The sequence below is a fragment of the Xyrauchen texanus genome, chromosome 14 (genome assembly GCF_025860055.1).
Source record: "Xyrauchen texanus isolate HMW12.3.18 chromosome 14, RBS_HiC_50CHRs, whole genome shotgun sequence".
Lineage (NCBI taxonomy): Eukaryota > Metazoa > Chordata > Actinopteri > Cypriniformes > Catostomidae > Xyrauchen > Xyrauchen texanus.
The window spans coordinates 26,204,178-26,348,356 of NC_068289.1; the positions used below are offsets into that span (position 1 = coordinate 26,204,178).

At 41.1% G+C, this 144,179-nt stretch overlaps 4 protein-coding genes across 4 annotated transcripts; 3 read left to right on the plus strand and 1 right to left on the minus strand.

Moving 5' to 3' along the window:
* The first annotated feature begins 1,032 nt into the window (after positions 1-1,032).
* On the plus strand, positions 1,033-42,466 carry LOC127655075 (guanine nucleotide exchange factor DBS-like). The gene is made up of 22 exons (XM_052142682.1): positions 1,033-1,169; positions 1,331-1,445; positions 7,220-7,339; positions 7,456-7,647; positions 7,981-8,172; positions 11,804-11,948; positions 12,091-12,158; positions 12,313-12,392; positions 12,514-12,580; positions 13,641-13,756; positions 14,733-14,802; positions 14,890-14,982; positions 22,352-22,444; positions 23,030-23,155; positions 23,674-23,895; positions 30,052-30,144; positions 30,299-30,377; positions 30,511-30,565; positions 30,645-30,763; positions 38,605-38,670; positions 40,795-40,904; positions 40,993-42,466. Exons 1-22 carry the CDS (start codon positions 1,051-1,053, stop codon positions 41,068-41,070), a joined length of 2,418 nt encoding a protein of 805 aa, XP_051998642.1. The 5' UTR covers positions 1,033-1,050; the 3' UTR covers positions 41,071-42,466.
* Positions 42,467-42,789: 323 nt separating this feature from the next.
* On the plus strand, positions 42,790-69,546 carry LOC127655077 (uncharacterized). Its single transcript, XM_052142685.1, has 23 exons — positions 42,790-42,818; positions 42,943-43,014; positions 45,384-45,488; positions 45,845-45,877; positions 47,425-47,558; positions 47,636-47,676; positions 47,959-48,041; positions 48,173-48,195; positions 48,345-48,409; positions 48,590-48,675; positions 56,610-56,635; positions 59,244-59,278; positions 59,462-59,547; positions 59,953-59,975; positions 60,088-60,158; positions 60,582-60,652; positions 60,870-60,898; positions 61,199-61,230; positions 61,330-61,361; positions 61,516-61,606; positions 64,667-65,194; positions 65,866-65,937; positions 66,277-69,546. Exons 4-23 carry the CDS (start codon positions 45,875-45,877, stop codon positions 66,363-66,365), a joined length of 1,620 nt encoding a protein of 539 aa, XP_051998645.1. The 5' UTR covers positions 42,790-42,818; positions 42,943-43,014; positions 45,384-45,488; positions 45,845-45,874; the 3' UTR covers positions 66,366-69,546.
* Positions 67,287-86,166, minus strand: LOC127655080 (SPRY domain-containing protein 7). The gene is made up of 5 exons (XM_052142688.1): positions 86,034-86,166; positions 85,566-85,682; positions 70,344-70,510; positions 70,112-70,214; positions 67,287-69,708 (listed from the first exon to the last, which is right to left on the minus strand). Exons 1-5 carry the CDS (start codon positions 86,137-86,139, stop codon positions 69,611-69,613), a joined length of 591 nt encoding a protein of 196 aa, XP_051998648.1. The 5' UTR covers positions 86,140-86,166; the 3' UTR covers positions 67,287-69,610.
* On the plus strand, positions 85,652-90,686 carry LOC127655078 (tripartite motif-containing 13-like). The gene is made up of 2 exons (XM_052142686.1): positions 85,652-85,727; positions 89,171-90,686. Exon 2 carries the CDS (start codon positions 89,177-89,179, stop codon positions 90,389-90,391), a length of 1,215 nt encoding a protein of 404 aa, XP_051998646.1. The 5' UTR covers positions 85,652-85,727; positions 89,171-89,176; the 3' UTR covers positions 90,392-90,686.
* The last annotated feature ends 53,493 nt before the right edge of the window (positions 90,687-144,179 follow it).

Here is a 144,179-nt window from a genome sequence, read left to right on the forward strand (position 1 = left end):
GGATCTCTCAGTGGTCCTCTCGGTCCTTCAGAGACCCCCCTTTGAGCCGCTTGATTCAGTTGAGTTCAAGGCCCTCTCCCTGAAGATGGCCCTCCTGATTGCGTTAGCCTCCATCAAGAGGGTTGGGGACCTGCAAGCATTCTCTGTCAGCGACACCTGCCTGGAGTTCGGTCTGGCAAATTCTCACATTATCCCGAGGCTGTGACCTGGCTACGTGCCCAAGGTTCCTACGACCCCCTTCAGGGACCAGATCGTGACCCTGCAAGCAAGCTGCCCCAGGAGGAGGCAGACCCAGCCCTTTCGTTGCTGTGTCCGGTACGTGCTTTGCGTATCTATTTGGACCGCACGCAGAGCTCTAGATGTCCTGAGAAGCTCTTTGTCTGCTTGTGTCACCCCTTGTGTCACTTCATTCAACACAATGTGTCTTTCCCTCCCTCAGGGAATGAAGGTTACAACAGTAACCATGACGTTTGTGTACACTGTGGAGTTTTGAAGTTTGGAGCAGCAGAAATAGTTTACCTTGTGTAAACTGCTATATGAATATTTAGCTTTATGCTAAGCTAAAATGCTATTTCTATCCTTTTTACATGCACCAGGCACGATTATATTTTTCTCTTTAGTAAGACATATGATTGTAAGGCAATGATTTACTGCAAAAATCGTATTCTTGATGAGAATATTTGTATTGTTTTTTTGTTAAAAAAATATATGAACATTTGCTTTATCTTGTTTTAGAAGCAACACTATCAGAAAAAAGCCTAAATATTTTATGCAGTGTATTTTTAATGTGTCTGTACTGCCAGATTTTTTTTCTTGCTTTAACTTATTCATAGTCAAAACAAGTAAAACAAATCTGCCAGAGTAATCCAAAGTATTTAGGTTACATAACTGACCTTGAGAAATTTAACAGAATATGTTAAAAAATTATATTTGTCTGCAGGTATATTGTAATCTGTAGTGGAATTTTTTTTTTTAAAGTAACCCTCCCAATCCTGTTTGGTAATAACACTATTTTTCCTTCCTTGCTCAATGTTTTGTCTTTAGGAAGAGATGGCAGGTACTCTCAGCCAAGGACACAAACTTCTGGAGAACATTAGAGAACCAGTGCACAGGGACCCAGACAGCAGTCTGAATCCTGATCAGCTGGAGAACCTTGCTACAGTGTACAGGCAAGTCTGGAACTTTTTAAATATTATGTATTGTAAAATCAATTAAGATGTGCTCTGAGGCTTCTTAAAGAGACGTTTTATTAATAGCCTAATATATTGTTGTTGTACAGCATCTAATGTAAATGTAGATTTTATAACAGTTTTTCGTTGTCATCTTGCAGGCTATTATCCCAGATAAATGAGAGCTCTACAGCATTTGATGACTTCTGGCTCCAGCATCAAAATAAGCTGGAGTTGTGTTTGAAACTATGCCAGTTTGCCTACAACTTTCAACAGGTCTTGCATTAAAAATACAAATTATTTTGTTTCTCATTATCATCTTGTTATTGGGTCAATCTCACAAACTTTTGTCAAATTTTGGCCAGGTCACATTGCTCCCAAAAATCAAAAGAAAAATAGAAAAATTTATTATATTTATTTATTAATGTATTTAATTTAGAAAATAAAAACTATTTTAGTACCATAAAACATTTTTTAATTGTGAATTTTTTTTATTATTATTGAAATTAAGTGTCCAAATTCCCATTACTATAATGCATGCATTTTACTTTACTTTTTTAAATACTAGTGCTGTCAGTTTATTTGTTTTTTTTTCAATACGATTAATTATTACATTTTTCATAGTTAATCGCGACTAATTGTTGATTTTGAAAGTGCTGATATTTAACTCTATATATACTTCTTTTCCTGCCAAAGTGCATTTATTTCATTCTTAGGAAAGAAAAAAAAACTATATGTAACAATAATGCTATAACAGTATTGTCACGAATGATTAACGAGGCAGACGAGGAGATGCGGATCCAAACGCAGTTTGAATTTTATTGAATAAGAAAACACAAAATGAACAACCCACGATGGGGAAAAGAAACATAACCTGAAGAAGCTGACCAAGGTAGACACGAACAGGGAACTAGGGAGAGAAGCACACGCCAAGACAACATCAAACAACGATCGACGAAGACTGGACAAAGACACGGGGTATAAATACATAAACAAGGGAAAAAGGGGCCAATGAACGAACAGAACTCAAACAAGATAATAAGGTGATTAACAGAAGCAAACGGCAAACTAATGAGGGCAGGTGAATACAATGACAGGGAACACGAACGCTAACAGAGGACTATGGAGTTACATAAGGGACTAAAGTGAAAACTAAGAAGTGCAAAAGTGACAAGATGGAAAACAAGAGGGCAACAGTGAAACAAGACAGGGTAACCATAACAGAGCCTCTCTAAAGGATCGGCTTCCAGACGATCCTTAACAACAAATAACAAAAGACAAAAACCCACAAGAACAACATGAGGGAACCAGGGGCAAACAGACAGTCCAAGTGGGCACATGGGCAGACAGGCAGACCAGGGGGCACACTGGGCAGGCAGGAAGTCCGGGGGAAATGAGACAGTCCACGAGGGCACAAATGGAGGTGAGACAGTCCACAGGGGCACAAGTGGAGACGAGGGTTAGGGGGCCAGGGAGGTATCGACTGGGCAGGGACAGGTTTCGATGGTCTGGGAGCTGGCCACCGGGCAAGGGTAGGTGCAGGAGGCCTGGGAGCTGGCCGCAGGGCGATGACAGGTTTGGGGAACCTGGGAGGAGGCCACTGGACGGGGACTGGGTCAGGAGGCCGGGGGGGAGGTCTCAGGACGGGAACAGGGTCAGGGGGCCTGGGTGGAGGCCACCGGACAGGGTCAGGGGGCCTGGGAAGAGGCCACGGGACTGGGACTGGGTCAGGAGGTCCGGGAGGAGGCCACAGGACAGGGACCGGGTCAGGAGGCCTGGGAGGAGGCCACAGGATAGCGGCCGGCTTTGGTGGCCTGGGAGGTGGTCGTGGGCCAAGGGCCGGTTCAGGGGACCTGGGAGGTGACCACGGAACAGAGGCCGGTTTTGGTGGCCTAGGAGATGGAGTGGCCACAGGGAGGCCGGCGGCGCTGCGTGAGGCGGAGCCAAGGAGGACCTCTGAGGCGGAGCCGAGGGAGGTGATGGCTCAGAAGGCCCAGAAGGCGGAGCTGAGGGAGGCTCAGGAGGTGGAGCTGAAAGAGGCTCAGGAGGCGGAGCCGGGGTAGGCGGCACCGTGGGAGGCTTTAGGAGCGGAGACCAGGAAGACTCTGGAGGCAGAGATGTAGGAGGCTCTGAGGGTGAAGCCGTCGAAGGCTTGAGTGGCTCGAGAGGCGGAGCCGGAAGAGGCTCGGGAGGTGGAGCCATAGGAGGCTCGGGAGGCTCTGAGGGCGGAGCCGTCGAAGGCTTGAGTGGCTCGAGCTGCGGAGCCGTAGGAGGCTCGGGAGGCTCGGCGGGTGGTGCCGTGGAAGGCTTGAGTGGCTCGAGAGGGGGAGCCGTAGGAGGCTCGGGAGGCTCTGAGGGCGGAGCCGTTGAAGGCTTGAGTGGATCGCGAGGCGGAGCCATAGGAGGCTCTGGAGGCGGAGCCGGAAGAGGCCCTGGGGGCGGAGCTGCAGGAGGCTCGAGAGGCGGAGCTGCAGGAGGCTCGAGAGGCTCTGGGGGCAGAGCCGTAGGAGGCTCAAGAGGCTCTGGGGCGGAGCCGTCGAAGGCTTGAGTGGATCGGGAGGCGGAGCCGTAGGAGGCTCGGGGGGCGGAGCCGCAGGAGGCCCCGGAGGCGGTGCTGAAGGAGGCTCGAGAGGCTCTGGGGGCAGAGCCGTAGGAGGCTCTGGGGGCGGAGCCGTTGAAGGCTTGAGTGGATCGGGAGGCGGAGCCGTAGGAGACTCAAGAGGCTCTGGGGACGGAGCCCTGGAAGGCTCGAGAGGCGGAGCCCTGGTTGGCTCGAGAGGCCTGGAAGGCGGAGCCCTGGAAGGCTCGAGAGGTTCGAGAGGCGGAGCCCTGGGAGGCTCGAGAGGCTTGAGAGACGGAGCCCTGGAAGACTCGAGAGACTTGAGAGGCGGAGCCCTGGGAGGCTCGAGAGGCTTGAGGGGCGGAGCCCTGGCAGGCTCGAGAGGCGGAGCCCTGGCAGGCTCGAGAGGCTTGAGAGGCGGAGCTCTGGGAAGCTCAGAGGGCGGAGCTCTGGAAAGCTTGGGAGGCTTGAGAGACGGAGCCCTGGAAGACTCGAGAGACTTGAGAGGCGGAGCCCTGGAAGGCTCGAGGGGCTTGAGGGGCGGAGTCCTGGTAAGATCGGAGGGCGGAGCTCTGGAAAGCTTGGGAGGCTTGAGAGGCGGAGCCCTGGAAGACTCGAGAGACTTGAGAGGCGGAGCCCTGGAAGGCTCGAGGGGCTTGAGGGGCGGAGCCCTGGTAGGCTCGAGAGGCTTGGGAGGCAGAGCCCAAGAAGGCTCGAGAGGCTTGAGAGGTGGAGCTCTGGGAAGCTCGGAGGGCGGAGCTCTGGAAAGCTCGGGAAATTCAGACGGTGGAGCTATGGAAGGCTCGGGAAACTCAGATGGCGGAGCTCTGGAAAGCTCGGGAAACTCGGAAGGCGGAGCTCTGGAAAGCTCGGGAAACTCGGATGGCGGAGCTCTGGAAAGCTCGGGAAACTCGGATGGCGGAGCTCTGGAAAGCTCGGGAAACTCGGATGGCGGAGCTCTGGAAAGCTCGGGAAACTCGGAAGGCGGAGCTCTGGAAAGCTCGGGAGGAGGAGCCCTGGAAGACTCGAGAGACTTGAGAGACTTGGGAGGCGGAGCCCTGGTAGGCTCGAGAGGAGGAGCCCTGGAAGGCTCGGGAGGTGCTGGCTCTAGGACGATCGAGGCTTCTGGTGCTGGCTCTTGGACGGTCGTGGCTACTGGCACTGGCTCGTGGACGGTCACGGCTACTGGCACTGGCTCTTGGACGGTCACGGCTACTGGCACTGGCTCTTGGACGGTCACGGCTACTGGCACTGGCTCAGGGACGGTCGAGGCTACAGGCGCTGGCTCAGGGACGGTCGAGGCTACAGGCGCTGGCTCAGGGACGGTCGAGGCTACAGGCGCTGGCTCAGGGACATCTGAGGCTACAGGCGCTGGCTCATTGACGTTTGAGGCTAGCGGCACTGGCTCATTGAAGTTTGAGGCTAACGGCACTGGCTCACTGACGTTTGGGGCTAAAGGCACTGGCTCACTGACGTCTGAGGCTACAGGCTCTGGCTGGGTTACCTTGGTATGTGCCGGCTTAGGTTCGCCGGGCGCTGAGGGCAGAGTCAAGGGGGGTTTAGGGCATGGGGCTGCGGCAGGCGGAGGCTGGAGCACAGAGACCACTCCCTTTCTCCTCTTCCTCCGGGCTGATGCGACTGGCGAGGCTGGGATGCTGTTCCTGGTCAGCGTGGGTTCAGGCTCGTTGGCCGTGGTTGACGAGGACTCAGGCTTGCTGATGGTAGAGGCCGTAGGCGCAGGTTCGCTCACTGTGACATACGTGGTCGCTGGCTCGCTCACTGTGACATACGTGGCCGCTGGCTCGCTCACTGTGACATGCGTGGCTGCTGGCTCGCTCACTGTGACATGCGTGGCTGCTGGCTCGCTCACTGTGACATGCGTGGCTGCTGGCTCGCTCACTGTGACATGCCTGGCCGCTGGCTCGCTCACTGTGACAGGCGTGGGCCCTGGCTTGCAGACCGGGGCAGGCGTGGGTTCTGGCTCGCAGACCGGGGCAGGCGTGGGCTCTGGCTTGCAGACCGGGGTAGGTGTGACAGGGGGAGCCCCGGACAGCTGAAGGGTCTCCACAGTGGGTGGAGGGGTAGGGTCCTCCTCTACGACGCCCACGGTGAGCTGTGAGCCGCAAACTAGTAGGGTCGCCTCCAGGAAGTCGCAGAGCATCCAGGCGTGCGTTGCCTGTGGCAACCGCTCCCTCAGCGCCGCGTTCAGATTGCCCCTAAAGAAGGCCACCAAGGCTGAGTCCGGGAAGTCTGAGACACTCGCCAGGTTCAGGAAATCGTGGATGTGGTCTTCAATGGGGCGGTCCTCTTGCTTTAAGCAGAGCAGGTGGTAGTTCGCACGTTGGACTGCTGGATCCATGGGTGGGTCGATCGTTCTGTCACGAATGATTAACGAGGCAGACGAGGAGATGCGGATCCAAACGCAGTTTGAATTTTATTGAATAAGAAAACACAAAATGAACAACCCACGATGGGGAAAAGAAACATAACCTGAAGAAGCTGACCAAGGTAGACACGAACAGGGAACTAGGGAGAGAAGCACACGCCAAGACAACATCAAACAACGATCGACGAAGACTGGACAAAGACACGGGGTATAAATACATAAACAAGGGAAAAAGGGACCAATGAACGAACAGAACTCAAACAAGATAATAAGGTGATTAACAGAAGCAAACGGCAAACTAATGAGGGCAGGTGAAAACAATGACAGGGAACACGAACGCTAACAGAGGACTATGGAGTTACATAAGGGAATAAAGTGAAAACTAAGAAGTGCAAAAGTGACAAGATGGAAAACAAGAGGGCAACAGTGAAACAAGACAGGGTAACCATAACAAGTATAAATATATAGAAATGCACTAAAATAACCAATTCAAATAACATTAAACATTTTCCAAAGTCTATGTTGGAGGTTAACAAAGGACTAAAGTTAAAAGGACTAGTCCCCAAATGTTGCGTATTGATTGAAATGTGCATTAAATCTCTTAAAATCTCATCCTCTGCAATATTAATCAGTTGGCAGTCTGTGGTTGTCAACTTAGCTATAGCAATCTTGAAGCAGCATTCACGATTCGCATCAATGCCATCGTCAAGCACTACTTTGAAGTCCACATGAAAAGTGCTGCAGACCTTTTCTGCTTTTAGCGCTGGCACTGCCCATGTAATGATACTTCATCCGAACTGGCATTTTAGTGATAGTTAAGACTTGAATTCACAAGTCCCATCTGGGTTTGTTTTGTACAACAATATGCGTTAAGAGGTCCTTTCCCCATCACAGGATCACTGGTATGGAATGGCTGTGTGTTTGTATGGGGTGTGTAAATCAGTGTAATGTCCTGGACACATAACAAAGGTTCCACCCTACTCCAACCAGTGTTTAGAACTCACACATAGCTGAATAATATTTTAATTAAAAGAATGTTACAATAATGGTGAAATGTTTAAACTGTAAAGGTGTAAACTGTTTCCTTTTGCTATGCTGTTGTAGGTGCAAACAGATTTGGAACATGCAACAGACACACTAAATGCTTTATCAGATGTTGGAATAAGCTCCGCCCAAACAGAACACATTCTTGAAGAGCTGACCAATCATGAAGAGAAGGCCTTTGTTAGTCTCCACCCACTGCATCTACACAAACACATATGTATGCATGTATCAATCCTGTTGGTTTGAAAACTTTCAAAAACCCTTATAATTAATGCCTCTTATTATTCTCTCTGCAGGATGTGTTAGACAGAGTAAGGTCCCTGGTAGCTGAGGGACAAGGTTTGATTGACAGCTTTCAATATGTTGATGACAGTGTTGCAATAAATTGCAGTGCACTTCAGAAAATTGGAGAGAAACTTGCCCAAGGGCTGAAAGACAAGAGCACCATGCTAACACAAGCTATGGAGCTACATAGAAGATTGGACATGGTAACTCTAAATGCATACAACATTTCCCCTCTAGAAACCTGAGCTTACATGTCTTGATTAAGGGCAAATTGGTGATAGTTCTTGAATCAACCCTTGTTCGGTTTGAATCTGATCTATTTCAGTTACTAGCCTAGATCTTAAACCACTCTGGATGAAAAAAATTTCACTGATTTTTAAAGAATAGAGATTGTTTATTTTTGATGTTTTGTTCAGATGTACCTTTATATTTTTGTTTTTAAAGCACTTTGAGCACTGAAAAAGAGCAATATAATAGTCTCAACAACTTGCATACAATCAACTCTGGACCCACCAATCTGTCTCATGCTCTCTCAGGTGTGTAAATGTTGTGATGATGGGATTTACATGCTCGCATCACAGCCTCTTGACAAGTGCCAGTCACAAGAAGGGGCAGAGTCAGCACTGTCAGAACTGGAGTGTTACCTGGAGACAGCAAATGAGAAACAGCAATGGAACATCAGCACAGTTTGGCTGGAATATGAGAGTATTCTAAACAATGAGCTCAAGGTCAGGCTATTTCAATATATAACAATTCCTTCAATTCACCTCCTATTTAATTTAACGTCTTAGTCAAAAACACAAAATTAAATGGAAATAAGGGACTTTGTTGCCCCAATCTCTAACCAATTATTTGATTATTTATTACGTTTGTAAATTAAGTCAGGCTGAAAATAATAAAGAATTAAAATATAATGAAATATTTCACATCTTGAATCATGAAGAATCGTTTTTATTTCTGTATCTGATTATTAAACAGCTCTTTTGGAATACTTGCTTCTGATTGGTCAATCACAGCATTCTGCGGTCAAAATTTTTATATAATGACCACTAAACTGTATAATTCACCATCGTCTCAAGCAAACAATTTCCTTTATAGCTGTGCTAGTTTCACATCTCTTGATCACACAATACTCCTTCAGAGTGACCAACTGACTTTGCATTATCCCTTACTTAAAAAAAACGGCATGGTTACAGTTGTAACCTCCGTTCCCTGATGTGTTGATTGTAGTGACACAAGGGGTCTTTCTTGAGAGCCTCACGTACCTCTGAACTTGAGAAAAGGCCAATGTGAAATTGGCAGACAGAATTTGCATGTCCCGCCCCTGAAGGTCCCTGAAGGGGGTCGTAGGAACCTTGGGCGCAGTCTTGGTCTTAGGATGACGTGAGCATCTGCCGGAACGAATTCCAGGCAAGTGTCGCTGACAGAGAACGCTTGCAGGCCCCCAACCGTCTTGATGGAAGCGAGCGCTATCAGGAGGGCTGTCTTCAAGGAGAGGGCTTTGAGCACGACTGAATCAAGCAGCTCGAAGTGGGGTCTCTGAAGGCCTAAGAGGACCACTGAGAGATCCCAGGAGGGCAACAGGCTTGGCCGGGAAGTGTTCAACCTCCAGGTGCCTCTAAGGAACCTGATAATCAGGTCATGCTTACAAGGGACTTGCCGTCCACTGCGTCGTGGTGGGCTGTGATATCAGCAACATACACCTTCAAGGTGGAGGGGGACAGCCTCCCCTCCAACCTCTCCTGCAGGAATGAAAGCACTGACCGAACTGCGCATCTCTGCTGGTCTTTGGATCTGGAAGAGCACCAATTTGCTAACAGATGCCACTTGAGGGCGTAAAGCTGCCTGGTAGAGGGAGCTCTGGCTTGGTTGATCGTGTCTAGACCGCAAGTGGTAGGTCACACAGATCTTCAGCATCCTGTCCAGGGGCCAGACATGGAGTTTCCAGAGGTCTGGGCACGGACCTTCCTCAGGGGAATTTGCCCGGGAGGTGCTGTCGCGAGGAGCGTGAGATCCGAGAACCAAGTCCGAGTGGGCCAGTAAGGAGCCACTAAGGTGACCTGTTCTTCGTCCTCCCTGACCTTGCACAGCACCAGTGCAAGAAGGCTCACTGGGGGAAATGCGTACTTGCGCAGCCCCCGGGGCGAGCTGTGTGCCAACACTTCTGTGCCGAGAGGGGCCTCTGTTAGGGAGTACCAGAGCGGGCCATGGGAGTTGTCCTGGGAGGCAAAGAGATCTATCTGTGCCATGCCGAACTGGTCCCAGATCAGCTGGACTGCCTGGGGGTGGAGCCTCCTCTCTCCACTGAGCGTAACCTGTCGTGACAACGCGTCCGGCGTCATGTTGTGGTCGCCCGGGATGTGAGTGCCGTGCAGCGAACCGAGTCGCGGCTGACTCCAAAGGAGGAGATGGCAGGCGAGTTGTGACATATGACGAGAGCGCACGGCGCCTTGGTGATTTATGTACGCTACCTTTGCAGTGCTGTCTGCGCAGATGAAGACATGCTTGCCCCAAACTAGCGGGAGAAACCTCCGCAGGGCAAGGAATACAGCCAACAACTCGAGGCAGTTGATGTGCCAACGCAGGCTGGGCCGGTGCCCCAACCCAGTTGAGAGGCGTCTGTGGTGACCACGACACGTCTGGACACCTGCTGTAGGGGGACTCTTGTCCTTAGAAAACCGAGGTCTGTCCAAGGGTTGAAAGTCTGATGGCTGAAAGGGGTGATTAACACACGGTATGTGCCACGGCACCATTCCTATCTCGGGACTCGAGTCTGAAGCCAGTGCTGAAGCGGCCTCATATCCTTCAACCCAAGCGGCGCGACCGCAGCCGAGGATGCCATATACACTAGGAGCCTCTGGAACTGTTTGAGAGGAACCGCTGTGCTTGGCTTGAAGCGAGCGAGGCACCTGAGCACTGACTGAGCTCGCTCGGTTGTGAGGCGTGCTGACATTGAGACTGAGACTAACTCCAAGCCGAGAAAAGAGATGCGCTGAACCGGAGAGAGCATGCTCTTTTCCCAGTTGACCTGATGCCCCAAACAGCTGAGGTGTGCGAGCACCTGGTCCCTGTGGGTGCATAGTAACTCTCGAGGGTGTGCTAGGATGAGCCAGTCGTCGAGGTAATTGAGTATGCGGACGCCCACTTCCCATAGCGGGGCAAGGGCTGCCTCTGCGACCTTGGTGAAGACGCAAGGGGACAGTGACATGCCGAAGGGGGGGCCTTGTACTGATTCGCCTGGCCATCGAACGTGAACCGTAGAAAGGGTCGGTATCGAGGCAGAATAGAGACGTGGAAGTACGCGTCCTTCAGGTCTACCACCACGAGCCAATCTTGAAGCCAAACGCAGGTTAAGATTTGCTTCTGTGTGAGCATTTTGAACGGGAGCCTGTGTAAAGTCCAGTTGAGAACAAGTCCAAGATTGGCCCCAATCCACCGCCTTTTTTGGGTACGATGAAGTAAGGGCTGTAGAAACCCTTCTTCATCTTGGTTGGAGGGACAGGCTATATCGCCGGGGGGCGGGTGGTTCGTGGGGCTGTGCCTGTCAAAACTGAGCTCGCTGCCATCCCCAAATCGCCTCCATCGCCAGCCGGGTCATCCTCAATCCCATGGGAAGAAGGAGCGACGCAACAGCGGCTGGAGTAGCGTTCGTCTTTAAGAACGAAAACCGCGACCGCAACATTGCCATGGTCATGTTCTCGCAATAAGAACATCAACCATCCACAAACGCTGCCTCAGTGTGATCGCAACCCAGGCACACAAGGCAGCTTCTATAACCGTCGGATCTGGAGAGATATCTACCACATCCAGGAACTACACAGCGGCGGAAGGGCATCTATAAAAAGACGCATCCTGAAAAGGACGTTCAACGCTCGCTTGTGTATGTTGCTCATTTACCAGAAATAAATGAGAGGAAATATACTCTTTCAGAGAAAATCACACTCTTACTGAAAGAAGTGCCGTCGAAGCGCCCAGGTTGCAGAGGCTGCACAGCGTGCAGAGGGGAGAAAGCCGCTGAAATGCGCCGTTCAGATCCAACAGAAGCTCTGGCTGCTTCTGTTGGATCTGAACGGCTCGGCTCCGAAGAAAAAAATCTGACTGACAGATGCACGTCCACTCCCTTTATACCTGTATGTCCGGGGGCGGGACATGCAAATTCTGTCTGCCAATTTAACATTGGCCTTTTCTCAAGTCCAGAGGTACGTGAGGCTCTCAAGAAAGACCCCTTGTGTCTCTACAATTGACACAATGTCGAGTGAGTGACAGAAGGGTAAATACATTTTTATGGCAAGAGATATAAAGAGATATGTCAGCCAACTCTTAAATAAAGTTCTACTGAAATCTATGTGCATATTACAGGAGCAGGTGAAGCGTGTGTTTGAGAAGAAAGCATCGCTAGAGGAGATGTTTGAAAGGAGGAGGGTTAGCCTGAAGAAATTAGCAGCAAAGCAAACACGCCCAGTCCAACCTGTTGCCCCCCGACCAGAGTCGCTCTCATCTCCAGGTCTCTCTTCATTCATTTATTAGCATTTATCTGTCTTTCTCTCTGTTCATCTGTGTGTCTGTATCTCCATACTATAAAAGCACAATTTGTTTCTTTTTCCACTTTTTAAAAGGGTTTATTTATTTCTCTGTTGCTCTCTCAGCTCACAGAGATCAAGAGAACAGCTTTACCAGTGAGGACTCTCTGGAAAGAAGAGTGTCCTGTAAACAAGTATGATTCATCTTTGCATACTCACAATGCTCTTATTCTAAGCTACTCTTCCTGCATAAGCAAATGATAAACCATATACCTCTCTCTCTCATGAAGTGAATCTTTGTAAGCTAAACCTCCAGACTGTTGCTCAGTTTTGATAATCTCTGCATAGGTAAGCTCTGATACGATTGACAGGAGTAGTCGCAGTGCCTCAGTATCTGAGGAGGAGGAGACCCTGGCTGTACTCCGCAGGTCAGTTCAGGGTCATAGGGAAAACACATGCTGGACACATGTGCCTTCCTGGCTCATCAACACCACCTATAGAATAGTCCTTAAATTACCATTATTGTGTATTGTTTGTATTTGTTCACAGGCATGTAATAAATGAGTTAGTGGAAACAGAGAGAGCATATGTGGAAGAGCTAATGTGTGTTTTACAGGTGAGTGAATCTTACTTCACAGCCATGAACAATGATTTGCAACTTGCTAGCTGGTATTAGGGGGAGGGATGGTTTCACTCTAGAGAGCATTATTTAATATTTTTAGTCAGTTTAGAAATATTTCTTTTCATATATATATATCATTTGAAAACGTATATATTTTTTGTCATTATACAGTCAGGTCCATAAATATTGGGATGTTGTTCCAGAACAGTGAAGGCTTTTTTAGATGTTATTTGGCAAACTCTAATCTGGCCTTCCTGTTTTTGAGGCTCACCAATGGTTTACATCTTGTGGTGAACCCTCTGTATTCACTCTGGTGAAGTCTTCTCTTGATTGTTGACTTTGACACACATACACCTACCTCCTGGAGAGTGTTCTTGATCTGGCCAACTGTTGTGAAGGGTGTTTTCTTCACCAGGGAAAGAATTCTTCGGTCATCCACCACAGTTGTTTTCCGTGGTCTTCCGGGTGTTTTGGTGTTGCTGAGCTCACCGGTGCGTTCTTTCTTTTCAAGAATGTTCCAAACAGTTGATTTGGCCACATCTAATGTTTTTGCTATCTCTCTGATGGGTTTGTTTCGATTTTTCAGCCTAATGATGGCTTGCTTCACTGATAGTGACAGCTCTTTGGATCTCATATTGAGAGTTGACAGCAATAGATTCCAAATGCAAATAGCACACTTGAAATGAACTCTGGACCTTTTATCTGCTCCTTGTAAATGGGATAATGAGGGAATAACACACACCTGGCCATGGAACAGCTGAGCAGCCAATTGTCCCATTACTTTTGGTCCCTTAAAAAGTGGGAGGCACATATGCAAACTGTTGTAATTCCTACACTGTTCACTTGATTTGGATGTAAATACCCTCAAATTAAAGCTGAAAGTCTGCAGTTAAAGCACATCTTGTTCGTTTCATTTCAAATCCATTGTGGTGGTGTATAGAGCCAAAAAGATTAGAATTGTGTCGATGTCCCAATATTTATGGACCTGACTGTAATTTATCAATAATTTGCACAATACTGTATGCCCCTATTATATTTGTCATGTGTGCTACAGGGATATGCTGCGGAAATGGACAACCCCTCCATGTCTCCTCTCATCCCAGCAGCCCTGCAAAACAAGAAGGATGTGTTATTTGGGAATATGCTGGAGATTTATAATTTCCACCAAAGGTTAGTGCGATGTTGAGTGGACAAGACTTAAGAGAATTTAATGTTACTGTGAGCTTCGTGGTAGAAAATGGTCACGTAAAACTACTGTAAATTACTGTTTTTGGTGCAAAAAAACTTGACTACTGAAAACAAAAACAACAAAATGCTAAAAAGTCTAAAATGTGGCCACTTTAAAAGGGCTAATACTTTTACTGCTAGGCCACATGTAGTCTTGTGTAACCAGACCTATGACAACGGCAAAGGTCTGGGATATATAGCCTCTTCAACTGGCCAATACTGCCCTTTTAGACTTAAGTATAACTAACTTGTAAATCGACCAATCACAGTCGTTTTTGTCATTACGGGGTGTTTTGGGGCAGGGTTATCGGAGCTGTATCATACCGTAATACAAGTCAGACTTGGGGAAATAAATTATTTATATAATGGTGTGCGAGTCTCCACAAGTGATAGCACAGAAAACACATGGGAGATGCAGAACATGTATGGAGAGTCTAAGAACAGCACAGAAAACCTCATCACAGAATATTTTACAGACATTAGTACATAAATGAAGCAGAAAATGCAGCTCTGCTTGTGGATATCCACTGTACTTTCTGCTATGTGCCTCAAATGAAACTTGTGAATATCTTTAAAAGATTTGACATCACTAATTTGGCAAACTTGGGCAAATTCTGGGATTATTTATTTCTCAAAAGCGCTCATTGTATCAACGCGGAACCTTGTGAACACTACTCGCCTTCCATACAAACTGATTAAACATCTTGTGTGCGTCTACCATCAAATCCATCAAACCAGCCAGAAAGTTCCATTAAACCAGCCAGTCAGATTTACGCTGAGTTTCTCGAGAAATCATTTTCCAGTTTTGTGGAAAAATATATAGCTGCAGGCAGGTAGCACGCAAATAGCTAGCAAATAGCTAGCTAGTATTTTTAGGTAGTATGAAGTTTCTAGCTCATTCTTTTGTCCTCTCTTTCAGGATATTCCTCAAAGAACTGGAGAATTACACTGACTGTCCTGAGCTTGTTGGCTGCTGCTTTCTGGACTGGGTGAATTTGATAGAAAAAGAAAAAACTAAAACAAATAAAGGAAACACTATTATTAAGAGCCCAGGGTGAGTTAATTTTTCTGTTTAGATGGGTGAGTTGCAGATTTATGAGAAATACTGTCACAACAAGCCTCGCTCTGAGAGCCTTTGGAGGCAGTGCTTGGATTGTCCCTTCTTCCAGGTATGTACACAGACACATACTCAGAATAGCATGCTAACATATTAGTCATACTATTTTTGCAGTATGTAGTGTGTATACTGTTACAATTTTCTGTATGTATGGAGTACCTCGATTGCCTTCCACATTTACAAAAATGTGCGGTATACAACCATGAGATACTGTATACCATAGTGTAATGTCCTTGACATTTCATTTCACAGTGTGACAAATGAAACAGAGGAAACTTAAAAGTTTTACGATTTTTGGAATCTTAAAAGAGAAAGACTTTCCAAAAAGTGCCCTCCTTCTTGAATTCCTCTTTGTTTTGGGCTATGTCTAACTTCACTGAAAAACCCAATATTAAAGACCAGATAACTGGTATAAATGTGCAAATATCGGTTAAAAGTATTTATCAGTTAATCAATTATATGTTATTATTTGGTCTGACTGACAGAGTTTTAGACCTATTTACACAAATTGAATTAAACAATTAATTAAACAATAAACATAGTGACGTCATGTGACAAATGTGGCACACCACTGAATCATTTGTTGTCACATACTGTAGACTGTTTCACATACAGTTTTTTTTAAATAACATGCAGTATGCAGTATATATTGTGCAGTATGCAAAAGGATGGGATTTTTGTAGTCATTTTGTAGTTGAGAACTCTAACTTACAAAAAACAAGTATCGATTAATCGTACATTAAAATGTAAGTCAAAAATAAAAAGTATGACACGTATGTAATACACACACACACACACACATATATATATATATATATATATATATATATATATATATATATATATATATTTATATATATATATTTTAGGGCTGTCAATCGATTAACATTTTTAATCGAATTAATTACATGGTGTCGCGATTAATCACATATACAAATATTTGCTGAGAAAGCCCTTCTTATAACAATAATTCAATATATAAAGATTATACATATTTATATCAATATATAATTATTAATGATGTCAATCGATTAACATTTTTAATCGAATTAATTACATGGTGTCCTGATTAATTAATCGCATATACAAATATTTGCTGCGAAACCCCCTCCTATAACAATAATTCAATATATAATGATGAAATAATTATACATAGTTATCTTTAAATATTAAAAAATGTTTTATATATAAAAAATAAAATAAAATAAAAAAAAATATTCAGATAATTAAAATGCATTACATTCTTGTAGCAGAAGAGTTAATCATTGATAAGACAATACAAAATGCGGCTTTAGAATACAATGTATTGTGTACTACCATATTATTGATCATAAGACAATCATTGACATACAGTTCACAGCAATCCATTTCACAAGTGAATTTGTCAATCAGTTGGAGATTAATTATGAGGGTTTGTTTAAGGACCCGTGAATTTACACCTGCGTCAGACATTTCTTTTTTTTAGAAACAAGCCAGGGGTATACATAGTACACAATACTACAGATATATTTTACAATAATGCCAAGACATTATATTCATTACATAGTGCAATGGTTTTCAATGCTTTGGAGTTGTTGGAGGTACAAATTGTATTTAAATAATATTTCAAGAAAAATAAACAGATTAATCAGAAAATATTAACTTAAGTTATCAAAACTGTGAAAACCAAATAAAATGTCTTTATAAAGCAAAGAAAAACTAGTTAAAATAGAGGTACGTACAAACAAACTAAATTTTCTCCAAAATACTACAGCGTGGACACATTCCCAAAAAAGGTGATCTACAGCATTATAGAAGGAGCAAAGTGGATCTATTTCAGGGAGCATGTTTCTTAAAAAAAGATTGACTGGATAAAAACGGTGTAACAGTTTAAAGGACACCTCCTTAACCTTGTTGGTAATGAAATATTTGTGAGGTAAAGACCATACGACCTGCGTCAGACATGCTTGTGTCACATCTCGGGTGTGTTGCGTTATAAAAATAATATGTTTAGGTCACTGTGTCAAGTTAAATATAGTTTAATACTCAATCTTTAAACACATCTTAAGATCCCTTGATTCGCATTTGCGCTCCTTCAAGTGTTTTGAACGCAAGAACGTAACGCACGTTTGTGTGTGTCCACTGAAGAGTTGTTAATGTTTTGTTTACTGTAATAAACTGTGTGTTGCTCACACAGCTGAAATTTCACTTACTGCCCTCTGGAGTAAACAGGTGGTACTACAAGCTTGAATTTCTCACGAATCTTCCATATTATGGTCCGTGGGGGGCATTGCGATTAAATAATAATTGAATCATATATATAGTCAGGTCCATAAATATTGGGACATTGACACAATTCTAATCTTTTTGGCTCTATACACCACCACAATGGATTTGAAATGAAACGAACAAGATGTGCTTTAACTGCAGACTTTCAGCTTTAATTTGAGGGTATTTACATCCAAATCAGGTGAACGGTGTAGGAATTACAACAGTTTGTATATGTGCCTCCCACTTTTTAAGGGACCAAAAGTAATGGGACAATTGGCTGCTCAGCTGTTCCATGGCCAGGTGTGTGTGTTATTCCCTCATTATCCCATTTACAAGGAGCAGATAAAAGGTCCAGAGTTCATTTCAAGTGTGCTATTTGCATTTGGAATCTGTTGCTGTCAACTCTCAATATGAGATCCAAAGAGCTGTCACTATCAGTGAAGCAAGCCATCATTAGGCTGAAAAACCAAAACAAACCCATCAGAGAGATAGCAAAAACATTAGGTGTGGCCAAATCAACTGTTTGGAACATTCTTGAAAAGAAAGAACGCACCGGTGAGCTCAGCAACACCAAAAGACCCAGAAGACCACGGAAAACAACTGTGGTGGATGACCGAAGAATTCTTTCCCTGGTGAAGAAAACACCCTTCACAACAGTTGGCCAGATCAAGAACACTCTCCAGGAGGTAGGTTTATGTGTGTCAAAGTCAACAATCAAGAGAAGACTTCACCAGAGTGAATACAGAGGGTTCACCACAAGATGTAAACCATTGGTGAGCCTCAAAAACAGGAAGACCAGATTAGAGTTTGCCAAACAACATCTAAACAAGCCTTCACAGTTCTGGAACAACATCCTATGGACAGATGAGACAAAGATTAACTTGTACCAGAGTGATGGGAAGAGAAGAGTATGGAGAAGGAAAGGAACTGCTCATGATCCAAAGCATACCACCTCATCAGTGAAGCATGGTGGTGGTAGTGTCATGGCGTGGGCATGTATGGCTGCCAATGGAACTGGTTCTCTTGTATTTATTGATGATGTGACTGCTGAAAAAAGCAGCAGGTTGAATTCTGAAGTGTTTCGGGCAATATTATCTGCTCATATTTAGCCAAATGCTTCAGAAATCATTGGACGGCACTTCACAGTACAGATGGACAATGACCCGAAGCATACTGCGAAAGCAACCAAAGAGTTTTTTAAGGGAAAGAAGTGGAATGTTATGCAATGGCTAAGTCAATCACCTGACCTGAATCCGATTGAGCATGCATTTCACTTGCTGAATACAAAACTGATGGGAAAATGCCGAAAGAGCAAGCAGGGACTGAAGACAGTTGCAGTAGAGGCCTGGCAGAGCATCACCAGGGATGAAACCCAGCGTCTGGTGATGTCTATGCGTTCAAAAAGTCAAAGTTTGATTTATGATTGTTAATCTGTCCCATTACTTTTGGTCCCTTAAAAAGTGGGAGGCACATATACAAACTGTTGTAATTCCTACACCGTTCACCTGATTTGGATGTAAATACCCTCAAATTAAAGCTGAAAGTCTGCAGTTAAAGCACAGCTTGTTTGTTTCATTTCAAATCCATTGTGGTGGAGTATAGAGCCAAAAAGATTAGAATTGTGTCGATGTCCCAATATTTATGTTCCTGACTGTAGATAACAAAGAAAAGAAAAACATATATACAGAACCAACATTTAACACCACTATTACACCACCCAATCCCCAACCCCACCCTGACCCTCAAAAACATCCCTGTGGTCACACATGATTATAGACACACATAAAAAAAATAAAATAAAAAAAATATATATATATATATATATATATATATATATATATATATATATATATATATATATATATATATATATATATATATACAGTGAGGAAAATAAGTATTTGAACACCCTGCTATTTTGCAAGTTCTCCCACTTGGAAATCATGGAGGGGTCTGAAATTGTCATCGTAGGTGCATGTCCACTGTGAGAGACATAATCTAAAAAAAAAAACAGAAATCACAATATATGATTTTTTAACTATTTATTTGTATGATACAGCTGCAAATAAGTATTTGAACACCTGTCTATCATCTAGAATTCTGACCCTCAAAGACCTGTTAGTCTGCCTTTAAAATGTCCACCTCCACTCCATTTATTATCCTAAATTAGATGCACCTGTTTAGCTGCATAAAGACACCTGTCCACCCCATACAATCAGTAAGAATCCAACTACTAACATGGCCAAGACCAAAGAGCTGTCCAAAGACACTAGAGACAAAATTGCACACCTCCACAAGGCTGGAAAGGGCTACGGGAAATTGCCAAGCAGCTTAGTGAAAAAAGGTCCACTGTTGGAGCAATCATTAGAAAATGGAAGAAGCTAAACATGACTGTCAATCTCCCTCGGACTGGGGCTCCATGCAAGATCTCACCTCGTGGGGTCTCAATGATCCTAAGAAAGGTGAGAAATCAGCCCAGAACTACACGGGAGGAGCTGGTCAATGACCTGAAAAGAGCTGGGACCACCGTTTCCAAGGTTACTGTTGGTAATACACGAAGACGTCATGGTTTGAAATCATGCATGGCACGGAAGGTTCCCCTGCTTAAACAGCACATGTCAAGGCCCGTCTTAAGTTTGCCAATGACCATTTGGATGATCCAGAGGAGTCATGGGAGAAAGTCATGTGGTCAGATGAGACCAAAATAGAACTTTTTGGTCATAATTCCACTAACCATGTTTGGAGGAAGAAGAATGATGAGTACCATCCCAAGAACACCATCCCTACTGTGAAGCATGGGGGTGGTAGCATCATGCTTTGGGGGTGTTTTTCTGCACATGGGACAGGGCGACTGCACTGTATTAAGGAGAGGATGACCGGGCCCATGTATTGCGAGATTTTGGGGAACAACCTCCTTCCCTCAGTTAGAGCATTGAAGATGGGTCGAGGCTGGGTCTTCTAACATGACAATGACCCGAAGCACACAGCCAGGATAACCAAGGAGTGGCTCTGTAAGAAGCATATCAAGGTTCTGGCGTGGCCTAGCCAGTCTCCAGACCTAAACCCAATAGAGAATCTTTTGAGGGAGCTCAAACTCCGTGTTTCTCAGCGACAGCCCAGAAACCTGACTGATCTAGAGAAGATCTGTGTGGAGGAGTGGGCCAAAATCCCTCCTGCAGTGTGTGCAAACCTGGTGAAAAACTACAGGAAACGTTTGACCTCTGTAATTGCAAACAAAGGCTACTGTACCAAATATTAACATTGATTTTCTCAGGTGTTCAAATACTTATTTGCAGCTGTATCATACAAATAAATAGTTAAAAAATCATACATTGTGATTTCTGGATTTTTTTTTAGATTATGTCTCTCACAGTGGACATGCACCTACGATGACAATTTCAGACCCCTCCATGATTTCTAAGTGGGAGAACTTGCAAAATAGCAGGGTGTTCAAATACTTATTTTCCTCACTGTATATATATGTATTGAGTGCAAAATATGACCTAATCACTCCAATGTCTTGCAAGAAATACTCTACAAAATAAGCTCCAGCCAAAGGAGGCATAAGTACAAAAAACATGCAGATTCATCCACAACACTGTCCTGAAGTAGGGTTATTCCAAAAAAAAAACTCCAGCCGCTAGGTGGAACCAGCACAAAAAGAAACAAGTGAATGTTCAGTGAGTTGGTCCACTCAGCTGTAATGTGAATACCACAAAATAAATTCATTGAATTTATGAAGAACAATGCTTGCTGTGGGCATGTGAATGTTTTACGGCCATCTATTCTCAATTTGTCCGGGAACATCAGTGCAAAAACAACCTTCCTTTGATGTTTATTGCATTCCTTGAATTGATCACGTTTCTCTCTTGTCGAATTCACAAAGTCTGGGAACAAGAAAATGCTGTGGTTTTTCCAAGAAAGCCTTCCTTTACTCCTTGCCTAATGTAACACGCTATCTTTATCAGATGATCTCAGAAATTTGGCCAGAATTGATCAGGGCCTGTCTCCCTCAGCGGATCGCCAAGCAGGATCCATGTGAGCTCGCTCGATTTCCAGCTTATGGCTGTTATGTCGAGCAGACTTAGAAAGATTCCATCCAGGATTTCCACCATATTCTGACCCTCTTCTCCCTTTGAAATTCCAACAATATGGATGTTATTCCGCTGACTGCAATTCTCCATATCCTCCAGCTTCTCCCAGACTCACTCCAAATCTGCCTTGGTTGCTAGCAGATTATCAGATAATTCCCTCTCCGATGACTCCAGATAATCAATCCGTTTCTCGACATCCCCTACTCTTGTAACCACCTCAGTGAATTTTGTCTCCATGGCAGTGATCAATCGACGTATTACAGCAAGATCCTTCAAGTAAGCAACGACCTTCGTTAGCATTGCCGACATGTTCAACAATTCTCGCAGAATTTCCCTCAGTTCTCCAAATCTTCTCCCTGGTCCGCGGCCTTGTCAGGGGTGATAGCTTGAGCACGTAAGTGCCTTTTAATGTCTCCAGAGCCCGAGGATTTAGAATTATTTGACATATTGTCTTCCTAGAACAATTAAGGGACAGGGTTTATCGAATCTCACCAGTTTATGACATTAACAGTGTTAAAACTAAAGTGTGCAAAGCTTGGCGTTAACACGTCCGAACCTCAAATGGCATCATGTGACTCCCAAAAGTCTTTTTATAAATGCGCTTGCCTTCTGGTAACACTTTGCGCTTCCTTTTCACCACAACGTTGTATGTTGGTAGGCTTGACTACAACAAGAAGCAAATACTAATCATAGTTCCTTCTCTCTCGCAACACCCTGATGTCAGATCCACAGTGCCCAGAGTGGACTCAATTGTAAGTGCGAGATTTGAGATTCAGAGGAAAAGTACAGCATATTCAGCATTTCCCACCCCACGCAAATGAGCAATGGAAAATAATGTAGTGATAATCGAGTAGTATTTTTAATAGTTGACTAGTCTGGTACAGAACAAGTACACGATTAGTCAATTACTAGTGCAGATCCCTAGTATGCAGTAAGCAGTATACTATTTTTCTATTCCGAATATTGTCCTACACTCTCCCACATATATACTTGCCACAGTATGTTAATGATATCAGGCCCTCTCTGTCAGAACACAGTTTTTTGAGCAACCTTACCAGTTTGTGTTTGTGCTATTAGGAGTGCCAGAAGAAACTTGAGCACAAACTGGGGCTGGACTCGTACTTACTGAAACCTGTGCAGAGGATCACTAAATACCAGCTCCTGCTGAAGGTATTACAGTATGTGGATATGTAATCAGTCAGTGTTTGTTTTACACATCTGTAAATGAGATACAGTAAGGGTAGTCATGCATTTTAAAGGGGTTATATAAAGGGAAACTGGATTTTCTGTGTCCTTTTAAAATAAAGAGTTTGATGTACTATGTAGATATAACTTTTATCAAATTACACAGCTCAATTTGATGTGTCAGGACTTCTTTTGAACATCAACAACACCAATTATGTTTTTCAGCAACTTGGCCAAACCTGTCATGGTTGTATATTTACACTACCAGTCAAATGTTTTGAAACACTCATTCTTTATTATACTTTTTTTTCTTCACATTTTAGAATAATAGTAAAATCATCAAAACTATGGAATAACATAAATTGAACTATGGTAATTATGTTGTGACTTAACAAAATCCAAAATAAATAAATGAGTTATATTTGAGCATCTTCAAAGTAGTCACCCTTTGCCTAGAATTTACAGACATTTTCTGTAACATTTTATTTACCATTTTCTCAACCAACTTCTTAAGGCATCACACTGGGATGCTTTTTAAACAGTATTGAAGGAGTTCCTTTTCTGTATTAGGAGATGATTAAATACAGTAAAGGCTGTGAGGGGTCATTGGAGCTGCAGGCAGCTCTTTCCTCCATACTGGGCATCCTGAAGGCTGTTAATGACTCAATGCACCTCATCGCCATCACTGGATATGAGGTAAAACACACGTTTACTTATCTCTCTAAATGGGGAACTAACATAGTCTTCTTTTGTTTGTAAATATACCTAACTATATTATACAAAATTATATAGAAATTTTATATAAGAAAATAAATGTTTTGCTACTCCTACATTTATTTTCTTTACAATCCAAGGTTCAAATCAATTACTTCATAGAGCTTTGAATTAAGCAAGAAGTCAGATAAAAAAAAAAAAAAATGTAATCAGAAGAGTACAATTTAAGCAGTTGGTGGTGCTATAGGGTTTGAGATGGTCAGACAACTGTACAGAGCCCTATCAGTGTTCCAAATTTCAAACCTTTTTACCATATGTGCTGCTGTAGTCTAAGAGAAATATGTAAGAAAAAAACAGTAGGGTTCAACCCCTTCTGTTTTTGTACCCTAATTACTACAGAATTAAAATGAAAAAGAAAGGTTATTTACAGATTTAGCCATTTGTCCCCAAAGTATAGCTGAACACACAAACAGCAACTAATAATCATAGATTTTTTGCAGGGTAACCTTGGAGACCTTGGTCGCCTGCTTATGCAGGGGTCGTTCAGTGTATGGGCGGAGCATAAGAGAGGTCACGTGAAGGTGATGGAGCTTGCAAGGTTTAAGCCCATGCAGAGACACCTTTTCCTGCATGAGAAAGCTCTGCTCTTCTGCAAGAGACGAGAAGAGAGTGGGGAGGGATACGAGAAAGCCCCTTCCTATAGCTTCAAACAGGAGCTCAGCGTGAGTATGAGAGACCATTAATCTTGGGCATAGAGAGAGAGTGTGTGTCAGCGACCTTTACGTTTATATTTACTGTGTAATAATACTGAGCTTTATATTTTCAAAATTAATGGTGATCTCTTATTGATAGGTCACCACTCGTCTGTTGTGCTCTTAGTCTGTTTTCTACCATACTGATTTAAATTAAATGGGAGGTACTAAAGGCTTAAATTATGATTTTGGTTTGACTGAAGGATTTTGACGTTTCTCAGTATTTTGCCATTTGAAATACCAAATTTGCATCATTTAGCATTTAAAAAACAAAAATATTTTAAGTGACATTTTGCTTTTAAAACAAATCAAATATTTCATTAATTATCATTGGTTCTTTTTTCTTTAGCACTTTATTGGGCATTTTATATTAAAAAGGGCAAAACGTATATTTAACTGCATCCACAAAATGTTATTAAAACAACCTTTTGAGAAAAGTGTAAAAAAGGTAATGTTTTGACAGGTTTTGTATATCACTTTTTAGATTAATTTGTGCACATTTTTTTCAATGTCTAATTTGCATATTTCTGTCACGAGCTGGGCTCGAACTTGGGTCTCAGATGTGGAGAGTTGAGTGTTCTACCACTTAGCCACAGAGGAGGTAAAGTTGGACCCAAACGAAACACTCGAGGCAGTAGTCCAGGCAAAGTAGATTTATTAAAAAAAAGGGTGCTTTGCAAGTCCACAAAAATCCAATAAAAGTTCTTCTCAGAAAGAGGTATTGTTAATGTAGAGATAATGACAATAAAACAGGAGAGAAATAAAATAACTCCATGAGGGGAGAAAAAACAAAATCAGATAACTAAGATCAGCTTACTTGGGATAGCTTGGAAAGCTTGGAAAACTTGGAAGGACTCGGTGGATCACAGCAGGAAACACATGGCAAGACTCAAAAACCGAGTGAGGGACAAGGGGAAAAAAAACACAGCTAAAGTACTCTAGGGGAAACAAGGCACAGGTGATCTGGATAATGCTAACAAGGACACACGAGGAAGAACTAAGGCAGAGGGGAACACAGGTGACCTCTAGAGGCCCGGAGACAAACAACAGGAGGCAGGATGCTGACAGGACCCCCTCCTCTAGGAACGGCTCCTGACATTCCTTCCAGAACACCCTGGCCTTAGGGTGCGAAACTCTCGGATCAAACTTGGGTCCAGGATGTCCCTTGCTGGAACCCAGGAGCGCTCCTCCGGCCCGTAACCCTCCCAGTCCACCAGATACTGTAGAGAGTTCTGGACCCTCCGGGAGTCCAGTATCCGGCGCACTGTGTAGGCTGGCTGGCCGTCAATGATCCTGGGAGGTGGAGGGGGTCTGCGAGGGGGGGCAAAGGGAGAAGACAAGACAGGTTTTAGTAATGAAACATGAAAAGTGGGGTTAATTCTAAGTGAACGAGGGAGAAACAAACGATAAGAAACAGGGTTAACTTTCCTTGCTATGTGAAAAGGGCCGATGTATTTCTGGGAAAGCTTCTTAGATTCGACCCGGAGGGGCAGGTTCTTAGTGGCTAACCAGACTCTCTGACCAACTCGGAAATTAGGGGCCGTCCGTCGGCGGCGATTAGCCTGGCTTTGGTATCTCTGGGAGGTCCGAAGGAGAGTACGCCTGGCCTTCTTCCAGGTCCGCCTACAGCGTAGGACAAAGCGCTGGGCCGAGGGAACACCAACTTGCGCCTCTTCCTCGGGAAATAATGGAGGGGTGTATCCAAACTGGCATTCGAAAGGGGACAATCCGGTTGCCGAGGACTGGAGGGTGTTGTGGGCATATTCAGCCCAAATGATATAGGTGGCCCAAGACGTGGGATTACTGGCCACCATACACCGCAAGGTGGTCTCCAGATCCTGATTAATCCGTTCCGTCTGCCCGCTAGACTCTGGATGGAACCCAGACGACAGGCTGGCTGTGGCCCCAATAAGCCTGCAGAAGGCCCCCCAAAACCGGGACGAGAATTGGGGACCTCGATCAGAGACCATATCCAGGGGCATTCCAAATATCCGGAAGACATGGTTCATTAGGAGCTCAACAGTCTCTTTGGCCGAAGGCAGCTTGGGCAGGGGAATAAACCGGGCAGCCTTAGAGAACCGGTCTACAACCACCAGGATAACAGTGTTGCCCTGGGATGGGGGAAGTCCTATAACAAAGTCCAGAGAAAGGTGTGACCATGGCCTGTGGGGAACAGGTAAGGGATGGAGCAGTCCCTGGGGGTCGCTGACGTGTAGACTTTCCCTGGTTGCACACAGGGCAGGCCTCCACATATACCTGAACGTCCTTCTTGATGGTCGGCCACCAAAACCTCCGCTGGAGGAATTCCAGTGTGCGAGCACTTCCTGGATGGCACGTCAAGGGCGACTCATGACCCCACTGCAAGACCCGGGCCCGAACAGATAGAGGAACGTACAGGCATCCGGCGGGACCACCGCCTGGATCGGGCTCATGGACAAGGGCCTCTCGTACCCCTCTTTCTAGTTCCCACTGAAAGAGGCGCAACTATCCTAGAACCCGGAATAATAGATGCCAAGGGTTTCTCTTGTATTTCAGGCGAGTGGACTCGAGAGAGGGCATCCAGCTTGACATTCTTGGTGCCGGGTCTGTAAGACAGGAGAAACTGGAATCGATTAAAAAACAGGGACCATCGCGCTTGCCGAGGGTTCAACCGCTTGGCCTGCTGGAGATATTCCAGGTTCTTGTGGTCCGTGAGAACTTGGAAAGGATGCTGAGCCCCCTCAAGCCAATGGCGCCACTCCTCCAAGGCCAGTTTTACCGCAAGCAACTCTCGATCCCCCACGTGGTAGTTACGCTCTGCCTCAGACAGGCGGCGAGACATGAAGGCACAAGGGTGTAACTTTCCATCCTCACCCCTCTGTGACAGGATGGCCCCCACCCCCACCTCTGAGGCATCCACCTCCACCACAAAAGGTCTTTCTGGGTCAGGTATCACAAGAATCGGAGCTGAAGTGAAGCGGCACTTGAGATCCTCGAAGGCCCCCGCTGCCTTTGGATCCCAGTGAATCTTGGTTCCTCCTCCCTTAGTAAGTGCTGTCAAGGGGGCTACCACAGAGCTGAAATTCTTAATGAACTTCCTATAGAAGTTTGCAAAGCCAATGAAACGTTGAACCTCCTTGACTGTGGCAGGTGTGGGCCAGTTGCGGACTGCCTTCACCTTCTTGGGGTCCATCTCCAGGTGGCCAGGAGTGACGATAAAGCCGAGAAACTGAGTCTGGGAAACATGAAATTCACACTTCTCAGGTTTAACATAGAGATTATTGTCAAGTAGTTTCTGGAGAACCCAGCCAACATGCACCTCATTCTCCTTCAGTGACCTCGAGAAGATGAGGATATCGTCCAGGTATACGAAGACAAACAGATTTAGCATGTCCCGGAGAACATTGTTAATCAGGGCTTGGAATACTGCGGGGGCGTTGGTGAGCCCGAACGGCATCACCAGATATTCGTAATGACCCGTGGGGGTGTTGAAGGCCGTCTTCCATTCGTCTCCTTGCCGGATTCGCACGAGATGGTAAGCATTGCGGAGATCCAGTTTAGTAAAAACGGAAGTCCCTTGAAGCAGCTCAAAAGCAGTGGCCATGTGAGGAAGGGGGTATCGATTCCGAACCGTGATCTTGTTGAGGCCCCGGTAATCAATACAAGGCCTAAGACCTCCGTCTTTCTTCTCTACAAAAAAGAAGCCCACCCCAGCTGGGGAAGTAGAGGCATGGATGATGCCGGCTGACAAAGACTCCTTAATGTAGGTATCCATAGCGGAGTGCTCGGGGGAGGACAAGGAGAAGATCCGACCCCTGGGAGGGCAGGAACCAGGGAGTAGATCAATGGCACAGTCGTAAGTGCGGTGAGGCGGTAAGGAAGTAGCCCGGGACTTGCTGAACACTGCCATGAACCGATGGTAAACACTGGGGACTCGGGAGAGGTCGACAGACTCTTGAAACTCGGAACAAGGGGCCAAGGGACTCTGAAGCATGCAGGTGAGTTTGCAGGTGGAACCCCAGCTTAGAATGGTGCCAGTCGGCCAGTCGATCTGGGGGTTATGTCTGCACAGCCAAGGGTGACCCAGGATAATAGGATACTCGGGGGAGTCAATGAGATAGAAAGTCTCCTCCTGCTGGTGTTGAAAGATGGTAAGTTGTAGGGACTGAGTCGCCTCTGTTACTTTGCCTGGTTCCAGAGGTCTGCCATCCAAAGCTGTAACTGCCTGGGGTTGAGGAAGTAGTTGGGTAGGGATCTTAAGTTTCTTAGCCAAGGTTAGATCCAGGAAGTCACCTGCGGCACCGAGTCGATCATAGCCTGGACCTGATGCTGGTGGCCCTCCCAGGACAGAGTGGCTGGAATAGCTAGGACAGCGTTCGTAGGAGGAGCTCTAATTTTCCCCATCACAGCCCCCCTGTAGCTGGGCGGGGACAGGCGTTTCCCGAAAGCTCAGGGCAAGTGGAGCGGAAGTGGCCGGCAACCCCGCAGTAGAGGCAGCGACGCTCCCTCATGCGACGTTCCCTTTCGATGGGAGAAAGCCTGGAACGGCCTAACTGCATGTCCTCCGGGGAATCATGGAGCTGTTCAGGAGTCGAGGAAGCTCTGTACGAAGGATCACAAACTGGAGAAACAGAGTTGCTCAGAGGAACTTGGGACTGAGCCACCTGGCGGCGAGCCATTCTCCGCTCTCTCAGACGATTGTCCAGGCGGATGGCCAAAGCTATGAGGGACTCGAGATCCCCAGCTGGTTCTCGGGTGGCTAACTCATCTTGAAGGGGCTCAGACAACCCTCCATGAAAACAGACCCGCAGCGCTTCATCATTCCATCCGCTCCTTGCTGCTATGGTCCGAAATTCAATGGCAAAATCCGCCGTGCTGCGGGAACCCTGACGGAGAGAAAGTAGGCGCTTGGAAGCTTCTTGACCACTGACAGGATGATCAAATACCCGCTTGAACTCTTCCACAAATGCCGCGTAGGAGTCACAACAGGCCACCTGGGATTGCCACACTGCGGAGGCCCAAGAGAGCGCCTTGTCTGAAAGAAGGGTAATAATGTAAGCAATCTTGGAACGGTCTGTGGGAAAACTTGAGGGTTGGAGCTCGAAGGTGAGGGAGCATTGGGTAAGGAAACCCTGGCAGGCACTTGGATCTCCAGCAAAGGGCTTGGGATGTGGAAGTCGGGGCTCTGCCACTGGAGAAGGCCTGTCACCACTCAGGGGTGAACGTGAAGGACCTTCACCTTCCCCCAGTGAGGCGTTCAAAGAGCTGGCGGGTGGAACTCATCATATCGGCCAGGAGTTGAGAATGACTGGTCATCAACTCTTCTTGTCGGCTGAGAACGGCTTCATGGCGCTGGAAAGATGCCCCATGTTGAACAATCACCGCCAATAGGTCCTTGGAACTGAGTGTCTCTGGGTCCATGACTGACTCGGTTTTTCTGTCACGAGCTGGGCTCAAACTTGGGTCTCAGATGTGGAGAGTTGAGTGTTCTACCACTTAGCCACAGAGGAGGTAAAGTTGGACCCAAACGAAACACTCAAGGCAGTAGTCCAGGCAAAGTAGATTTATTAAAATAAAGGGTGCTTTGCAAGTCCACAAAAATCCAACAAAATTTCTTCTCAGAAAGAGGTATTGTTAATGTAGAGATAATGACAATAAAACAGGAGAGAAATAAAATAACTCCACGAGGGGAGAAAAAACAAAATCAGATAACTAAGATCAGCTTACTTGGGATAGCTTGGAAAGCTTGGAAAACTTGGAAGGACTCGGTGGATCACAGCAGGAAACACATGGCAAGACTCAAAAACCGAGTGAGGGACAAGGGGAAAAAAACACAGCTAAAGTACTCTAGGGGAAACAAGGCACAGGTGACCTGGATAATGCTAACAAGGACACACGAGGAAGAACTAAGGCAGAGGGGAACACAGGTGACCTCTAGAGGCCCGGAGACAAACAACAGGAGGCAGGATGCTGACAATTTCAAACATTTAAATGGGTTAACTAACAAATTCAAAAATATATATTTTCCTATAGCAAATTTTTATTTTGATAAAAGTAAAGTAAAAACAAATAGCATATTTACCTGTAGCACCTCTCTTTTAATTACAATTCTCATCTCTTTTGTGTTCTTTTTTCTGTCTGTATTAGATGAGTGCTATTGGAATAACAGAGCATGCTAAAGGGGACAGCAAGAAGTTTGAGATTTGTTCCAGTTCAAGGGATGAGGTATACACCATACAGGTAAGTATTGGAGTGTGGGTGCTTGTGTCTGGCAGTGGAAGACATAGAGACTTTAAGTAAAAATGTATATTGAGGAGGTCATGTTCCATGTGTTAAGCATGCACTAACCAATGTCATGTTTATATGTGGCTTTCTGATATATGTGGTCATGTAGGCCTTGTCTGAGGACGTTAAGACCATCTGGGTTACAGAAATCCGGAAACTTTTAACAGGACAGCTGGAGGCCTGCAAAGGTATGAGGCTGGTTTTTAGGTTGGTTTGAAAATAAATAGGAGATGAATGGGTAATAAAATTAGATGCATTTCAAAAGATGACTTTTGCAAAATATTAATGTAACACAAAGATGTGTCAAATTATTTTATGCAGAAGCAAGTCAGCCGAAGCCTCCTGATCAGTTCTCAAATACTAGTTCAATTAACAGGTACGCTCACACAAACTCACATCTACAGTTTGAAGATAATTTGAAAGAAATTCACAACATAAAATGTTTGTGTCTATAGACTGGTGAGAAATGATAGTAATATTAGGAGTGGAGGAGTGGAAAAACAAAAGACTGAGGAAGAAAGAGGCAAAGATCTTGAGAACATCCCAGAACCCAGAATGACAGAAAGAACAAAAGGTAAGGGGAGAAAGATTATTTTAAAATGTTGTTCCTGCCTATTAAAGGAATGTTCTGGGTTCAATACAAGTTAAGCCTGGTGCACACTGTGCACACTGACAAATTATGGGAATCCTAAAGGATTTCTGTTATCGTAGGGCAAAATTGTCAATCTTACAATGTTCAGTGTGACATGTTCACCAGCGGCCGATTAATAGTCGAAAGCTAAAGATCTTCGCAAAGGCTAAGTTCTTGCAGTGTCAGAAATTTTGCATCGCAGCAGTATAATGTGACTGCTATTAGGACGGCCAGATGAGAAACTCTGCTCCTCTCTCGCACCCCAATTCACTTGGAAAGAAACCTGCTCCATGTCTGCACCATAGCAACATTTGTGCCCAGTTATCTCTCTACTCAAGCTCTTTCTATGTTTTTTCTTTTTTTTTATATCAAATGTTTTAATAAATAAATAAGCAGAAAATACTTGGAGAACATGTAACATTATAGCAATGTGAAAGAATTATTCCCTGAGATAAATAAATACAGAGCTTACAAAATGAAAATAAATAAATGAATGTAATTTTCTTAACCATTTTTTCTTTACATTTATCATGCATTTTCTTTACAACTTTATTTTAATTAGTAATTTACTTTTAATCAATTTACTTTAAACATCTGTAAACTTCTTTAGTTAAAATTCACACCACAATTTTATCAAATTTTTTTAAAAAAAGTAGAATAATTTATATTGGTAAGTATTCATGGGACGTTTTAATCAAAATCAGCAGGTGCAGTTGAAAACAATTATAGAAATCTATGTCATGTTTATGCATCATCCATAGGGAATTTGCAATATATTATTAGCCTCTATGAATTTTCTCAATTTTGCGTGGCCGATAGGTTACTAATCTAGAGGAGAAAGACATACTATAATCTTTTTTGTTTTCTTATATGTGAACGGAGATGTTTGTCATTATTCGTGCAACAAGTCTTTTTATTTCCACAATGAATATTTGAGGAAGATAATTATTACTGTAGGCTACCTCCCGCACTCGCGTTCATTCTCAACATCTGTCATTTTTTTATTTGTGAACAGGCTGTCTTATTATAGGCCTATTTGACAAAATCCATCTTTCTTTTTATATGTTGGCCCAGGGGTTCTCAACAGGGCCGTTCAAAGGATGCCAGGGGGCGCTAGAGCAAATTAGTAGAGAGTTGGGCTTTAGGTTACAAATGGGAGGCGTTTGTCATTCATAATAATCAAATCTATCATCAAGTTCTTCTTTGAATTAAAACGTTTATCTAGACTTGTGAGCATTCATCAAAAAAAAGAACCACTATGTTAGTCTATACTCTGATGGAGTGGCATTGGAGCAATGGAAATGCTGATGTCCTGACTTTCAGATATAAATGGGGGCCAGCAAATCTCGCCGTTTCGCTTCTATTCCACTACGATCCCGTAACGTGAGTCACATTCACTGATCGGGACGATTGGGACCACAGTCAGCTACGATGTGTATCGTACAGTCTGACATAATGTTGCACAGTGTGCCATGGTGATATCAATGCATTCATATTGTACAGCCTGACAAGCAACAATCTAATCAATTAAAGGACTGTGTGGCAGGGTGGAGGGCGGGGTCGGGTCGTGATCCTGCACGCCCGGTCCCGTATTAGGCTAATTATGCCTCCCTGAGGTTTAAAGGCCGACTGCGGAGGGCCGTGCGGGAGAGAGAGATCGTTAGCGGACATGTCCGTCGTGTGTGTTTATGTCTTCTTTTAAGTTTATCATTAAAACTATTATTTATATTGAAAAGCCGGTTCTCGCCTCCACGTTTCCATTGAATACGTTACACTGGTGCCGAAGCCCGGGAAGGAGGAGGGATACGCCGCAGTAGAGTTCTCGCCACTACCGTCCACTCCAACGGAGCAGCCGCGGCCATCTGCCGGGGGACGAGGAGCCCAGCCACCTGAACGAGGACGATGGCCGCCGACCGCGAGGGGAGAAGGGGCTCCTAGCCGACCGCCTGGAGCTGTCAGGGCCGCTGCCAGGGGCGCAGGAGTCGCCTACCGGCCGCTGAAACGCGGCGGGGTTTAAGACCGCCGACCGCGAGCGGGGAGGGGCTCACTGGCGACCGCCTGGAGCGAGAGGACCGCTGCCAGGGGCGGGGGAGACCCCTTCTGTTCCCCGACAACGCGGCGGGGTGTTCCGTCCACCAGGGGCTGGAGGACTGCCTCGGATCCGCCCGAGAGGCGGCTGTCGTCCGATAGAGGGTGGAGGAGTGGCCGAGGAACAAGCTGCGGCGTATCGGAGAACTGGCGAGTAAGAGTTTTTTTTTTTTTTCTCATCTCTCTCTCTCTCTCTCTCTCACTGTCGCTCTGCGTTGGCCTTTGCCTCTTTTAAAATTTACAGTTTTTGGGGGTACTACACTGTTACAGGAAGTACCCCCATTTTAATTATTTCTGTTTCCCTCCCTTGTCCCTCCCTCGTCCAGGTAGATGGGGATGACCTGCCGGCAGACAGCGTGAAGGCGCCCTCCCCCAGGGAAAGAGGGGGATGTACGTCAGGCCGGGGGCTCCCCAGCCTGAGAGAACGAGGGAGGAATGTGGCAGGGTGGAGGGCGGGGTCGGGTCGTGATCCTGCGCGCCCGGTCCCGTATTAGGCTAATTATGCCTCCCTGAGGTTTAAAGGCCGACTGCGGAGGGCCGTGCGGGAGAGAGAGATCGTTAGCGGACATGTCCGTCATGTGTGTGTTTATTTCTTCTTTTAAGTTTATCATTAAAACTATTATTTATATTGAAAAGCCGGTTCTCGCCTCCTCCTTTCCATTGAATACGTTACAGACTGTAAAAATCTTACATTGTATAGCAGGCTTAAGGCTAAATCGAGAGCATTGGTGGCATAATGTTGATTACCACAAAAATGTATTTAGACTTTTCTTTTAAAAAAAAAAGAATTGAGGTGACAGTGATGCTCTTACAATGAAAGTGAACGTTACCAGTTTTTGGAGGGTTTAAACAGAAATGTGAAGCTTATAGTTATATAAATAAATTGGCAATCATTCTTCTGTCAAAACGTATGTATTATTTGAGGTGTGAAGTTGTGTAAATCATAATATTTTAGTCGTTTTAGGGTTTGTTGACATTACATCATCATGGTAACGAAGTATAAAATTATCATTTTATCACACTAAAATCATTTTTACATGCATATCCTTTGTGTATTGTCGCTATACTTTTGAAAAAGTGAGTATTTCAATGTTAAAAAATGTGCCCCTATTCACTTCCATTGTAAGTGCCTAACTGGAATCTCGATTTTTGTTTTTTATTTTAAAGAAAAGGATGAATGAGACTAAATAAATGTTTGTGGTAATCAACATTATGCCACAAATGCTTTTGATTGAGCTTGAACTTGTATTGAACCCAGAATATTCCTTTAAAGATATAGTTTGTACAAAAATAAAAATTGTTTCATCATGTACTCACTGTCATGTAACTCACAACCCAGTATGGAGATATTTAGCAGAATGTCCAAGCTGTTTCTATTATTTCCATACAGTAAAAATGGACAGTAAGGCAAGGCAAGTTTATTTATATAGCACATTTCAAACACAATGGCAATTCAAAGTGCTTTACTTTAAAAATATTTTTAAATCAATTAAGAACAAGAAATAAGAATAAAAAGTAATAAGATAAATTTAAAAATGTACAAATTATTAAAATTAATAAAAAAGAAAAGGAATACAGAAATAAAATAATGCAGTGCAATCAGTAAGTGCAGCACAGTGCTCAGTGTATAAATGCACAGATAAACAGATGTGTTTTCAGTCTGGATTTGAATGTGGCTACTGTTGGAGCACACCTGACCTCTTCTGGAAGCAGGTTCCAGCTGTGGGTGGCATAATAGCTAAATGCTGTCTTACCTTGTTTTGAGTGAACCCTTGGTATTTCTAACTGACTTGATCCTAATGATCTGGGAGGTCTGATAGGTTTATTCAACAAACATATCGGCAATGTATTTAGGTTCTATGCCATTGAGTGATTTATAAATGAGTAATAGTACTTTAAAATCAATTCTAAATATAACTGGAAGCCAGTATAAATACATAAGGACTGGAGTAATATGCTCAGATTTTTTTGTTTCGAGTAAGAATCCTGGCAGCAACATTTGGAATGAACTGCAGATGTCTAATGGTCTTCTTGGGAAGATCGTTGAGAAGTCCATTGCCATTCAGTCACCCGACTGGTGATGAAAACATGAACGAGTTTCTCTGTCTTGACTAGATACTAAACATCTAACTCTCACTATTTTTTAGATGATAGTAGGCTGATTTAGTTATTGATTTGATGTGACTGCTGAAACTAAGGTCTGACTCCAAAATGATACCAAGAATCCTTACTTGATTTTTTGGTCTTTAGACCCCTGGAGTCAAGGTATATGTTCACCTTGAGAATTTCGCCTTTGTTGCCAAATACAATGACCTCTGTCTTGTCGTTGTTTAACTGAAAGAAGTTTCGGCAAATCCAACTGGTATTTTCATCAATGCACAGGAACAGAGGGTCTATGGTCTGTAGAACTTTGCCGATAGGGCTAGGTAAATCTGGGTTTTGTTTGCATATGGTAAGCAATTTGGTTCTTTTTCATAATTTGGCCTAGTGGGAGCATATACAGATTGAACTGGAGCAGTGCACGAATTGAGCCTTGTAGGACTCCACACATCATGGATGTCCACTCAGATTCATAGTTCCCTATGTTCAAATAGTAGCCCCTCCCTTCTAAATATGACCTGGACCGTCGCAGAGAGCCCTACCCAGTTTTCCAATCTGTCTAGGAGAATGTTGTGGTCAACAGTGTCAAAGGCAGCACTGAGATCTAGTAATACCAGCACTGATATTTTGCCTGACACGGTATTTAGCCAAATATCATTATGTATCTTTATGAGTGCCATCTCTGTGCTGTAATGTGGTCGGAAATTAGACTGGAAATTGTCCAAGAAGCCATTCGGGTTTAAGAACTTCAAAACAGCATTGCATGAAATGTACACTATACATTATGTACCATTTTGGATGTAGAGTGACTGATGATTCCTTCCGTGTTATGGCCATTTGTTGCCTTGGTAATTAATTCTTTTAATTTGTCGTCAGGAGACTTCACACCTGAGAGTCACATTTGCATTTCTCAACTTTTGGATAAAATGGTCACCCCTGTGGGTCATTTATCTCAAACTGGATTGGCTGCCCTTAATCTTAACTTACCCTTAAATCTTGACAACCATTGGGTCACTGCATACACTGTCTTTAATTTTATTTGTTACTATTTATTTAGCACATCCCTAAATCTTGACAGCTATTTGGCCACTGCATGCATTAGCTTTCATTTTATGAGTTAAACTTACCCAGCCCAATCCCTAACATTAATTAGGCTATGCCTCTTATTGCAGGCTTTAAATCAATGTTGACACAACATAAATGCTGAGACAATAATTAATTAAAATATCTTTATTCAAAATTAAAACGTGAAATATACAATATAAAAAAAATAATAAAATATGCAAACATCTGAAACACATTGTGAAGCTTCAATTAGAGTTCAGTAAATGATCTGGCATCTGACTCTGTCATATGTCATCATATGAAAGTGATCAGTCCCAGTATAGCATGGGTCTGCATCAAGACTCTTCTGTAGATCCTGGAACAGATCTTCTCAAAGCTGCTGGTTTTACAACCCACACTGCACAGACAACACCATCTTCTTCATTAGACATAATGTCAACGAAATAGAGAATATGACTGTGTCTGTCTCTGTTGACCTGGTCTCCAGCAACTGCAAAAACAACAGTCATTTAACCACTGAAAACACCCATGTAAAGAACTCCTAACAACATATGCATTAAAAAAGTTACATCAAATGTATAGTATAATAGATTTTAAACACTAACAAGTATCTCCCTTTACATTCATCTTGCACAAAGACACACTTAACGGCATAACACTTAATTTTAACATTTACTCTCCCTGTCGAGTGTCATGTAAAGCATGCTGGGAAATAAAAATCCCCTTCCCAGTTTCAGTTCAATTTAAGTTCCTGTAAGAGAAGTTCATTAAACTCAAAACATTAAACAGTTCAGGTTACTTAAAATGTATAAGTTTAGTGAACTCAAAAGAAAGTGAACGTTCTACATACTAATTTGTATGATTTAATTTGTCCCTACACAAAACAATTATTTTAAGCATTAGGGTTTACAAAGTCACTGTGAAGTAGTGAGTGTGGCTGTCAAAAAAAAAGCATAAAAGTATCACAAAAACACTTTGAAAATAGTCAAAACAACTTGTTTGCTTTATTTACATTTATGCATTTGGCAGACGCTTTTATCCAAAGCGACTTACAGAGCCCTTATTACAGGGACAATCCCCCTGGAGCAACCTGGAGTTAAGTGCCTTGTTCAAGGACACAATGGTGGTGGCTGTGGGAATCGAACCAGTGACCTTCTGATTACCAGATTACCGGTTATGTGCTTTAGACCACTACACCACCACCACTCCTTGTGGGTCCAAGTCATTACACAGTTCTCTGGAATAATTTATTCAAAATGGTCAATGACACCATCTAGTGGTCTGATATTTCTAAGTAACAACTGCACATCTGGGGATTAAGACGTATCAGTCCGGTTTTTGGGTATTGCAAGTCTGGGACAAGTAAGTCTACAAGTAAGCCAATAAAATAATTTCTTCTCAAATCAGTATTTCATGTCTATTTATTTATTTATTTGGCAAGTAGTCTTGTCATAAGCTGGATAATGAGCAGTCAGATGATCATTATTTACAAAACAAAAAACAGCAACATAATTTCAACACAAATCAATATTTTGTGTCCATTTATTTATTTGTTTAGTAGCTGTGTAATAAGCAGGATAATGTGTCAGCCTTACTTATACGATAGCATTGTGTGAGGAAATGAGCAAAATTTTAGTCGTTATTTACTGCCTTCTGCCCAATAATTCCATTTCATTCATGAAACATGCAAGAACCAATGAAGTTTCCACAGTTTTATTCTCCTCCTCCTTGATATTGAGTGTGCTGCACTTCCAGCTGTGTTCTTCTGTAGACCATGAAGCCAGATTTGAATGGGTGGGAGTGAGGATTTTATGGTTCGAGGGACATGAGGGTGAGTACATGATGACAGAATTTTCCATTTTGACTGAACTATCACTTAAACCTAGCATACTACATGACTCAAGCTCTTCACATTTGATGTTTTAATTTGGCGATTGGTCTGTGACTAGAAGATATCAGATCACACGACCAACGAGTGTGTAGTGTGCACACACCTGCGACTCACTCCGACAAGTCACAGATGCTACAATGGATTACAAACCTGCTTAAAATCTGGCTGTCGAGTCATCCGGTGTGCGCACAGTCAAGATGAGCTAGAGACCTGCAGTGAGCAACAGCCAATAAAATATATAGAGAATATAAAGAGGAAAGTGAGGCATTGTGAAGCAGGAGAAAACATTATAATCAAAAAATAAAAATAAAAACATCACCCACATCTTCTGTAGCATCTCATCGTTATATTCATCATAATTTTTACTCTGTTCTGTGCAAATCAAAGCAACAATGGGCGCAAGCCTTTATTTCATTTTGTTTGTTGACATGCTATCAGGAATAAACTCTTTCGTTGCTATGTGCATGAGTTTATGAATTAATTTCAGGATCGTAATTTAGTCGGGGATGAATGGTTGTGTAGTTGTTACACCCAGAATGTGATCAGTCGTGTAGTGTGTGCACCAACACGACAGAAAAAAAAAAAGAGTTGTGTAGTGTGTGCTTGGCTTACTTCTTTCTGTTTCTTTTGTGGATTACAGGTTCATCTTGCAGCTCTGAGACAAAACCAAAACGACATGATATCTGGAGTGACCCGACACCTCTAGGTGACCTATTTCAACAGTCTGAAAATCAAACATGGACTTCCTTTGCTCTTGATATCTGCTCTTCTAATAGATATAAAGAATAAAAATAGAAAATGACTGATGTTAAAAATAACTGATTCATTGTCACCAAGGAACCAAGCTGAACCTTGTAGAGCTCTCTGAAGAATAAAGACAAAAAGGGTGGACTGTTAAAGGAATAGTTCACCCAAAAATAAAAAAAATAATTTACTCTAACTCATGTTATTCAAAGCTGGTATGACATTCTTTCTTTTGTAGAACACAAAAGGAGATGTTTTGAGGATCGGTTGATACTGCTCTTTTCCATGCTATGAAATCACACACTGACCAGACTGTCAAGCTCCAAAAAGGACAAAAAAGCACCAGAAAAGTTCCCCTTTGTGGAAGAGAAGTGTCAACGTTCTACTAGACATCTCCTTTTTGTTACACGGAATTCATATGGATTTAGAACAACGTGAGAGTTTGTAAATGCTAACAGAATTATAATTTAGTTTAATTATAATAGATCAGAGCATGTGGCATGCTGAGAAATAACTAAAAAGCAAACACAAGGTCTGATTGGTTATTTTCCTCTCAGAAACAGGGGCATGCCCTAATTTGGGTGGAGTCAGGTGGTTCAGTACATCAAGCCTTTTTCAGAGTCATAGAAGAGGTACAAATACTGAGGACACATGTATGTGCACATTCACACATAGTGACAAGGTTTTTCTAGGGTAGCACGTGCTTGTAGGTTGTATGTGTATCCTAGATTATCAATCACATTTGCCTCTTTAAAAGTATGTCCGAGTTCAAAAACAGTTAAAGGGATAGTTCACCCAAAAATGAAAATTCTCTCATCATTTACTCACCCTGTGTATGAATTTCTTTCTTCAGTAGAGCAAAACAAAGATTTTTAGAAGAATATCTCACCTCTGTAGGTCCTCACAATGCAAGTGGCCAGACATTTGAAGCTCCAAAAATCACATAGAGGAAACAAAAAAGTAATCCATAATCCAGACTCGATTGGTTAAATCAACAGTATATTTTCAGAAATGATATGATAGGTGTGAGTGATAAACAGATCAATATTAAAGTCCTTTTACCTTACATCATTAAACCACTGGAGTCGTATGGATTACTTTTATAATGCTTTTATCTGCTTTTTTATCTGCTGTATTCAGATTTCTGGGCACCATTCACTTGCATTGAAATAACATTTTAGAAGATATTCTTCTAAAAAAAATGGTTTGTGTTCCGCAAAAGAAAGAAAGTCATACACATCTGGGATGGCATTAGGGTGAGTAAACGATGAGAGAATTTTCATTTTTGGGTGAACTATGCCTTTAACTTATATTGAACCTGGAGCATTCCTATTAACACACACAAACATGCATGCACATTCTCTCTCTCTCTCTCTCTGTGGTCTGGAAAAAGATCAGCAGTCTGTCTCCTGTCTGTCACTGTGAGGTTTCAGTGGTAGCTTCTTTGTAATCTCTACACGCCACTCATTGTGTTCACTTGCCCAGCAATAAAAACTCTACATTTACATTTACGCATTTGGCAGACGCTTTTATTCAAAGCGACTTACAGAGCCCTTATTACAGGGACAATCCCCCTGGAGCAACCTGGAGTTAAGTGCCTTGCTCAAGGACACAATGGTGGTGGCTGTGGGGCTCGAACCAGCATCCTTCTGATTACCAGATTACCGGTACCAGTTATGTGCTTTAGACCACTACACCACCACCACTCCACAACTTTACAAACAGACAAAAACAAAATCTAACTTTCCTTCTTTTACCCTGAGCCATATCCTTTCAAAGGGTTAGTTTACCAAAAAAACTGTCTGACTGTCTGTCTTCCATGGAACACAAAAGGAGATGTTAGGTTGAATGTTAATGACCGACAGCATCAGGTCGCCATTTAGAAAAAAGATGCAATGAAATTTAATAGTGACTGAGGCTGTCAGTCCCTAATATTATGCATAACATCTATTTTTGTGTTTCATGGAAGAAAGTCACACAGGCTTAAAAACAACATGAGGGTGAATAAATGATGACAGATTTTATTTTGGGAGAACTATCCCTTTAAATTCGATCATCTTTTTATCTTAATTCCCTCTTTCCTCAGGTTGGACTAAAGGATCTCTCTCCCTGGGTGCCTCTGTGGAGCATGACGGATACTTCAGTGCAGAGGAGCATGTGACCTCGGACCCCGAGGAGGAGAGGGAAGAGAAGCTGGTACGAGACCACATCTGTTTTTTCACAGTCAGCCTTTCAGAGTGCAAAAGGGTGTCATGTTTTAAGAATTTTTTACATTTGATTTCAGTGTGAAGATGAACCACAGTCTGTGAGGATATTAGAGGAGATCCAGTGTTCTGAAGAGAATGAGAATTCCAAGAAATGAGAGTTCAGTGTTTGTAAAAGAGGATATGCAGTCAATGTACAGCATATACAGTGGCCGCAAAAGGTATTTAGACATGCTTAATCCACTGACAAAAATGTATGAATTTCATTGCATTAGATAAAAAAATTTAACAAGTGGCATTTATTTTGAATAAAGATAACACAAGCACATTTTCTTGCAATTTTCACAAAAATAAGTTTAAGAGATTTTAAATTATAAAACAATACTGTTCAAAATTAACACAAAAAGTATTTTGACACTTTCTGGTAGTCAAACGTTAGTGGAACATGCATTTTTGATTTGGTGTGGAAGGCTCCTGGGCAGTTATTTTCTGTGGATACAAACGGCATAAAAATACAGCTCCCATCTACTTTAATGAGGAAAGACTAAAATATCCAAAAAGGTTGGTCAAGATTACAATCAATAAACATATTTAAAATAAGCAGTAAATTCTGACAAAAATGAAATCATACATTGTGCTTCTTTATATCCCAGCTGGTTTAGCTAATGCACATGTGCATTCTGGAGTTGATTGACAGGTAATATCTGTATCTAAAAAGTGATTGGCTCTTTTACCTGAAAGGCTGGACTTTTTCAACATAATGGGTGTTTCAATTTCTGCTATTCAATTTAACACAAGTGCTCCGTCTGTGGGCAAATAGTCTCTGAAACTGAAACCTATAGTGTAACATTAAGAACTTTTTACTCTTTGTATACAGAGAAAAAATACTATTGAAAGAAGAGCATTCTTTGCTGAAGGTATAGATATAGTAAAAAGGACTTAAATATTGATCTGTTTCTCACCCACACTTATCCTATCAATTCTGAAGACTTTGATTTAACCACTGGAGTCATATGGATCTTCAAAGTACTGGGCACCATTCCCTTTCATTGTATGAACCTACAGAGCTGAGATTCTTCTAAAAATCTTCTTTTGTGTTTAGCGGAAGAAAGAAAGTCGTACATATGGAATGGAATGAGGGTGAGTAAATGATGAGAGAATTTTCATTTTTGGGTGAACTATCCCTTTAAAGCACCAAAATAATTTCAATGGAAATTCCGTGTCAGCACTTTACTCACTGTCTCATAATAAGCTGTGATAGGTGTCTCAAATACCTAAAACTTATAACACGTTAATTATATTTGCCACAGTGATGGTGTCCATACTGGGATATGGCATGTCTATTGTCAAGTCCTGTGATTTCATTTGTGAATGCAAGTAAACAGTTGTTATATCAGTGTGTACAATGCAGGAAACTTGGACCTACATGTTAAACAAGCATATTGTATATGCAGATGTTGTTTGTCAAAGTGACTGTGATCACCCTGTGGTGTTTTTATGTAGAATTGTACCAGTGGATTTTATTTTATATGTGCATAAAAAAATAAAACCATAGTTGACTGATTATTTTTGTCTATTTTATTGCTGGAAAAGAAGAGGCTTGGTTAGGCATTGAATGTATTAATTGAGCTCAATCATAATTTTAGGCCAAATTATTCAAAGTGCAATATTAACTTGTTGTTTTAATTATGTTGTTGTAATTAATGTTCAGTCCTATATATCATGTAAAGTAATCTAACATGACATAACATAATTAATAATCTATGAATAATTCTGAAACATTTTGAAATGTAGTAATGTTGCCGTTATTCATGAAAGTGTTTTGCATGTTCTGTAGGCAGAGACTCAGTCCTGCGCACAGACAAAATGGGCGGAGCTTAATGTCCCGGAATATGTGAACCTCATTGTAAGCAAAGGAAATGGAAATGTATGCTACTAAACGTATTCGCTTGTAATGTTTATACATATAGCACAACATGGGATCGGGTCAATATCGATCATCCTCCAAAATTATTTGTGTACTGTGTCAGAATTCAGACGAAACCGAAATCACTGGAGCTCTTTCATCTAAAGAGAACATTTCAGCACACCAGAACTGTTTGGTGAGTGCGTTTTCGTATGGATCTCTCTTGAACAAATAAACCGCAGTTTTATTAGTGGTGCTTGGTGCTAGACATGAATGATGTGCATGATTTTCTTCTGCTGAAGATTTTTAGAAGAATATACATTTGTGTGGCCTATTGGTCCATACAATGCCAGTGAATGGTTATCAAAACTTTGAAGTTTCAAAAAGCAGATTAAGGCAGTATATCTGTAAAAACCCAGTGGTTAAATACATATTAAGCAATCTAATCGATTTGAGTTGAGAATATAAATTATTTTTCACTGTACATCTCACCATTTCAGTCTAGGCACGATCATTATTTCAAGCTCGGTTACGCTTCCTTGTGTTTGACGCATGTTTAGTGCTCTAGATGCTAGGAAGTGTAATCCATCTTGAAATTATGATCGTACATTCTATCAAGATTTGTACATTCAAGCGCAGCTGTTAATAATCAGCTTCATTGCTGTATAATTGACACTATCGTTCATTTTCGTTTTAAGATATTCAAACGTACAGTGTAATTATGAAATATAAATATAATGGAGTGTATTTTTAACCTTCTCTTAACAACTCTAATATTTAAAAGATTGTTTCAGTTTCATGGTCATTATGGATGAAAGACATTACAAATAACTCTTTTAAAGAGAAAATAAGGCTTTGAAATTATATATTTACATGACTTGAGACTGAAAAACTTCAGAAGACATGACGACGTTTCCGGTAAGGAAGTATAGTGAGCAATGATGCTATGTGGTTTTTACGGTGCATTATGGGGTTTATTTTTAGCCCTTAAAGCTGCACTATGTAACTTTGTGCTCTCTTGCGACATCTGTGGTTGAAATAAAAAATTGCAAGCAATCTGGGGAAGAACATTTTACGTCCATTGTGTTTCGAACCTGCTCTTCTGGCAAATTAATCTCATGAGGTAACCTGGACATCACCTGTGTGTGATCCAGGGGGTTAGCAAGTCCCTTTTAACACCTGCTTGAAGATGCTGGAACTGCACCACCCCATTGCAAAAAGCATGTTTCTCAATAGACAGTCATTCAAAAGGTGCTGTGTTTTATGACTAAATATAACAATTCTCAAGCACCATTTCAATGAAAATTATTTCAGTACATTATAGCACATCTTCATCTGGTGACAGATTGTTTTTGAAGGGCTCTCAAAAGCGTGAAATGTATTTATATTTTTCCCTATCTATTCCCATTGACGAGTGATCAGTCACGTGACACCCAATCCCAGAAGATGGTAGCCTCCATTTTGCTAGCTTTCGGGGAGTCATAGAGATGAATGGGGATGCTAACGGATAGCTCTCTCCAGGCAGGGGTGTAGATTCCAGGAGGGTGGGGGTGTAGTTTGTTCATTTTTAACCAAAAAAATCTCACACAGTGCAGCTTTAAAATAGCCTACTCCCTGATCAGTGCCCTGACTACTGAACTAGGGAGCTGATTGAGACACATTCATTGATAAAAACCTCTAGAGTCTGATAGATTACTTTTATGCTGACTTTATGTGCTTTTTGGAGCTTCAGTGGCCTGATCAACATTCACTTGCATTGCATGGACCTACAGAGCTGAGTTATTCTTCTAAAAATCTTTGTTTGTGTTCAGCAGAAGTAGTTGTTATACATATCTGGAATAGCATGAGGGTGTGTAAATGAAAACATAATTTATTATATTCGATTGAAATAGTTATGTTTGTTCTTAGTTTTGACATCAGCTATGTTCATTGAGGTGTTGGATTTTAAGTTGTTAAGTTAATGTTTTGTGAATTATTATGTCAAGTGTGTTACCCTGATGGTATTTTGTTGTGTGTGTGGATGACACTGAGCACTTTTTAAACATATTTAATGTTATATTTACTATAAGAGTACATTTAAAAGTACAAAACAGTGTATTTTTTTTGTAGTTCTGGTACATTAAGATTATATAATTTAACAATATAATAGGTTGCGGACAAAAATATACAGGCACCAAATTGCCATACTGTAATTCCTGAAACATAGTGACTGCATTTTTTACAGTAAATTTCTGCCAACCACAGTGTAGAAATTACAGTGTTGAGGCTTTAGAGTAGGCTATATGATATGTAAGCAAGCACCTAGCAACCATCCAGAAAAGCCTAGCAACCAATTGGCAACACCCTGGCTGACACCAATAACAAAACTACTTTCAACATACCTGTTGTCTAAGAATAATTTCTGTCTGATTAATCCAATATTGGAATGTGCTTATACCTGTCTGAATTACACAAGCAATAAAGGGTGTTTTACACTGTAGCATAAGTGAATAATTTCAGACAGGAAGTACACAATTCTGGAGAAAGGCTTGCCAGATCCATGTGTTCATTTTACTCTGTCCTCAGTTGTATGCATCAGGGATCTACTGCAAGAACTCGCCCACCTATGACGACTTGTTTGGATTTGCTGTAGATGATGTAAAGAAAGAGCTAAGGAGAGGAAAGAGATTAGTGCGTATCTGTTAAAACGCACAAACAAACACACTTTTAATGTCTTTGAAATGTTATCATTCACATCCAATTTTTTAAATGCTATAGATAACAACAAAATCTAATTACAAGTAGGGCCTTATATTCACTGGGTCTGGGACAACATTTTAATGGCCCATACATTTAACATTTGAATTACATATTGATGTAAAAAAACATTTCAATGTTAAAATACCTTCTCCTACTATTGACTCACAGATGTCTTTACACAGTAATGTGTAAAGACATCTGTAAGTAAGCCATTTTTAGGTTGATGTCCAGAGAAGTGTAACTACTATTGCTTTCTTTTTGTGAAAACCTCGCCCTGTTTGTTGTAGCGCCTCAAAATACCAACATTGACTGAACAAATGGTGAGTTTTTCTACCTGCTTGTACGACAGTGTTGGGTAAGTTACTTAAAAATATTAATCGGCTACAAATGATTAATTATTTCTGTAAAATTGTAATCAGATTACTTTTTTATTTAATTGAAAAAGTAATCTAATTACTAAAGTAAATGCTAATTAATTTACTGTTAAGTAAATTTCTAAAACACTTTTCCACTCAACAAATTAAAAATAATGTCTATATTTCTTCCTTGCTCATTGTTACACACAAGTCATACACTAAGCACCTAAAATTTCTCCTTTACAATTGACTCATTGAGGGGCCACAATTCATGTATTCTACATAAATAATACACTCGCCGGCCACTTTATTAGGTACACCTATTTATTTATGCGATTATCTAATCAGCCAATTGTGTGGCAGCCGTGCAATGCATAAAATCATGCAGATACGGGTCAGCAGCTTCAGTTAATTTCCCATCAACCATCAGAATGGGGAAAGAATGTGATCACAGAGATTTCAACCATGGCACGATTGTTGGTGCCAGATGGGCTGGTTTGAGTATTTCTGTAACTGCTGATCTCCTGGGATTTTCACACACAACAGTCTCGAGAGTTTACTTAGAATGGTGCCAAAAACAAAAATCATCCAGTGAGTGGCAGTTCTGTAGACGGAACCTTGTTAATGAGAGAGGATTTTATATAAAAATAAATAAATAACGTTGCATTCATGATTCACATCAGAGTGTCAACACCAGCGTCTAGCACAATACTCGATTTCTGTCACAAGTCCCATCATGGCTTGTTTTGTAGATCAAATAGCACTAAGAGCTAATTTCTCCATAATTTTATCACTGACAGGGAATTGCTGTGAGATTGTTTTATTTAATGAAATAACAACCTCAGTGTCTCTATCATAGGAGAGAGCATAACGGTCAACTTTAATGTGTTAAGACATTTCCGGTCACAGAAAGATCGCCGCATTATGCTGTTTTATGTTAAGCTTGTAGGCTCTCCTTAATAGAAGGGCTCTGGCGCTGTGGCGTGTGGATCAGTGTAATGACTCCGGCCAGACACATTACAAAGTTTGTAATGTGTTTTTTGTAAGTCCCCCCCGGCAACTGAAATGCTTCAGTTAACATTTACTATATAGTCTAGTCAAAAAAAGAGTTAATAATGTTGACAAATTATACAGATGAATAATTTGTCAACATTATGAACAATTTTAAACAGCACACTACATAGTAAATGTGAACTCATTTAAACAAAGGAAAGTCAAACCCATGGGTGGGGTCAATGAGCATCAATAGATAAATCCATTTATCGTGATTAAGAAAAATATATGGATTACACCCAACACTGTTGTCTAACCAGTGGCAGATTTGTTTTTACAATAATTAAAAAATAGTTCAAATTACATTAGCTCTTCACCATATGCACATGTAATTAATCTGTATTACTCAGCGTAGTGTATGTAATTACATGTATTAAATGAACACTGCAATGTAAACTGACCAAACAATTGCATTCTGGTGGTGTTACTCAATTCTAATTGTTTACTGTTAAATACAGAGATGCTCACACTGTGGGAAACCGGGCGCTACAGCAGGATGTGATGTGAAGCACTGTAAGCACTCATTCCACTATCCCTGCGCCATAGAGGTCCATGGCAGACCTGTTGAAGACAGAGATAAAGGCAGTTATATGTAAGATTAAATAATCTCTTATCACTTTATATTTCAGATACCATCATTATATTAAATAATCAATATTTCCTTTTTAGATTGTTCTGTAAAAAGCACGATCCACAAACCAAAAGAACAAGTAAGTGTGTACCGGTAAAATTTTTAATTCAAACACAATGAATTTGATATCATTGTGAAAAGTACAAATTCAAAATACAGAATTAAATTAGCATATATCAGCGCTGAAATTTGATTCTTTTAGCATACCCTTCTGTCTCGAGTTGTTAATTTGTTTATTACCCAAGTAAGCAAAACTAAGGTTTAATTAAGGTCATCTAATTGAAAGTTAACTAAATGAGTTGGATTTGTTTTTAACATAAATGTAGCAAGACTTCGTAGTTGCTGTTTGTGTGTTTGATAGGTTCAGTAAATGAGTACTTGACTTCTAGTCCCAATCCCCCAAGATGTGGATCAGCTGACAGTCATGGACGAATACTTAAAAACGTCAGCATGCACACACACAAAATCCCAGCTTTCCTCTTCATAAACACATACATTGACTTTTCTATTACCACTTTACAAATTTCAAAGATATTGTATATTGGTTATAAAATCATCTCTTTATTTAATGACAGAGTGAATCCAGTTCATCCACAGGGTGAGAATACACTGTGTGTGTGTGTGTGTGTGTGTGTGTGTGTGTGTGTGTGTGTGTGTGTGTGTGTAGCCTCAACTGTTTTATTGTCACAATTAATCATTACAAATTATGTGATTATTAGAGATGGTCTTTTGTTTGTCCTCTTTCAGGTCATCAGAAGTGGAATTGCCCAGACCGAAAAAGAGGAAGTCATCTGTAGCTGTCTTAGATTCAGGTGTTTGTATAATTTAAAAGACCCAATAATACAGTAATACCTGATAACCCAGTTCAGTTACAGGCAGTACAGTGTTGTTTATCGGGCTACAACAGAATAATAAGTTCTTTGCATGCCAATGACAGACATTGTTATTACAATCTAAAGGAAATTGGACTATTACATGTGTCTTTATCATAGATGATGAAAATCAGTTTCGCATCAACTCCATGTTTGTTCCAGTCGAGTCAGATCTGGATGACAATACACCTCCAAAACAGCACAATGTGAGTTTTCATGACTGTTCAATCTGTTTCTGTCTGTGAACACACCACAAGGTACATTTTATATTGATACTGATTTAGGTTGGAATCCCTATATGTCATTCAAGTGGGAATCAGATAAAATAATAGTATTATTTAATTAAAATACTCTTTCGTTAATGTGTATCTTCAAGTTCACTATTTTATATAAACATCCAGTAGTTGATTTAGATCAAGTAAATCGTCAAAATTATAACTTGTCATAGACTACACTGCTCGCACTTTGTTATGTGCAGCCAGTGAGGACGACACAATTTAATCAGTTTATATATACAGTATACATATATACACTGGCGTCCAAAGGTTTGGAATAATGTAGAGATTTTGCTGTTTTGGAAGGAAATTGATACTTTAATTCACCAAAGTGGCATTCAACTGATCACAAAGTATAGTCAGGACATTACTGATGAAAAAAACTGCACCATACGGAGCCCCCGAAGTGACCTGTGCAAAAAAAAATCAAAGAGACTTTCGCGTGCGCACGAGAAACCTTCGCGTGAGCACGAGAAACCGTTCGCGTGCGCACGCGTTACAGTTTCCGGTGTGTATATAGCTCTTTTCCCATTGCGTCATTGCCATCATTCATTTACTCAAAGATACTGAGAGCATGGATGCACTTGAATTTATAGAGATATATTTTAAACTTGGCCTTCAATACAAAGACATTACTGTCTATGACATTTGTAATACTGTCATGGCGGAGACACGCTTTGATCTTCTAAAGGACACTAATCAAGCAATAGACTTGTACTTGCATTTAACACTAGAACTACCGGAATTCTATAACTACTAGAATGGCCATAGCGGTCATTCTGACCGTTCATACTAGAATGTACCAAATGTCATGTCATATTTACATTCGAAACTTCTATTGAGGTTGTAGAATGAAGCTTCTAATGTCTGTCGTCATATTTTATGACGTCATCACCCTAAAAAATTTAAACATCCTCGAACAGATTCCTCAATTTGAATAAAATAGAATAATATGGATCAAATGGAGCATGGAGCGCCAAGCGAACGCTGATAGTCCTACATAATACGATCTTTTTTGGTAATATATAATAGTGCTAAACTATACAAATACATAGACCTATATATATATTTGGGCAGAGGATACCCAAATCCAGATGTGAAAAACTTGTTGCATCTTTCCCAAAAAGACTCAAAAAGGCTGTATTAGCTCAAAAGGGTGCTTCTACTAAATACTGAACAAAGGGTCTGAATACTTAGGACCATGTGATATTTCAGTTTTTTTTTTTATAAATGTGCAAAAATGTCAACAATTCTGTGTTTTTCTGTCAATATGGGGTGCTGTGTGTACAATAATGAGGAAAAAAAATGAACTTAAATTATTTTAGCAAATGGCTGCAATATAACAAAGAGTGAAAAATTTAAGGGGGTCTGAATACTTTCCGTACCCACTGTATATATTAGCTGCTAGACTGCCCCGGAAGGTGCGTGCCGCACTTTGTGTCCAGCAAGTTTTTTCACCACTGTGAAAATGGTTTTGAAAGTCTAAACGCCAACAAACATGGATTGAGGCAGAATATTTTGTTAGATAAAAACATGTTGTGCATTTTGGAAATTATTACATCTATCCTTTTTAAAAACATGTTGACTTTTGGACTTTACAACGCTCTGGAGTTATTGGAAATCGGAAACAATCACATGCAGCCACCACTGGAATCAAAATCCATGAATAAATTAATCTGTTATATTAATAATAAACACCAGGACACGAAATTTAAATTATAATGAATGTGAAAATGTATTAGTTCATCGACAACCACAGAACTTGCTGTTGTAGCTATTACACGCAAACGGTTTCTCGTGCTCATGCGAAAGTCTCTTTGATTATTTTTTTTTGCACAGGTCACTTGCCATTATATCAAACACTGCTGAAATCTATTTAGTTTGTTAAATGAACACAAACACACTACTGTGGTCACCAACAACAGCAACAACAACTAGAGCATCAAAATTGTATAAAAAATAAAATATAAAAAATAAATAAAACAAGATATACATTCAAACAATATCAATAAAACACATACCCAACTAAACCACAAATTCTTCTCCACAGCCAAATATCCCCCCTACTTCCTGACAAACAAATCCCATTTCCCCAGCCTTCTCAAAAACATCTCATCAAACGCCGCTACCTCGCCCATCTCCCAGCACCACTCCCTAAATGAGAGTGCCCCAGCGGACTTCCATCTCCTGAGGATGATTTTCCTACCAATCATGATTCCGGCTAGGACCCAACTTTTAAAAAATCTGTCCCCAATATTAAGAGTTATCCTATCACCCAGGATACATTCAATAAAATTATTCCCGAACCCATACATTTACATTTATGCATTTGGCAGACGCTTTTATCCAAAGCGACTTACAGTGCAATTATTACAGGGACAATCCCCCCAGAACAACCTGGAGTTAAGTGCCTTGCTCAAGGACACAATGGTGGTGGCCGTGGGGTTAGAACCTGTGACCTTCCGATTAACAGCCCTGTGCTTTAGCCACTACACCACCACCACTCCGCAGCAACTGGAGTCTGATCAAACACCTTATGTTATCAGAAGAGCTGCGGCCCTGAATGAACCCCACCTGATCTGTATGTATTAGAGATGTCATAACTTTACTTAATCGCTTAGCAAAAATCTCGGACAAAATTTTAACGTCTAGCTAGATCAGGGAAATTGGACGGTAACTCTTACAGTCGATTGGATCTTTGACTGATCCGGGCTTGTGTCATGATTTACGGAAGCTTTCCATTCTTTAATGATTCTGTATAAACTTCTTACAAAGTGGAGCCAGTTCTGTATCATAAAATCTAAAAATAAAATCACCAGCAAAACCATCTGGCTCTGGAGCCTTGCCTGTAGGCAGGACATTAATTACCTCATCAAGCTCCTCCAAGGTGATCTCAGAAACAAGATATTTTTTTTGCTCAGTCAGTTTAGGGAGATCTTATGGTTCCACAGATGTGCTTATATCTTCATAAGTAGACAAAGACATGGAACTATAAAGATCAAGACAAAATTCTTTAAAGGCATTATTAATATCAATGGCCGAGGTAAATATTTCACCACCAGCAGATTTCACTGAGGCTCTGAGAAAAGACTCTGTCTGCTTTATATATCTAGCCAAAAGCTTCCCTGCTTTGTCCCCCTACTCAAAATATGTCTTGCCCTAAATAACCAAAACTCCACCTTCTGCGACAAAATAGTATTTTATCTTTATTTCAATCGAGTCAATTCTCTGAGGTCATCAGATAACATTCGGCACTTTAGTTCTGTCTCTGTACTTTAAATATTCCCTTCCAACGCCACGAGTTCTCGTGCTTTAGATTTTTTGATGAATGACGGAAAATTCTTGAAGAAACACTATATCTTATTTCTTACATTAGAAAAAATAAATAACCTCAGCCCATTAACATTCCACATAGAGAGAGACAATCCACTCATATTAACAATTGACATTATGACATATTAGAAAAATGAGATTGTGTGTCAAAAATAAAATTATAAAGACCACATTAGTGCAACTATCAAACACCGAACTTCCCCCCGAACCAAGCAAACAGAAAAAGAAAAATGTATGACAGTGCCCTCTAAACTCAAACAGTCCATGTGCACCTACGACAACCCCTCGACAACCTTGCTGTCAGATTGCTCAAGTCCCAAGTTTCTATACAGTTTTGTAAATTAATCTACAAGGTCTTTGTGTTTATTTTGCCTTTTGGCTGGAGTTTATATAGATAATTTTCTGTTATGTAATTCTGTCTCACAAAATTACATAACAGAAAATTATCTATATAAACTCCAGCCAATAGGCAGAATAAACACAAAGACCTTGTAGATTAATTTACAAAACTGTATCGAAGGTGTGTTCCTCCACAAAACAATCTACAGATGCTAGGCAGAACCAGCAAACAAAGTTTCCTCGGGCAGTCAAACGAATGTTCAGTGACCCGGCTGTTTATTGCAGCAGATGATCTAATCCTTCCAATGTCCTGCAAAAAATACTCCCCAAAACAAACTCCAGCCAATAGGAGGCATAAGCACAAAGAACGAGCAGATTCAGCCATAACTGTCCCAAAGGAGTGTTATTCTATTAAACAAATTCCAGCCAACTTGGAGGCCACGTGTTAAACACCAAATGGCTTACTCACCCCATTGTCTCTATGAAAGACAATGCTTGCTGTGGACATGTAAATATTTCCAGCCATCCCCATTATCTATTATCAATTTGTCCAGAAACATCAGTGCAAAAGCAATCTTCCATTGATGTATCACGTATTCTTGAATCGATCATGTTTTTCTCTTGTCTAATTCGCAAAGTCTGGTAACAAGAAAATGCTGTGATTCTTCCAAGAAAGCCTTCCTTTACTCCTTGCCTTGCGTAACATGAGATCTTTATCGGGTGATCTCAGAAATTTGGCCAGAATTGATCGGGGCATGTCACCCTCTGTGGATCTCTGAGACGGGACCCTGTGAGCTTGCTCAATTTCAGACTTGGGAAGAGCTCGTCTAGGAATTTCACCATATCTCTGTCTTCCTCATGCTCAGGAATTCCAACAATTCAGACGTTGTTTTGTCGATTTCGATTCCAGCTTTTCCCAAATGCGTTCCAAGTCTATCTTGGTCGCTAGTGGATTAGCAGCTAATTCCCTCTCCAATGACTCAAGATAATCGATCCATTTCTCAACATCCGACATTCTTGTAACCAACTCGGAGAATTTCCCCTCCGTGGAAGTAATCGATCAACGTATTACCACAAGATCTTCCAAGTCTGCCACAACTTACGCCAGCATTCCAGACATGCTGGACAGTTGCCATTGAATTTTTTAAGCCGCAACGTCCAAACTGAGTCCCTGGTGTGCAGCCCTGTCTGGGGTATCGGCTTGTGCACTTAAGTGTTTTTTAAGATCTCCAGAGCCTGAGGATTTAGAATTTTCTTAGAACAGTTATGTAGCAGGGTGTATTCAATCTCACCGGTTTATGACACAAAAATTATTAAAAGCTAGCAAAGCATACTGAGCTTGTCGTTCACACGTCCGACCCTCGCATGGCGCCACTAAAAGTACCATTTTCTTTCCATAAGAGCAAAATCTGTATGTTATTCCAAACTTTTGGCTGCCAGTGTGTACATATATATATATATATACACTGATCGGCCACAACATTAAAACCACCTGCCTAATATCATGTAGGTCCCCCTCGTGCCATTAAAACAGCTCTGACCCGTCGAGGCATGGACTCCACATGACCTCTGAAGGTGTCCTGTGGTATCTGACACCAAGACTTTAGCAGCAGATCCAAGTCCAGTAAGTTGCGAGGTGGGGCCTCCATGGATCAGACTTGTTGGTCCAGCACATCCCATAGATGCTCAATTGGATTGAAATCTGGGGAATTGGGAGGCCAAGTCAACACCTTGAACTTTTTGTCACGTTCCTTAAACCATTCCTGAACAATTTTTGCAGTGTGGCGGGGCACATTATCCTGCTGAAAGAGGCAACTGCCACCAGGGAATACCATTGCCATGAAGGGGTGTACGTGGCCTGCAACAGTCTTGAGGTATGGGGTATGTGCAAAAGCAGCATCCACATGAATGCTAGGACCCAAGGTTTCCCAGCGGAACATTGCCCAGAACATCACACTGCCTCCGCCTGCCTGCCTTCTTCTCATAGTGCATCCTGCTGCTATCTCTTGGCCAGCATTACATTTTTCAGCAATTTGTGCTACAGTAGCTCTTCTCTGGGATCGGAACAGACAGGCTAGCCTTCGCTTCCTACACTCATCAATGAGCCTTGGGTGCCCATGACCCTGTCGCTGGTTTAACGGTTGTCCTTCCTTGGAGCACTTTTGGTAGGCACTGCATACCGGGAAAACCCCACAAGACCTGCCATTTTGGAGAGGCTGTGAACCAGTCCTCTAGCCATCACAATTTGGTCCTTGTCAAAGTTGCTCAGATCCTTATGCTTGCCCATCTTTCCTTCTTCCAACACAAGAAATTCAAAAAGTGACTGTTCACTTGCTGCCTAATATATCCTACCCCTTGGCAGGTGTCATTGTAATGATATAATCAATGTTTTCACTTAACCTGTCATTGGTTTTAATGTTGTGGCTGATCAGTGTGTGTGTGTGTGTGTGTGTGGGTATGTATATGTGTATATATATATATATATATATATATATATATATATATATATATATATATAATATATATTATTATTATTATTTATTTTTTATGTATAATTTATTTTTACTTAGAATAAAGATCAAGATTCTCATGATTCTGAAGAAAAATGCTTATTTTAGTAAACAAAGTAACATATAATTTACTAGAGGTTTTGAAAATGATCTCTGCTTCAATCTATGCAAAAATGCAATAAAGTTGTACATCAAATATATACATTTTAAATGTCCTAAGTCCACAAGAGGCCACAACAAATACATTATAAACCAAACAGCATCTTGTGATTATTGCAACAAAAACCATCCTGTTACAAAACTGCATAATTAATAATAATAAAAAAACAATTTAACCTTTTTCTCACATGCTAAGTAAAAAGCAAAACAAAACAGTTCTATGTTAACTTGGTATTGCATTTGTAAGCAAATATACAATAAATCACTGTTATTTTACAAAAAAAAAATGTTTAAATAAATATTAACAATTTAAAAAAGTTTTTTTTTTTGTAGAACTTGCTTCATACTTGTAAAGGAATTATTTAAGAGCCAGTAATTAAATAGATTACAGAGTAAATAATGCTTTAATTCTTTTTAGCAACAGTAGCAATTATACGTTTAAAAATGTATAATATACAACATTAAAAAAGGTAATTTAATGCAAAACGAAACTACTTAAATACTTGACACTCTTTACTGTGTGATAGATCTACATTAATACTAATTTGATGCAGTAAGATTGCCTAAATGCCTATAACAGACAGCATGCAGCTTATATACATTTAGACATCACACAGATCTAACATTTTGAAGAATTTGTCCCTTCTGCTTATACATTAATGGCTGTGTTTGCTTTAATACGTGAAAAAGACCCGTCTAATCCCGTCTGTTTACACTGGTAATTAATTAACGGCTGTGTTTACATTAATATCACCTAAAGAGGGGTGTTTTGATTTGATTCAAAACAGTGCAGAGTCTCGTGCAGGAGTGCTGCATTCATTCATGTAGCATCGGTAGCTATTAAAATATTGAACAGAGATTTTGTCACACTCCTAGCTAATCATGGCTGCACCCTGCAGTTTGTAAAACACTATGCTGGACAAACGTCTTTGGCCGTTGCGTTTTAGTTTATTCAGCGTCTCATGCTGGAGCACTGTGTTTTGTAGATGCCATTTTAAGATCGACATTAAAAACACATCATGAAGTGAATTTCTCGTTTAAATTTGACATTACAAAGGCATGCCACTGGAACATTAATATACATCACAGAATCATTGTCATTTAGAAATGAGATTGTGTGGTTGTCTGAATAGTGATCGTGATCTTTAAACGATTAATTGTGCAGCTTTAATATATATATATATATATATATATATATATATATTACTATGGGGTGGACTGGCCATTGGGAGAACCGGGCAGGCGGTGGAATCCCCCATAGTATATATAGTAGGCTATATTGTCTTTTTATTATTTTGTAAAATACAGTATTTTCATCTCATTGCATTCAACTTAGATTGCAAACTTACAGTATAACTTGGGTAAATTATAATTCCTTCTGCTGTGTTGCTGTATATTAACACTGAATAGCAGTGCAAGAAACACTGATTCAACAGCAGATTTTATTTGACCAATTTGACATTGTCTTGCAAAATGGTAGCAATACAGTACGTTATGAATCTCACTTTTCACTTTTAATTACAGTCAACTCCTGTGGCTGAGAATACAAGGTATGTTTACTTATAATCACTCATTCATTTATAGAACTATTAGTATATTATTTTTAGGGCTGTCAATTTAAGCGTTAATTCAGTGCGATTAATTTGATTAAAAATAACACGTTAAAAACATTAACGCAATTAATTGCACTTCCCCCAGACTGAAATATGGGAGATTCCTGAGAAATGCAAGCTTGTAGTACCACCTGTTTACTCCAGATGGCAGTAATTGAAACTTCAGCTGTATGGCAACAGCAGTTTATACAGTGAAGAAAACAATTATCCAGCAGACAGAACAACACAGACATGCGTAATGTTCTTGCGTTCAAAACACTTGGAGCGCAAACTGAACTATGGGATCTCAATATGTGTTCTAGGTATTAAACTATATTTAACATGACACAGTGACCTAAAAGTTGTATGTTTTATGACGCAACGCACCCGAGACGCTACACAAGCATGTCTGACAGAGGTGTCTTTAAACAAGCCCTCATAATAATTCTCAAACTGATTGACAAATTCACTTCTGAAATGGATTGCTGTGAACTGTATGCCAATGACTGGCTTATGTTCAGTAATATGGTAGTAAACAATACATTGTATTCTAAAGCCACTTTTTGTATTGTCTTATCAATGATGAACTCTTCTGCCACAAGAATGCAATGCATTTTAAGTGTCTGAATATTTATTATTTTATATATAATTTTTTAGTATTTAATGATAACTATGTATAATTATTTCATCATTATACAGTGAGGAAAATAAGTATTTGAACACCCTGCTATTTTGCAAGTTCTCCCACTTGGAAATCATGGAGGGGTCTGAAACTGTCATCGTAGGTGCATGTCCACTGTGAAGAGACATAATCTAAAAAAAAAAAATCCAGAAATCACAATGTATGATTCTTTAACTATTTATTTGTATGATACAGCTGCAAATAAGTATTTGAACACCTGTCTATCAGCTAGAATTCTGACCCTCAAAGACCTGTTAGTCTGCCTTTAAAATGTCCACCTCCACTCCATTTATTATCCTAAATTAGATGCACCTGTTTGAGGTCGTTAGCTGCATAAAGACACCTGTCCACCCCATACAATCAGTAAGAATCCAACTACTAACATGGCCAAGACCAAAGAGCTGTCCAAAGACACTAGAGACAAAATTGTACACCTCCACAAGGCTGGAAAGGGCTACAGGAAATTGCCAAGCAGCTTGGTGAAAAAAGGTCCACTGTTGGAGCAATCATTAGAAAATGGAAGAAGCTAAACATGACTGTCAATCTCCCTCGGACTGGGGCTCCATGCAAGATCTCACCTCGTGGGGTCTCAATGATCCTAAGAAAGGTGAGAAATCAGCCCAGAACTACACGGGAGGAGCTGGTCAATGACCTGAAAAGAGCTGGGACCACCGCTTCCAAGGTTACTGTTGGTAATACACGAAGACGTCATGGTTTGAAATCATGCATGGCACGGAAGGTTCCCCTGCTTAAACCAGCACATGTCAAGGCCCGTCTTAAGTTTACCAATGACCATTTGGATGATCCAGAGGAGTCATGGGAGAAAGTCATGTGGTCAGATGAGACCAAAATAGAACTTTTTGGTCATAATTCCACTAACCGTGTTTGGAGGAAGAAGAATGATGAGTACCATCCCAAGAACACCATCCTTACTGTGAAGCATGGGGGTGGTAGCATCATGCTTTGGGGTGTTTTTCTGCACATGGGACAGGGCTGACTGCACTGTATTAAGGAGAGGATGACCGGGGCCATGTATTGCGTGATTTTGGGGAACAACCTCCTTCCCTCAGTTAGAGCATTGAAGATGGGTCGAGGCTGGGTCTTCCAACATGACAATGACCCGAAGCACACAGCCAGCATAACCAAGGAGTGGCTCTGTAAGAAGCATATCAAGGTTCTGGCGTGGCCTAGCCAGTCTCCAGACCTAAACCCAATAGAGAATCTTTGGAGGGAGCTCAAACTCCGTGTTTCTCAGCGACAGCCCAGAAACCTGACTGATCTAGAGAAGATCTGTGTGGAGGAGTGGGCCAAAATCCCTCCTGCAGTGTGTGCAAACCTGGTGAAAAACTACAGGAAACGTTTGACCTCTGTAATTGCAAACAAAGGCTACTGTACCAAATATTAACATTGATTTTCTCAGGTGTTCAAATACTTATTTGCAGCTGTATCATACAAATAAATAGTTAAAAAATCATACATTGTGATTTCTGGATTTTTTTTTTTTAATTTTGTCTCTCACAGTGGACATGCACCTACGATGACAATTTCAGACCCCTCCATGATTTCTAAATGGGAGAACTTGCAAAATAGCAGGGTGTTCAAATACTTATTTTCCTCACTGTATATTGAATTATTGTTATATGAGGGGGTTTCTCAGCAAATATTTGTATATGCGATTAAATGCGATTAATCGCGATTAATTAATTGGAACACCATGTAATTAATTGGATTAAAACATTTTAATCGATTGACAGCCCTAATTTATTTATTTCCTTATAAGTAAAGAACCCAGTATGAAACATGTTCTAGAATGGCCACTATCCAGTATACTAACAAAATAATGACAAAGATGTTGTCTGTAAGGTTTGTATTGTCTCACTGCAGGCCCTGTGAAGAAATCAATGCATCGACAACCTCAGGTAGAAATTAACACTATGTGTGTGTGGCTTTGAAAATAAAGAGGAGCATAATTTTTCATTTCTTACTGTAAAGACACTAAATAATTATTTTTCATGAGCTGAATAGGAATGACACAAGCATTGAGTTCAACTGTGAAGAAGTTTCTAGCATGAGATACACTGGTGTCTGTGTGTGTTTGTTAGATGCAGTAAATAGTGCCTCGACGTCTGGTCTGAATCACACTGCAAATGGTGGATCAGCAGACAGTTCAGGACGATGGCATGGCGGGGTCAGCACACACACATGCACACACACTCACAATCATGTATCAGCTTTATTCTCATAAACACTTGATGTTTTCTGCATTAATTTTCATAATTATTGGTTTGTACAGTGTAAAGTCTAGTTAATTCGGACAGAAAAGAACAGACAACTTTGATCAGATTGAAAATCAGTTTGCTATGACCCTGCAAAAAACTGTCTGGTTCTGTTCTATTCAAGTTTACACTTCACTTTATAACCGTCAATGATAATAGAATATAATAAAGCGGAACACACCATAGTAGAATAGATCATATTTAAATGGTAGGTAAAGCTATATAACATAGATGAGATCATTGTTTACATGGTATAAATGCATTTTACATTAACGTTTCATATTCAGAGATGATAGACCTTGTTTTTGTATTTACAGAGTGAATTTTATTTACCAACAAGGTGAGTGCAGTGCCTGTGTACGTTTGTGACCTAATCTAACCTATCATCACAGAATATTGTTAATTGAATAATCACAATGATAACAGATGATGTCGTGTTTGTGTTCTTTTAGGTCACCAAAAGTGGAAACGCCGAGAAGGAAGAAAGCAAAGTTGACTTGCAAAAAATGTCTTGCATACTCAGGTATTTATTAAAGTCACAATACAAAGAAATGCCTGTTAACCTTTAAGGTCCAAATGAGAATGTGAATTACAGATATTTCGGTAACAATTTACAATAAAGTTTCATTTGGTAACATTAGTTAACATGAACTAACAATGAACAATACTTTTACAGCATTAATTCATCTTGGTTAATGTTAATTTCAACAAAATAGAGTAATACATTTTTTAAATCAAAAGTTGTATTTGTAACATACAACATTTGTTAATGCACTATGAACTAACAATGCACAATTGTATTTTTGAAAGCTGTTAAAAATAATTTCTTCATTGTTAGTTCATGATACCTAATCTTATTGGAAAGTGTTACAGATATTTCATGGTCTGCATAAAATAAGCTATTGTCAATAAATTGTAAAAATAAAAAAGTATGTCTTTGTCATAGATGATGAAATTCAAAGCAGCATTGACCCTGTAGTTCTTCTGGAGAAGTGTATGCCTCCAAAACAGCACAAAGTGAGTCTCAGATAATAACATTAGACTTTTTAAAATGTGTCTACATAAACCAAATTTAATACTGTAGCTTCATGGTAAACTTCACTAGAACTGCTTTAGTTTAAATCTGTTTAAATGCAACACACCCTGTTGAGTACCTATTTATTTTTACAATTTAAAACAAGATCATTCCAGTATGTTTTAACAGTAATGTAATGCCTCTTTGTTAACCTAATAGCAGTCAACTCCTGTGCCTGAAAATAGAAGGTATGTTGACTAATTTTCACTCAAATTCTAACTAGCACAAAACATATATTGTAACTATTGTACAGTGCATTGACAAAGTGTATATCTTTAACCCTTACAAAAATGTGCCATGGTAACCATAGTTTCTGCCAAAGTACCATTGTTAATGCAGTTTTGTTTTTACTACTTACATCCATAATTATGCTGCATTCACAAAGTGTCAGATTTACTGTAATTATGGATGACAACCTGATTGTCCTGAAGACAGCAAAATTCCTTATTTCACCTCTATATATGCTCTTGCAAAATGTCTCACTGCAGGTCCTGTGAAGAATTCAATCAATCAACCACAGGTACAAATGAACACTGTTAGTCAGTCTTTGAAAATAAAGGAAAGCGAGGCATCAATTTTCATTTAATTCTGTAAAAAAATATAATCTCATTTTTTACAGAAGCTGATGGTGATGACACTGACATCGACTCAGTGAGTCCATCTGTACAGAACACATCTCCCTCATTTCCTGTGCTGTAAACATTACCGTCCATTATAATACTCTATTCATCATAATCACTCTTAACTTACTATAACTGCATTAGTAAGCTATATAATTGTTTAAAGTACTTTTTCTCTTTCTTAGGATGTGTCTCAGTGTTTATTAACGTCTGATACTTACCATGTCACTGTTCCATGTACTGTTATTATGGATTCAGGATCTTCAATGGAATCAGGTAGACATATTCTCTCGTTTCCTGTCTCATTGCTGACATAGTTGCAATGGTGTGACTCTGAGTGGCAATCAGTGCTAAAAGTGGGGGAAAAAATTTACACTGGTATGTATATACTGTATACAGTATATTGGGGACAAGTATAGGTTTTGGATTCCTACAGTAGATGGTTTAAGTTTAATTTTTGTTATATCATGTATTTTGAGAGTATTTTTTATCTTACTGCACACATAAGGTATAGGCATTTTTCCACACAATTTTGGAAACTATACCCATTCGATGCATTTGCAAGGTTTTTAGTTTTACGGACACATTATACAGTATATTAGGACTGCTAAGGTTTATTTAATCAATTAATTATGAATGACATTTTATACATATGTATTAATCAATTATAATTAATAAATTATACTTTTAAATACACCCATTGAAATGTATTTGATGCATTTAAAATAATAAATATTTTTTAACTCTTTAAGCTCAATTGGAAATATCACAAAGTGTAGAATACAACCAGCAGATTTGTTTTACTCACAGACAAAATTATAGCGAGTAATAGCTAAGTATGTCTTTGAGATATGTTTTGTAAAATGTAAAAAAGGTGTTGCTTGTATGACGTGTTTTCACTAATAACTTCAAAAAACATTAACAGAACATAAAATATCATTACCATTACTTAGAAGAGGGGATTCCCGTTAAAATGAGACCACACCTAACATAATTGGATGCATAGATTATTAGATAATCCATACGAAGCACAAAGTGCACACAGCACATAATGTGCTATCTGGCTAAAAACACGTTCGATTTCCTGGACTTCATAAAAAAATTTGTAGTAAGTTGTCCAGCGTCAAGGTACGCTAAACTAGTCATATTAGGATTCAGATCGCTGCTACCCTAGGTGAAAGTCATCCATATATGGACAGAGTGGATCGTTCACTCTATTTACAAATGGCCACCAGGAGATGTTGCCCAAATACATGACACATACTCTGTAATGGCAAAAATGACAGAATGGAACTGAATGAGATCTTGTTTCTCATGCCTGCATGCTTTGGAGAGAGAGTCATTGTTGTATTTGCATGTGTGGAATTATTATGTTTTATTTGATTGGACACTTTTTTGGACACAAGGATAATTTTTTTTTTTTTTTTTGTATTGTCGTATCAACAGTTACAGGTGACATGATTGGGAACAAAACTAAATATATAATATCAAATCAGAACAATAAGAAAAAAGTAAATTTTTGGCTCAAGTTTTTTTGTTAATTTTCTGCAGTTTCTTATGCTGAGTCTCTCATAATTTATCATAATCTATTTCATAAAAAAAAAAATTATACCAAACAATTTTTTTGTTGAGTTATAAGCCTTTACTTTTGGGCATGCCACTGAAACTGAACATTTTTAAAACATCTTCAGAGGTTAAAGGGTTAAAATATTTTTTTTTGTCATGATCCTGCCATGGTCTTGTTTTATTCTTGTTATGGCAGGATTGTGACAGTTTCCTCCACCCATCTCTCAGGTTGTCCCATGTGCTTGTGTTCTGCTCAGCAGCACAATCAGCGTTGCTTTGGCAGTGCTGATTAGCACTGCTGGTGATTATGGGCAGCACCTGTTTTCATCCTCCTTTCCCTTTATATTCTCTGCTTTGTCTTGTCTATGCTGTTAGATAATTTTGTTCCCTTGTCCAGTTGGTTCCTTGTATTTCTGTTTGTTCCCAGTCAGGTATCATTTGTTCTGTTTTTGTCTGTTTAATTTTCTCCATCGTGAGAGTTTTTGTTTCTCCATTTAGTTTTGTTTAATAAATATTTTAGTTTATCTAATTTCTGCATTTGGGTCCTCTTTCACATTACAAAACCCTGGCATAACGATCTGACCAAACTGGACCCAGCAGGAATGAGTTCTTTTTCCCCAATTTCCCCTCCACGACTTCGAGCCACACAGGTAGAAAGGCTCTTTAAGCTTCAGCAGGGGGCAAAGTCAGTGTGGGAGTATGCTATGGAATTTTTGGTGCTATCTTTGGGTTTGGGCCACAATCAGACAGCCGTATGCAAACTTTTAACTTCCTAATTAACCAATTGGCCCAGTTGCTGGGGTGGGTAGAGTCACATTGGGTTAACCTCCTCGTGGTGACCATAATGTGTTTCTCACTCTCGGTGAGGTGCGTTGTGAGTTATGCATGGATCCCACGGAGAATAGCGTGAAGCCTCCACATGTGCTAGGTCTCCGCGGTAACGCGCACAACAAGCCACATGAAAAGATGCGCAGATTGATGGTCTCCAGATGTGGAGGCAACTGAGATTCGTCCTCCGCCACCCAGATTGAGGCGGGTCACTATGCCACAACAAGGACTTGGAGCACATTGGGTATTCCAAATTGGGGAGAGAATTATTTTCACCAAAACAAAAGTATTGCTCCCTCAGTGGAAGTAGGTGCCTCTCGGGCTTCTCGACGCCATCATCAGAGGAAGTACGATGCCAACTGCCAGGAGGTCGGCGGTCGTTCCAGCTGCCAGGAGATGGCGGCAGGAAGCCAGTGTCCACGGCCACAGAGGCAGTTCTCCTGCTGCTGCCAGTGCTCATGGCCACAGAGGCCATTCCCGTCACAGCCTGCGCTCCCAGCCACGGAGATCGTTCCCCTGTAGCAGAAAAATTCTGCTGCTACCAGCGCCCACAGAGGCTGTTCCTGTCGCTACCAGAGCCCATGGCCACAGAGGCCGTTCCCTGTCTGTATTTGGTCTAGTTGTTTATTTTTCTCCATCATGAGTTTTTGCTTAACTGTTTACTTTTGTATGTTTAATAAATATTTTTGTTTCTCATTTCTGCATTTTGGTCCTTATTCACATTACAAAACCCTGACATTTTCTACTGTTGTGTGTGTGACTTCTAAAACATTAGAAATTAAATTAATTTAGACAAATTAAAAAATGTAGATTAATCTTTATGCATGCCAGTCTATTACCCACTCCTAAACATCACGGTACTGTGAAAAGCATTGCACAGAATTGCCATTCTAGTGCAGTAGTGGCAATAGATTGTTTATTTTCTCTCTCTCCGCCTTTCAGAGACTAGTCTAGAACCTTGTTCACCTTCCGTCCCAGCTGCTGTGTGTACCTCACCTGGGTCTGTTGTTGTATCTAAACATGGGGAGATGCCACCCACAAATATAACCTCCCTAGAATCCAATGCTCAAACCACCAACCCGCATGTCTCAGGTTCTGTTGACCCTACACCACACCAGGACCATTCAAGCGATGTTCCTTCGTGTCAACCAGGGTCTCCCAACCATTCAAGCTCACTTGCAGGCATTCCAGCAGCATTACCTTCTGCAATACAACCACTCCCGGCATCTGATGTCACAACTGATCACCTACCAGAACTTTCCCCTCTGCTAGGGGCATCTACCCCACCTGATTGTCTCACTGCAGCAGATGCTTGTAGTGTGGATGCTATGGCAAGCACAGAGTGCAGTGCCACCATATTCTGGGCTAGATGCAATGAGGCTGGATGCATTAAAGAAATCTTCTCTGATTTTCTGTCTCAGCTGATCAGCCTGGGTGAAAGAGTACAAACAAAGGAAGCCAGCTACAAGGGTGAGAAGCAAAGTTTATCAGTTATATAACTTAATAAGTTCATCCAAAAATGAAAAAGTAATTTAGTTAAAAACACGTATGAAATTTTTATCCCTGTGGAACAAAAAAGAATAAATTTTAAAGAATTGGTCGATTTTCTTTTTCTTTTCTTCCCCCAATTAAAATGCAAGGCCTTTCAAGCTTTCAAAAAGGATGCATACAAGTATCATAAAGTGGTCCATATGACTTGTGCGCTATATTCCAAGTCTTCTGAAGTCATACGATAGCTTTGTGTGAGGACAAGGGTCAACAGACTAGTTTAAGTCATTATTCTATGATAATCTTCCCCTCCAGTGAGCTGTTAAAATCGTAGTGATCTGCCTTGACGAGTGCAGTTAACTTTGGTGTTTTGACGTATATCCTACTGAAACAGGACGTTGGAGTGAGATGTGTTGAACAGCTCATTTTGTTAATTTTTTTTTTATAGCCAATAGGCTTTAACATCATAACATACACAAACATATGTGCGGCTTTCCACCGTGCTGCTCATTCCGAAGTCAGATAGCTGTGAAAAGTAATTTCATTTTGGGGTGAATTGTCCCTTTAAATTCTAATCTCTGTAGAAACCTTTTAAATGCTGAGTGTTTGTTTATACTAATGAAAAACTGTGATCTCTATTAAAAATTCCACAGACTACAATGTTGCGTTGAAAGTATTGGAGGCATCTGGACGGCTACCAAGGATTATTACTCAACTAGAACGAGGTACATTATTTAGGAGACCGTTCTTTGTTACCACTATAGACATTTTCTCTATAAAAGAACTATTGAACTTGACCATTTTTAAAGGGGGACATGTCACAGCAATGTCACAGATTAATGAATTGGATTAAGCATTTTATTAAAATGCACAGATTGTGAAAGCATATTTTAATTTAATTTAAAATTTAAAATAATTTTGCATTACACACTAAACAGTTTCATCTATTAAGTAACTAAGGTTTAGTACTAAGTTTAGTGTTCTATTACTGATATTTGTAGCATGGGGACACACATCACACAGTTTTTTGAGAATTACCATACTTTGCTTTTTGTGTTTTCTAGACTTGGAGAAGCAGGAACAGGATTTGCAGAGGAAAAAAGCAGCACTGAGGGATGCCAGAGTTGTACTGGGTGTTCATAGTCTAATCTAACAATATTTTGCTTCATTAATCTTAATGGCACAAAGTGAGCTATATGACACAATAAGATAGTGGATATAGATATTAATTATCATTGTTACATCATCTAATATTCATAAAACAAGGTGATAAGGTTTATAATATGTTGTTTTTTTTTTGTTGCCATTTTTATCTTTGTGACTAGTTTTTAAAAGGGGAAGTTGGACTACATGCATTTATTAATTGGTAGGACACCAGTTATCTTAAAGCAGTAACAGTTGCCTCATATACAGTATAAGGTTCCACTGTCCATATGTTTACAAAACTCTTAACTTTGGGTTTAAATGGGATTCACTTTTAATAGGATTACCATTTTAAGACATACATCTCTTGAAAAGGGTTTATATACAAATTTACATACAGATATCGACATTTTATTATAGCTATAGTTTATCTTATGTGTGTTAGAATATAATAAATTACCCAGAAATGCTAATTCTGTTATAATTTACTTATCCCTAACAAAATATGCACTGAAAGTGAATGGTGACAGGGACTAATATTTTGCCTCACATTGTTATATGGGTTTGGAACAACATGAGGGTGAGTAAATGATGACAATTTACATTTTGGGGGAACTATACATTTAAAGGGGCGTTCCAACAATTTGGGGTGGGAAAAAATACACAATCTCCAAATATCAAAATAACCACTAGGTGGCAGCAGACACAAGACAAATCAACAGTTTCCAGTGGATAGCCAAAAAAGCCTAGGAAATAAAGGACAAATGTTCAGTTACTGCGCATTCACTAAATAGTAACTCCCACACATTTTATCAAAGATAGAATTAAGTTTCTGGAGAAAAGTTCCAATTAAATAAAACTGCTGTTTTCTGCTTAATAATAATAAATAGGTACACTTGCTTGTTCTCAACGTTTCACACCGACACAGGTCTTTGATGCAGATATAGAATACTTAAGTTTATTAAATACAGCACTTGTGGAATGTTCTGTAAGACAGTGTACAGACAGAATTCAAGCTTTTTGTATGGGACAAAAAGAGTCAATTTCAGAGAACATTTTCTGAAAGAAAAAGAAAAAGAGACTGAATAGTTAAAGAATATACTGTTACATCTACTTCTGGTCAAACTATTATGGAGGATTTTTTTTTTTTTTCAAACAATAAAATATTAATGCAAAATGAAGATCATGACTAACCTTTAGTTCAACATGTATGAAGGGTTTTGGTAAGATATGAGCCTGAGTGGTACATTCAAAACCTTTAAGATTGATCATGTTTAATTAACAGAATAAAAACGGGATTGTCACAAAAAAAAAAAAGAATGGTCCAACAAGCTCTAATCTGTAGTGTAAAATATTACCCACCACAGTTCATGTCTTGGTGGGTATTTAAAATGCTGTAGCCTGTCCAGCTTAAGTCACTTATTATTATTATGTGCAACAGACAAGATCACAAAGGTAGAGAACAAAATACAATTTGGAAAGTACTGTAAACTGCTACGTAACACTTTATCAACAGGAAAAGGGAATGATGAAACGTGCCAAGTTTAGGTAAAAGGTAATGGCCATAACAAACTCATCAGAAATCACTAGTTTCTGATCATATATTTTAACAAGAGGTTTGGTTTGTACAAATACAAGCCTTTCATTCAAGATAATAGATATGTGTGTAGAGATAGAAAGTCAATGATAAATCAACAACAATAATTCAAATCAAGTAAAGAGTACCAAAATAACAAACCTGATCAACTGCTGATCACTGTACACTGACATTAAATACAAAGATAAGCTCAGTTTATCAATACACATCTTTATCACCCATTACAGAAAGTAGATATAAATAAGTGTCTTCAGGTGCTTATGTGAATGAATGAATGAATGTTACATTTATATAGCGCTTTACACAGAGAACAGGGGGCTCTCCTCAACCACTACCAGGGTGCAGCATCCACCTGGATGATGCGACGGCAGCCATAGTGCGCCAGTATGCTCACCACACATACGCTCACCACACACCAGCTATTGGTGGAGTGGAGAGAGTTGAGTGATAGAGCCAATTAATGGATGGGGATTATTATGAAGCCATGATTGATAAGGGCCAATGGGGGGAATTTGGCCAGGACACCGGGGTTACACCCCCTACTCTTTTTGAGAAGTGTCCGATGAGACGTTAAACCGAGAGTCAGGACCTCGGTTTAACGTCTCATCTGAAGGATGGTGCCTTTTTACAGTATAGTGTCCCCATCACTATACTGGGGCTTTAGGGCCTACACAGTCTGCAGTAGGGCTGCAACTAACGACTATTTTGAAAATCAATTAATCTAACGATTATTAGAAAGATTATTCAGCGATTAATCATTAGCTCTTAACCGATTATTCAGCTTGTGCCCCGACTGTGATGAGCGTACCCACAACAGAGTGCATCAGCCGGGTGCAGTTTCAATCTCTCCCCCTTAGATCGGGACATTCGCGCAACTCATACAAGAGGCGCTGACCACACAGAGAAATGCCAGTTTCTGAATTTATAGTTAATTACATGACCTGCTTCCATATTATTTGAACTTTAATAAAGCTAAAGCACATTAAATATAACTGCATTTAAGATGCAACACTGGGGAGTTTCCTTTAAAGAGCTCCAGCTCCGCTTATTCCACAACGATAGTGCCTCTGTATTGACTTATTTGTTATTTTTGTATAATTCCCTTGTACTTTGCGATCTACATAAGCTGAAGCTGTTTGGAAGGTTTAGAGTGCATCTGGACTGTGAGCTGTGTAATTCTTCCTCTCCGCAGTCAGGCACGAGCTGCAGTGCTGCTCTCACGTGTCATCATTACAGTCTAATGTGATCTCATGTTACGTTAAATGAGATCAAACGACTATTCGACAATGAAAATTGTCGACAATTTTTTATTGCCGATAATGTCAACTAATCGTTTCAGCCCTAGTCTGCAGGGTGAGCACCCCCTGCTGGACTCCCTAATACCTCTTTATGTGAAGTGTTATCTGGATTAGAGATTCTCTGTCTCACTTGTGCATATAAGCGCGCGTGCACACACACACACACACACACACACACACACACACACACACACACACACACACACATATAAAGCCTGGTTTGTCTTCCACAGACAAGAGCAGCATTAGTAACAGCAAAGGCAAAATCAACATTGAAAGAGACAGAAGTATGTGCAGCAACTCCTCACTTTCCAGTTCCACTTTCCTCTGCGTGTATGCACACATACTGTAGCTGAATATTCAAAAGATCTGCTGTTCAAACAGAATCTTTTCAAAGCCTTCAGGAGGAGTATGGTAGAAATCAGTGAACTGGCAGTCGACGATGGCACTGTCATCCACTGAAAGAGAGGGGGAGAAGATTAGAGACCTAGGGGTTCATATGAACTTAAATATGAAAGGAATTTCACATCATGAAAAATAAAGTTTCCTTTTTGTTTTTAAAAATAACAATGTAAATTTCAGAACGGGATACTTACTCTCCAGACCAAAAAGACTGAAGTAAGCCAATTAAAATAATGTCTTTTTAAGCCTTAATATAAAATTCAAACTACTTACATGTGATTGTATTATCCACACTTTTTATTAAATAATTGTTTTAATATAATATGCTAAACATCTAATTATCCACGCGGACCCGAGAGAAAATACTAGAGTCCGGAAAACCAAAACGTGTATGTTATGAATTGTGCAACATTTCCACGTTCAGGAAAAAGGTGTATATGAACAATATAACTGACTCACCATAAACTACAGGGAACACTGTCCCTCGAATACCTGATGCTGGACAGTGCATGTTCTTTCCATTCAAGTACAAGCTCATTTCCACATGGTCATATGTCAGGCTCTGAAAAAAAAAAAAGAGACCACAAGCAATGTCTTGCACATTATTTATATGTATATTCCACAGTACAGCTATTGATGGCTCACAATCTTGCCCTCAATTGTAACCAAGACACAAACAGAACTAACATACCACTACATCCCCCTCCAGAGGCAGGCTGTTTGCAGGCAATCGGTTCTTCTCCTCATTGTTGTGGTATATGGAGCCATCGTTTCTTAGTACCAAACTGTGACTATCTCGACCCAGTGGCACCTGGTTCAGATTCACCTTCTGAGTAGCCACACCAATCCCCCATACACCTACATCACAAACACCCACACAACTTTGAGACATAGTAGAAAGGTTTGGACATAACTAGTTACTGTTTATCAGAAGAATCAGAATCAGGAATGCAAGGGAATGTAATGGCAGAAGAGGTGGGTATGTTGGATAAAAAGACTAAACTGTGAAATGCACATAATTATTGCCTGATGGTTCTGGTGCTCTGTAGCGTCAGCCAGAAGGCAACCTCTCAAAAAGGTAGTGGGCTGAGTGAGTGGGGTCCAGAGTAATTTTTACAGCCTTTTTCTGGAAGTGTACAGTTCTTGAAGGGAGGGCAGGCGGCAAGCAATAATCCTCTCAGCAGTCCAAACTGTCCTTTGTAGTCTTCGGATATCCGATTTCATTGCTGCACCAAACCAGACCATTACTAAAGTACAGAGGACAGACTCAATGTCTGCTGAGTAGAACTGTATTAGCAGCGCCTGTGGCAGGTTGAACTTCCTCAACTGGCAAAGGAAGTACAACCTCTGCTGAGCCTTTTTCACAATGGAGTCAATGTAGGGCTCCCACTTCAGGTCCTGTGAGATGGTAGTGCCCTGGAACGTGAATGACTCCACTGCTGCCACAGTCATCTGTGCCTGGGCATGCACCTCTTCAGAAATGTAAATCCGCATCGATGGAGACCCAACAGCTGTGATTGGTGCACTTTGTAACCAGGTGTGTCACGTTGTATTTGGACTTGGCAATTAAAGCAATTGTCCCAATCAGGAGCATCTGCTGTTTTTTTATTCCGTTTATATTTCATGAAGTTACAAGTGAAATGCAATAAAGATATCTATTTACAGCTTATAAACTCTAAAACTTTTTTTCTCAGGGCTTTTACTTGATATTAATTTGATATGAGAGTGAAATAATGTGTGTTGTATTCTCTTTGCAATCTTTGTGATCTGCAAAATGATTTGAATGTATGCTGACAGTATTGTGTGCTGTAAATAATCATATTTCATAAGTTATGGAAATAGAACATCTAATTTATCAGCAAATTAAAAAGCACCTGATGAGAGTTGGTTATATTGCCTCTATGCATTGTAAAGTCTAAAAGAGAGCGAGGTAGAGTTATTCACTAATTTTATTATTTATTTTTCAGAACGGAATGTCTAAAGTATGCCAGAATATTTATTTATTGTTATTTAAGTGACTCGAGAGCAAGCATCCAGTATTTTCTCATTAATTTGCTCCCTGCAATACAGGCAACATGTATAATAAATATGATGAACATGTTGCAATGTAGGTACATATACACTCACCTAAAGGATTATTAGGAACACCTGTTCAATTTCTCATTAATGCAATTATCTAATCAACCAATCACATGGCAGTTGCTTCAATGCATTTAGGGGTGTGGTCCTGGTCAAGACAATCTCCTGAACTCCAAACTGAATGTCAGAATGGGAAAGAAAGGTGATTTAAGCAATTTTGAGCATGGCATGGTTGTTGGTGCCAGACGGGCCGGTCTGAGTATTTCACAATCTGCTCAGTTATTGGGATTTTCACGCACAACCATTTCTAGGGTTTACAAAGAATGGTGTGAAAAGGGAAAAACATCCAGTATGCTGCAGTCCTGTGTGCGAAAATGCCTTGTTGATGCTAGAGGTCAGAGGAGAATGGGCCGCCTGATTCAAGCTGATAGAAGAGCAACTTTGCCTGAAATAACCACTCGTTACAACCGAGGTATGCAGCAAAGAATTTGTGAAGCCACAACACGCAAAACCTTGAGGCGGATGGGCTACAGCAGCAGAAGACCCCACCGGGTACCACTCATATCCACTACAAATAGGAAAAAGAGGCTACAATTTGCAAGAGCTCACCAAAATTGGACAGTTGAAGACTGGAAAAATGTTGCCTGGTCTGATGAGTCTTGATTTCTGTTGAGACATTCAGATGGTAGAGTCAGAATTTGGCGTAAACAGAATGAGAACATGGATCCATCATGCCTTGTTACCACTGTGCAGGCTGGTGGTGGTGGTGTAATGGTGTGGGGGATGTTTTCTTGGCACACTTTAGGCCCCTTAGTGCCAATTGGGCATCGTTTAAATGCCACGGCCTACCTGAGCATTGTTTCTGACCATGTCCATCCCTTTATGGCCACCATGTACCCATCCTCTGATGGCTACTTCCAGCAGGATAATGCACCATGTCACAAAGCTCGAATCATTTCAAATTGGTTTCTTGAACATGACAATGAGTTCACTGTACTAAAATGGCCCCCACAGTCACCAGATCTCAACCCAATAGAGCATCTTTGGGATGTGGTGGAACGGGAGCTTGGTGCCCTGGATGTGCATCCCACAAATCTTCATCAACTGCAAGATGCTATCCTATCAATATGGGCCAACATTTCTAAAGAATGCTTTCAGCACCTTGTTGAATCAATGCCACGTAGAATTAAGGCAGTTCTGAAGGTGAAAGGGGGTCAAACACAGTATTAGTATGGTGTTCCTAATAATCCTTTAGGTGAGTGTAATTTGAATTTGTTTTTAATTCTACAATAATTTAAGAAATACTTTTTAATATGGAACAGCGACGGGCGTTTAATGAGGTGACGCGTGAACAGAGAATTAAAGGTTACACACAGTCTCAGTTTCCCGGCGAGGCTCCGTGTACAGCACAACGGACAGTTCAAGATCTTCACTGACACTGCAGAGGCCGCGAAATTTGTGGAGACCAAGTTGAGGCATATGTAGAACATCTGCACAGCACGCGTATCTCTCTTAAAATACTTTATAAGCTCTTCGGTACACAGATTATTGCATCGATCTCAAAGCACCGCTTATCAAGAACAACCACCACCAACAACAAACAATTTTGTGAGGGATTCAAATCAATCTCAAAACCCTCACCGCTCAGGAACAACGAACAATTTGCGGTAAGTCATGGCATCGGCTCATGTTATTTGTTCATGCATTGCATGTCACATGTTTAAAATAGCCTCCTCCATCAGCAGTGAGGGATTCACTTGTGATAAATGTAAGGAATTAGTCAGGCTGACGGAGAAGGTTAATGAGTTAGAGACTCGCATCCGAACGCTAGTAGAGGTCAGTGAGAAAGAGAAGCCGGTAGATACTGTTTCGGATGCGGGCAGTACAGAGAGCAACACACGCACTTTGGTTCCGGCTATAGAGCCCCTGCAGCAGGGCATTTGGGTGACGTCTCGGCGGTATACTCGTTCAGCAAAGAGACACCACTCTCCCGCTCCTGTTAGGGTTTCCAATAAATTCTCCCCACTCAGTGATACTGAGAATCATATTGAAAGAGCCCTTGTTATCGGTGATTCTATTGTAAGGAACGTGGAAGTAGAGACTCCATCCACTATTGTTAATTGCATTTCGGGGGCCAGAGCGTCTGACATCAAATCAAATTTACAAGTGCTGGCTAATGCTAAACGTACATTTTCTAAAATTGTTATCCATGTCGGCACTAAAGATGTCCGGCTTCGCCAGTCGGAGATCACTAAAGATAATGTTAAAGAGGTGTGCAAATTTGCAAAAACGATGTCAAACACTGTCATTTGCTCTGGTCCCCTCCCTGCTCGTCATGGTGACGAGGTTTATAGTAGATTAGTGTCACTGAATGGCTGGATGTCTGAGTGGTGTCTGCAGAATAAAATAGGATTTATAGACAATTGGAAAAGTTTTTGGGGTAGACCTGACCTGCTAAAGAGAGACGGACTCCATCTCTCCAGGGAAGGTGCCGCTGTCCTCTAGTAATTTGGCTCATAGGCTTAATAATGATATTAATTGACTAAATGGGGCCCCTGTCAGGAAGCAGACAAACTGGTTAATCCGAACGTCTGCTAGCTGCCTTGAGACGTCACACAGGTCACATAAACTACAACACATAGAGACTGTATCACCTAGATATCTCATAGAGACTGTGTCTGTTCCACGAACTACGAAACACAATACCCTCACTAAATCATTTAGAAAAAATTTTATTAAGGTCAAACTTGAACAAAACAAACAAATTAAAAATACACATCATATAAAAATAGGGCTACTAAACATTAGATCTCTTTCTACCAAAGCACTAATTGTCAATGAAATGATTACAGATCATAGATTGGATGCGCTCTGTTTGACTGAAACCTGGCTTAAACCAGATGAATATATTAGTTTAAATGAATCTACTCCCCCAGGTTATTGTTATAAACATGAGCCTCGTCTGAAGGATCGAGGAGGAGGTGTTGCTACAATTTACAGTGAAGTTTTTGGTGTTACTCAGAGGACAGGATATAAATGTAAGTCTTTTGAACTAATAATGCTTAATGTGACACCGTCAAATATAAATAAAAAATCTCTGTTGTCCTTTACCCTTGCTACAGTGTATAGATCACCCGGGCCTTATTCTGATTTCCTTAGTGAATTTGCTAATTTTTTATCAGATCTTGTAGTTACTGTAGATAGAGCCTTAATTGTTGGTGACTTCAACATTCACATAGATAATGAAAATGATACATTGGGATTAGCATTTATCGATATTCTCAACTCTCTTGGAGTCAGACAAAATGTAACAGGACCAACTCATTGCCATAATCATACGCTAGATTTAATTCTTTCATATGGAGTTGATGTTGATAATATAGAAATTCTGCAGCAGAGCGATGACATCTCGGATCATTACCTCGTCTCTTGCATGCTGCAATCAGCTAATGTTACTCAATCTACACCACGCTATCATTCAGGTAGAACTATTCTTTCGACCACTAAAGATAGCTTCACTAATACTCTTCCAGATCTATCTCATATACTCAATAAACCCCAAAGCCTAGAAGAACTTGATGAAATAACAAAAAATGTAAATGCAGTCTTCTCTAGCACCCTTGATGTTGTCGTCCAACTTCGATTAAAGAAAATTAAAGAAATAAGCCCTGCACCATGGTACAATGATCACACTCATGCTCTCAAGAGAGCAGCTCGGAAAATGGAGCACATGTGGAAAAATACAAAATTATAATTATTTCAGGGTGCATGGAAGGATAGTGTCTGTAGCTACAAACAAGCACTCAAAGCTGCCAGGTCAGCATATTTTAGTAAACTCATAGAAAATAACCACAACAATCCTAGATGTTTATTCAGTACTGTGGCTAAATTGGTTAGGAATAAAGCCTATACCGAAACAGATATTACGTCACAGCTCAAGAGAAATGACTTCATGAATTTCTTTACAGATAAAATTGAAATAATCAGAAATAAAATTGGAATTATGCAATCATCTGTCATAGCACCTCAGAAAACAGTGTTGAATAATTTCCCTCATGTGCAACTTCAATCCTTCGCCATCATAGGTCATGAAGACAAAACTTATCGAAACATCAAAAGCCACAACTTGTTTGTTAGATCCTATACCAACTAAGCTCTTAAAAGAGGTATCTCCTGTAATATCAGAACCTCTTCTTAATATCATTAACTCCTCGCTATGCTTAGGACATGTCCCAAGAAACTTTAAAATGGCAATTATCAAACCGCTAATTAAGAAGCCACAACTTAATCCTGGAGAACTTGCTAATTATAGACCGATTTCAAATCTCCCGTTTATGTCAAAAATACTAGAAAAGGTAGTATCCTCCCAAATATGTTCATTTCTACAGATAAATAGTATATATGAAGAATTTCAATCAGGATTTAGGCCTCATCACAGTACAGAGACTGCACTTATCAGAGTTACAAATGACTTGCTCTTATCATCTGATCGCGGCTGCATTTCTCTTCTAGTGCTTTTAGATCTTAGTGCTGCATTCGACACGATAGATCACGACATTCTCTTGAATAGGCTAGAGAATTATGTTGGAATTTGTGGAGTGGCATTAGCATGGTTTAGGTCATATTTAGCAGACCGCTACCACTTTGTCTATGTAAATGAGGAATTGTCAAACCAAACAAAAGTAAAATATGGACTGCCACAGGGATCATGTATATGCTTCCCCTGGGAGATATTATCAGGAATCGTGGAATAAGTTTCCACTGCTATGCTGACGATACACAACTTTATATTTCTTCAAAACCTGATGAGATTTCACAATTCTCAAAATTAGCAGAGTGTATTAATGAAATAAAAGATTGGATGGCCAGAAATTTCCTTCTACTCAATTCTGACAAAACAGAGGTTCTAATTATTGGACCAAAAAACTCTAAAAATAAGCCACTAAAATATAATTTGACTCTAGATGGATGTACTGTTACATCATCTTCAACAGCGAAGAACTTAGGTGTTATATTTGATACCAATCTGTCCTTTGAAAATCTAATTACAAATGTTTGTAGAACAGCATTCTTCCACCTAAGAAATATTGCTAAATTAAGGCATGCTCTCGGTTGCTGATGCCGAAAAACTAATTCATGCATTCATGACCTCAAGACTAGATTATTGTAATGCATTACTGGGAGGATGTCCAGCAAGATCAATAAATAAACTTCAATTGGTTCAAAATGCAGCAGCCAGAGTGCTGACGAGAACCAAGAAATATGATCATATTAGCCCCATTTTATCATCGTTACATTGGCTACCTGTTAAATTCGTATTGATTTTAAAATTCTGTTAACTACGTACAAAGCTTTGAATGGTCTAGCTCCGCAGTACTTAAGTGATCTTCTACCACGCTATATTCCAACACGTTCATTAAGATAGCAAAATTCTGGCCTATTAATAGTTCCTAGAATATCAAAATCCACTAAAGGAGGAAGATCCTTTTCATATTTGGCTCCTAAACTATGGAATAGTCTCCTAAACACTGTTCGAGATGCAGACACACTCTCTCAGTTTAAGTATAGACTAAAGACTCATCTATTTAGCCAGGCATACACCTAATTTATCCTCCAACCCACAATTAGGCTGCTTTAGTTGGGTCTGCCGGAACCAGAAACCAGAAACATTGAGCATGATCTCTAACTCTGCAATAAATTAAATGGCATCTACACTTACATCTTTTTATTTGTTTCCCTGTCTCAACCTCGGGACTCCTATCCTGAGGTCACCAGAACCGGCTGGATCCAGCAACATTCCTGCTTCATGTTGGACTCCACTGCTACATGTCGCAGAATGATGATGACTAAATGCAGCCGGTGCCAGCCAAACATCAATTCAACCTATTATGACGGACTTCAGAGGATGAAATGATGCCAACTCCAACCTGCATCACCTCGGTCTATTTATGGACTACGATCTTGAAATGAAATGCTTAGACTAACTATTGCCAACAAAAGCCTTCATCAGCCAATTAACAAGGACAATTGCATCTATGTGAACTTATGCAATTAATCAAGATGGACTTCAAAGACTTTGGTCATTAATCTTACAGTTCAAACACAATCGATGTTTAATCACTGACCCTTAACACTTAGTTTAATAATTTTACACCATGATTTTACCTATACATAATTAATATTTACATTACATTCATAATGTTAGCCAGAGGGAACTGGCCCCCACAGTGAGTCTGGTTTCTCCCAAGGTTATTTTTCTCCATTAATCTACATCTTATGGAGTTTTGTGTTCCTTGCCACAGTCGCCTACAGCTTGCTCACTGGGGTTATTAATACAATTATCATTTAATTATTTTTAAACACTATTAAAAATCGTATTTTATCTAAATTACACAATGATGATTAATCGATTTTATAGACATTACAGTTTAATCGTCTGTTAATGCTGATATTCTGTAAAGCTGCTTTGAAACGATGTGAAGGCGCTATACAAATAAAATTGACTTGACTTTATATTGCCCGTTGACACTTTATTTTTCTTTTTTTAAGAGCATTTACAAAGGCATTAATTTTGGACGGCACTTCTGTTAATAGTGTCAATACTTTAAATGTATATAACTTGAAAGTGGAGTTGAGCGGGAGTACCGCGAGTGAAGAGACTGGGGATGAACCCTGAATTTCCATGCGAGTAGTGTTTCCGTGTCGAAGGGGTAACATAGTGCTTCATTTCAGGGAAGCCAGATGTAGGAGGGTGTTGGTTGACTTTGAATGTTCAAGTTCCGGGAAGTTCTATGGGTTATTTATGTGTTTTGTTATTTGTTTTAAAAACATACACATACATATATATATATATATATATATATATATATTTTTTTATATGGACTGCCTCATTTTAATTGTTTTACTTTTTGTAAAGAATGATGGCTAATATTAATGGGGGAAATATTACATTGGCTTCTTGGAATGTGCGAGGGCTTGGCCATGTTATAAAAAGGAGTAGAGTATTTGCACATTTAAAATCGCTTAACGCTGATATAAAAACTCACCTTGGTGAGTTTCAAGGTACATCAAGGTAGACTTGAACCAATTGGATATCTCAGGTTTACCAGGCCCCATTCAATGCCAAAGCTAGAGGTGTGGCTATTCTTTTCCTCAAGAATGTTCTTTTTTGGCTCTCTTATATGGTTGCTGATCCACAGGGTAGCTATATAATGGTATAAGGGCATATTAATTCTCTCCCCATAACTTTACTCAACATGTACGGTCCCAATTTTGATGACCCAGAATACTTTCACAAAATGTTTAGCATAATTCCAGATACAAACTCCACAAATGTAATAGTGGGTGGAGATTTTAACTGTTACTTGGAATCTTATATGGTTAGACTTTCCTCAAAACCACCACTCAAGATTACCTCAGTACGAATGCTTAACAACTTAATTAAATCTAGAAATATGGTTGATATTTGGAGATTACAGCATCCAACGTATAGGGATTATTCATTTTATTCTCATGTTCACAAATCATACACTAGAATTGGTTACTTTTTGGTAACTTCCAAATTGATTACTAATATAAATAACACTAAATATCATAATATATTGATATCCGATCACAGCCCAATCACACTTCAACTTGAAGGTATTTTGCCTGAGTGAAATTACTGCTGGCGTTTTAACCCAATGCTAATCAAAGACCCAACTTTTATATCATATTTAACTGGAAAAATAGATGAGTTTTTTGAGACTAACGACAATGGAGAGGTCTCAGATTCAATCTTGTGGGATACATTTAAGGTTGTGATGCGAGGCCATATCATGTCGTTCGAGTCCTCCATGAAAAAGACCCTGAATAGTTGACTCTGTGAGATCACATGCTGCCAGTACTCCAACAAGCATATAGAAAGTCTCTCTTAAAATCTGATTATAATAAAATCGTAAAGTTGAAGTATGAACATAATTCTATCCTTAACAGGCAAATAAGTAACCTTCTTCTTAAACATAAACATAAGAATTTTGAGCTGGGGGACAAGCCTGGGAGGTTGCTTACAAGACAATTAAGGGGAGAACAAGCCAAGAAAGCGATTCATATGATAAAATCGAAACTGGGCAGTTTAATAACTAATCCTAAAGAGATAAATGATTGTTTCAGGGAATTTTATTCTGAACTATATACTACAAAAATTAAAGATACAGACTCTTAACTATGATTGTGACTTTTTTTCCAAACTTAAACCTCCCAAAACTTAGTGAATCCTCTAGAAGTGATCTTGAATCTGAAATTTCCGTTGCAGATTTACTAAATGCCATTCAAGCTTTTCCATCGAGTAAAGCTGCAGGCCCTGATTTGTTTGGCAGTGAATTTTTTTTAAAGCTTTTAATAAGCCCCCTATATGCTGAGAATGCTACAAGAGTCAATCCAAAAGGAAGAAACTTCTTTATATGAAGCAAATATTTGTGTAGTTTTGACAAAGGGAAAAATGGGACAGATCCAGCAATTATAGACCCATTGCCCTCTTAAATTTTTATCAAAAGGTATTAATTAAAGTATTGGCTTCCAGGTTAGCACCACACATCTTATCCATTATTCATCCTGACGAAACTGGGTTTGTTCCAGGAAGGTTTTCATTCTGTAATGTTCGCCTTCTTATTATTTTATATACGGACCGGCGGTTAGTGAACGTCTCTGCAGCTGTTATCTCGTTAGATGCCCAAAAAGTCTTCGATCAGATAGAATGGACATACATGTTTGAAGCATTAAAACAATTTGGATTTGGAGATAGATTTATTGAATGGATTAAAATTGTTTATTTCCGTCCGTTATCATCCATTTTGACCAATGGTATTAGATCCAGCGCATTTTAATTGCATCGGGGTGTAGGACAGGGTGATCCTCTAGGTGCAGGACGGTGGAGGGAATATTGGCACATTTATTTTGGTTTTGCCCTATTTTACATGATTTCTGGTCAAACATTTTTTTAATTGCTTTCAAGAGCATACAGAATTGATATTCAACCTGACCACAATATGGCGATTTTCGGCTATTTTGATCTGACTGGTGCTCTCCCTCATACCCATCAACAGGCTTTAATGGTGGGCATGATTGCAGCCAAAAAGGTAATTCTTCTTGATTAGAAATCTCCACAAGCACCTTGTATTAAGAGATGGTTAAATTAGATTCTCTACATTATTCAAATGGAGTGGCTACGTTTTGGTGAGCTCAGCTCACAAAAAAAGATTTCTAGCCACATGGGGACCTCTCTTGAATCTTTTAGAAGTTTAATTACGATATATTATGTAATATAATATCCTTTTTTTTTCCCAAGTTTTTTCCCCCCCTCATTGTAGGTTTTCCTATTTTCTTCCACTGTGTTCTGGCTTATAAATCGATCATGAATATTGTTGTTCATGTTCATATTTTCAGTTTCTCTGTATGTGCTGTCAACTGAGGCAGTCCAGTTGTTGTTGTTGATTTTTTTTGGTTTGTGCCAGGGTATTTTATTTTATTTATTATTATAAAAAATAAATAAAACAAATATATATATAAAAAAAAAATTTAAAAAAAAATTATCCACAAATTACATTGCTTTTGTTCATTTATGACTGTATAATTAGCATTTTGGCTGTGTAGTTGCAGAACAACACAAATACAGATGCAGAACTATAAAATGCAAACTAAAACATTGGCCACTACGTGGAGCCGTCGGTTTAACGCACACAAGTATAAATCAGCCTTAACACAGACAGAATGCAGAACAACCCCCAAACACAGACACACACACACACACACACACACACACACACACACACACACACACACACACACACACATACACACAGAGAGAGAGAGAACAAAGTCTGAACTAATTTTTAAAGCCCAATTACCATTTTCTTGAAATTATTTTTTTATTTACTTTGAGTTATTATATTTTGATGTTTAAAATAAATGATTGGTAACAACATTATTATTTTATGTCGTCTCTTTGCCTGTACCATGAAGGCCGCTGAACGAACAGAGGGTTTCAAGATTGGTTTCAGGTTGACAAATTCAAACCAGTCCAGTCAGGCTTAATTGGTACCATGATGCAGCTCATCAACTTTCTCTGTCAACTCAGGCTTCGATTCTGAATTTAAGATTAGATTACAGGGGGCCTGAGTAGCTCAGGGAGTATTGATGCTGACTATCACCCATGGAGTAGTGAGTTTGAATCCAGGGTGTGCTGAGTGACTCCAGCCAGGTCTCCTAAGCAACCAAATAAATAGATTAATAGATAAAAAAAATAGATTAGATTATGCACCCATGCGCATGAATGAGCGACATTTGCAGTGCACAACCAATCGTATAAGAAAACGTGATTCACTCCTTGCGAGACTCAGCGGGATATACCTCTCTGTTGAAAGCTGATGATTATGAAAATAAGAATTTAAATTCATAAAATGCAAAAAACATTGTTTTAAAAATATTTTTAAAATGTAATGCATTTACACTGCTCAACAGTTCAGCATGAAATCATGAAGATTTAAAACACATGATTTGCACAGTACATGGGAAAACTGTAAAGTTATGAAGCAATTAAAGACATTTACACAAGATGAAGAAACAGTGGCAGCTACGAGAGCTCAAGAGGACTGCTGCAAACTAATTCTTAATGTGATAAAAAATATACATATAAAACAGCTGGCATATCAATGTGTATGTGAATTCATGTAGGCCCACAAGAAAACACAGGCTTATTCGTTTTAAAACCTTAAATCTATTTAAAACATAAAAGCTTTTATATTTCTTTGAATTGAAAACTTTATATAATTCAAAACTATTACAAATACATATAGGCTACTACTGATTTCAAAATGAATAGAGCATAAAGATGAATATTCTCCCTAAGTTTTTCCTTTTTCAAAATCTATCAATTAGTATAATATATATACACATACATACATACATACATATACATACACACACACACACACACACACACACACACACACACACACACACACGTGATTTTAGACAATGTGATAAGCTTCTTTGTAAATATATATGGGATAATAGGAAACCTTACAAAGTCTTAAAATACTTTGTCAAAAAGTCTAGGAGGATTAAATTCCCAAATTTTATAAATTATTATAAAGCTGCACAAATTCAACCTATATTGAATATAAAGTGAAATGGAGGAAGATGAAAATGTATCAAATGGTGGAACCTATTAGTATATCCCTGTTCCTACCCAAACAAAGCAACACATTTAAATAAATAGATAATATTTGTATTATTAGTACTTTTAGAATTTGGTTAGAAAAAAAGTACAATTAAGAAAGATATTGTTAATTTACAATAAATATTTTGGAAAGTTTTGGGCAGATAGAGGTCTGAAATATATCACCAACTATTCACTAATAAAGGAATGGATACCTTTTCAAACCTAGCAAAAAATAATGTGCTTCCAAATTCACAATTGTTTTTTAATTATTTACAGGTAAGAAGATATTTATTAACATATGTTAAAGTAAAAGAAATTAAAAAAGGAAATGCATCCATTAATAAATTATATAATTGATACATACAATACAACTATTCCAATAAAAATTTTAGGAATTTTAGAGAGTGCACTTTAAAGAGATATACAAGACACTCTGAATAAAATTATATGTAGGTGGGAGAAATAAAAATAAAATACATTCCATACTACTCAATCCAGTATTTGGAGGGAATATGCTTGGAAGATAAAAATGAGATTTTTTTATAACACCTGTTATTCAATGTAAATACAAAAGCATGGCAAAAGGGATTGTTGGAGAAATTGTGGAGAAAACAATGCTCATTATATAGTCAAATTCTTTGAAACCGATAACAAAAATTGGCTTAAACCAGAACCCCCACAATTTCAAAGATTGATAGAAATGATTTTGGAAATATACCAAAGAGAGAAAATAACATTTATAATTAATAATACAAGTTTGGAATGTGAACATAAATGGGATTTGCTTAAATATATTATAAATTAATTTAGATCGTTTCCTTCAGATTCTTGATTTTTTAACAAAATTTGTAAAATATGATGTATGATGTCCTACCTCATTTCATATAAAAAAAAAAAAAAAATAAAAAAAATAAAAAAAAAAGTGGTGATGACTTTCCACTTTATTTGAAATAAAATATAACATGTAAATGAATTAATTACACATGTTATTTATAGAATATGTTGTGAATGGTTATTCAAAATAACAAGTTTTTTTTTATTTCTCTTTATGTACAATTTGTACATTGTCTATAGTAAAAAAAATAAAAAAATAAAAACAAAAGCATAAAAATGGCTACTATTATTGATTAATTAAAAAGTGAGCACTTGGAATATTGTATGCAAAAAATTGGTATGCAATAATAAGATGTATTTGTTCTTTTTATAAAAGATATATTTTGTGTACAGCTTATATTATTATAACTTCTTAGTAAAATAATGTATGTTCATCTTGAGTCCATGAAAGAAAGGTGTTTGGGTGGCATTCATCCTTTTCCATTGCAATCTTGAGCTTTTAATATTTTAAAAACAATAATTTTTTGCAGGTATTATATGAATCCGTCTTACTAGCTGTTTTATAGATTGCCTAATATAGTATGTTTAGATTTTTTATATATATTTTTAGCTATGGCTAAAGTGGGTAAATGAAAAGCTATAATATTTTAAATAAAACACAACACTATCTGCTGAAAATCTACATTTAGATTCTCAAATAAATACTTTGTCATGAGGAGTCAATTTTGTGGATTTCTTAGATTTTATTTGTAAAGTGTACTTTGAGACACGACGGAGTGACTTGATTGCGTCAGAGATGTAATTTTACTCAAAGCGGTTTGGTTCAGCATATGTTAGCGATCTGTAATCCAGAACTAACCCTGCTACGGAGCAGGTTAGCTGTGTTGCAGAATTTACTATAGAGGTGAACGCTAAAAGCTGACCAACTTTCATGGTACCTAAAACCTGGGGTTGAGGCAACCTAATCTAAATCTTACCTGGCTGACCACCCAAACCGGCTTCATGGTTCAGGCCTCATGTCAGGTTTGATTGTATGCATATTGTGACATTTTTGCAAAAACTGACATTTCAAAACAGTAAAAAAAAATACAATAAAAATAAACCAATACAAATTCTAAACTTTGACAAATAATAGTTTGATAATGTCTGCAAATGCATAACTTAATTTAGAATAACTACACAGTAGGTTGCTGCATAGAACACTCTACTGGCTATTATTGTCATATCTTGATTTTCAAGTCATGCATTTTTACTTTTTTTTTTACCAGATTGCAGCAATCTGCCCCCAACACATGACACATTCTCATATGTTCTTAATGTTTCAAATGATAGAAGTGTAGGTTTTTACTGTAGTGAGGTTAAATATTTGCTTATTTGCATATGAAAATGAATGGTGAAATCGAAAAATGTAAATGTAAATAACAAATAAAAAAAACATAAGATCCCATAAGAAGTGCATAATTGCATTGTTTTTACTTCAGGGGAAGTAGAAATGTCATCAAAAGTTACACCAGTACTGTTTCTGGTAAAAAAATGACTGCGAACAGTAAAGTAGGTGGTCCTTCTTTAACAGAATAGGAGGGTTACACGCATCTTTAGTTTTCAAAAATATGATATTACATTGTAGTATAACACAATCCAAGTCATTACAAATGCCATAACGTGTCTTCCTTCCTCAAAAATTTTATGTTTTTACTTCAGTCCATGTGGAATGGAACCAAGCATCCATTTCTTTAACGATATATAGAAGTTTAATGTAATAACTAAAACATGCATTATAACATCTTATAAGACACTCACCCGTGGACTGGATTTTGAACTCAAAGTAGCTCTTGTTCTGGTGTAGAGGGGCGTTGGCGAGACAGGCTCCAGTTCCACAGATCCGCCTCCCACTTTTCACTATGACCACATCCGTCCCTGGAAAAAAGGCCCAGCTAACTCTCATGACCACACTGCCACAAGGTATGTATTTCACAAAATGCAGTCAAAGTAACATCGGCTGAAAATAAAGTAATTCCTTGGATTCGCTAAAATTACATAAGATCAGATCGGAAATGTCAGCTATACACTAGCAACAAGCATCTGATGGCTTGCATGACACGACTGATTAGAGATTATAACGAACTAATGCAAAAGTATTTATTTATTGTAATGAGAAACTTATGTATTAGTTATTTTGTGTTTTACCAGTTGATTTTGGATGTCGCGTCATCAACTAGGTTCACACGTCTTTTCGTTTAAAGTAAAATGGGTCTTGTTGGCTCTTACCCATTTGATGCGTGTCTAGCTGTACGGTGGGCATTTCTTTTAGGGGAGCATGACCCGGTCCGCCATCCCCACAGCAGCCCAAACAACACGTAAACATTGCAGCCATTCTTGAGCTGAGATCACCGGAAGTGCAGTTGCACACGTCAAACTGAAAAGTGCACAAAACGAATTCCATGGAAAATCATCCACGAGATGCCTCAAGGGGCGCACTCCTTCATATGGGACCGCATTCAAATCTCAAGACGTTTTTGTGTCGTTTTGAAAGCATATGTACACTAGAAAAAAAGAGAGATATATATATATATATATATATATATATATATATATATATATATATATATATATATATATATATATATATATATATATTTAAATATATCAATTACATGGATTTGCACATGAGCTACTGATTGAAACAAGCCTCTGCAATCGCCATAACATTTATTTGAAAAATAAATTCTAAGGCAGCAATGACATACTACTATGATTAGTCTATCTTGATCAGCGCAGAGAAAAGTTTCAGGAACCACGTGATAACACCCTTTCCGTGAGTCTGAATTACTGTATTTTTTTTACACCCGAATAACTCGAAAATTCTTATTTAGGCACTTAAAGGGATCGTTCACCGTAAATTCTCTTATCATTTACTCATACTTATGCCATCCCAGATGTGTATAATTTTTTTCTTCTGCTGAACACAAACAAAGATTTTTAAAAGAATATCTCAATAGATCCATACAATGCAAGTGAATTGTACCAACATTTTGAAGCTCCAAACAGACACAAAGACAGCATTAAAAGTAACCCATATGACCCCAGTGGTTAAATCCATGTCTTCAGGAGCAATATGATAGGTTTAGGTGAAATACAGATCAATATTTAAGTCCTGCTTTACCATAAACCTCCACTTTAACTTTCACATTCTTTTTTGTTTTTGGCAATTTGCATTATTCGTGAATATTGCCACCTACTGGGTAGGGAGGAACATTTATAGTAAGAAATTACTTAAATATTGATCTGTTGGCATTTCCCAAATAGCATTTTTGCATCCTTGAAGGGCATTTCAGGAAGGGGACACCACTCGAAGGGTAAGAAAGTAAGTAATTTTTTCATAAAAGGCCCTTTCACAAGACTTTAAGTGAAGGCTACATTTAAACTGTAATGCCATGCTCCCTTCAGAGATCCCATACCAAGAGCTCTGTTTTCGTAATGAGAAGGGCATAGGGATGATCACTTTTGATTGGAATTCACACCTTTCAGAACTACAGAACTGAGATATTCTTCTAAAAAACTTTGTGTTCAGAAGAAAGAAAGTCACATGATGAGTAAATTATGAGAGAATTTTCATTTTTGGGTGAAATATCTCTTTAATGACTAATCAGGTCCCCCAATTTCATGCTAGCTGCCATTCTGCCAAATAAAGAGTTAGATAATACTTTATTTATATGACTAGTAATCCATATGATTAGTAATATTACATTTATAAGTTGAAGTGGCCCCCAATTTAATTCAAACTCAATCCTAAAATGTTTGTTATGGAGTACAGCTTTTGTTATCTTCACAAAAAAGAGAACATCCGTGTTTTTGGCCTAGTTTTGGATCAGTTATCTTTTATTACATATATGTACGTATATTTCTGTGTCTTATATGAACTGAATGAATAAAAATGGTCATTATTCCTTTGACAACCCACGGTTTGTTCATGGTTCCCTCTACTGGCCAATTACGTCACTGCGTGCGCTCTCATCCCTGATTCGACCAATGAGCGAAGCGCCTCGGACGTCGCTCTTCCTGATGGCATGGAAACAGGGGAAGAAAAATCGAGGTCAAAATATTTTGACACGTGACTCAGTAGCGATTGGTTATCGATGCGTCAAGTCCCTGACACATGGCACGGGTATATGCGCCCAAAGTGGCGTGATGAAGGATCGTCGTTGTGGTAGAAACTGCAATGATCAATGTTTATAGATTGACATTTGAAGAATACATGCTTTAAGGATATCTGTGTCAGTCAGCAGCAGGACAGGTTCCCATCACTAGTGATAAATAATGTTTGGTATTTATTTATTTAACGCAACTATTGACGTAATCTGTAGAGAAACGCTGAACTGTGAGAGTTCACCCCTCTGCAACCTCATCCAAGGATTAAGGGATCCTCTGCATTTCTTTGGCACTGCACAAAACGTGTAGCCTATGTACAGTGCCACACGGAGTGTATGCTCATTTCGGCTTATGTATGAAATATATGACTTTGGATGCATTGTTAAAAAAAAGTATTTGAGAGTATTCGTTTTAAATTCTTAGACATAGTGACTTGACATGAGTTAAAATTTCCCAATTGGCAAGGACGTAGTCTGCACAGCAACAAGAGCCATGATTGCGTTGCACACTGTCTAAGCAGCTAGTGTGATTCTGCTCCAATTGCTGATGCTTTCCGCCTGCAAAATCTGCCAAAACCGTTACAACACCTTGACAACAGGACCCAGGCATACCGGCAAACATAAACAGTTGTAATAACTCGACTGCGCGGTTTTTTGTTTTGTTTGTTTTTTCATTTAAGTTTGTTGGAGAGGTCCTCAGATATTCATACACGGGAGTTCTTACCTGGCAATTAAAAATTAAGTACTGCTGCACTCTGGAGTCTTCACCATCAGGCAATATGAAGTACTATATTTAGTTGAAGAGGGCTGCATCGTGCCTCTCCACAGAATCGCTTGCACTCGCAGGGGAATATATATATATATATATATATATATATATATATATATATATATATATATATATATATAAATTGTTTTTCAAGAATCATTATAATCTGCGTAAATATAAATAATTATAATGATTCTTGAAAAACAATTTGCCACGCGACAAGAACGTTTACGTTTAAACCAATCTACTATTGGGATGCGATTTTTGAATTTAGATATCAGAGCAAAAGACTATTTTCAATGCCAAAAATAGTTAAATAGCATGCATTCTCGCGTTATGCATATGATGCCCAAAATTACTTTGGACATCACAGTGCTCTAGACAGCACAATCTGTTGGGGTGCACGAAAAAGATGCTTGACATATGAGTTGTATTGATCTGTCATGTCTCCAACAAGCTTTCATGTTGATTTCTTCTTTCCTCTTTAGGACACGATGGAGCTCTTGGAGGAGGACCTCACATGCCCGATATGCTGTTGTCTCTTCGAGGACCCGCGCGTTCTTCCGTGCTCACACAGCTTCTGCAAGAAGTGTCTCGAGGGCATCCTGGACGGTAACCGGAGCCCTGTTTGGAGACCACCGTTCAAATGTCCGACCTGTCGAAAAGAGACTGTGCACAACGGCATCGCGAGCCTACAGGTTAATTACTCCCTGCGTGGCATCGTGGAGAAGTACAACAGGATTCGAGTGCTACCGAGGATGTCTCTCTGTCGAGCTCACAGTGGACAACCGCTCAACATCTTCTGCGTCACGGATCTGAAACTCATCTGTGGCTTTTGCGCCACGACAGGTGATCATAAAGGACACAAGTTTTGCGCGCTGGAAGAGGCGTACGACCGCGAGAAAGCTGCGTTTGAGGAGTTGTTTCGAGTTGTGGAAGGCTGGAGGGGTGCGGAGGTGCATTCATGCTTGGAATCGTTGGAGAGCGCGAAGAAGAAATCGCTGGAGATGGTCTCTCGGGACGCGGATCGCGTTTCAGAATACTTTGACAAACTCCTGCGCGCGTTGGAGCACAAACGGAGCGAAATCCTCTCTGATTTCGAGACTCTGAAACTCGCGGTCATGCAAACCTTTGACCCAGAGATCAACCGGTTGCGCTCGGTGCTGGAGGAGCAGCGGCGCGCACTCAACGTCGCCGAATCCTTCCGTTCTCTCTCCGATCCGCTAACTTTCCTGCAACAGATGCAGGACTTCAGAGAAAATCTGCGCGTCCTTCGGGGAACGCAACTGCCTTCGCGTACAGACGTGGACGTGGATCAACTTAGCTTGCAGGGCTTCGATGTGAAGGAATGGGACCGGTTCCGTCTCGGAGAGGTGGATAAACTGTGCGCCCCCTACGAAAGCAACGCTTACCTGGCACCGACGCCCCCCGCTGCGCCACGCTTCTCCCGTATGATGTGGAGAGTTATTCTAGTTGTATGTGCGTGTCTCCCTGCGCTGAACTTTCTCCCTTCAGACTGTCTTTCTCCGAGTTTCCACGAGAAAGTGATGGCACTCGGTGGTGGCTTTTCTCTGCCCGGTCCAGGAGAAATTCTGCGCTGGCTCGGGATCTGCTGGAAAGAAGCGGCAGCACTCTGCACACTTCTAACCGAGCTTTGCCGGAACTGTATCTTGGAAATGATAAACACCACATCAGATTTCATCAGCTGATTCTAGAACTCCATCCATAGGTACTTTTTTAAGTACTACAGTGTGTCAACCTACTGTATATTCCGCAGATTTTTACCATTGGGAAATGTTACTTTTTGTTTCCATTTTTGTTGTTGAATATATGCCAATAATTGCCATTTCATAGTGTACAGTCCGCATTTGTGTGCAGAAACGTGCCTCAGAGGTGTGATGTGTGCTATTAAACTACACTGACTTTGTCTGTTGATTTCAATAAATGGAAAAACAATGGGTTAACATCTCCAAATCCTAAAATTAATAAAATTCCTTTTTTTTACTGAGCAAACTGACCCCTTTCACTGTTTTTTTACATTATTATTTTTGTACCTGCCGTTTGGAAACACCTGCAAAGTTTTGTAAAAGACAAAAAAGACGTTTAAGATGCGAGGAACGCTGATTCCGACTATGCATTGGCATCTTAAATCAAAGTTAAACGTTACATAAATTAATTTCAGTAGTAATTTATTAAAAAAAGAGTACGAACTTTCATCGTGCTGCTTTTAACAAAGAAATGTTGTAATAGTCTCTTGACCCCGAGACAGAAAGTCTTAAAAGTATGTCTTGGTAAATCTACATTGGCTTATGGAACGGACTGTGGGAGAGTAGTTACATTATATGCAATGAATTACTTTAGCAAATTATTCGAACCTCATCAACGCTTTTTTTTAAATGTTTACCATTTTACCCATGAGACCTACAAGACTGACACGAAGTTGGGACTGATTTGAGTGCAGAGAAAAAACTAATAGGAATCTCATTTTTTATCCACTGTTTAAATATTGTACCCTCATAGAGATTCTCCAATGACTCTGGTCTATTATGACCTCATCGCTGCATCCCTGCGCACGTCACTGCACATATATTTAGCCGACTGTTGCCAGGCGAATTGAGGGATGAAAAGAGAAATTGCCTTCTTTAACCTACTTTACAAAAATAAATCTTACATAACTTAGAGTAAATTGAAAACCCTAATGTATTTATATCTATAACATCCTGATGCCTGCATGTACTGCCGAGAATTTGGAAGCTCGCACTGAAATGTCGCAATATGTGCTATGTAATCCATATTCTTCGATTTTTAAAAGAAAACAAATGTAACATTATCACACTATAATAATGAAACTGTTTTCACTCTAAAATATATCGATATTACACCAATAACATAAATGTTAGTTTGAAGAAGAGAAGTCAGTGACTTAAAAACAGGTGCAATTTCTTTATTTTTAACTCGGAAGTATTTCTGATTTATTGACCAAAGATGAATGTTTCGTCTCTTCATGAACAGACAATTGCATCCAGTGTTTTCTCCTATTCCTAAAAAAGTTTAAAATCTCCCATAAGATATGCCACTAAAGAAATGTAGATATCTCTTTATATATAGGCTATTCTTCTAGAACTATGCTAAATTCTTTTTGCATTTTTTTATCAAAATAAATAACATTGTATACGTCGACAACTCTGTGTCCTATAAAAAGGTGAACATAACTTTTTTTTTCTTCTTGCAGACACTGAAGAAGAAAAGACTTTGCACATGATATATATTCAGCTCGGTTTAAAAAATGATGGTAATGCAAAGCCAGATACATGAGTTAATATTGTTACCATTTCAATTTTAAAACCCTTGAAGGCAATGCATGATGATAAATGGTGCAGCAAAGCATCAGCACTTAGGTTATAATTGTCAATGTTACAAACTCTATACGCTACAGCTTACAATTCGTATGTTGTCAGGAAAGAAAGAGACTTAAAGTATTGTTTTTCCATAACAAATGTTAACCTGTATTAAGATGAAATTTCCCTGCATTTGAGAAAGACAAGGCCGTCCGGAATTGAAGCTCATTTATTTTTCAATAGAATTAAAAAACCATGATCGGTCACCAAATGTATGCTCTAAACAATTCGAGTGCTGGAATATGATTGAAGGAAAATCTATTTGGTCCAAACTCTAAGCTGTCCCGCGCTTAGTCGGACTTATTTTCCTTTGGACTTTTACCTAAACACGTTGACAAGTAATATTTTCAAATAGGCAAATGCAAAACTAGTCAAATCACAATTAATTACATTAAAAATTAAAACAAAAATCCTGTTTACTTAGGCCTATTTGTGACCGTTTAAAAAACATCCGAAATTTAATATTTTTTTTCTTTAAGCCACACACTAGCGTGACTTTTTATAAGAGAACATCTTCCCCTAAAGCATACACCGTGGCAAAATAGAATGAGGGCGGAAAATGTGGTTGTCTAATTCACATTGGTAAATGTAAAATCGCATTAACCCGAAATAAAACGCATCACCTATAAATTCGTATAGCACAAACTGCTCATATCGAATAATCTATTTGCTCAAACCATTTCAATAACATCAGTTTAATCCATCAGCATTCAAACTAATTATTTAAAACACTTCTTTTCATTTTAGCCAAACAAACTTTTCCATTAAATCTTTTAAATTAGTTTCGCTCTGTGAAGCCTACTGTTCCACTATCACATTGTGACCATCTTTAATTAATATCTAAAAGTATCATATGACTAAAACGAAGCATCAGATGATTAAATCAACGTGTATCAAAAGTGGTCGTGTTACAAGTTAAGGGCAACAACGGTTTAAGTGATGGCAAATTAAACGCAAAGTAAAACGTCATTTCTGCATTGCCAAGGATACAAGATGTGATAAACGTATACTTTCAGACATTGAAACCACAAATGCATTTCTGAGTTCAAAAGGGATCTTATAAAAGTGTACTCAAGTTAAATATTTTGACCTCAGTGTAAAATGTCATTTTATTTGGCAGTAAAAATATTTTAAGCAATAATCAAAATACAAGTTTCAGTACCGAACTGGTTAGATTTGCAAAAGATATGAAGAGCGAATCGGTGTGGTTTTGCGCTGTGGATTTACTCAACCATAGGTCGTACGCATTTACTAAAAATGACGCAAATTCGATTGTATCTGAGCTTTGCATTGCGTGATACTGACCCGTTCTCCCTTGTTATTTCATTCCGACATAAATGGCTGGGATTGGATGAAAAGTTATTGTTCTGAAAATAATTGTGTATTATATATAATGCACGGCCACTTAAGCAACCACTTATTATTTTTTTTTTTACTGTTGACAGTCAATTACAACTATCGGAATGACTGATACCCACAGCAGAAACTCGCAAGACTGTTGGCGCATTAAATATATGGATGTTAATATTAATATGTAATAAGTGTAACACACATGTGCAGTTCCGTGACTTTTTTTTAGCACGAGCATATAATTGGAGGCATCTGCCTATGAGTAAGACTAATGTTTATATGCAGTCCATTGCAACCACCAGAACAACCCTTAAACAAATGGCCTAAAAAATAAAAATAAGAGATGAAACTCAATTGGAATGAGTTAGAAGTTAAAATAATTATGCCACAAGTCAGTTTTTTTCCTTTTCTTTTTTAATTATATTATTTCTTTGCATTGACAGAAAAACATTACCTATTTTAATGTAAAACAGAAATACAAATTTAAAATGAAAAAGTAAGAATTATACAGTATATATTTACATATTGAGGACAACAAACAGTAAAATGATAAATAAAAAGCCACTGAAACCATCCTCCATTTTCCCAAAGAAAACTAAACACCACGTCAATCTTTATCTTAGAGCATTCAGTTTGCTCCAGTGAAGCTGAGCATTGTCCTGACTACTTTATGTTAGATTGATGATTCAGTCCATTAAGGTATTTCAGTAGCAGTAGTGAGTCAGCCACTACCAGCACTGTCAAGGCCCTGTTAGCTCTAATAAAAAGACAATACGTATGTGCTGCTTGGTGACTTCTTGCTTCAGCAGCATGAGCAATATTGGAGGCATTGGCCAAGGAGTAACTCCAATATTTACATGCTGCTAAAGCAAGACAACACATGCACATGCATTCACTTACACTTTTTTCCACTGCTGTATAAGTCCTAGGAATTGATGCTGCAGCACATCACGGCCTGCATCTCTGTATCACCACAAACCATTCTGTGCTGCTACACCACCACCTAGAGAGGGTTCCTTTCTCTCTCTTGCTCTCAATCACAAACACTCACACCCTCGGCAACATGACCAAGCACTGCCAGAATCCGAGCGATTGAATCTTCTCCCCTCTCGCTCGCTTTCCATCTTTTTCTCCCTCAGCAGGGCTTTAGGCATTCCAGGACACCATCTGAAACACAGAAGAGAGTAGGACACTTGAATAAGAACATTCATAGAAGCAGCTAGACGTAATGCTGTCAGTTTGAAGTTAAATACTTAAATGATTACTACTGTTTGTCTAAAAAATATATAGATGTAAGTATCATGCAGTGTAACTTTAGGATGCTGCACCAAACTAAACCAATTTTTAATACTACAGTATAACTGCACTGATAAGCCAAAACAAATAATGGAATGATCCTAAATTTTTGTAACTATTACCATTCCAACAAAGTCCTGCACAGTCCTGCCATGTTAAGATTTGATCATATTTAGGAAAAATACACAGAAAAGGACTCACATTTATATATATATATATATATATATATATATATATATATATATAACTGTATATTTAATATTACTCATGCTATTACATTCTTCTTCATCCAGGTTTTCTACATGCAGGGCTCAACAGAGATCACTGCACAAATGCCTCTCAGTACCTTTCCTATATTAAACCAAAACCTGGCTTCTGGCTACTCGTCAAAATGCAATATAAAGGAAACCAGTTCTATACCAAGCTGGATTTAGCCTAACCTCCAAGATTCAGCACTGACAGCCTCCTAATTATCTCCAACATTGGGATCCAACCTACCACCAGATTTCCAAAGTGGTGTTGAAACCGACATCAGTAGAGATACCTCCAGTAAGCTAAAACAGATAAGGTTTTACATTAAATCTGTTTTCCTATCTAAATCAATTTATCTGCCTTTCGTGCAGTTATGTTAAAAAGTTTTAATGTTAGTTTTTACCATGTGGGAGTTGACAAGACACATAAATATGTTTGAACACCTCAATGTGAAGTATTTCTAGTAATATTTGGATTGAATATATTTATAGAACTGACATTTTAACACCAAATGCAGTAACCAAGCAGCAATTTATTAGCTTTGTAAACACCTATATACTAGTTAAGTACATAAAATTGTGCTTATTTGTCATGGGGGAATTCTGAACAATCATTCCAGTAACTTTTCACGCCCGCCAATTAGTAAGTACCAAATGGTTGAACGACAAACTGTGGTGTGTTAGAAGGTGGAACCTCCTGCATGCTACATGACCATTGCATTTTAAAGCCAACAATACAAATACAATAAAAAACATTTAATTGGTTCAACATATTTGCTAGTTGTTATTTATTGTTATACAATTCATCAACTGTCTCTTCAGTAAAAGTGTTGGCAATACAAACTTAATTCTGATATTGTATAAAATTAATGGTAATAAAACTATTCATAATACATTTGTGACATAATTGTGCGAATAAATGAGTCTAGACTACACTCCCATGCTTTATTTATTAGGATTTTTGAGGTGCAAGTTGACACCAAAGTTACGACCTGACCAACATAATCATTGAATTTGGGTCAATGATGCAACACGGCTTAGCCAAGAAACAGGGCATTGTCATTATGCTGCATTATTGATATATATTATGTGTCTCCTGATTAAATTGTTGACCACAAAACACTATGCCTTGTTTCTCATATAAAAAGTAGCATAGGCGATTTTGACAGGAGTTGCAGAATTTTCAGAAGTTATTTGGTCCCAATAAAACCTAAAGCCTAATTGTGATATGAGATTGACTGACTACACACAACTAGACCCTCAAGCTCACTCGCACATCACATGGTCAATGCTAGAGTAAATAATAAGAGCCTATGGCCAGTGATAGACAACATGTTTGTAATTGCTTCGAAACAAGAGCTGTCATTTGAAATTAAGTTTTTGCCAACATTTCCTGAAGCTAATGCACCTCAGAATAAATAAATAAAAAACCATATCGCAATTAATTTACACTTTCACAGAAGTTGGAGCCACACAAATACTGCCTGAAAAATAAGCGTTTTGCTGGTGTGGGTATTAACACAATACAGAATAATTATTTTGATAGACAAATACAAACTAATATATATTCAAATAATTTTCACACACTGTGCATTCTATCAGGTTTAAAAATGGCTTTACATTTAGCTAGTGAAAACCACCTCTGAGTCAATGTAAAGCACACATTTCTTTGCTTAAAGGGGATTTTATAGCTTTAATACCATGATGGCTTGCCAGATGTCAACTGCTTAAAAGTATCATTCACTGGGAAGCACCTGAAATGCTCAATCTCTGTAAAAAATTGTTTTAGATCCTCTTCTAAAACAATTAACACAACATAAGAGTCAAACTGCTCAGATACTATTGTAGTGATTTTATTTATTTATTTTTGCTTTGACATCATAAAAAGGCGAATTCTGAGGGGGGAAAAGGGCCATCAACATGCAGACTTAACATGTACAGCTTTAAATATCTGATGTAACAGACAAGAGTTAAACTAGATTAAAATAATCTGAACAATACAAATGTAAAAAAAAAAACTATAGTTAGTGTAACATCACGTGTGCAAGTGAAAGCTGAAGTTAAAAAAGTGAATGGATGTGTGTTGGCTATGTCTTTAGATATTTCTGGAATGTGTGTGGTGTCACAGTATTATTCAAGGCAGTTTAAACTCAAATTAACCTTGACATCGTCCTTTCCATTGAAGCTCTATTTGTATTTACCCAAACAACAACAAAAAACACCCCACACACAAATAGGCCTGGACAACAGGCTGTCTGGTCCAGTAGCACATAAAAGAGTTCTAAATATGTAAACTGTATGAAATTCGCAATTTATTTAAATTAACATCTTTAAAATCCAATAGATTTTTTTTTTATTATTATTATTTTTTAGCTAGCAACTAGAGATCTACATGTGGTACTAAAACAGACTTTTACCTCTTTTCTTTTACTGTCCCTGTCTGTCTCCTTCCACTAACACAGCAAGCTTCACGTAAAATATCACAACTGGGTATCTTTAGAGGAAGCATCTGACCACATACACTTTTATCATAGAGAAGAAAAATGGCAATCAGACACCTATCAGAGCTCAAAAAGACAGGCCAGAAAACAAACATTTACAAAAACAAATACAGTGAGGATTAAGACAGAGACAGATACAATTAAGTTTTACACCATAAATCAAACAAATGAAAACATTTGCTCTTTTTGAACTTGGCACAAATATTTATTTAAGATGGTTAAGCAATGATAATTAGCTAAGTATATATATATATATATATATATATATATATATATATATATATATATAATTATTATTTTTAATGCTTCATCAAGAAGGGAAAAAACTGTCAAGTTCTTTCAACTTTTTTGTGCAAGTGTGTAGTTGGGCAAGCCTCCATTTTGGTGTTTAAACTTGTAGACTCGCTACACTGTAATCCCACGATATAAATGCAATTTACGTGCACCATATTACGCCCTAATTTAAAATTGTGCTGTAATCACATAATTCAATTGTATACACAAAAGTCCATTCATTCAAAACTCTCCCTTATAATCTGAAAAGTGGTCATGTGCGTGTGTGTGATAAGAGGGGTGTGAATACATGTATAACATTTAACCTTTCTGCTTGTGTTCGACTGAGATCGCATGAGCTCAGGGTCAAAGGGAATCACCTTCCACTCCTCCATCAACATCAGCATGTCACATGCTTACACACTCAGAGAGACTTGCGCTCCGAACAGGAAACCCTCCCAACAAATTATTTTGTAATAGTTGAATGTTCAAAACAAAAATGAGCAAGACCAAATTTTTATTTTGCAAGAACAACTTTCAGATCACAGTATTAGGACGCAATGTAAACCGTCTTAGTTAAAAAAAAAAATGCAATAATCAAAAATTCCCTTGAAAGCAAATATCCACACTATATTAAGCAAACCCCAGTAATAGTAGTGAAATGTGTGTGTGTCTTTTGGTGTAACACTTTCTGCCAAAAAATAAATAAATAAAAGTGTCAATATTTAGTAAAAGAATGACAGCCAGCAAGCCTGCACACCTGTACGACACCGATGCACCGGAGTACGACTGGGGCTACACGCAGCAACATATACCTGTGCACTTACTGCAACCTCTCACTGTTACACACATGCACTGACCAAACAAAACTCAGCAACTCTTCAAACCAACTGCATTTACAACAGCCTGCATCCAACAAAAACCTAAACTGTATCATTAGTTAAGAGATGCTCTAATCAGACAATATTTGTGCTGTTTTCGTCAGGGTTAAAGCTGGCTTGCTCTGCATAAAACACAGCTTTCTCATACACACACACACACACACACACACACACACACCACTTTCCCTATAATCATTAAAAAAGTGTGGGTGATGTCACAGATACTTTCTGTGTGGCTGTTACCACACATTTGCTGCTGCATATTACAATAGGCCAGAACAAGTAGAACACCAAGTTTTCAATTTAAAACAAAAATCTAACTTTGTGTCATGTCACCAATCTAAACAGAATTATATTATTCCACTTAACATGGCAAATTCAGAACATCTTGGTGTGCAGTAAAAAAAAAACCTTCTTAAGGCTTTTGTCTCATAAAATTAACTGCACAATTAAATGATTAAGTCCTATAATAAAAAGTGTGTTTAGCCTCTGGTCAGGAGATTTGAAGTGTACGACTTCATTTCCTGCAAATTAATGTTTACACTCTCACACTTGTAACCATAAAGCATGACTGACTCAAGTTTATTTTCTTAACTAGTTGTATAATTCTTTAAACTCCACAATTTCACTTAACTCATCTATGTTTTTGCTTTTAAAACTCACAGTAGAGCTGGCAGCATGTGAATTCAACTTTCCCTTCTTCCAAAGGCCAGTCCTGGATACACCAGAGAAATGTCACATTCTCTTGTCTTGACATGCAACATATTTTAAACTGTTTCATCAAGTTTAACTGCCCGCATTATAACAATGTCATCTGTTTTGTTACATAAACTGCCTTTAAAAAAAATAAAGAAATTCTCCAAGACTGCAGACTAAAGGACAAGTGAATGAACACACAATTATATATCTAAAAAATATAGTATTGGTGGAGAACTGCCATTTCTTCTTATTCCTTAAAGGAGAAAAGGACAAAACATATATATATAAAAACAAGTGCATAAAATACACCTCACACCATAATGTGGTATAGATGAAAGATGCAAATCAATGCACAAAGTGTGATCTACCTAACATATCCCATAAAATGATTGCTTACACATCATGATGGTAATAGATCAGGCCTATTTTGTCAGTTTTAGGGAGCGCGTTAATTTTAACGGCATGTGTAGGATTAAGCTTAAAAGTCATCAAAGAGAGCTGGACTTAAAATGGCATTTCCAAACTTTACATACATTATAAAATTAGTACTAGTAATAATTTATTTACGGAGCCTTTTGTACATCAAATTTGACAAATATAGCCTAATTAAAAGAATAAAAAACAATTCTGTTGACTCCGTACAAAGAAATTAAATAAACATATTGCTACTGTTACGACAGAAATAATTATGGTATGCACTGACACTGAAAAGGGGCATATAAGTGTGTATGATGTGCCTGTGGATTGCAAACTACAATGTTGCGAACATGATAAAGAGATTGTTGTGGTTTTCTTGTGGGGGTTTCCCTATGGTCCCAGGCAGGATCAACTCCTAGGACAAAAAACTGCCAGGAATTTAAAAACAACAAAAAAAACATCTTATGACTTATGTGAAAAAAAGTCTCTGGATGTTTATTTATTTACTTATTGACTCTTTGACAAATAATATTTATTATGGAGCTGTGCTGATCATGAAAAAACAAAAACAATTCATACAAGGAAATTAAAAATTACAGCAAATTAAAGCAATTTAGGACTGATTAAGTTTTTTTTTTTCTCTCTCTAACAAATAATGTTTGGGACTCAGCAATGCTGGCAATAAAATACTGTTTTTATTATTATTATAACATTTAAAAAAGAAGAAAAAAAAATAAACTATGCATATCTCTCCCAAATCTGCTTGATTCTTACACCAACCAGTTTTTTTACTTGGCCAATTTATTTATATATATATATATACACACACACAATTATTTTCTCCACAATGGTAACACTAAGGTGGTCGTTTTCATTCATTCTATACTGCACTGCATTTTTTGTTATATGTAGGGCCGTGGGCCAATAAACATTGCATTATTTCGAAATGTTTTATATTAAAATATAAAAATTGTCCACTCCTTTATTATTTCATAAAATAACAAAATATTACTCTGCAATCTGCTTAACCAATGAAGTGAAGAGCTTATAATGTAATATATATATTTTCCCCTCTTGTCATATATGGCAAGGTGGGCCAAATCAAGGGCCATCTTTGTCCTGTGTGCCCCTATTTGACCATCTCTGATGTAAAAATTCTGTTATAGGGCTTGTGCTGATAACTGGTGTAACCAGTGTTACTAATTATTTGAGAATAGGCATTATTCTCATAGTAGATGCTCATAGCATTAAACATTAGCCACTCTATAAAAACCACATGCCTAAAGTATACAAAGTAGTTCATCTAATGTGTATGTATTTAAGTAGATAGATAGAGAGAAAAAAAAGAGCCTAAATTGTAAAATACAAAGCAAAAGCTGTTCAAATTTTACATACAATGTTTAGGTTGATTAAATTAATGAAATTTATTAAAACCATGTTTCTTTGCACTCTCTAGCCTTGTACACGTTTTTTTATTATTGCCTGTTTGGCTCAAACTGACCCTGGGTCTCTGCCGGGTTAACCCCCTTGACATCACATGACATGGTCAGGTCTTTACATCTATCAACACAATTTACCATGGTAACGACTTAATGACCTTTCTGTATGTGACCTCTACATTAGGAAGAACAAAAGTGGTTTAAGTTCCACTTTCCTTGTTTTCACTATGGAGTCGAGTGCAATGTAAGAACGCCACCAAGTTTACTTAGAGAAGATAGAGGAAAAATCGTCGGCGTTGGTACAAGAACTGAGGCGCATACTGACACCAATCCTTTTATGAATCCCTTTGCAAAATAAGCGTCTGTCGAGCAACGATTCACCGCCTCTTTTATTCTCGCTAACACGTACACGTGTATGTACTTTCACCTAATATCACTCTAAAATGATGATTGGCACGCGCTGTCGTGGCAATGGACAATATACATGTAACATTTTCACAAAACCTAAAACAATATATGTTGAACAGCCGCACTTCACTATTATACAACTAGGCCTTGAATTATTCGACAATGCAACTTGGTTATGTAATTTCAATTTATAGGCCTGCATCGGGATCCCCGCATAAAAGTATAAATACGGGTCCGTAACATTTAGTGTGATTACAATGGTTTAAACTTGCAAGGTAAAATGTACAAGTGTGAAGTTGAGTATGATGTTGCAATCGCGTGGTACAGTAGATCACCAAATTTTGACGTGTTGTTCAATTGAGATGATCCTGTTCAACGAACTGAACAAACTCACTTTTATCTCGGCTATTCGGAGTTGTCTATTTCATTAGCGACTCCAGTTTACTTTTGTCAGTCAGTTGTTAATACAACACTATTTTGCCCTTTGGAGGCTACCTTACAAATGTTACCCTACTATTTATCAAAACTATAAAACATGAACCCTTTGATCTTTAGATGTAATAAACAAAAGAATCCCAGTTACTTTTAGGCAAAACCTTGCACTTACCTAAAACACCTGAACATCGTAATCTTCGTAAATCCATAAAAAATCGTTTGCAATGCAAAATTAGGACGGTGTACCGTTTATATATTTTAATGTAAAAAAAAAAAAAAGAAGAAGAAAAAAAACACAAAAAAGGGGGAGAGATTCACTGGTCACCGTTGCTTATTTCAACCAGAGAGGGGTTGTAATAATCGGACCGTGCTGTTCGGATCCCGGTGTATCGCTCACTGATAGGCTGTCGGGCTCGCCGGCCGTCTCGCTCACATCACCAATCCCGCTCAAACACAACGTTTAAAAAATGCACAAAACCAACTCTCTCCTCCAAAGAACACACACCAATCCATTCCTCGTCGCTTGCGCTAATTTTTCTTATTTTTAAGACGTCCATGTATTTGTGAAAAAAGTATATATAATATATATATATATATATATATTTCGTTTCATAGCGCGGCTCCAATAGGACGCCCCTTCTCGCTTTAAAATGCTAGCCGGATTAGCTTGCTAGCTCACTTCAGTTTCCTCTTCAATATTTGTTTTCACTTCATATCGCCTTTGTATTTCCCGCGCTCAGTCGCTAGAAAACAACTACTTGAAATGTGTGGTCGGTAGAGAAAATATCCCTCATTTGCTATCCGAAACAAAAAAGAACAAAGTATTCCCTCCCTCATATTACTGGACTACAGTACGGAGCCTCTCTGAGCAGCTGTTGTTGCTGAAGCTGCTCACTCGAAAATGGCGCCGAAAGCTTCAGTCTTCATTCAAATTGGCCGGAGCCTCCCCCTGCCCGCATTGGGCATGCCAGGACCAAGAGCACTACGCCGGATTGGTCGAGACAAAATGCACCCTCAAACCGGCTAGCAACACAGAACCCACGCACAATATCCATACACGGCCAACGGAGCACGTTTTAACCGTATCTCTGCCGCTCCGCGTTTCAAATAGCGAATGAAATTATAGTCTCTCATAGTAGAGCGATTGTTCATTTGCAATCACATGTCGGGTTTACGCCACTGGTAGTTTTGGTCGGTATCTTTTAGAACAACGCATTGATTAAATTAACATAGAAACTATAGCTGATCTGATTCGTGCTATGATAAGTCCCTTAATAATAAATGATATGTACGGATTCTCTGCTGGGGTATTGGGCTTTTCTAATGCGTAAGTGGGCGTGTATGGCAATGCCATGATGACGCGATGTCAAATGAGCTTTTTTTGCCAGTCGAGAGGGAAATTAAACATTTGAATGGGATTTAGCCGTTGGGATTTCTGCGTGTTTCATTGCTGTCTCTATGACCTATTTAAAAGGTGCCTGTGCAGTTACTCGAAGAAGAAACTCCATGAAATGAATAGAGAATGTTAATGGAGCCGATGTAAACCGTCATACTGGATGTAGCTTGACAACACACTCTATGCTTTTACTACAAGCAAAGAGAGAGAGAGCAACTGCGAGCTGCGTCACTCACACCACCAGCAGCGTGAAGGTTGATTGGGAGAAGAAAGAAACTGCGCTCCATCTGTCAAATCCGCCTACTGCATCTTTCAGATAGTGACTTTCAAAATGTGGCTCTGCTTTGGAACTGTATGACGAGCAACCTCTGATGATTAATTTGATAAATGTGCTATGCGACTATATATATATATATATATATATATATATATATATAAATATAAGTTATTTCCGATTACTGTAATTGGTACCTGAGGTGGTACACTCACCAGCCACTTTAATAGGTACCTGTATACATTGCACTGTTGCCACACGATTGACTGATTAGATAATTGCATGGATATATAGATGTACAGGTGTATCTAATAAAGTGGCCAGTGAGTGTATTGTGTACACCTCATGAACCTCTATTAAAGTGAAAACCTTTATGGTCAATTGTATGCCTTCTATGCATTTGCCCATATCTCTTAAAAGTGTATCTAACTTTATCTGAACAAGAGGTAGATATAATAACCTGGACAGGTAGAAAAGTTATTATTGCTTTAGATATATAGGCCTACACTGTGTTCACTTGTTTTGATCATCTGCATCCTAAGATATTACAAATTCTTTGCTTTTCAGTATACATTTTAATTAGTCCACACAGAGTTATGATGTACTGTATATCCAGGGTGGTTTCTGAGCATACTGGGGCCCTAAGCAAAAACCTACTTGGAGCGTAATGTTTAAGATGAAGTATGCTATAAGTTGCTCTCAGTATGGTAAAATTTGTATTTGATGTGTGTCTATAGCTTTGTTTACACTCTTATTTTCCTCCATCATCAAACCAGGACACTATTTAAACATCTGAATAGTATAACCATTCAGAACTTTTAAGCTATCACCAAAGTCCCTTTTTTAAAAGGAATATTCTGGGTTCAATTTAAGTTAAGTGGTAACAGTGTGGCACTTACAATGGAAGTGAATGGTGCCCAATTTTTAAGAGGAATTAGAGGCAGAAATGTGAATTTTATAATTAAATAAAAGCAGTTACATTAATTATTTTGTTAAAGCTCATGTATTACTTAAGTTGTAAAGTTGCTTAAATAGTAATTTTTACCGCCATTTTAGAGTTTGTTTACATTCCATCGTCATGGCAACAAAATTGAAACATTTTATATAACTTTACAAAGAAAAGGTTAGGAAGTAATTTTATAACACTAAAATCATGTTAACACGCATATTGCAAGGCCCTTGACCCTATCAGGGTGCTGTGTCATGGCTAACCCTGCTCTCTGACCCCAGCTTAGCTGGGATATGTGAAAAATACATTGCACTGTATATATATATATATATATATATATATATATATATATATATATATATATACAGAAAAAATGCATGCGTAAGGTGTGACCAAAATAAAGGCTTCTATTCTATAAATTCTTTTGGTAATCAACATTATGCCACAGATGCTGTCGATTGAGTTTAACTTGTATAGATTCCTTTAAGTCGAAACTCAAATTAGGCCTATCATGTTCCAGTCATCTACATCCTATGCTACTAAATAAAATCTATACTTTTTCTTTCCCCATGTGTGCACACATTTGTCGATGATACCAACTTCAGCTACATTTACTACTACACACATAAATCGTTTATTAACCTTTCATTGTAAATATGCATTACTTTGCCAAATCTTTTAAAAAATGCTGGACGAGCATGCTTCGTGTTTTGATCAGTGATGGTTATCATGTAGGCCCTACTATCAGAAAAGTAAGTAACAAAAGAGGGCTGCAGACAAGTCCAGACAAAAGCGTCAATCCTCACGGATGTCCCGCCTCTTAAAGGTGGTCCTCCGATGATGTAACGCTTTCCAAATATAGAGTGCCGAAGTTATGACGTCACTTTGTAGGCCAAAACGCGGAAGTGAGTTAGCATTTCAGCACTTCCGGTTCCCTCGCCTTAAAGTCTATGGGTTTTTTAAATGGGTTTTTGCTAAATCGCCTGAAATAAGGTCTGTGGTTAACAAAGCCTCTAAATATTTTCACGTTTTGATCTATGAAATAAAAAACACCAGTTATAACCTGCTTGTGGTTTTTTAAACTTTATTGTGTCTTAAAAACAGTGATTGCTAACAAGTTGCTAAAAGGGACTACATCCTTTGGCGGGGACTTTAGACGTCATCATGAGAAATAGGAAATCTCTCACTAGCCTCACGTTCTTAGAAGTTTACCTTTTCATCTCTCCCTAGTTTTACTTACCGAGACTCGATAAACCTTGTCCCTCATGCTGGCCCTTACAATACCGGCAAGTAAACCCTGCACTGTTCTACATGTCCAGATTTATAGTGGTTCTCTCCTCGATCTATGGTTTTTCTATAGTCTAAGAAAAACGACATAAGATTGGAAATTGATACGGCCATAGCTAACGTTAGTGCTTATGAGATGGTAAAATCGCGGGGGTTTTTCTGGCGAATTAGCAAATGGTATGCAAACATACAATCAAACATAATACTGTGAAAGATAATCTTTAAAGTTTATTTGGGGCACAATGATCAGGCATAATAATCTTAATCACAAAGAAAATAATATTAAGGTTATATAAACTAACAAAATAATAAACGAATAAATAAAACATTAACAAAAGATAAAAAAAAAAAAAAATCTCAGACACGCATAAACAAAATTAGTTTCTAACATTTTTGGAAAAAACGAATGGGCAATATTTCTCATGAAAAAGTGGATAAGTGTTCATACACAGATCATAATGAACGAGATCATAATGAGCGAGCGTGTTTTTTAAATAAAGTTTGAGGAATCTTGATGATGACGTTGATCCGCGACCATGGTGTGCTGTAGTCCGTTTATAGCCTACCGTTAGCATTTTATATCTGACGGCTTTATTTAGGCTTCAAAATGTATAAATTTTAGATTAACTTGTAAATATTATCTTGATAGACAAAACGTGTAAGGGTCACAACTCTTTGTTGAACACAGATCTTATTTTTTGCGATTTTCCAAAAGTCTATGGGGAAAATGCATAGCTTTTCGATCGAGGGAACCCATGCGCCGCTAACTTCAGAGTTGTCCTACAAAGTGACGTCATAACTTCGGCACTCTATAGCGTGTTGCCGAAGCAACCTAGCCACCCCATTGGCGCCGATCTCTGTCAGTCAGACAACGTCACGAGGCTTGTGTTATTATTGTAAACAGGGTGCTTGCTTTCCAGGGGCTCTTGGGTCCCGAGCCTTTGCTACTCGCTTTCTTTGTTCATTGGCTGAGAAGATCAACAGGACAAAAGACTACTTACGAAAACTCATTGTACATGACACAGGCCTCCTATAATCGTTTGCGAAAAACAAGTTAAACACGCATAGTAATAAGGTAATTCAAATCAATTAAACCCTGTTAAGGCACATAGATTAAAATGCATAACGAAGACAGACAATGAGCAATACTTTAAGTGGTGTTTTTTTTCGGGATTGCTTAATCTAAGTGAAGTTCTTGATTCACGGAATAGAGTAATTGAACAACTCGCTATAGCATTAACCTATATGAAGTGAAGACAGCGATGCAATTAAGAGTCAAAACTTTTCGACGCCGATAGCTCAAGTCTGTTGCCACTCCTGCGCATAAAGTCTTGTGGCATTATTTTTTTAAACAAAAACACGAGCTTTACACAACTCAATAGTTTTCCCTTTTGTTGTTGCTCTAACACCGGAGTTCCAACAGTTTGCAAAATCCTCATTTTATTAAAATAGTAATGTTAAAGTCTCAATGGCGGTTAACATAAACATAAGCTGAGAGACTGATCAGTAGGCTACGTCAAAGTTGACATGAATTACACTTACCTAACGCGTCGGGGAAATTGAGAATGTACAGTAGGACTACGAAGACATCACTTGACTTTAGGGGGGTGTTCAACTAACTATATACACTACACGTTAATTGAATTTCGCACCACAGTTTCAGTTTATTTTCTGTCCTTTCACAAGGTATCGAGGAAGTTCTTTTGTTCCAGTTTTTATACACAGCGTCGATGTTGCGCATTGAGGAGGCGGAGCGGTAGCGCTGCAGGAAAGGATAAAAAAGACAGAGATCCGAGACACTAAAGACTCAAACTCGACTGGCGTTACCACACACACACATAGAGGTTCAGATTAGGTCACGTGCTGGAGATAGGCGACAGAGTCATAACGACAAGACCGGTCGCAGCGCGCGCCCCAGAGATTCTTTACATTTTAGCTGCGCGAGAGACGCGAAATAAACGTTCAGTTGACTCATCTAACATGGTCCAGTCTCCAAAAAACATTTGCTTGAATTTATGATAGAGGTGAGAAACTTCCACGCTCACGAACACGAGTTCGACCATCCTTTTGTCTTCGATTTGATATGTGAAAAAGTATTTTCTTCATCAATTAATAAAGAATGAGACATTATTTGATAAAGTGAAGTTGTTTTTCTCCTTTTTTTTTTTTACAGTAGCTACCCCTGCATCCGAATACTTGAGAATATGCCATATTTATGTCTTGAATGAAAAAAGTAAAAAAATATCAAACTCACATTTTGAAAGCTGCTTTCTACTATTGTGTTCGGTTACACCTGCGGTGGTGTGTTCAACTGCATTAGACTTAGAGCATCTAAAGCCTGTCAAAAATCACTTTGACGCTGCAGCATCAAAAACATTGTCCACGATCCTATAAGCAAGTATAGCACATATGTTTTCTGTCTTAACCATATTTACAGTCAAATAAGTTATATAAGTTAAAAATAGCTATATGAATTCAAACCAGTTTTCACCTTTAGGCATTTTTTATTTTTATGTAGCCTATAGAAAGAAGTAAAATACTTTTCTCGGACAAAGACATTGAATTCATTGAAAGTTAGGGTAACAGTAATCCAGCTGTTATAAACAAACAACAAAAGGGCTTCGTACAATTGAAATCGTTGTGCTGTGCAAAATGTTGCATTTAATATGAATTTTATTTGAAGGGTTCTATTATGGATGGCACGTGGCGTTTAGGAAGTTAATTTGAAAGTGGGGCTATTTATATCGGGGAAAACACTCGGCCTGTTGACACCGCTGAGGTGAGATTTCTTTTAACGTTTTCTAACCTTCCTCTACTCAGCAAATGCAGGATGACGATTATCGGTGATTTTTGAAGAAGTGCGCTAAAAATATAGCCTAAATAGGTATCCAGCTAAATAGCATAATTTAACAAATGTAAGGCTATAATTAGCCATCTAAACAATGCGACGTAACATATTTAAGTTTATGCCGTTTTGTCACAGACAACAGATATTTTTCTGTTTTCGTTAAGATTGGACTATAAGCTATCTTTGGTTAATGTTTTGTTCTTAGTAGTGAATCAGATCGTTTTGACCAGTTCCAAACCCAATCTATCATCATATTTCGTGTCTGCTACAATTTTACAGTGACTTATGCGTTGTTAAATAGAAACAATAAAAAAATAAAAATAAAAAACGTTAAACCTCTCTGCTTGTTTTCAAGCTGTTGAACAAATGAAAATACAGACTTCGCTCCTTCAACGAATGAATTTATTAACCAAAAACAATGCCTGTAAGAATAACCAAGAATTTTCACTTTTCACTAAGGCCTACCACTCAATTCCTTTTTTAGTTTTAAAGAATCAAAATTATATAAAAAAAAATTCCATAAAGCGCTTCCATGTAGGCAATAGCCTAAATAAATAAGTCAGTTGGCACAGCCGTAGGCTACAAGCTAAATCTTTTAAACAAAGTGCATTTTGTAAAATGGCAAACCTAGCCTTTATTAAATCTCAGTTTTGCTAAAATATGCTATCACTCAGACATTCAGATTTTGACAGCACTGCACAAAATGAGGTGGGTCGCCCCAGACTCTAATATCAAACGTGCAAACATTATTAATACTTTCGGACTCATTTTTTAGAATTCTTTTGTTGTTAAAACTAAAACCATCGTTCGTATTATAATTGAAAAAAACATTTATGATCAATTCCTCAGTTGGCTATTTGATGTCGCGCCGAATGTCGTCACAAATCGGAAAGCCACTTTATGATTCATTAGACCTCTAGTGACAGACATGTAGGCTAATGCGAAAAACACACGACGATCCCAAATAATTCCTCCAAAGCGAAACCGACGATTAGTGGTCATTGCAACTTATATGCAACACTTCTCAACCTCAATAACTGACTCACCCATCAATAAACTCTTCGATGTATTCTACCTCAGGCAGTTTATAGTTCCCACATTAACAAGGAAGCGCGTGCCTATTTTCAGTTGATGAGTGGTGGCGTAATATTACGTGTTGTTTGGGACCCATTCCTCAAAACCCTGTGATATGAGCCTGTTTGTGAACTGATACGGAGAGACTATTAAACTCTGTTTTACAGTTTGGGGGTATGTTATAGGCCTAACGTCAAACTTTAACCAAACCCCAGTGAAATGTAATATTTTTTTTCTTATTTTTGCTTTTTGGGAATGTTGTGGGTGTATGGGTGTAAGTGTATGTGCAGAGTAGTGTTAAAGTTAATTTTGCATGTGTGTGTGGGAGGAGGTCAGGTTCAAATGCAAAATGAGAATGCTTAATAAATGTCTCTTCATCTTTATGGAAGGAAAGGCAAGGAGAGAAAATCAGTGGATGAGGGAGTACCAAAGACTTTTCTGATAGACTGACATTAGTAAATATTGTTATACATGGGTTTATGATTTGATGAAAGCTTGAATATTGAAAAGATTCTTAGACATTTCCTAAACAATTATGACATCATGGCACAACAACAGAATATGTTCTCCTCTTTTCTGTTCTCTTCTTGTCTATTCTCTTCTAGCCCATCTCTTCTCTTCTCTTCTCTTCTCTTCTCTTCTCTTCTCTTCTCTTCTCTTCTTCTCTTCTCTTCTCTTCTCTTCTCTTCTCTTCTCATGTTGTCTGTTCTCTTCCCGTCTCTTCTCAACTCATCTCGTCTCATTTATTCAAATTTAGTCTCTTTTTGCCCCGTCTCTTCTTGCCTCGTCTCTTATCTTCCCATCTCTTCTCTTCTCACCTCGTGTCTTCTCGTCTCTTCTTGTCTCTTTTCTTGCCTTCTTGTCAGGTCTTTTCTGTTCTCTTCCAACTCGTCCGGTCTCGTTTCATTTCTTCTTGTCTCTTCTCATCTCTTCTCATCTCTTCTCTTCTCGCCTCTTGTCATCTTTTCTGTTCTCTTCACTTCCCGTTTTTTTCTCTTCTCACCTGGTCTCTTCTTGTATCTTCTCTTCCTGTCTCTTCTCTTCCTGTCTCTTCCTGTCTCTTCTCTTCCTGTCTCTTCTCTTCACTTCTCTTCTTTTCACTTCTCTTCTCGTGAGATGTAGGAGAGTGGTGGAGGGTGCGGTGGGGAAGAACAAATTGGTTTCAACTGTCTGCTTAAATATATTTTCTTTATCTTTTCTTTATTTTTCTAAATCTGTCCTGATTTTCTTAGTTATATATATACTGTTGAATATATATATATATATATATATATATATATATATATATATATATATATATATATATATATATATATATATATATATATAGTCAACGTCGCTCCCAGGTGAGCGTGTGCGATCTCCTTCACTAGGAAGATGAAAATCAGTCTGTAGAAGTACGAGATATTATTGATGAGACTGCTTTGGTTTCTGAGATTGCGAGTACAAGTGGAGTTGAGATGTTTATGTATGAGAAAATGCAGAATATTGTGGTAGGCCTACTGGAAGATGAAAAAAAAGCAGAAATGAGAGATGATGATACATTCTCTCAAATGTCAGGTGTTTCTGAAACATGGTCTCAGATGGAAGACAGCAATCTTTATTCTCTCCACGAGATTAATTATTTTCTGGATGAGACGTTTGTAAGAGTGGTTGAAATTAGAGATTTGTTTTCCGGACACTGAAAAATTCGTGAAATCGGTAGTCAAATTGTAGCGTATTGTTGGACTGGATGAACTGAATGAGAAAAAGAGGTTTTGATTGAGGAAACTTCTTATAAAACGAAGAAAGCATAAAGGATTGTCTTCAAACAAATAGGAAAATGAGTCTGGGTGTTTTTTTTCTCTCCTATCTTTTTCTGCTATTTACTGTCTCTTTTACTTTTATTAATATGATGCTTATGAGAATAGGCTCTTTTAATATAAATGGAGTGAGAGCTCAAACTAAAAGGGCAGTATTATCAGAATTTGTAAAAATTAGGAATATTGATATAGTAATGTTACAAGAGATTGATAGGTCTAATGAAATAGAATGGGGTTTATGGTGGGAGGGGAAGTTTAACTATTTTTGAATATTACAGTTTTTTTCAATTGCTTAAGCACAATTTTGAAAGCAGGGCCCTGTTTTTCAAACCCCTTCACACAATTAGCACAACACTACACCAAAGTAGCACAACACCTCAGATCATTTGCAAAATGGAACACTTTTGCCAAAACAATACAATATCTTATAAAAACCTTATTTTGTTGTCATAACATAAACACAACTGTTGCTGCCGTCAAAGGCAACTCATATATTTCAGTTAGGGTTCATAGTTAAAATATAAATATATGAGGTAAAAATCATATGATTGAAATAATGTCTCATGGCCAATAAATAATAATTTCATGTTTATTTCTTTGTTAAGAACTTTGTGAAAGAAGGGGGGAACTTATTTTTTGTTCCGTGTGGAAATTATCATTCTGTTGCTATGGTGACGCTGTATGGGTGCACTCGCTAAGATCAGAGAGACATGTGCTGCGGCTTGCGAGCCCGCTGTCTGAAAGCCCGAAGATTGCAAAGTTATCCATAAGTTTTGTCTGTGAAGCGTGAAGATTAATACCCCTCAAGTTTACCCTCTCGGGTTCATGCGGATAATGAGGTATATTTTTCTTTCTTTGTCAATTATTTGTGTTACGCGACTGTGTTTGTAACAAGCCAATTAAGATATTATTTTACAAGGCATAAATGTATGCTTTCTTTCTTAGTTTTCAACGTGATTTTAGTATTGTCTACAAGTATGTCAAGAATTTAAGGTTAATTAAAGCTTTTCTGTGTTTTTATTTATACCAGTTCTGACGGCAATGTGGAAGTGAGCATGTACACAGGAACGACTTGAGCCTTTATTAAACCTCGAGGGGAGTAACAGTCAGAACTCAGCCTGCTTCGTGCTGGAGGAGAAGAGAGTGGTGCCTGTTGCAACGGAGCCAACAACGATCAGCTCGTTCCATCGTTAACTACGCTCACAAGCATCAAAGACAACACTGACTGCATGCACGGAAACCCGACAAGTGGCAACCGGAGTCCAGATGTGTCGTGGGGTCAAGCTACTAAGAAGTAACACATTTAAACAAGTTAAATGTTAAGAAGTAGTTTAATCCTGCTAACGTTAAAGGGACTCTAAAGTGCTAAAAGGGGTTGAATGTATGTGTCTGCAATTCAAGTTTAAGTTGAAATGTATGTTTATTTCTTTGTAAGGTGATTATTCTAATTACAAGTCTAATCACAAGTTATTTGCCAAGTTAAAGGTGCACTAAGGCATTTATTTAAAGAGCAAGTCATATTGTTTTCTTTGACATTGATGGTTATTTCTTTATTTCATACAAGGTGAAAACAGTTCATAATTTGCATTAAGGTGTTTATAACACATTTTAAGTTAATTCTAACAGAGTTCATATATACAGTTAACGAGTATTATTTCCCATAGTGCTTTACAATAATTTAGGTAATCTTACAAACTCGCACGTAATCCGACCTTAAGTCAATACACATACATTAGCTCAAGCAGTGAAATGACTGAGCCTGAAGTCCAAGTAAGCGAAGCTGTGAAGTTGCAGGAGCAAGCAAGCCCTGATGAAGAAACTGTAGACCCAAGCCCACAGCAAGAGGGAAATACAAGTCAAGTAGCTGAAGAAGATGCTTTGAGAAAAAGCCAAAGAAACTGAAAGTTTACTGAAAAGGCCCAAGCTCTACACGAAGAAAGGGTAAATAAGCTTCAGTGTCGCTTTAAGACCAATCATGATAAATGGAAAGCTATTGCCAAACAAGCTAAGAGAGCACTCGAGGCACCTAGCACTGCAAGCTTACAGGATCACATCGTAAGGGTCCAAAATGCTTCAGGAGAAGTAAAGCAAACCTATCACGAGTTGCGCAGTTACGACACTCCTGACAGTGATACCCGTCGCCGAGGAGACACATGTCATGCTGTTTCTGTAAGGATAATAGAACAAGCAGCAGAGATTCTTAAAGAAGAGGAAAGTGGTAAATACCCAGCTAAAAGGCCAACTCACTGGAGTGAGGCTGGCTCGGTGTTCCAATCAGCAGCATCTCACAGGTCCAAACGTGTGGGTAGTGCAATCACACGTTCAAGCCATTCGAGTACGTCATCTGCAAAGAAACAAGAAGCAGCAGCAGAATTGGCTGCAACTGAAGCCACCTTGAAAGTGATGCAAGAAATGGAGAGTGAGCAAAGGGAACTTGAAAATCTTGAAGCTGAAAACAGGAAAAGACTTGCACAACAAAAAGCAGAAAATGCTGAAAAACAAAAGACATTAGAAGAAAAGCGAAGGCAGATAGAACGCTTAGAAATTGTCAAGAAAATGAAAGCTGCCAAAGCACATCTGAAAGTCTATGAACAAGAATCAACATCAGATGAAGAAATATCAGACCTTCTACACAGTAAGTCCAAGCTGAAAGAAGCTGCACCTTACCTGGTTAGTTTGCCGGAATTTCACCTTGCACAACCCACTGTTAACCCGCAACAATGCACTGTGCCACAAGAGGCCACAAGCCGGCAACATGCAACCAATGCTACACCAGAAGATAGCACTACTGCATTAGCCAGAGCGTTAGCAGAGTCAATCAACATAAGCCGTTTACCAGTACCAGAACCTTCAGTCTTCATTGGAGACTCACTCAAGTACAAAGATTGGAAAATGTCCTTTCAAACCCTGATAGACAGGAAGAACATCCCGGTAAATGAAAAGCTCTACTACCTCTGCAAGTATGTTGGTGGGCCAGCAAGAAAAACAATTGAGAGCTATTTCCTGTTGGGAACTGACACAGCATATTTCGCAGCATGGGACATTCTGGAGGAAAGGTATGGAAGCTCATTTGTAATCGCCAAAGCCTTCAGGGATAAGCTCACATCATGGCCAAGGATAGGACCAAAGGACAGTGCTGAACTACGAGAGTTCTCAGACTTTCTCAGAGGCTGTGAAGCAGCAATGTTCCAGATAAGAATCTTGAAATTCTCAACGACTGTAGCGAAAACCAAAAACTGCTCAGTAAGCTTCCTGATTGGTTAATGGCAAGATGGAATAGGAAAGTCATTGAGACACGAGCGAAGCGGGTCATTTCCAACATTCAGCAATTTTGTCGACTTCATCACAAGAGAGGCCAATGTAGCGTGCAATCCAGTAATGTCGCTTCATGCAATGAAGGCAAGTGACTCTGAAAAAACAAAGAACCCGAAGTATTGGCGCAAAGGTGCTAGCAAGCGGTTCAGAAGAGAAACCAGACACTAAGAGGTGTATCTTCTGCGAAAGGCCAAACCATGGAATTCATGTTTGCCGAAAGTTCACGGACAAGTCAATTACTGATCGAGTCACGTTTGTACAAACAAAGGGCTTGTGTTTTGGATGTCTCAGCCCTGGTCACCATTCAAGGAAATGTGAAAGGAGAAGTGTTTGTAGTACATGCAAAGGGAAACATCCAACATGCTTACATCAGGAACGTGACAAGGAAGTAAGAAGGACAAAGGATTCTGACAAGGAACAAAGGGACACAAGGGAAACCAAACAACCAAGTACAGAAACACCAAACAAGGCAATATCCAACCGTGTTGTACAAAACACTAACAATGATCTCACATCCACAATCATTCCAGTTTGGTTGTCCACAACAAGCGATCCAGAAAACGAGGTTCTTGTCTATGCCCTTCTGGACAGTCAGAGCGACACCACATTCGTTTTTCAAGAAAAGGCAGACGCTCTAGTTACAGAAAAGAAACAAGTGCAGTTGAAACTTTCCACACTGTCATCCAGGGACACAGTCATTTGAAGTCAAAGCTATTTGGGCTACAAGTCAGAGGCTTCTACACATCCAAGAGAATCCCTCTCCCAATGACATACACAAGAGACTTTATCCCTGCCAATCCAAGTCACATTCCCACACCTAAGACGACAAAAGCATGGCCTCACCTAGAGAACCTCGCTGAAGAGATTGCTCCCATGATAGAGTGTGATGTCGGCCTGCTTATAGGGTACAACTGTTCGCAAGCTCTGCTACCCAGAGAAGTGGTGTCAGGAAAGGACAATGAACCATTCGCTCAAAGAACAGACCTTGGCTGGACTATACTGGGCGGTACTGATCCCGGTGTGGACTATGGTGACACTATAGGAAGCAGCCACAAAGTTATAGTCAAAAAGGTGACACCTTCTGTTCAGTCACCAACCCCCTTACCAAATGAAGTCATGTACGTCTGTCGTACACAAGTCAAAGAGCTAGTCACACCACTAGATGTGATAAAAATATTGGAGTCCGATTTCAATGAAAGCCGCGTGGAGGACTCTCACTTCTCCCAAGAGGATCTTCGTTTCATTTCCATAATGGAGGAAGGAGTGAGAATGAAAGCGAATGGTCACTGTGAGTTGCCCTTGCCTTTTAAGAAGGATAGACCAAATCTGCCAGACAATAAAATCTGTGCCGAACACAGGCTCAAATGTCTAAAGAAAAGATTTGAGAAAGACAAGCGATACCACAAAGACTACACTGCATTCATGAATGAAACAATAACACGTGGAGATGCGGAAAAGGTTCCACCTGACAAACTGGACAAAAGTTCCTTTTGGTACATTCCTCACCATGGGGACCGACCCCAGAAACCTGGAAAAATAAGAGTCGTGTTCGACTGCTCAGCAAGGTACGGAGGTGTGTCATTAAATGACTTTCTGCTCACTGGGCCAGAGTTGACCAACACACTGGTAGGGGTTCTATGCCGGTTTCGTAAAGATCAAGTAGCGGTGATGTGCGACATAGAACGCATGTTTCATCAGTTCCATGTCAAGCCAGAAGACCAAGACTACTTCCGCTTTCTGTGGTGGGACAATGGAGACTTCTACTCCAACCCCTCCGTCTACCGTATGCGTGTCCATCTGTTTGGAGCTGCTTCATCACCAGGCTGCGCAAACTACGGTCTCAAGTACATCGCAGCTCAAGGGCAAGGTCATTTCAGTGAATCCACAATTCGTTTCATTGAGAGAAACTTCTATGTGGATGATGGCCTAATAAGTGTCCACTCAGAAGAAGAGGCTATCCAGTTGGTAAACGAAGAAAGACAACTCTGCAATACAGGCAAGTTGCGACTTCATAAGTTCATATCAAATAGCCAACAAGTTTTGGCATCCCTCCCAAAGGAAGACTGTGCAGAGACCGTAATATAACAAGACCTAGCCCTTGGCGAACAACAGATTGAGAGAGCCCTATGCGTCAAATGGTGTGTCGTCTCAGACCATTTCCAGTTTCGAGTAGTTGTAAATGAGCACCCTCTCTCCAGAAGAGGAGTTTTGTCTACGGTAGCCTCTATCTTCGATCCACTTGGCTTTGTGGCACCTTTCGTCCTACTCAGGAAACAAATACTTCAACAGATGTGTCGTGAGAAGATCGACTGGGATGAGCCACTTTCAAATGAGCTGAGGCCATGGTGGGAGTCCTGGATGTTGGATTTACAGAACTTGGCCAATGTCAAGATTGAGCGATGCTACCTACCAGTTGATTTTAAGACAGTTCACAAGTATGAAGTCCACCATTTTTCAGACGCAAGTGTCACGGGGTATGGAGTCTGTACCTAAGAGCAACCAGCACAACAGGACAGATACAGATACCTAGTTATGGCCAAGGCCAGAGTATCCCCCACAAAGGTAATCACGGTGCCAAGACTCGAGCTGTCCGCAGCAGTTGTAGCAGTACGCACAAGTGACATGCTTGGAAGTGAATTGGAGCTTGAAGACGCCCAGGAATTCTTCTGGACAGATTCAAACGTCGTCTTGGGATATATTAACAATGACGCGAAACGGTTTCATGTCTTCGTAGCTAACCGCATACAGCGCATCAAGGATAGTACAAAACCAACTCAGTGGAAATACGTGACGTCAGAAGACAATCCCGCTGACCATGCGTCACGAGGGCTTAAGGCAAAAGAGCTCATAGCTTCCAATTGGTTTAGTGGTCCAGAGTTTCTCTGGCAGGAAGAGCTTCCAAGCGGTGAGGTTAAGGTGAGAGAACTTGATGCCAAAGATCCAGAAGTGTGCAGGGTCATTGTGCACCAGACCTCAACCACAACTGATTCGCTCACTAATCGCTTCCATAAATTTGCAAGCTGGACAAGACTAGTGAAAGCAATTGCCAGACTCCAAAGATTTCTCAAGGAGTTTAAGGGTACAATACAGAGAACCAATGAAGCCACAAGTCTCGAGGAAAGACAGGATGCAGAGCTTACCATCATGCTCATTGTACAAAGGGAAGTCCTCTCCAAAGAGATCAATGATCTTGAGTCACAAAGGGAGATGACCAAAGACAAACCCAGTAGGCTGTACCGACTCGATCCCTTCTTAGACTACAGGGGCATCCTTAGAGTGGGAGGTCGATTTCGAGCATGCTGCCATGCATCCACACATCAAACATCCAGTCATCTTACCAAAAAACAACCACATAACAAGGTTACTGATCGATCACTATCATAGACAAGTGCAACATCAGGGGCGTGGCATGACCATAAACGAGTTGAGATCAAATGGCATCTGGATCCACGGATGTAGTCAAACTGTGTCATCAGTCATCTACCACTGCACCAAGTGCAGAAGGTTTAGACGTCACACTGAAGAACAGAGAATGGCAGACCTGCCGCTTGAAAGAATGGAGACAACTCCTCCCTTCACGTATTGTGGGATGGATTGTTTTGGTACATCAAAGAAGGTCGAAAAGAGCTGAAACATTATGGACTATTGTTTACATGCTTGTGCTCTCATGCAGTGCACATAGAGTTACTCGATGATCTATCAACCGATGCATTCATCAACTCACTTCGTGCCTTCATTGCCCTACGTGGAAAAGTTCGCCAACTCCAATCAGATCAGGGCACTAATTTTGTTGGAGCGAGGCATGAATTTCTGGAAACAGTAAAGGAAATGGATCAAGACTGCCTTAAACAACTAGGATGCGAGTTTGTCATGAACCCTCCTTCTGCTAGCCATATGGGCAGAGTTTGGGAAAGGCAGATTCGGACAATCAGAAGTGTGTTAACATCCATCCTTGATCAGTCATCACGAACACTTGACAGTTCATCCTTACGGACCTATCTTTATGAAGTGATGGCAATCATAAACAGCCGACCTATGACAGCACACTTACTCAGCGACCCAACAGGTCCTCAGCCACTTACGCCCAACTTATTTCTGACAATTAAGTCCTCAACAATCTTGCCTCCACCTGGAAACTTCGTGAAGGAAGACCTCTACCTCCGTAAGAGATGGCGTAGAGTCCAATACCTTGCCAATGAATTTTGGCACAGATGGAAAAAGGAGTACTTATTGAGTTTACAACAAAGACAGAAATGGTACAAGACAAGGAGAAATGCGGAAGTCAATGATATAGTAATTGTACAAAGCGATACTGCACCCAGAAATGAATGGAAGCTGGCTAAAGTCGCTACTGTGTATCCAGCTGAAGATGGATGTGTGCGGAAGGTCCAGTTACTGATCAGCGACTCCGCATTAGATGACCAAGGAAAGTGACTCAGCAAACCAGTCTATCTGGAGAGACCTATCCACAAGACAGTCACATTACTTGAAGCTGATTAACATATCTCTAACTTACAGTAATTGCTCACACATAGTTCATTGGTTGAAATCACAAGTGATTTAGTGGGAGTGTTGCTGCCGTCAAAGGCAACTCATATATTTCAGTTAGGGTTCATAGTTAAAATATAAATATATGAGGTAAAAATCATATGATTGAAATAATATCTCATGGCCAATAAATACTAATTTCATGTTTATTTCTTGAAGAACTTTGTGAAAGAAGGGGGGAACTTATTTTTTGTTTCCGTGTGGAAATTATCATTTTGTTGCTATGGTGACGCTGTATGGGTGCACTCGCTAAGATCAGAGAGACATGTGCTGCGGCTTGTGAACCTGCTGTCTGAAAGCCCGAAGATTGCAAAGTTATCCATAAGTTTTGTCTGTGAAGCGTGAAGATTAATACCCCTCAAGTTTACCCTCTCGGGTTCATGCGGCCAATGAGGTATATTTTTCTTTGTCAGTTATTTGTGTTACGCGACTGTGTTTGTAACAAGCCAATTAAGATTTTATTTTACAAGGCATAAATGTATGCTTTCTTTCTTAGTTTTCTATGTGATTTTCGTTTAGTATTGTCTACAAGTATGTCAAGAATTTAAGGTTAATTAAAGCTTCTGTGTTTTTATTTATACCAGTTCTGACGGCAATGTGGAAGTGAGCATGTAAAGACATGTTTGAATACTCTGTCACCGAATAAATGCCCATTAAAACCCAGGAAGGACTTGAGCCTTTATTAAACCTCGAGGGGAGTAACAACAACCATCATATAGTCTGATTCTGTTTGAATCAGTTAAACACTCCTGTGCTCAACCTAAAACACTTTTAGCATTTACACAGAGAAAGTGTAAAAATAAATTCACCAACACCACATGACACCAATTGTGCAGACTAATGAAAATATTTATTTATTTTCATGTACTCAAGTCAGTCAATACTGAACATTTCAACAAAACTTTCATAACAAAACATTTTCCAGTTTTCCTACAGTATTACTGAATGTACCATTGTACTGTAAGCTTACAGTAATTCTGTTACATTACATATCCAGTTCAGTACCGAATAAAAACGAAAAATAACCTAAACATCTCTCCGCCTAGCTGGATTTGGCCACAGGGCCTCGTCAGCATCACAGGCTATATCTTTTGGAGTGACGAATCCACCCTTGTATGGATGCTGCTTCAATTTGATCACATGCTTCCTTCATAGCTTGAATGAGGGTAATCTGGACACAGGGCCGGAGATCATAAACCTTCCACCGCCATGCTGAGAAGAACTCCTCGATGGGGTTTAGGAAGGGGGAGTATGGTGGAAGATATTGAACTGTAAATTGTGGGTGTTGATGAAACCAGTTTTGGACCAGAGCAGAACGATGGAAAGCTACATTGTCCCAGATAACCAAAGTTGCCCTGGTACATTGAAAATAGCCCTGTGGCCAATGATGTTTCTTCCCCTTCTTCTCACTCTTGTCAGGTTAAATCCAGCCTCATCAATGTAAATAAACTCATGCGGGACTTCCTCCGCATCCATTTGCAAATCTCTCTGAAATACAGCAAAAGATCAAATTGTGTAGATCAATTTACTGTAGGTCTGCTATACAGTAAAATGACATGTACAGTAAAAAGGTTATGCATGCAGTACACAATACTACAGTCAGTGAACAAAACGTACCACCACATATTCATGCCCCAAGTCTTTCACCCTGTCTGAATTTCTTTCAAATGGCACTTTATACAGTTATTTCATCAGAACTTGATGTTTTTTAAGGATACGGGCTTGTGGAACTTTCCAGTAAGGAAGGGACAGGAAACGGCGTCAAAGGTAAAGTTTTTCCTTTTTAATATGAATTAACAATTATAATAAATGACATCACACATTTCTTGCTTGTGGTGTCAGGTTCTCTCTCTCGAGGCTCTCTTGCTGCTGCTATTTATGCTGTTCTCCTCATGCTACTGCAATTAGACACAGGTGTTAGACATAATTTAGCTCAGGTGTAAGCGCCCTTACCGCTTTTCTCTCCCGGACGGGCGCTTGACCACGCCCCCGCTGCCACAGGGCTATTGTTGACAGAGAGACCTGTTGGACATTATTGAAAATTGGGTGATCATTGACAATATGGGCTTGAATTTCTCTAAGTTTGACTGCATTATTGGCCAAAATGAGGTTTATGATCTCTCTCTCTTGCTCCTGTGTGAATATGGGGCCCCTCCCTCCTTGGTATTCTCGACGTTCAATCCTATGTTGGCCAAAAAAAATACATGTAGCTTACTGTAAAATGATACAGGAATAGATACCAAAACTGTTGATATAGCACATGCAGTAAGCTATGGATTTTCTGTTGACAGAAGATACGTTTCTCACCTGTGCTCTTGATGAAATGTCCAAACTGTTGATGCCACCGTTTACCTGCTTAGGTTAGGCTGTACTCTCAGTCCAGCCTCCCTCAGTGTTAGTCTGTGGTTTATTACATGGTCCACAATTGTAGCATTTTGCAACGAATTTTATTACACAGATTTGGTTGTCTTCTTTGTGCATATCATACCCCTTCTCCAGGTCTTCCTCTTCCTCTTCCTCGGCCTCTTCCTCCACCTTGTTCTCTGCGGATTACCCCCCTCATCTGTACTCTCCCTCTTCCTCTGATACCGTCCATTTTTTTTTGAAGACAGGTGAACTTATCTGTTGCCTTTTTATAGTGCTTAAACCTGATTGGTGTGTCTACAATTAAGCACCAGTGTGTGTGTGCACACATGGTGGCTGTGTTTAACCAATTGGTTTATGGGTGTGTTCATTTGAAAGCCTTTGCTTTGAAATTGCAAGGAAATTACATCATGAAAATTTCTGTGTCAAATGCATACAAGTGTGTTTAGTGTTTTGCAAATCAAGGTGTGTAATGTTTTGCAAAAAGTGTGAAGCTGACAATGTGCTTACAGTTGTGCAAATCTAGGCGGTATAGCTCAGGTGTAAGCGCCCTTACCGCTTTTCTTGATCACGCCCCCGCTGCCACATACTCCCACCGCCCGACTCAGGCCGGGGCATCATCCGGCCTGCCTACCACTCCCCCCCATTTCTGGAGAGGAAGTCAGCGGCAGCCATCTGCACCCCCGGTCTGTGGACCACCTTGAACGTAAAAGGCTGGAGGGCCAGATACCAACGGGTGATCCGGGCGTTAGTATCTTTCATGCGGTGGAGCCACTGCAGTGGGGCATGATCCGAGCAGAGGGTGAAGGCCCGCCCCAGCAGGTAGTATCGGAGGGTGAGGACCGCCCACTTGATGGCCAGACACTCCTTCTCTACGGTGCTGTACTTAGTCTCCCTCAAGGAGAGCTTTCGGCTAATGTACAGCACCGGGCGCTCCTCTCCCTCCACCACCTGCGAGAGTATGGCCCCCAGCCCTCTGTCTGAAGCGTCCGTCTGCAAAACAAAAGGGAGAGAGAAGTCAGGTGCATGCAAAAGCGGCCCCCCACAAAGTGCAGCTTTAATCTGTGTAAACGCCTGTTGGCACTGCTCCGACCATTGGACCGGATCTGGAGCCCCCTTTTTAGTGAGGTCAGTCAGCGGGCTGGTGACATCCGAATAATTAGGCACAAATCTTCTGTAATAGCCAGCCAGCCCCAGGAACTGCCTCACCCCCTTTTTGGTCTTGGGTCTAGGGCAAGTCGCAATCGCCGCGGTCTTGTCAATTTGGGGACGCACCTGGCCATGACCCAAGTGGAACCCCAGATACCGTACCTCCACACGGCCAACTGCGCACTTTTTCGGGTTTGCCGTGAGCTCCACCCGCTGCAGCGATCTCAGGACGGCCCTCAGATGTTGCATGTGCCGCTGCCAATCATTGCTATAAATGATGATATCATCTAGGTAGGCAGCGGCGTAAGCAGTGTGCGGTCTGAGGATCCTATCCATGAGACGCTGAAACATGGCTGGTGCCCCGAACAAACCGAAAGGAAGCGCCACGAATTGGTGTAATCCAAACGGCGTGAAGGCCGTTTTTTCACGGGATATTGGTGTCAAGGGGATATGCCAATAACCCTTCGTTAGATCCAAGGTCGAATAAAACCGAGCAGTACCTAACCGATCGAGCAGTTCATCAACACGGGGCATTGGGTACGCGTCTAATTTAGACACCGCGTTGACTTTTCTATAATCCACACAGAAACGTACAGACCCGTCACTCTTGGGAACAAGGATGACCGGGCTGGACCAATCGCTGTGGGATTCTTCTATTACTCCCATATCAAGCATCGCGTCCAATTCTTCCCGAACTACTTTCTTTTTATGTTCGCGCAAGCGATAGGGGCGGCAACGTACCACCACACCCGGCTAAGTCTCGATGTGGTGTTGTATGACGTTTGTGCGGCCCGGTAGAGGAGAAAACACGTCTGCAAACTCCTTTTGTAGTTCGGAAACCTCTGCGAGCTGGCGCGGCGAGAGGTGGTCTCCACAAGGAACCGGGGTGTTAGGATTGCAGGCTTTGTTTACCTCCGGTCCGAGCTCCGCCCTCTCCGGAACTAGGCCGCCTCTTCTCTCCACAATTTCAGGAGGTTGAGGTGATATATTTGACGCGCGCCCCCTATCAGTACGTTTAACCTCATAATCGAGATCCCCTACTCGTCGTTTGACCTCAAAGGGTCCTTGCCACTTGGCGAGTAATTTTGAGCTGGATGTTGGGAGTAATACAAGGACTTTATCTCCCGGTGCAAATTCCCGTAGCTGAGCACCCCTGTCATACAGCCGGCGTTGGCATTCTTGAGCCTGGAGCAAATTCTCCTGTGTTAATTGCCCCAGTGTGTGGAACTTTGCTCGAAGATCAAGAACGTATTGAATTTCATTTTTACTACTAGAAGGTCCCTCCTCCCAAGCTTCACGGATGACGCTGAGGACCCCGCGTGGGCATCGCCCGTACAGCAGCTCAAATGGGGAAAACCCTGTGGAGGCTTGTGGGACCTCTCGTACTGCGAATAACAGGGGGTCCAGCCACTTATCCCAATTCCTAGCGTCTTCGTGTACGAATTTACGAATCATATTTTTGAGCGTTTTATTAAATCGTTCCACCAGTCCATCGGTCTGAGGATGGTACACGCTAGTGCGAATCGACATAATGCCCAAGAGTTTGTAAAGTTCGTGAAGTGTTCGTGACATAAAAGTAGTGCCTTGGTCGGTGAGGATTTCTTTCGGAACCCCCACCCGGGAGATTATCTTGAAGAGTGCCCCGGCAACACTACGTGCTGAGATGTTGCTCAAAGGCACTGCTTCCGGATATCGCGTTGCGTAATCCACCAGGACTAACACAAAGCAATGTCCGCGTTCTGTCCATTCTAATGGCCCGACGAGGTCCATTCCAATTCTCTCGAAGGGAACCTCAATCAACGGAAGGGGGCGCAAAGGTGCTTTTGGGGTGGCCGGTGGGTTTACCAGCTGACATTCGCGGCACGCCGCACACCACCTGCGGACGTCGCCGCCAATGCCCGGCCAATAGAAACGGGCTATTAGATGGAGAAGCGGGCTATTTCCTTTCCCCTAGGTGACCGGCCATAGGATTATAGTGAGCCGCCTGGAAAACCATTTCCCGGCGGCTCCGAGGAATCAACAATTGTGTCACCTCCTCCTTTGTTTGAGCGTCCTGTGTCACTCTGTACAACCGATCTTTAATAACCGGAAAATATGGATATGAAACGGCAACGCCCGGCCGGAGTTGTTGACCATCGATTATTCTCACTTGGTCAAAAGCGTGCTTAAGGGTTTCATCCCGCGACTGCTCCAAGGGGAAGTCCCCCTCCGGGAATTCCCTGAGAGGAAGGGCGACAGCCTCGCCCCTTCCCTCGTCATTCGGAGCAGCCGAGGACGGCCCCGGCTCCGCCTCCCCCGCCAAAGCGTCACACATCACACATCTCTTCACTTTCATGCAGGACCCATCTGCACCATCTCCCTCTAATAAATTTCAAAAATTCGGCCAATCAGTACCCAAGATTAGCGGATGGGTGAGGCGGGAACTAACTGCTGCCTCCACACTATGTTTTTCTCCCCGGAATTTGATCGCCAAAGTCACCATGGGATACTTGTGAACATCCCCATGCACACACCTCACCCTCACCCATTTAGCTGAGCCCAAAGCCCCGGGTTGAACCAAGCGTTGGTGGATGGTGGTCTGGTTACAGCCTGTATCCAACAATGCTTGGTATGTACCCCCCTGGATCCTTACCGGAATCCGGTATGCTCCAGCCCGATCGGGGGCAGCCTGCGGGACATCGGAAATCCGCACCACCGTCCCCACCTCCATCAGCGGACACTGATCCCGGAAGTGGTCTGGGTCTCCGCACCTCCAGCAGGCCGGCCCAGGCACAACGGCCGCACTCGTGCTGGCGTGCGCCCCCACCTGAGGAGGAGAGCGGCTGAAGGACGGAGAAGGGGTAGGCGGGTTCTCCCACGGCCGGGAAGTTGATCTCTGGAATCCTCCACGCCTGCACGGGGCAGGAACGGGCCCTGGGGAGAGAGCAGAGCGAGAGGGCACAGGGGAGGGGGAAAAAACAGGGGAAGACACAGGGGAAGGGGGGAGAGAGAGAGAGAGAGAGAGTGCGCTCATCCGCTCTCGGAATCGCCACCATGTGGTCCTCCGCAAGACGAATGGCCTCCTCCAGCGACGCCGGGCGGTGGCACTGGACCCACTCCGCCGTTCTCCTGGGCAAGCGCTGAACAAACTACTCCAGTACCACCTGATCGACAAGTCCCTCGACGTCGCGGTCCCCCGCAAGCAGCCACCTCCGACAAGCATCACGGAGCCGCTGGGCGAACGTAAACGGGTGGTCGGACTTATCCAGTTTCATGGCCCGGAAGAGCTGGCGATTTTCTTCCGGGCTCCGACCAACCCGTTGCAGGATGGCTTTCCTCAGGTCTGCATAGGCCAGGAGGCTTGTTGCCAGCAGTTGTTGCGCCGCGAGTTGTGCTTCCCCGGATTTCAACCCCAAATTTCCGCCGTACGTTCGAACAAATCAAGGAACGCCTCTGGATCATCTGCCGGCCCCATCTTCTGTAACGCGGGCGGGGGCAGTGTGGCGTGGGTGTCCAGGGTCGCGGCTGGAGCGGCCTCCTGGCTGAGGAGGCTCCGGATGGCAAGTGGAGGACCGGCATGATCTCAAAGAACCGACGATCCTGGTCCTGCCGGAGCTCAAGCAGGGTTTGTTGGTGGCTCTGATGGAGTGTGGCGAGGGACTGGAGGACTTCCGCTAGCTGGGAGGACTCTATGGGGCGACTCTTCTCCATAGCTTGGAAAAAATTCCTTTTTCCTATTATTCCTGGGTTTCGGCACCAATGTGGAACTTTCCAGTAAGGAAGGGACAGGACACGGCATCAAAGGTAAAGTTTTTCCTTTTTAATATGAATTAACAATTATAATAAATGACATCACACATTTCTTGCTCGTGGTGTCAGGTTCTCTCTCTCGAGGCTCTCTTGCTGCTGCTATTTATGCCGCTCTCCTCATGCTACTGCAATTAGACACAGGTGTTAGACATAATTTAGCTCAGGTGTAAGCGCCCTTACCTGCATAAGGGAAGCCAAGTCAAACCAAGTGAAAAATCCAAAAACCTCATCAAATAGGTGGTTAATAGCCCATTGCGATATGGGAACGTGTCCGAGGGTCCCTGTACCCTGCGCGCCAGACTCAGAAATTTTTTCGGGGCCCCGGGGCAGGCGCCCATTCGTTCGGGGGGTCCGATGGGGAAGATCTGTGACATGGAGGACCGCCTCGGGCGCAGCGGACCCCCGCCACAGGCGTTTAAAGGAAGACCCCCGAATATAGCCTCTCCAGTGCAGTTCAGCCTTTACCCACGTGAGGGCGGCCTCACGTCCCACCTCTGGCTCGAATGAATGGGCGCCTTCTCCATTCATATCGATGGCAATCGGGCGCCTCTCGGGGCAGGGCTCTCCCTCGTTCCATTTGTTGCTATGTGTTCTTTTAATGGGAGAGTGGGACGCAATGCCCCCTGAAGACCCCCACGGACCCCTGTGCCACCCTGGGGGCGGGACTGTCCACGGACCAATTATCGTCCCCCTGACCCACTATTTTACCCAAACTGACCAGTGAGACCCCCTGACCACCCTGAGAGGGCAGGGCTGTCCACTGACCCATTATCATCCCCCTGACCCACTATTTCTCCAAAAGTGACCAATGAGACCCCCTGACCACCCTGGGGGGGCGGGGCTGTCCACGGACCAATTATCATCCCCCTGACCCACTATTTTTCCAAAAGTGACCAATGAGACCCCCAGACCACCCAGGGGGGGGCTGTCCACGGACCCATTATCATCCCCCTGACCTACTATTTTTCCCAAATTGACCAGGGAGACCCCTTGACCACCCTGAGAGGGCAGGGCTGTCCACGGACCCGCTATATGCCCACTAACCATCTATTTTGCACACAAACTGAGTCAACCAACAGACTAACTATCCATTAGCAATTAATTGTATAGCTGTATGTCCACCAACACACTAACTGTCCATTCATTTGAATGTAAGTGGGACCACCCACCTACAATTTATTCAACAGGCTATCTGTACATTAGCAGTTGATTGTATAGCTGTATGTCCACCAACAGACTAACTGCCCATTCATTTGACTGTAAGTGGGACCACCCACGAACAATTTATTCAACAGGCTATCTGCCCATTAGCAATTGATTGTATAGCTGTATGTCCACCAACAGACTAACTGCCCATTCATTTGACTGTAAGTGGGACCACCCACGAACAATTTATTCAACAGGCTATCTGCCCATTAGCAATTGATTGTATAGATATATGTCCCCCAATAGACCACTGCCCATTCATTTGACTGTATATGGGACTACACACATGCAATTTATTTGCATTGGATGAAATCATTGAATTTGATCCAGAAGTTATAAAAATGCAGTACACCAAGTGATGATTTTGGGGCCATTAAACTGATTGGAAGTGGGTAGTCCCACTTCCAATCAAAGTAATGAGCTAAAAGGATAGACAGACAGATAGACAGATAGACAAACATCCTACAGATAGATACATACATACATAGACATATATTGGACATATTGAGAACTGCACTGTGCAAAAGTGCTAAAAAGTGGAATTCTTAGCAACAAGGATTGCTGAGATCCCACATACAATTTGTCCCATTAAATTGATTGTAATTGGGACTACCCACATTAAATTTTTGGGCTGTGTATCTCAGCTCTAGACAGACTTGGGAAGCTGAAACTTGTATTTCTGTTCATCTGCAAGCCTCCTCTTTCTATGGTATACATTTCATTAAGATCGGAGGATGTCGAAAATGTAGTGTGTACCCCTTTAAGGATTTGTGCGCGCAAATTTCGACTTACTCAGATTTTCTTGAAACTCACAAGATAGAAAGAGGAGGCTTGGAGAAGCACAGAAAAAGAGGTTTGAGCACAAAAAGTCTGTCCAGAGCTGAGATCTGGACATCCCACATGCAATTTATTTGCATTGTCTGAAATCATCACTTTTTGGACATGGTTTTTTAACTCCTGGATCAAATTTATGACTTAAAATCACATTTAGTTGACTGTAGGACTCCCCCTAAACAACATAAGCCCTTCAAAACAAAAATTCCACTGACCACGAAACCTTCATTTCTGTGAATGGGTCAAATTGGAGTTTGGATATGCATATCTCAGCTCTGGAGAGACTTGGGAAGCTGAAACTTGTATTTCTGATCATCTCCAAGCCTCCTCTATCTATGGTATAAATTTCATTAAGATCGGAGGATGTCGAAAATTTAGTGTGTCCCCTTTAAGGATTTGAGCGCGCAAATTTCGACTTCCTCAGATTTTCTTGAAACTCACAAGATAGGAAGAGGAGGCTTGGAGAAGCACAGAAAAAGAGGTTTGAGCACAAAAAGTCTGTCCAGAGCTGAGATCTGGACATCCCACATGCAATTTATTTGCATTGTCTGAAATCATCACTTTTTGGACATGGTTTTTTTTAACTCCTGGATCAAATTTATGACTTAAAATCACATTTAGGTGACTGTAGGACTCCCCCTGAACAACATAAGCCCATCAAAACATAAAAATTCCACTGACCACGAAAACGTTATTTCTGCGAATGGGACAAATTGTACGTGGGATGTCCAGATCTCAGCTCTAGACAGATTTAGGAAGCTTAATTCTCTGTTTATGTTCCTCTCCAAGCCTCCTCTTTCTTTGGTATAAATTTCAAGAAGATCGGAAGAAGTCGATAATTTCGCGCAAAAAAACTCAAAGGGCGAAATTATCGACTTCCTCTGATCTTCCTGAAACTCTCAACATAGATAGAGGAGGCTGAAATTAGGACAGAAACAGAAGTTTCAGCTTACTAAGTCAATCCAGAGCTGAGATCTGGACATCCCACGTACAATTAGTCCCATTCGGAGAAATAAAGGTTTCGTGGTCAGTGACATTTTTTTGTTTTGAAGGGCTCAGGTTGATCAGGGGGCTTCACTGAGTCACCTAAATGGGATTATACATCATTAATGTTATCGTGGAGTTATAAAAACGCAGTACACCAAGTGACAATTTCAGCCAATGCAAATAAATGGCATTTGGGTAGACCCACTTCCAATCAAATTAATACAATTTGTCCCATTAAATTGATTGGAAGTGGGTAGTCCCACTTCCAATCAAATTAATGGGCTAAAAGGATAGACAGACAGACAGATTGATAGACAAACATTCTACAGATAGATGCATTCATACATAGACATATATTAGACATATTGAGAACTGCACTGTGCAAAAGTGCTAAAAAGTGGATTTCTTAGCACAGAATCACAGACGGGGATTGCTGAGATCCGAGGTCTACCCACTTGCCATTTATTTGCATTGGCTGAAATTATCACTTGTTGTACTTCATTTTAATAACTCCAGTATCAATTTTATGACTTAAAATCACATTTAGATGACTCAGTGAAGCCCCCTGATCAACCTGAGCCCTTCAAAACAAAAAACTGTCACTGACCACGAAACCTTTATTTCTGCGAATGGGACAAATTGTACGTGGGATGTCCAGATCTCAGCTCTGGATTGATTTAGGAAGCTGAATTCTCTGTTTATGTTCCTCTCCAAGCCTCCTCTTTCTTTGGTATAAATTTCAAGAAGATCGGAGGAAGTCGATAATTTTGCGCAAAAAAACTCGTACCCCTTTGAGTTTTTTTGCGCGAAATTATCGACTTCCTCTGATCTTCTTGAAACTCATAACATAGATAGAGGAGGCTGAGATTAGGACAGAAACACAAGTTTCAACTTCCTAAGTCAATCCAGAGCTGAGATCTGGACATCCCACGTACAATTAGTCCCATTCGGAGAAATAAAGGTTTCGTGGTCAGTGACAGTTTTTTGTTTTGAAGGGCTCAGGTTGATCAGGGGGCTTCACTGAGTCACCTAAATGCGATTTTAAGTCATAAATTTGATCCAGGAGTTAAAAATAACCATGTCCAAAAAGTGATGATTTCAGCCAATGTAAATAAATGGCAAGTGGGTACGCCCATTTCCAATCAATTGAATGGGTCAACAATCATCACTTGGTGGACTTCATTTTTATAACTCCAGGATCACTTTTTTGACTTAAAATTACATTTTATTGACTGTAGGACTCACGCTGAACAACATAAGCCCTTCAAAACATAAAAATTCCACTGACCACGAAACCTTCATTTCTGTGAATGGGACAAATTGGAGTTGGGATGTGCAGATCTCAACTCTGGATTGACTTGGAAAGCTGAAACCTCTGTTTCTGGTCTTCACCAAGCCTCCTCTTTCTATGGTATAAATTTCATTAAGATCGGAGGATGTCAAAAATTTCGTGCATACCCCTTTAAGGATTTGTGTGTGCAAATTTCGACTTCCTCGGATTTTCTTGAAACTCAAAAAATAGAAAGAGGAGGCTTGGAGAAGCACAGAAACAGAGGTTTGAGCACACCAAGTCTGGCCAGAGCTGAGATCTGGACATCCCACATGCAATTTGTCCCATTCACAGAAATGAAGGCTGATGATTTCAGCCAATGCAAATAAATGTCAAGTGGGTACACCCACTTCCAATCAAAGTAATGGGCTAAAAGGATAGACAGACAGACAGATAGACAGACAGAAAGACAGACAGACAGAACAACATCCTACAGATAGATACATACATACATAGACATATATTAGACATATTGAGAACTGCACTGTGCAAAAGTGCTAAAAAGTGGAATTCTTAGCACAGAATCACAGACAGGGATTGCTGAAATCCCACATACAATTTGTCCCATTAAATCGATTGGAACTGGGACTGCCCACGTGTAATTTATTTGCATTGGCAAATGATGCTTTCCTTTCAGCACCACTTAGAGGCTGTCTCCCCCTCAGGCAGCACCAGGTGCCCTTTTTATGTTCCTGGTGGGATAGTGAGAGGAAGCTGGGCTCGTTGTAAATGTCTCTGGCAGCCCTTTCGAACGAGGTCAGTCCCGAGGTCGTAGCCCGAGAGCTGAGATCTGGACATCCCATGTACAATTTGTCCCATTAAATTGATTGGAATTGGGACTACCCACATAAAATTTTTGGGATGTGCATATCTCAGCTCTAGACAGACTTGGGAAGCTGAAACTTGTATTTCTGTTCATCTCCAAGCCACCTCTTTCTATGGTATAAATTTCATTAAGATCGGAGGATGTCGAAAATTTTGTGTGTACCCCTTTAAGGATTTGTGCGCGCAAATTTCGAATTCCTCGGATTTTCTTGAAACTTACAAGACAGAAAGAGCAGGCTGAGATTAGGACAGAAACACAAGTTTCAGCTTCCTAAGTCAATCCAGAGCTGATATCTGGACATCCCACATGCAATTAGTCCCATTTGGAGAAATAAAGGTTTCGTGGTCAGTGACAGTTTTTTGTTTTGAAGGGCTCAGGTTGATCAGGGGGCTTCACTGAGTAACCTAAATGTGATTTTAAGTCATAAATTTGATCCAGGAGTTAAAACAAACCATGTCCAAAAAGTGATGATTTCAGCCAATGCAAATAAATGGCAAGTGGGTACACCCACTTCCAATCAATTGAATGGGTCAAAAATCGTCACTTGGTGGACTTCATTTTTATAACTCCAGGATCACATTTTTGACTTAAAATCACATTTAGGTGACTCTGTGAAGCCCCCTGAAACACATAAGCCCTTCGAATTTGTGTATTCTGTACAGAATACACAAATACAACATGTTTATGCAACTTACAACTCATAAACATGCATCATTTGCCTAAAAAATTAAAGTGTCCATAAGCATTTTGTCCTATGGAGACTCAACAGCAGGTTTATGGGCTATTCATTTGAAACACTTAACATTTACATGCAGTTTTATTGACAAAATCCCTTTGGCAGCACTCAGAATACACAATACAACAAGTTGATGCAACTATCAACTGGTAAACATGCACAATTAGCTTCAGAGTGAGACTCAAAGGTCAATGATTAATCATTACCATTGTAATTGTCTTATAGTTGGAGAACCATTGAAACTGGCTTGAAAATGGAGATGGGGGGAGGGGATCCAAATACAAGCCAAAACATGCAATTGAGGTTGGAGTGGGGGAAACAGTATGCTTTATTATGTTCCTTTATGAAATAGTACTCAACTCAGCCTAATTTAACAAGCTGATGCAACTATCAACTCATAAACATGCACAATGAGCATAAAAAACTAATTCCCACGAGCCATGCATTTGGTGCCATTCAAACCAGTTGGAAGTGGGCACTTCCTGTATGATTCGGTGAAAAAAGCCTTGAATCATATGCCAGCAACTTCAGCTGTCGAGTACTCCTTCCTGAGGCCTTCAGATACAACATGTAACGAATTCAAGTCCCTCGGTGTTAAGCAAGTACTTTAAAAAAAATCAAGAAAAATATTCCTGAAAAATGATTGTCACATTACACACATTAGTCAGCCAATGAAGCACTTAAAGTCATTCAGACTTGAACCTTTTCACAGTGACTAAGGGGCCCCTGAGAAGCTACAGATTTCAATTTGGAGCCATTTGGACCTTTCCAAGTCATGTCCACGGTCCCGCTGTGAAAATGAATGGTACAAATGGTAAGTGGGATTGCTCTTCCCGATGTCCCAAAGACCCCAGATTTCGCACGTTGACACGTCAAGGGCCCCTTATCGACATACTAAGAGGACTAAGGCCTAGGGTGCAAAAAAGTATTTTTCATTAATTTCAACAGATCTCTCTGCCTGTCACAGGAATCAATGAGACAGGCTGCATTTTGGGCCTGTGTGCGACAGTCCGTTCATCGGAGCCTTTAATACTCAGCAATCCCCCAGGGCTTCCAAACTCTAGGACCTGACTCGGGGGCCCCTGACGATCGAATATCTGAAATTCTGAAAATCTGAACATCGGTAACCCCCTTTTCTAGACGTCCCACTATCCCTTTCAATCAATGCATTTTTCACAACGTGTTTGTGGACAACGTCCCTAAATGGGCCAAATGAATGGAAAATAAGGTCACAAGGTCACGAGACTTTCCACGCTGTCTAAGGGCACCCCGACGATGCGCATATGTTTATTTCGAGTCGTTCGGACCTTTCGGAGCGAATGAAACGAATGGCACGTGGGCTTTTTCTAGAAAGCTCCCCCAGCCCCCAAATTTCACACGGCGGTAGCCTGACGCCCCCCGAAACACATACCGAGAGCATGTGGCTCTAGAAAAAGGAAAAGTTTTTTGGGGGAGTTTGTGCAAGATTCTCTCAAAATCCTTTTGCACTTAAAGCTTGAAAGAGACTCTTGAAGGATGAGAGGCCACTAGGGTTAGGGTTTGAATATAAGCTCAGGAAGGTTCTAGAGACCCCAAACTTTGGTTCCTGATTCGTGGGGACCGGACGCTCGCGGATCGGGAGTTTCGAGAGCCTGCGACCTTTTGGCCCTTCTTTTCCAGACGTCCCACTATCCCTTTGAATCCATGCATTTTTCACAACGTGTTTGTGGACAACGTCCCTAAATGGGCCAAATGAATGGAAAATAAGGTCGAAAGGTCACGAGACTCTCCACGCTGTCTAAGGGCACCCCGACGATGCGCATATGTCGATTTCGAGTCGTTCGGACCTTTCGGAGCCCCGTCCGCCAACCCGTCGTTGAAAATGAATGAAACGAATTGCATGTGGGCTTTTTCTAGAAAGCTCCCCCAGCCCCCAAATTTCACACGGCGGTAGCCTGACGTCCCCCGAAAGACATACCAAGAGCACGTGGCTCTAGAAAAAAGGAAAAGTTTTTTGGGGGAGTTTGTGAAAGATTAACTCAAAATCCTTTTGCACTTAAAGCTTGAAAGAGCCTCTTGAAGGATGAGAGGCCACTAGGGTTAGGGTTTGAATATAAGCTCAGGAAGGTTCTAGAGACCCCAATCTTTGGTTCCTGATTCGTGGGGCCCGGACGCTCGCGGATCGGGAGTTTCGAGAGCCTGCGACCTTTTGACCCCCCTTTTCCAGACGTCCCACTATCCCTTTGAATCAATGCATTTTTCACAACGTGTTTGTGGACAACGTCCCTAAATGGGCCAAATGAATGGAAAATAAGGTCAAAAGGTCACGAAACTCACCACGCTGTCTAAGGACGCCTTGACGACGCGCATATGTCGTTTTTGAGTTGTTTGGACCTTTCGGTTCCCCGTCCATCGACCCGTTGTAGAAAATTAATGAAATTAATGGCAGATGGACTTTTTCTAGAAAGCTCCTCTGGGCCCCAAACTTCACGTGCTGGTAGTCCGGGGCCCCTAGAGTGTCGTATTAAAAGCGCAACTCTCTAGAAAGAATTTTTTTTTGGGCTTGAATGCGAGAATCAACCTCACAGGCCTTTTGCTCTCAAAGCCAGAAAGAGCCTCTTGCATGTGCAAAGTCATTTGGGTGTTCATTTAAGGTCTAGAGCTGAAAGAGTGCATTCAGAAAATGTCTAGAGCTTCCAAATTTTAGGCACTGATTTGGGGGCCCCTGGGGATCCAGAATCCCATATTTCGAGGTCCTGCGACCTTTTGACCTCTTTTTACAAGAAATCCCACTTGCCCATTGAACCAATGCAATTCTACAGCGGTTTCGTGTAGGGGGTTAAAATTGATGCTCAGACCTGGGGGCTTCGAATGCTTCATTGTTGGGCCCTCAGAAACAACATATTTAAAAGGTGTGTCCCTCAGAGTTAAGGAAGTACTTTAAAAAAAATCAAGAAAAATATTAGAGGAAAATTATTGTCACATTACACACATTAGTCATCCAATTAAGCACTTAACGAAGCCATTGGGACATGAAACTTTGCCCACTGACTAGGGGGGTCCCTGTGAAGCTACTGATATCAATTTGGAGTCGTTTGGAGCTTTCGGAGTCGTGTACACGGTCTCGCTGTGAAAACGAATGGTACAAAAGGAGAGTGGGACGTGTTCTAACGTTGCACCCTGAGCTCCAACGGACCCCAAATTTCACACGGTGACACGTCAAAAGCCCCTTAACGACATACTAAGAGGACTAAGGTCTAGGATGTAAACAAGCATTTTTCATTGTTTTCAACAGATCTCTCTGCCTGTCACAGGAATCAATGAGACAGGCTGCATTTTAGGCCTGTGTGCAACAGTACATTCATCAGAGGTTTTAATACTTAGCAAGCCCCCAGGTACTCCAAAATGTACGACCTGAATCGGGAGGCCCTGACGATCGAATATCTGAAATTTCCAGGTTCTGCGCCCTTCGGAACCTCCTTTTCTAGACGTCCCGCTTGCCCATTGAACCAATGCAATTCTACAGCGGTTTCGTGTATGGGGTTAAAATTGATGCTGAGACCCGGGGGCTTCGAATACTTCATTGTTGGGCCCTCAGAAACAACATATTAAAAAGGTGTGTCCCTCAGAGTTAAGGAAGTACTTTAAAAAAAATCAAGAAAAATATTATAGTAAAATGTTTGTCACACTGCACTCATTAGTCATCCAATTAAGCACTTAACAAAGCCATTGGGACATGAAACTTTGCCCACTGACTAGGGGGGTCCCTGTGAAGCTACTGATATCAATTTGGAGTCGTTTGGAGCTTTCGGAGTCGTGTACACGGTCTCGCTGTGAAAATGAATGGTAGAAATGGTCAGTGGGACGTGTTCTAACTTTGCACCCTGAGCTCCAACGGACCCCAAATTTCACACGGTGACACGTCAAAAGCCCCTTATCGACATACTAAGAGGACTAAGGTCTAGGATGTAAACAAGCATTTTTCATTATTTTCAACAGATCTCTCTGCCTGTCACAGGAATCAATGAGACAGGCTGCATTTTATGCCTGTGTGCAACAGTACATTCATCAGAGGTTTTAATACTTAGCAAGCCCCAAGGGCCTCCAAAATTTAGGACCTGGCTCAGGGGCCCCTGAGAAAATACTGTTGTCAATTTGGAGCCGTTTGGACCTTTCGGGGTCGTGTACATGGACCCGCTGTGTAAATACAATGTACAAATCGTACGTGGGATGTGCTCTAACTTTGCTTCCCGAGCTCCGACGGAGCCGAAATTTCACTCGGTTGCACACCTGGTGCCCCTCTATCACATACTAAGAGGGCAGACACCTCCTGCCATTCTTTTTTTTCACCTTTAAAATATGCCATTTCGAGGGTGTGGGCGGGCACCCCGGCCACCAAACGCGTGGCCCGTGAAATCCCAGAGTGTAAAAACCTATTTGGGAAAAACAGTTGGTCAGGGGGATGATAATGGGTCCGTGGACAGCCCCACCCCCCCTGGGTGGTCTGGGGGTCTCATTGGTCACTTTTGGAAAAATAGTGGGTCAGGGGGATGATAATGGGTCCGTGGACAGCCCCGCCCCCCCTGGGTGGTCTGGGGGTCTCACTGGTCACTTTTGAAAAAATAGTGGGTCAGGGGGATGATAATGGGTCTGTGGACAGCCCCGCCCCCCCCCCCGGGTGGTCAGGGGGTCTCATTGGTCACTTTTGGAAAAATAGTGGGTCAGGGGGATGATAATGGGTCCGTGGACAGCCCCGCCCCCCCAGGGTGGTCAGGGGGTCTCACTGGTCAGTTTGGGTAAAATAGTGGGTCAGGGGGATGATAATGGGTCCGTGGACAGCCCCGCCCCCAGGGTGGTCAGGGGTCTCACTGGTCAGTTTGGGTAAAATAGTGGGTCAGGGGGATGATAATGGGTCCGTGGACAGCCCCGCCCCCCAGGGTGGTCAGGGGGTCTCACTGGTCAGTTTGGGTAAAATAGTGGGTCAGGGGGATGATAATGGGTCCGTGGACAGCCCCGCCCCCCCCAGGGTGGTCACTGGTCATCGTGAGTGGTCAGCGGGCAGACAGTGGGACCGTGGGACGCCGGGGGTCTCACCGAAGCTTACAGCACCCCCTACATGTGTTCGTTCGGTCATGTATTCCGGACCGCAGACTCCGTGGAAATTTGACCGTCCACAGACCGATAAGCTCCATCTGTCCATTGAGATCGTTTACAGGAGGGGCGGTACATGGACCTGTCACCGTCCCTCGCATCCGTCAAACTTACAATGGCTGTTGATCTCAATAGGACTTTTTCCACCAACCCTCTAAGTTTCTCTCCGGGACGGGCGCTTGACCACACCCCCGCTGCCACATACCCCCACCGCCCGACTCAGGCCGGGGCGTCATCCGGCCTGCCTACCACTCCCCCCCCATTTATGGAGAGGAAGTCAGCGGCAGCCATCTGCAGCCCCGGTATGTGGACCACCTTGAACTTAAGGCTGGAGGGCCAGATACCAACGGGTGATCCGGGCGTTAGTATTTTTCATGCGGAGGAGCCACTGCAGTGGGGCATGATCCGAGCAGAGGGTGAAGGCCCGCCCCAGCAGGTAGTATCGGAGGGTGAGGACCGCCCACTTGATGGCCAGACACTCCTTCTCTACGGTGCTGTACTTAGTCTCCCTCAAGGAGAGCTTTCGGCTAATGTACAGCACCGGGCGCTCCTCTCCCTCCACCACCTGCGAGAGTACGGCCCCCAGCCCTCTGTCTGAAGCGTCCGTCTGCAAAACAAAAGGGAGAGAGAAGTCAGGTGCATGCAAAAGCGGCCCCCCACAAAGTGCAGCTTTAATCTGTGTAAACGCCTGTTGGCACTGCTCCGACCATTGGACCGGATCTGGAGCCCCCTTTTTAGTGAGGTCAGTCAGCGGGCTGGTGACATCCGAATAATTAGGCCAAATCTTCTTTAATAGCCAGCCAGCCCCAGGAACTGCCTCACCCCCTTTTTGGTCTTGGGTCTAGGGCAAGTCGCAATCGCCGCGGTCTTGTCAATTTGGGGACGCACCTGGCCATGACCCAAGTGGAACCCCAGATACCGTACCTCCACACGCCCAACCGCGCACTTTTTCGGGTTTGCCGTGAGCCCCGTCCGCCGCAGCGATCTCAGGACGGCTCTCAGATGTTGCATGTGCTGCTGCCAATCATTACTATAAATGATGATATCGTCTAGGTAGGCAGCGGCGTAAGCAGTGTGCGGTCTGAGGATCCTATCATGAGACGCTGAAACGTGGCTGGTGCCCCGAACAAACCAAAAGGAAGCGTCATGAATTGGTGTAATCCAAACGGCGTGGTGAAGGCCGTTTTTTCACGGGATATTGGTGTCAAGGGGATCTGCCAATAACCCTTCGTTAGATCCAAGGTCGAATAAAACCGAGCAGTACCTAACCGATCGAGCAGTTCATCAACACGGGGCATTGGTATGCGTCAAATTTAGACACCGCTTTGACTTTTCTATAATCCACACAGAAACGTACAGACCCGTCACTCTTGGGAACAAGGACGACCGGGCTGGACCAATCGCTGTGGGATTCTTCTATTACTCCCATCTCAAGCATCGCTTCCAATTCTTCCCGAAATACTTTCTTTTTATGTTCGGGCAAGCGATAGTGGCGGCAACGTACCACCACACCCAGCTCGATGTGGTGTTGTATGACGTTTGTGCGGCCCGGTAGAGGAGAAAACACGTCTGCAAACTCCTTTTGTAGTTCGGAAACCTCTGCGAGCTGGCGCGGCGAGAGGTGGTCTCCACAAGGAACCGGGGTGTTAGGATTGCAGGCTTTGTTTACCTCCGGTCCGAGCTCCGCCCTCTCCGGAACTACCGATGCCAACGTCACAGAGGCCGCCTCTTCTCTCCACAATTTCAGGAGGTTGAGGTGATATATTTGATGCGCGCCCCCTCTATCGGTACGTTTAACCTCATAATCGAGATCCCCTACTCGTCGTGTGATCTCAAAGGGTCCTTGCCACTTGGCGAGTAATTTCGAGCTCGATGTTGGGAGTAATGCATGGACTTTATCTCCCGGTGCAAATTCCCGTAGCTGAGCACCTCTGTCATACAGCCGGCGTTGGCGTTCTTGAGCCTGGAGCAAATTCTCCTGTGTTAATTGCCCCAGTGTGTGGAGCTTTGCTCGAAGATCAAGAACGTATTGAATTTCATTTTTACTACTAGAAGGTCCCTCCTCCCAAGCTTCACGGATGACGTTGAGGACCCCGTGTGGGAGTCGCCCGTACAGCAGCTCAAATGGGGAAAACCCTGTGGAGGCTTGTGGGACCTCTCATACTGCGAATAACAGGGGGTCCAGCCACTTATCCCAATTCCTAGCATCTTCGTGTACGAATTTACGAATCATATTTTTGAGCGTTTTATTAAATCGTTCCACCAGTCTATCGGTCTCAGGATGGTACACGCTAGTGCGAATCGACTTAATGCCCAAGAGTTTGTAAAGTTCGCGAAGTGTTCGTGACATAAAAGTAGTGCCTTGGTCGGTGAGGATTTCTTTCAGAACCCCCACCCGGGAGATTATCTTGAAGAGTGCCCAGGCAACACTACGTGCTGAGATGTTGCTCAAAGGCACTGCTTCCGGATATCGCGTTGCGTAATCCACCAGGACTAACACAAGGCGATGTCCGCGTGCCGTCCATTCTAATGGCCCGACGAGGTCCATTCCAATTCTCTCGAAGGGAACCTCAATCAACGGAAGGGGGCGCAAAGGCGCTTTTGGGGTGGCCGGTGGGTTTACCAGCTGACATTCGCGGCACGCCGCACACCACCTGCGGACGTCGCCGCCAATGCCCGGCCAACAGAAACGGGCTATTAGACGGAGAAGTGTCTTCCTTTCCCCTAGGTGACCGGCCATAGGATTATAGTGAGCCGCCTGGAAAACCATTTCCCGGCGGCTCCGAGGAATCAACAATTGTGTCACCTCCTCCTTTGTTTGAGCGTCCTGCATCACTCTGTACAACCGATCTTTAATAACCGATATGAAAATATGGATATGAAACGGCAACGCCCGGCCGGAGTTGTTGACCATCGATTACTCTCACTTGGTCAAAAGCGTGCTTAAGGGTTTCATCCCGCGACTGCTCCAAGGGGAAGTTCCCCTCCGGGAATTCCCTGAGAGGAGGGGCGACAGCCTCGCCCCTTCCCTCGTCATTCGGAGCAGCCGAGGACGGCCCCGGCTCCGGCTCCGCCTCCCCCGCCAAAGCGTCACACATCTATTCACTTTCATGCAGGAACCATCTGCACAAACTCCCTCTAATAAATTTCAAAAATTCGGCCAATCAGTACCCAAGATTAGCAGATGGGTGAGGCGGGAACTAACCGCTGCCTCCACACTATGTTTTTCTCCCTGGAATTTAATCGCCAAAGTCACCATGGGATACTTGTGAACATCCCCATGCACACACCTCACCCTCACCCGTTTAGCTGAGCCCAAAGCCCCGGGTTGAACCAAGCGTTGGTGGATGGTGGTCTGGTTACAGCCTGTATCCAACAATGCTTGGTATGTACCCCCCTGGATCCTTACCGGAATCCGGTACGCTCCAGCCCGATCGGGGGCAGCCTGCGGGTCATCGGAGACCCGTACCACCGTCCCCACCTCCATCAGCGGACACTGATCCCGGAAGTGGTCCGGGTCGCCGCACCTCCAGCAGGCCAGCCCAGGCGCCAAGGCCGCACTCGTGCTGGCGGGCGCCCCCACCTGAGGAGGAGAGGTAGGCAGGTTCTCCCACTGCCGGGAAGTTGATCTCGGGAATCCTCCACGCCTGCGCGGGGCAGGAACGGGCCCTGGGGAGAGAGCAGAGCGAGAGGGAACAGGGGAAGACACAGGGGAAGGGGAGAGAGAGAGAGAGAGAGCGCTCATCCGCTCTCGGAATCACCGCCATGTGGTTCTCTGCAAGACGAACGGCCTCCTCCAGCGACGCCGGGCGGTGGCACTGGACCCACTCCGCCGTTCTCCTGGGCAAGCGCTGAACAAACTACTCCAGTACCACCTGATCGACAAGTCCCTCGACGTCGCGGTCCCCCGCAAGCAGCCACCTCCGACAGGCATCACGGAGCCGCTGGGCGAATGTAAACGGGCGGTCGGACTTATCCAGTTTCATGGCCCGGAAGAGCTGGCGATTTTCTTCCGGGCTCTGACCAACCCGTTGCAGGATGGCTTTCCTCAGGTCTGCATAGGCCAGGCGGCTTGTTGCCGGCAGTTGTTGCGCCGCGAGTTGTGCTTCCCCGGACAAGACAGGGACTAGGCGGGCTGCCCACTGGTCTTGTGGCCAACCCCAATGTGGAGCGGAGGGGGGCGGGGCCGGTCGGAATATCGCGCGCCCGGTCCCCAATCAGCCTGATGAGGCGCGCGAGGGATAAAGGCGGCCGGTGACGATTGTTCGAGAGAGAGAATTACGGACATGTCCGTCATGTGTGTTTATGTTTGTGCTTTGAGTTTTATTAAATATGATTTATGTTGACTAGCCGGTTCTCGCCTCCTCCTTGCCCATCCTTTAACTGTTTTACATTGGTGCCGAAACCCGGGAAGGAGGAGGGATGCCCGTCGCAGAGTCCTCGACACTGCCGTCCACCCAGGGGAGCGCCGCTGCCATCTGCCGGGGGACGGAGTAGCCCGACCGCCCGGATGCGGGGTACGGCCGTCGTCCGCGGGGCAAGTGGGGACTGGATACCCCGACCGCCTGGAGCGAGGGAGCCGCTGCCGGGGCGGAGGAGTGCCCTGCCGTCCCCAGAGACGCGGAGGGGTCGAGGGAAGACCGCCGTCCGCGAGGGGAGGAGGGAAGAAACTCTCCGACCGCCCGGAGCGGTAGAGCCGCTGCCAGGGGCGGAGGAGTGTCCCCATTTGCCGCCAGAAAAGCGGAGGCGCGTTCTACCCGCTGGGGGTCGGCGGTTTCACTCCGGTTCGCCCGGTGTTGGAGCGGCTGTCGTCCGCCTGAGTGTGGAGGAGTGTTCGAGGACCACGCGACGGTACATCAGAGAACCGGTGAGTGAGCTTTTTCTCTCTCTCCTCTCTCTCCCTGTCGCACCGTGTTGGCCTTTTCCCTCGCCTATTTTGTTTTTTTGTTGTTGTTGTTGTCTTCCCCTCCTGTCTCCTCCCAGGGCGAGGAAGGCGGGGTTGACCACGCGGGACGCAAGATACACCCCGCCCCAGGGATGGGGGGGGTGTACGTCATGCCGGTGGCACCCCGGCCTGAGATAACGCCGGGAGGAGTGTGGAGCGGAGGGGGGTGGGGCCGGTCGGAATATCGCGCGCCCGGTCCCCAATCAGCCTGATGAGGCGCGCGAGGGATAAAGGCGGCCGGTGACGATTGTTCAAGAGAGAGAATTACGGACATGTCCGTCATGTGTGTTTATGTTTGTGCTTTGAGTTTTATTAAATATGATTTATGTTGACTAGCCGGTTCTCGCCTCCTCCTTGCCCATCCTTTAACTGTTTTACACCCAAATTTCCGCCGTACGTTCGAACAAATCAAGGAACGCCTCTGGATCATCTGCCGGCCCCATCTTCTGTAACGCGGGCGGGGGCAGTGTGGCGCGGGTGTCCGGGGTTGCGGCTGCGGCTGGAGCGGCCTCCTGGCTGAGGAGGCTCCGGATGGCGAGCGGAGGACCGGCATGATCTCAAAGAACCGACGATCCTGGTCCTGCCGGAGCTCAAGCAGGGTTTGTTGGTGGCTCTGATGGAGTGTGGCGAGGGACTGGAGGACTTCCGCTAGCTGGGAGGACTCTATGGGGCGACTCTTCTCCATAGCTTGGAAAAAATTCCTTTTTCCTATTATTCCTGGGTTTCGGCACCACTGTGGAACTTTCCAGTAAGGAAGGGACAGGAAACGGCGTCAAAGTTAAAGTTTTTCCTTTTTAATATGAATTAACAATTATAATAAATGACATCACACATTTCTTGCTCGTGGTGTCAGGTTCTCTCTCTCGAGGCTGTCTTGCTGCTGCTATTTATGCCGCTCTCCTCATGCTACTGCAATTAGACACAGGTGTTAGACATAATTTAGCTCAGGTGTAAGCGCCCTTACTGCTTTTCTCTCCCGGACGGGCACTTGACCACACCCCCGCTGCCACAGGGCTATTGTTGACAGAGAGACCTGTTGGACATTATTGAAAATTGGGTGATCATTGACAATATGGGCTTGAATTTCTCTAAGTTTGACTGCATTATTGGCCAAAATGAGGTTTATGATCTCTCTCTCTTGCTCCTGTGTGAATATGGGGCCCCTCCCTCCTTGGTGTTCTCGACGTTCAATCCTATGTTGGCCAAAAAAAATACATGTAGCTTACTGTAAAATGATACAGGAATAAATACCAAAACTGTTGATATAGCACATGCAGTAAGCTATGGATTTTCTGTTGACAGAAGATACGTTTCTCACCTGTGCTCTTGACGAAACGTCCGAACTATTGATGCCACTGTG

What these genes read in the sequence shown, in the direction of transcription:
- LOC127655075 (XM_052142682.1), top strand. Translation starts at nt 1,051, where the DNA reads ATGGCAGGTACTCTCAGCCAAGGACACAAACTTCTGGAGAACATTAGA. An exon ending in ACCCTGGCTGTACTCCGCAG is followed by an intron (nt 12,393 to 12,513) that starts GTCAGTTCAGGG and finishes ATTTGTTCACAG; the next exon opens with GCATGTAATAAATGAGTTAG. An exon ending in GAGTGACCCGACACCTCTAG is followed by an intron (nt 38,671 to 40,794) that starts GTGACCTATTTC and finishes CTCTTTCCTCAG; the next exon opens with GTTGGACTAAAGGATCTCTC.
- LOC127655078 (XM_052142686.1), top strand. Translation starts at nt 89,177, where the DNA reads ATGGAGCTCTTGGAGGAGGACCTCACATGCCCGATATGCTGTTGTCTC.
- LOC127655080 (XM_052142688.1), bottom strand. Translation starts at nt 86,139, where the DNA reads ATGGCTGCAATGTTTACGTGTTGTTTGGGCTGCTGTGGGGATGGCGGA. An exon ending in GTTCAAAATCCAGTCCACGG is followed by an intron (nt 70,511 to 85,565) that starts GTGAGTGTCTTA and finishes TTTGTGATGTAG; the next exon opens with GTGTATGGGGGATTGGTGTG. An exon ending in CTCTGGAGGGGGATGTAGTG is followed by an intron (nt 70,215 to 70,343) that starts GTATGTTAGTTC and finishes TTTTTTTTTCAG; the next exon opens with AGCCTGACATATGACCATGT.
- LOC127655077 (XM_052142685.1), top strand. An exon ending in AAAATGTCTTGCATACTCAG is followed by an intron (nt 60,159 to 60,581) that starts GTATTTATTAAA and finishes TCTTTGTCATAG; the next exon opens with ATGATGAAATTCAAAGCAGC. An exon ending in AGGATCTTCAATGGAATCAG is followed by an intron (nt 61,607 to 64,666) that starts GTAGACATATTC and finishes TCCGCCTTTCAG; the next exon opens with AGACTAGTCTAGAACCTTGT.